Source organism: Crinia signifera, chromosome 1 (genome assembly GCF_055691185.1).
Source record: "Crinia signifera chromosome 1, ASM5569118v1, whole genome shotgun sequence".
Classification (NCBI taxonomy): Eukaryota; Metazoa; Chordata; class Amphibia; order Anura; family Myobatrachidae; genus Crinia; species Crinia signifera.
Genome location: NC_139217.1, coordinates 18,135,599 through 18,279,777, shown reverse-complemented (window position 1 = coordinate 18,279,777; position 144,179 = coordinate 18,135,599). Strand labels below are relative to the sequence as shown.

Here is a 144,179-nt window from a genome sequence, read left to right as displayed (position 1 = left end):
CCTGGATCCCTACTCCCCCCCTTCTTCTATAATCTACCCCAAGCTGATACTTACCTGATCACCGCTGGTAGTGTGCTGCCAGCAGCTAGATGCTTCCTGGATCTTGTCACTTCCTGTGTGCTGCTGCTGCAGTGTCATAGAGTGAGAGATAGTGAGAGATAGTGACAGAGAGTGATAGAGAGTGCTATATTTTGTGTCTGCTGCACCCCCTTTTGTGCTGATCAGTATATCTGTGCTGATCAGCAAATTTTTGGGGGTGCAGGGGTTATTTTTTTATATATATATACCTGTCAGTTGCACCAAAGCTTGTGCTGCCTGTGCAACTGACTGCTGCCCCCCCTGCTGCCCCCCCTTTTGTGCTGATCAGTATAAATTAACTGATCAGCAACTTTTTGGGGGTCCAGGTTTTTTTTTTTATATATACCCTGTCAGGTTGCACCCACAGTTGTGTGCATGCTGCCCCTCACTGCTAATCAGTGTTGCATCACTGCATCACTGATCTGCAGTTTTTTTTTTTTTTGGAGAGTGCAGTGGGGTTTTGTTTTTACACCCACATTGCTTTTGTGGGTGTCCTGTGGCCGCTGAGCGCTGATCAGAGACATACATCACTGAACAGCATTTTTGGCACAGGGTTGATATAAATTTTTTTTCTGCAGTTTTTTTAAATTGTTTTTTTTTTTTGGAGAGTGCTGTGGTTTATTCTTTTTAAATTGTTTTTACACCCACGTTGCTTTTGTGGGTGTCCTGTGGCCGCTGAGCGCTGATCAGTGACGTACATCACTGAACAGCATTTTTGGCACAGGGTTGATATAATTTTTTTTCTGCAGTTTTTTTAAATTGTTTTTTTTTTTTGGAGAGTGCTGTGGTTTATTCTTTTTAAATTGTTTTTACACCCACGTTGCTTTTGTGGGTGTCCTGTGGCCGCTGAGCGCTGATCAGTGACGTACATCACTGAACAGCATTTTTGGCACAGGGTTGATATAATTTTTTTTTTTTTTTTGGATCAAATTCCTTTTGCCTTTGAGCGCTGTTCAGTGACGGACGTTACTGACCAACATCTGTGCTCAATTTTTGGCGCAGGACCTTTTTTTTTTTTCTGCACTACATACACACTACACACTACATACCCCCTGTGTTGAAATAAAGTTTGTACCCCCCCTACACTATACACGTGTTGAAACATTACACTTACAGAAACACAAAAATAAAAATGTCATCCCAAATGTCATCCCAAATGTCATCCCAGTCATCTAGAAGAATGTATTCAGCGGAGGAGGCATATGCCATGCTTGCCTCTGACTCTGACACAGCCAGTGAGGCAAGCGGGGAATTTGAAGGATTCGTCTTCACCTCATCTTCCTCCTCTAGTGATGAGGGACCCCCTCAAAGACGCCCCCGTAGAGCAGCTGAGACCCCCCCAAATGATTGATCCCGTATGGACCCCACCACCAGACAATTTAGAGCTCTAGTGATGAGGGACCCCCTCAAAGACGCCCCCGTAGAGCAGCTGAGACCCCCCCCAAATGATTGATCCCGTATGGACCCCACCACCAGACAATTTAGAGCCCCAGGTTCCTGAGTTTTTGGCCATCCCAGGAATCCAATTTGATTCAACAGGTCTCAGAGAAATTGACTTTTTCAAATTATTTTTCTCTGATGATTTTATAAATTTAATGGTGGACCAAAGTAATTTATATGCCCAGCAGTTTATTGCTCAAAACCCCACGTCATCATTTGCTAGGTGGACCCCTGTAGATGCAGTAGAGATGATGATGTTTTGGGGTCTGGTGTTACATATGGGCATAGTAAAAAAGCCAGAAATTAGGCAATATTGGAGTACAGATGTTCTGTACAGCACCCCACTTTACCGTATGGCCATGACTCGGACTCGTTTTGAGACAATCCTTAAATTTTTGCATTACAACGATAATGCACAGTGCCCACCCAGAGATGATCCCACCTTTGACCGGCTATTCAAAGTCAGGCCGGTCATTGATCATTTCAGTGCCAAATTTGCAGAGTTGTACATCCCTGAAAAATTTATTTGTATCGACGAGTCCCTTATACATTTTAAAGGAAGGGTTAAATTCCGCCAGTACCTTCCCAGTAAGAGGGCAAGGTATGGCATAAAAATGTATAAACTGTGTAAAAAGCAACTCAGGGTACACCCACAGGTTTAGGGTATATGAAGGGAAGGATTCAAGAATTGAACCGCCAGAATGCCCCCCCTCCCTCGTAGGTGTTAGTGGAAAAATTGTCTGGGATTTAGTGCACCCCTTCCTGGATAAAGGTTATCACCTCTATGTGGATAACTTTTACACTAGCATCCCCCTGTTTAAGGCCCTTGGTTCAAGAGGTACAGCAGCTTGCGGTACTGTGCGCAAGAACCAAAGAGGCCTCCCAAAAACGCACATTGCCCAAGTACTGAGAAGGGGTGAAAGCAGGGGAATATGCACCGAAAATATGTTGTTGGTCAAATATAAGGACAAGAGGGATGTCCTTATACTGACAACAATTCACGGAGATAGTACCACCTCCGTCCCTGTACGAGGTACCAGTACCCACACCTCAAAACCGAATTGTATCCTAGATTACAATAAGTACATGGGCGGAGTGGATCTTTCAGATCAGGTACTGAAGCCGTACAGTGCCCTGCGGAAAACAAAAATCTGGTACAAGAAGCTGGCCGTGTATATCATCCAGATGGCACTGTATAACGCTTGCGTGCTATTCCGTTCTAACAGCCAGAGGGGGACATTTATGCACTTTCAAGAGGAAGTCATAAAGGGCCTAATATTTGGGAACCAGCAGGCAGAGGGCCCCTGTACTTCTAGTACTGGCCCCCGTATTGTACCAGGGCAGCATTTTCCGAACGAAATCCCCTCCACTGCAAAAAAGGGCAGGACACAAAAAAGGTGCAAAGTTTGCTATAAAAAGGGAATAAGAAAGGATACTATTTTCCACTGTGAAACTTGCCCCGACAAACCCGGCCTATGTATAAAGGAGTGTTTTAAAATATACCACACATCTATGGATTATTAGGTTCATCATTTCACCGTGCTTCGGGGGTCTTGCTAATGCCACATAGCACCCACCATTCATTCCACCAGAATCTGAGCTGCAAAATCCAAAAATCACTCCTTCCCTTCTGAGTCCTGCCATGCACCCAACTGGTATTTTTTGGTCACATATGAGGCATTGCCGTACTCGGGAGAAATTGCGGCACATATTTTGGAGTGCTTTGTCTCCTTCATTCCTTGTGAAAATTAAAAATTTTGAGCCAGAACTGCATTTTTGTGTAAAAAAAATTTAATTTTTCATTTTCACAGCCCAGTTGTACCAAAATTGGTGAAACCCCTGGGGGTTTGAAATGTACACTATACCCCTAGATGAATTCCCTGAGGGGTGTAGTTTGCAAAATGGGGTCACTTGTGGGGGGGTTCCACTGTATTGGTGCTTCGGGGGTCTTGCTAATGCGACATAGCACCCACCATTCATTCCACCAGAATCTGTGCTGCAAAATCCAAATATCACTCCTTCCCTTCTGAGTCCTGCCATTTTTTGGTCACATATGAAATATTGCCGTACTCGGGAGAAATTGCGGCACAGATTTTGGGGTGCTTTGTCTCCTTCATTCCTTGTGAAAATGAAAAATTTTGAGCCAGAACTGCATTTTTGTGTAAAAAAAATTAAATTTTTCATTTTCACAGCCCAGTTGTACCAAAATTGGAGAAACCCCTGGGGGTTTGAAATGTACACTATACCCCTAGATGAATTCCCTGAGGGGTGTAGTTTGCAAAATGGGGTCACTTGTGGGGGGGTTCCACTGTATTGGTGCTTCGGGGGTCTTGCTAATGCGACATAGCACCCACCATTCATTCCACCAGAATCTGTGCTGCAAAATCCAAATATCACTCCTTCCCTTCTGAGTCCTGCCATGCACCCAAATGGTATTTTTTGGTCACATATGAGGCATTGCCGTACTCGGGAGAAATTGCGGCACAGATTTTGGGGTGCTTTGTCTCCTTCATTCCTTGTGAAAATGAAAAATTTTGAGCCAGAACTACATTTTTGTGTAAAAAAATGTAATTTTTCATTTTCACAGCCCAGTTGTACCAAAATTGGTGAAACCCCTGGGGGTTTGAAATGTACACTATACCCCTAGATGAATTCCCTGAGGGGTGTAGTTTGCAAAATGGGGTCACTTGTGGGGGGGTTCCACTGTATTGGTGCTTCGGGGGTCTTGCTAATGCGACATAGCAGCCACCATTCATTCCACCAGAATCTGTGCTGCAAAATCCAAATATCACTCCTTCCCTTCTGAGTCCTGCCATTTTTTGGTCACACATGAGGCATTGCCGTACTCGGGAGAAATTGGGGCACAGATTTTGGGGTGCTTTTTCTCCTTCATACCTTATGAAAATGAAAAATTTTGAGCCAGAACTGCATTTTTGTGTAAAAAAATGTAATTTTTCATTTGCACAGCCCAGTTGTATCAAAATTGGTGAAACCCCTGGGGGTTTGAAATGTACACTATAGCCCTAGATGAATTCCCTGAGGGGTTTAGTTTGCAAAATGGGGTCACTTGTGTGGGGGTTCCACTGTATTGGTGCTTCGGGGGTCTTGCTAATGCGACATAGCACCCACCAACATTCCACCAGAATCTGTGCTGCAAAATCCAAATATCACTCCTTCCCTTCTGAGTCCTGCCATTTTTTGGTCACACATGAGGCATTGCCGTACTCGGGAGAAATTGGGGCACAGATTTTGCGGTGCTTTGTCTCCTTCATTCCTTGTGAAAATGAAAAATTTTGAGCCAGAACTGCATTTTTGTGTAAAAAATTTAATTTTTCATTTTCACTGCCCAGTTGTACCACAATTGGTGAAACCCCTGGGGGTTTGAAATGTACACTATAGCCCTAGATGAATTCCCTGAGGGGTGTAGTTTGCAAAATGGGGTCACTTGTGGGGGGGTTCCACTGTATTGGTGCTTTGGGGGTCTTGCTAATGCGACATAGCACCCACCAACATTCCACCAGAATCTGTGCTGCAAAATCCAAATATCACTCCTTCCCTTCTGAGTCCTGCCATGCACCCAAATGGTATTTTTTGGTCACATGTGAGGCATTGCCGTACTCGGGAGAAATTGGGGCACAGATTTTGGGGTGCTTTGTCTCCTTCATTCCTTGTGAAAATGAAAAATTTTGAGCCAGAACTGCATTTTTGTGTAAAAAAATTAATTTTTCATTTTCACTGCCCAGTTGTACCACAATTGGTGAAACCCCTGGGGGTTTGAAATGTACACTATACCCCTAGATGAATTCCCTGAGGGGTGTAGTTTGCAAAATGGGGTCACTTGTGGGGGGATTCCTAACTTTTAGCATCTTATGGTGCCTAGAAACCTACATGGTGCCTAAAAAATAATCTCATAAAAAGGAGGCTCCAAAATCAAGTAGGTGCTCCTTATATTATGAAGCCTGTGGTTTGGTCAACGTGCACACTAGGGCCACATATAGGATATTTATGAAAACAAAAGAATTGGGGGAATCAATTTTTAGTCACATTTCTCTAGTAAAATCTACTGTGTTCCTTAGAAAAATGTATTAAAATTGAAAATCTGCAAAAAAAATGAAATTTTTAAATTTCACCTACACTTTGTTTTAATTCCTGTGAAACACCTAAAGGGTTAACAAACTTCCAAAATGCTGTTTTGAATACTGTGATTGGTGCAGTTTTTGAAATGGCATCATTTATGGGGGTGTCTCACATACAAGTCCCTCAAAGTCACATCAGAACTGAACTGGTCCCTAAAAAAATCAGTGTTTGAAATTTTCTTGAAAATTTGAGAATTTGCTATTCATATTTTAAGCCTCCTAGTGTCCAAAAAAAATAAAAGGAGGTTAAAATAATGATGGAAACATAAAGTAGACATATGGTCTATGTTAGTTATTAACTATTTTGAGTGGTATGATTATTTGTCTCACAAGCAGAAAATTTAACATTTTGAAAATTGCTAAATTATCCATTTTTTTTACAACATTTTGGTATTTTTCACAAAAAAACACAGACTGTATCGACCCAAATTTACCACTAATTTGAAGTACAATGTGTCACGAGAAAATAATCTCAAAATCACTGGGATAAGTAAAAGCAAAAAAAGTTATCCCCACTTAAGTGATACATGTCAGATTTGAAAAAAAGGGCTCTGTCAGGAAGGCAAAAACAGGCTGCGGCGGGAAGGGGTTAAGATCTGAAACCTGTATTTGGGTCTCAGATCGCATTGAATCGCTCTAGGTAAGAATGGCGGACGCTGAGACCCACATAAGTAATAACACTGATAGTGTCACCGCTTTGCAAGCCACTGTACGCACATTGCAACAGGACAACAAAAAACTTAATGAAGCGATGACCAATGTAGAAAATCGACAAAGACGTAACAATTTACGGATTGCCGGTCTACCGGAGTCATTAAAAGTCCCAGCATTGGAGCATTTTGCACGAAATACTCTGCCTAAACTGCTACACATAGAAACAATATGTACAGACATTGTAATTGAGCGTATTCACAGAATGGGACACTTTCAAAACCGTGATCAAGAAAGGCCAAGGGTGGTCATTATGAAAGTTTTAAACTACCTCCACAAGCAGGCTATTTGGAATGCCTCTCGCAAGGTAAATCCCATTGTCTGGGAAAAATATAACTTAAGGATTTTCCAAGACTTTTCGCCTGAGGTTTCCAGAGCAAGAAGGTCCTTCTCCAATATCTGTTCTACACTAATAAAAGAGAAACCTCAATTTTATGTTATGTACCCAGCCTGACTGCGCATTATCACACCAAATGGCTACAAAGACTTTGACTCTGCTAAAGCTGCAGAGGCATTCCTGGCGCAATCATACACAAGTGGTCCTTCTGGAGACATTACAGACCGTGATCCTCAGTGAGCTGGTTTACAGTTATAATTGATAATGAAGCCCTTAAAATGTTTCTAATCTACTCCCCTAAGACAGAGGCCCTTATTCTGATCGGTGCGGATATTCCCGCATTCTTACGGAGCGGTCCGCACGCCACGGTGTTCTGCCGCGTGCGGCCATCGTCCGTAGAAACGCCCACGTGTCCTCCGCATTCGGACGGACTCACTCTTTAAGAACAGGGCGTGTTTACGGACGACATACAAACCATGCGTGTGCGGGAGAAACACTCCGATTCTGCACGGTATTACAGAGTATTACAGAGTATGCTCGGGAATACCGCATCCGAACGGGAGCCAAGCGGTGCTACCGCCCGTAAGCGGTGTATTTACGCCAAACAACCCACTATTATGTCAATTCTGCAATACATCACATGACCCACTTATTCAATTACCTATCCTCATAAAAAAATGCTTATTTGGAATTGGAATCAATTAGATTCCAATATATCCTTACAAGCATGCCTAACACATGCATTGCACACATTAACCCTTACAGCAATTGAAGTGCAATGGTTTGTATTAGACCCTGTGTAAAATATTATAAACAATCTACACATATACTGTTTAATGTGCAAAGAAAACCAACAACTTTGAACTTGCATAAATTATTTATTACCAGGAACAATTAACAATTAAATATAAAAAAACCAAAGAAAAAATTATAGAAGTAAATCGCGCAGGTCCTGCAGATCGGCTAATAATAGCCGTAAATGGTGTTCCGCACGCAGGAGGGCCCCACAAACCCCCTCATCTGCCGGTGTTGTGGCATCTGTGGGCATGTCAAAGGGGCAAAAATTAGTCATGATATTCATGCATACATTTCACATACTGCTACATACATTGCAGAAATGCTAGGTGACATGTGTGTGTATATATATATATATATATATATATATATATATATATATATATATATATATATATATATGTAGAGAGATAGAGACACACATAGATAAATAGATATGACACATACATATATACATACATGCAAACTTATTTACTACATACTGTGTTTTTTTCCCTCTACCCTTTACTCTGCAGAAGACATAACAGTCATAGTGTTTCTTCTCAGTCACAACCCACCCATGACTAACCAATGACAAGCATGTCATGGCCTCCGTCAATAAGAACTTGTCACAATCTCCTCAGTCTAAGTTCAGTGATGGTTCGTGGCATGGGAGTTATGCAAATGTCAGGAATGCACAGTACACATCCTCAAAATCATAATTCAGTCTAAACCAACCTACAATTCTGTGAGGCCAAAAAAACAATCTGAACTACAGGGGGTGTTTAGGTAGAGGAGGCTCCTGGGACACTGGCAACTTGTGACTCCATTCCAAGGTAGGCCGGGCCATACTCCATTTATAGCATACATCCTATAGTTTATAAATAACATTCACCAAAAATATAGATTCCACTATTTGATGGGTCATAATCAACGCTTGCAGCAGGTGAATTTAATCCACAAATGATCCACTCCTCCCTTTACTCCAGGATCCTGTTTAACTGCAACGGTTATGTGGCAGTCAAAATGGAGCTACAAGCCATCCCACAAACCTGTGTAATTCAGAGGTGTCCTGGATGAAAGGGATGCCTTGGACACCCCATCTAACCCGTACCTGTATCTGTAGCTACCCACTTTGGGGTCTGTATTAATAGTATTGTACCAAAATTTTTAATCACCAGTGCTACCTAACAAATACCAGTTCAACTACTTCATGAATGATGCATTATGTAAACATACCGATCTGATGGGACTCCGGGGCCTCACACGCCTCCTCCCCCTCGGATTCGGACACCTCTGGGGCAACCGTGGCCTCCTCAGCCACCTCCTCCGCCAGCTCCTCCGCCACCATCACCTCCTCCACCTCCTCCGCCACAACCACCTCCTCCACCACCACCACCTCCTCCACCACCTCCTCCACCACCACCACCTCCTCCACCTCCTCCTCCGCCACCAACACCTCCTCCACCTCCTCCTCTGCCACCAACTCCTCTTCCACCTCCTCCACCACCACCTCCTCAGGCACCTCCTCCTCCTCCACCACCTCCTCCACCATCTCCTCCACCTCCTCCACCATCTCCTCCACCATCTCCTCCACCATTTCCTCCTCCTCCTCCACTTGCTCCTCCTCCACCCTCGCCGCCACCTCCTCATCACGCTCTTGCGCCTGCTCCTCCGCCAGGGCTGCCTCGGCCTGCTCCCGTGCCTGTCGTGCTCGGGCTCGTGCTGTGTGGTAGAAAACAAAATCATGGTCAATGTCGGGTCATTGGGGCACATGTAGTAATCCATAACAAGACATACATGGAAGGGTGATAATGTTGGCAAACGATGCTTGAAAGTAGCTCCTTACTGTTAATGGACTCCAAAATGTGACATTTAAGTTATTATGTGATTGTTAGTAATTTGTTCAATCATTACAACCCTGGCATTTATCAATGTTGAACACATATTAGATCTGGCACATTGTATGCATCTGAATCATGAATGCTATGTCATTACATATAAAAGCCACATGACTGCATGTTAACCAGGAAGAAGCACACATAACAGTCTATGGACTTTTAAACCCATGGACACCCACTTATCATGAGACACATTTTATTGTTTATAGATGGTATGATGTAAGTGCGAAATTTCATAGCTAAAATACTCACAATCAGCTATCTCGCCCCTAATTTGCTGGAGAAGCTGGGGCTGGCGCCTGCGGAGGTCCGACCACCGCCTCTCGAGCTGGCCGATGCTCCTCCGCACCCGGGTGCGGGCGTAAATCCGGCGCCCTGCCGCAGCATAGGCCCGCCGCTTCTGCCCATTTGTGATAAAGGGCCCCGCACGGCCCAGCCTTGTCTCCATGACGGAGACCAGAGCCCTCAGCTCCGCAGGCGAAAATGGCTCTGCCCTGCGTGTCTCCGCCATGTTAACAATGGCATCAATCAACCAATCAGGTGGTGTCATTGGTTTATCACAGTTATTTGTGTTAATAACTTTATTGTTCATCTTTACATGAACAGCGTCTCTGCGCCAACACAAATGGTGACAATTTCGCATGCCTTAAAAACAGTAGTGCTGATGTATGGGAATGAGCAAATCTGATATATATATAAAACACAGTGTGTATGCACTTAGCAAATCCAATAAGGCCTCGCTCCGCCAAGCAACGCGTGCTATAGCTTAGCAACGCATAGCTGTACTTAGCATTACTTACTCTATGCATCTATGTGTATGCGTACATTTATGTTTAAAAGACACATACACATACTTGCAGGTATCCTGAGTCCAGCATTATACACCAGCGCTGCCTGCCTGGCTGCCTGGCTGGCTGCCTGCCTGCCTGCCTGCCTGCCTGCTCCTTGAAATGTTTAAACATGTTAATAAATTGAAATATCATATATATATATATATATATATATATATATATATATATATATATATATATATATCTGCAAACAAATCATACATCAACACAGGAAAAAATCCCCAACACATTAGAGAATAAATCAATGTACTCACCAGTCATCAGGGATAGTATCAACTACAATAATGAAGATATAACAAACACATAAGATCCCTTGTACAAGGTATAATAATGAGCACCTATATTGTACTTCCCCCAAAACTAAGCACATATGATAAATATCTACTATTTCTTTGCCATTAGGAGGGCAGGCTGGCTAATTGTCGTTTTGTAACACTGACAACTACCACACTGTACTTATTTGAAGGGGTGATTTTTACAACAATTGGTGTGTTCTGGTCCACTAGATAAAATGTACCTGAAGTATCTTTGCGCCACAGAGTCCCGCAGCTGGTATCCCCTCCGGCATTCAGGGGCGCGGGATGGGCGCATGGGCGGATCTTGCGGCTCAGATGGTACCTCCCACTCATCAAAGGGTATCTCACGCCGCACAGCAATGTTGTGGAAAAATATACACAGGCCCACGATCCTCGACACCATTTGAGGCGCATACTGTAAGTCACCACCAGTGCGGTGGAGCACTCTAAATCGACCCTTTAAAAGGCCAATTGAGCGCTCCACCACTTGCCTGATGGCAACATGCGCCCGATTGAATGCCTCCTGTGGGCCCGGTGCTGGGGAGCTGTACGGCGTAAGTAGCCAGGGCGTACATGGGTAACCGGAGTCACCCAGAACCCACGCATCACGGCCTTCCAGCTCTTGTAGTCTTTGCCATATCCCGGTTTGTCGGATGACATGAGAGTCATGGCCACTTCCGGGAAACTTCGAGTTGAAGGCGAGAATCTCCATGGATGGGCCACATACCACCATCACGTTCAGTGAGTGGAACAATTTGCGGTTCCTATATATCTTCTCACTTCGAGATGGAGGCACAAATGGTACATGGGTGCCATCCACAGCCCCTATCACATTAGGGAAGCCAGCAATTTGATGGAAGGCCTGCTGGCTTCTGCGCAGGGTCTCGGTGGCAAATGTCATGGCCATGAAGTGCCCCTTGCGCCTGAACATGGCCGACGTCACACGCCTCAGGATTCGGCAGAAGGCCGGCTGAGATATTCCAGCAAGTACTGCCACTACTTGTTGGAATGATCCTGAGGCGCAGAAATGCAACACCGCCAGCAGCTGTGTGTGAGGCGGAATTGCTGTCGTGATCCCGTGTAGAGGTTCCAGATCACTCTCAATTAACGAGAGCAGATCCAGAATTACATGTGGCGGTAACCGGTACCTAGTAAGTACCTCATCATCGGGCATAGCAAACAGAGTCACCCGTGTGCGATAGATTCTAGCACGTCCTGGCCTCCTTGGGCGACGAGTGGGGAGAGCCGCAAGTGCCCTTAGCCTCCTTTCCATGTCCCGCATCATTGCTTCAGCAACCTATAAAGAAATGAACATAAATCCTGATGCACCTATGCACATAATGGCCATATCCCACTACAAATAGATTTGTAGGCTTCAATACGTACAATAGATGGCCGCCCCGTAAAATCCCGAAGATCCATTTGACTCTATAATGATGTAACAATAATATGAACTCAATACACACCGTCCTAAACACACAGATGCTTACAACATCGAACTACTAAACACTACTTGAGTATCAAAGGTGTCTGCATTTGTTGCCGACATCATGTACTATGAGACATTCCAGCTATTGCTGGGACATGTTGTCCTGCAATAGATGAACACACACAGGTTTAAGACCTGTGAGTGAAATAGTGAACATGTGACATGTTGCAATAATGCTACAAAGACTTTGCTGGCCCAACAATCTGTAGTCAGTGAGGCAATGGTGCATACATTCATACACTTACATTGTTAATGGATAACATATCTACAAGGACCATGGAAGAGCTTACCTTAGACCCTGACAAGTCCAGATCTGGAGACAAATGATTCTAGCAGCAACTCACTATTTATAGGCCTGTCACATGTGTGGTCTAGAACAGTAGTGATGAGTATTGCATGACTTGTGGGCTGGATTTTCTAAGGGATTGGGCTACTTTTAGCTTGCAATCAAACGCCACAATACCACAGTAGTCATGAACCAAATGTCATGTCATGCTAGCAAATAGCATGTGTATTGTGCGATAGTCACAGGTGTATCAGAAGATTCTATGCAATGTTAGAATTGGTGACCAGTATTTCATGTAGAAGTTTCGCCAGGTTTTACACAATGGAATTTCCGCCACCGTATGCGGCGCGAAAAAACAGCGACGTACGCTCGTGCACGGAACGCAGCTGCCGCGGATGTCCGCCAAACAGGATACACAAACAGTATATAAAGGTGTATTAGAATGTGACAATGTTGTTGCTAACATGTCTGGATCACAACCAGAGGTGGACCAGGAGCTGCAGCAACTATTTGACCAGATGGACTCCAGCACCACCTATGTGCCACTGCACATGCAGCCAGTGGGTAATGAGGAGGCTGCTGGCCCTTCTACAGCAGGGCAACCTGCACCTGACCATTCTACAGCAGGGCAACCTACACCTGGCCCTTCTGCAGCAGGGCAACCTGCAGCTGTCTCATATGCACCATCAGAAGAATCTTTTGGAACACAACCGGGGACTTCACAAGATAGTACCATGGCCAGCACTTCAAGTGCAGCGACACGTGCCAGGGGGCGTGGCCATGGACGTGGCAAGGGGAGAAAGAGGGCAACAGAGGAACCAACTACAAGAAATAAGGCATATGAAGCACAGGAGCTTGCCATCCTGGTTCCCCGAGCACGTGATTTGATTGAGTGTCCATCAGAGAGGCTGACACACACACGCAGATGGAAGATTTGGGAAGAGATAACGGCAGAGATTAATGAAGTTGCGCCACAAGTTCGTGAGGCCGACCATGTCAAGAAGAGGCAAGTTGTTTTGTGATACATGTGCCCAGTAATAGACAAGTAATGATTGAATTCATGCTTAGATGGATTTTGCAAATGGCCGGTGAGGTTGTTACCATACACAGACATTATTGACATGTTATTTGGTTGAGAGTTAGAGTAGGGTGATTGTGAATGTGTATTGTAACGGTTGATATCATAGTTGCATGTAATGTTATCTTTTGGACATTAAGCACATGTCGTAATATGTAGCACAGAGCAATGGCAGCAACAGCAAACATCTGGAGTGACATGTATTAATATGTCAACTTACATTGCAGGTGGCAGGACTTCAAAACCAACCTGAAGAGGAAGATGACCAAGCGGTGGGAACACAGCCAGACATCTGGGGCCGGGCCCATGCCATCAGGGCTAGAGTTCACCCCCCTGGAGTTGATGGCCGAGAGCTGTGTATCAGTTGAGGAGGTCAGGGGGGTGAGCACGATGGATAGCGAGGCCCCAGCTGAAGTGTTTGCGTCTTTTATTGAAGGTAAATATTTGTCATGCCATAAACTTGTGCAAGTAATTATCTTAGAATGTGTCCTAATTGTGTTTATCATTTTCCACAGACACCCCACTGCTTGGTGACGACTCTGGTCAGGAGGTGGAGGAGTCCGTGCCACCTGGCCCCAGTGGTAGGCCTGTGCAGCAGCAGCCATCGGCCCAAGCCGATTTGGCCAGGTTGGCCCAGATGCTTGGGGACATAAACCAGCAGGGAGAGTTGGCATCAGAACGGATGCATAGGACCGAGGAGATCATGGCGAGCTTGGTCAGCACCCAGCAGGCCATCGCTGGGAGCCTGCAGGCTGTTAGGTTTTGGGTGTGACCCCACCGCCGGGACTGCTGTTTAGGACAGCCACGGCCAAACCCTATACTACCTCTGTTGTACCCCCCAGGCTGGGTGACCGACTCCTGCAGGTGTTACTAGGCTTCGCCTGTAGCCGCCACGTTTGAATGGGTAGGTTAAGCCCACCCAAGCTCCGGTGCAGCCAGGTGTTATGAAAGGACAAGGAGCCGGGGACCCCCCTAGGGTACGGTCAAGAGGAGAGCTGACTGAGGGCCTAACTAAAATTATAAAACGGCGACTTGCCGAGCCCTGGCTAACGCAACTAAGCGCCCGCGACCTGGTCGCCACAACCCGCGACAACCGTCGCCCAGGGAACCACACAAAATATGAGACACAATACCAAAGTATACAAGGAGCAGAAGGGACTGGAAAACCCCAGAAAAACTGGGAGACAAGGGGAGAGAATGAGTGGGAAGCAATGGGCCTTCCCAACATAAATGACCTGCCAATGCGGCAGACAGAGAACACAGGTAATGAGTAAGGTAATGACAATAAAGAAGGAGTGAATGAAACTACCCCAGAGGGGCAACTCACGACACAGGGGGGACCAATGGAAGAGAAGACCACGAAGGAGCCGCTGGGAACAGCAGGGAAACGGACCGGAGAACAGCAGACAGATAGGTCCAAACAGGAGCTATCACCGGCGAGGACTGCAGGGCTGGCTTCCTAGATAAGAAGGCTAGGAGCCAATGAGGATGGAGGCCTGAGTCCCGCCTGTCCTAACGAGTCCTTTCCGACACCTGCGGCTTGTTGAATTTCGCGGCTTTCCTCTCTGCCTAGCAGCGTCTGCCGTTGCTAAGCAACGGCGCTGCCGCGTCTCAGGCGCTGAGAGACGCGAGGAGGGAGGACGGGCGTCGCGCTCCGACGCTGCGTCCTCCGGCGTCCCTGGTTGCTAGGCAACCGGACGTCAGAGCCGGAAGGACAGGCGGCTAAGCGTACATGCCGCTCTGTCCTTCCAGAAGCGCTCCCACGGCGCCTAACAGTACCCCCCCCTTGAGGAGGGGTTAAAGAACCCCGAAGCCTTGCTTTCTGAGGGAAATCACGAAAGAAGCTTGCTTTGAGGCGTGGGGCGTGTAGATCCCTATCGGGAACCCATGACCTCTCTTCCGGGCCGTATCCTTTCCAATGGACAAGGAAACATAAAGAACCTCGAGAGACCTTGCAATCCAAGATTTTTTCCACAAGAAATTCTGACTGTCCATGGACATTAACAGGTGGTTTACCCAGGTCTGCCTTTCGAGGAAATTTCCTAGACGTGAAAACGGGCTTGAGCAGAGAGGAATGAAAAGTATTGGCTATCTTTAAAGCCCTAGGAATTTGTAACCGAAAGGCTACAGGATTAACTCTCTTAACAATGGCAAATGGACCAATAAATTTTGGACCAAATTTAGAAGTTCCTTGTCGCAATCTGATGTTCCGAGTAGACAACCAGACTTTATCGCCTACTTTAAAGTTGCATGGTCGTCTTGACCGGTCAGAAAAATTTTTTTCCTGAAGGGCAGCCCTCTTAAGAGCGTCGTGTACCTCCTTCCAAATGACCTTTAAACGGGCAGTAGTGGAAGAGCGAACTACTGATCCCTCTGGAGCCAGAGCAGTGGCTTTAGGGTGAAAGCCATAATTGGCTACAAAAGGTGAAGTCCGGGTTGCCGAGTGATAGGAGTTGTTATATGCGAACTCGGCAACGGGGAGGAACTCCGACCAGTCATTCTGAGCTTTGGACACAAAAAGGCGCAGATATTGCTTCAAGGATTGATTAAGGCGTTCCGTCTGCCCATTGGATTGGGGATGATAAGCGGAAGTTAAACTCAACTTGATCTTTAATGCATTGCAAAAAAGTTTCCAAAACCGGGCAATAAACTGCGGACCTCGATCAGAAACTATATCGGTTGGAAGACCATGAAGTTTGAAAACATGAGCCAAAAACAATTTGGCCAACTTATTGGCTGATGGCAACTGGGGCAAAGGAACAAAGTGGGCCATCTTACTGAACCTGTCAATAATCACCCATACTACTTGAAAACCTGATGATAGGGGTAGGTCGACCACAAAATCCATGGCAATATGTGACCATGGTCTGGAGGGAATTGCCAAGGGGATAAGTTGTCCTGTGGGCGACACTCTAGGAATCTTGTGTCTAGCACAATCGGGACAAGACTGGATATACTCCTTGGTATCTGGAACCATGCTCGGCCACCAGACGCATCGGGAGAGAAGATCAAGTGTCTTCTTGACGCCGGAATGCCCTGCAATCTGGCTGTCATGGAACTCCTCTAAGACCCGTTTTCTCAAGGACTGCGGCACAAATAAATGGCCGAGAGGCATCTGTCTGGGTGCCTGACCCTGGACCTGCAGAAGTAGATCCTTGAGGGTCTGAGTAATGCCAAAATGGATAATTGATGCCGGAAGAATGGGCCGAGGAGATTCCCGCAAACCTTGTTTGGGTAAGAAACTCCGAGACAATGCGTCTGCTCTTACATTTTTAGACCCGGGACGGTAAGAGATAATAAAGTTAAAACGTGTAAAGAATAATGCCCACCGGGCTTGTCGGGCATTCAGACGCTTAGCTGATTCCAGGTATTGTAAATTTTTGTGGTCTGTGATAACCAGAATCTGATGGTTGGCCCCTTCCAACCAATGCCTCCATTCCTCGAATGCCCATTTTATGGCCAACAATTCCCGGTTCCCGACGTCATAGTTCATCTCTGCAGTAGAGAATTTTCGAGACATGTAGGCGCAAGGAAAAAAAAATAAGGACTCAGGATCCTGTTGAGACAGGACTGCCCCTGCCCCTACCTCAGAAGCGTCAACTTCAACGACAAACGGTAGTTGGGGATCGGGATGTCTTAAAATGGGAGCGGACACAAAAGCTTGTTTTAAGGCCCGGAATGCCTCTTCTGCCTGGGGAGGCCACTGGGACGGATCTGCTTCCTTTTTTGTGAGCGCCACTATGGGAGCTACCACATCAGAAAAAGAGCGGATAAACCGCCTATAGTAATTTGCAAACCCTAAAAATCTTTGGACAGCTTTAAGGGTCGTGGGCTTGACCCAATCTAAAACTGCTTGCAGTTTTTTGGGTTCCATATAGAAGCCTTCCGAGGAAATCACGTATCCTAAAAAGGATACCTTAGTAACTTCGAATTCGCACTTCTCAGGCTTAGCAAAGAGACGATGTTCTCTAAGCCTTTGAAGAATTAACCTGACCTGATGGCGATGTTCTTCCAACGAGCTGGAGTAGATCAAAATGTCGTCTAAATAGACCACAGCGAAGACTCCCAAGAAATCTCTAAGAATGTCATTGATGAAATCTTGGAAGACCGCTGGTGCGTTGGACAAGCCGAATGGCATTACGAGATATTCGTAGTGCCCTGTTTGGGTACTAAAGGCAGTCTTCCATTCGTCTCCCGCTTTTATGCGGACAAGGTTGTAGGCACCGCGCAGGTCGATCTTAGAAAAGATCTTAGCGGTGCGAAGCTGGTCAAACAACACAGATATTAATGGTAATGGATACGTGTTTTTTACCGTTATCTTGTTGAGTGCCCTGTAATCTATACAGGGTCTTAAGGAGCCATCTTTTTTGGAAACAAAAAAGAACCCTGCACTTAAGGGAGACTTTGAGGGCCGAATAAAGCCTTTAGCCAAATTTTCTTGAATATAGGTATTCATGGACTGCGTCTCAGGTCCAGACAAGGAATAAAGTCTGGCTTTGGGAAATTGTGCCTTGGGAATTAGCTCAATGGCGCAATCGTATGTGCGATGAGGGGGTAAGACCTCAGCTTCGCCTTTAGAAAAGACATCCTGGAAGTCAGCGTAGGCCGCTGGAATCCCCTCCACAGAAACCATTGCCCCAAGTATAGGCTGCCCTAGACAATGACTGGAGCAATGATTACTCCAACGAGTTATTTCCCCTGCCTGCCAGTCAATCTGTGGGTTATGAACCCGGAGCCAGGGGTGACCCAGAACGATCGGCACAGTAGCGCATGAGATAAGAAAGAAAGAAATTTTTTCTGTATGAAAAATGCCCACACGTAGGGAAACTGGCGGGGTCTGATGGCGGACCACTCCGTTGACCAACGGGCTGCCGTCCAGGCCTCGCATTATTACAGGTTTTTTTAGAGGGAGCAGGGGAATGGCCAGTCTTTCAGCCAGCTGAATATCTAAAAAATTCCCAGCTGCCCCGCTATCAATAAATGCAGTAACAGACATCTTCACCTCTACACCCTGAATCTCAGTAGGGACTAATAATGCATTGTGAGGGGAAATAAGAAGAGAACCAAAGTGAATCCCCTCTGCATTCACTTGGTTTTGGCGTTTCCCGACTTGTTGGGACAAGCGCGGAGGAAATGCCCTTTGCTCCCGCAATAAATGCATAACCCGGCATTCATCCGGCGAGCTCTCTCATCTGGGGTGATGCGGTAAGCACCAATTTGCATTGGTTCTTCTTCGTCCTCTGAGGGTACAAAGCCGAGGGAAGTAGGCCTCAAACTGGGTCCTCTCTCAGACCTGCGTTCCCTAAGACGCCGATCAATTTTAATCGATAACTCCATGAGTTTATCAAGGGATCCCGGGACAGGATACTGGATAAGGCTATCCTTAATGGCTTCAGAAAGCCCTAGCCTGAATTGGCTACGTAATGCTGGGTCATTCCAGCCACAGTCATTCGACCACCGTCGGAATTCTGTGCAGTATGCTTCTGCAGGGTTCCGGCCCTGTCTGAGAGAGCGCAGATGACTCTCGGCAGACGCCTCTCTATCAGGGTCATCATATAGAAGTCCTAATGATTTAAAGAAAGCATCCACCGACGCTAAGGCGGGATTATCAGACTTTAACCCAAAAGCCCAAGTCTGGGGATCCCCCTGAAGCAAAGACATAATTAAACCAACTTGCTGCAATTCAGAGCCGGATGACCGGGGTCGCAGTTTGAAATAAAGCTTACAACTTTCTCTAAAATTAAAGAAATCCTTCCGGTTACCCGAAAACCGGTCTGGAAGATTAATTTTGGGTTCTACCAGAACCGGCGGATTTCCTCGTACACCCTCCTCCTGGGTTTTCATCCTAAGAGATAAATTTTGAACCATCTGCGTTAAACCTTGTAATTGACTGGCAAATGCCTGAGCCTGACCCTCAGGAGTAGGATTCATCTTAATAACAGATCCACTCCAGAGACAACAAAGATATACACACCCAAAATGCTATCTGTCCAGAAAAACGGGAGAATAAGAAAGGGGAAGGGAGAGAGGGGAAAAAAAAAAAAAAAAAAAAAATTTTTTTTTTTTTTTTTTTTGTATGGCCGGTGATAATGTTAGGTTTTGGGTGTGACCCCACCGCCGGGACTGCTGTTTAGGACAGCCACGGCCAAACCCTATACTACCTCTGTTGTACCCCCCAGGCTGGGTGACCGACTCCTGCAGGTGTTACTAGGCTTCGCCTGTAGCCGCCACGTTTGAATGGGTAGGTTAAGCCCACCCAAGCTCCGGTGCAGCCAGGTGTTATGAAAGGACAAGGAGCCGGGGACCCCCCTAGGGTACGGTCAAGAGGAGAGCTGACTGAGGGCCTAACTAAAATTATAAAACGGCGACTTGCCGAGCCCTGGCTAACGCAACTAAGCGCCCGCGACCTGGTCGCCACAACCCGCGACAACCGTCGCCCAGGGAACCACACAAAATATGAGACACAATACCAAAGTATACAAGGAGCAGAAGGGACTGGAAAACCCCAGAAAAACTGGGAGACAAGGGGAGAGAATGAGTGGGAAGCAATGGGCCTTCCCAACATAAATGACCTGCCAATGCGGCAGACAGAGAACACAGGTAATGAGTAAGGTAATGACAATAAAGAAGGAGTGAATGAAACTACCCCAGAGGGGCAACTCACGACACAGGGGGGACCAATGGAAGAGAAGACCACGAAGGAGCCGCTGGGAACAGCAGGGAAACGGACCGGAGAACAGCAGACAGATAGGTCCAAACAGGAGCTATCACCGGCGAGGACTGCAGGGCTGGCTTCCTAGATAAGAAGGCTAGGAGCCAATGAGGATGGAGGCCTGAGTCCCGCCTGTCCTAACGAGTCCTTTCCGACACCTGCGGCTTGTTGAATTTCGCGGCTTTCCTCTCTGCCTAGCAGCGTCTGCCGTTGCTAAGCAACGGCGCTGCCGCGTCTCAGGCGCTGAGAGACGCGAGGAGGGAGGACGGGCGTCGCGCTCCGACGCTGCGTCCTCCGGCGTCCCTGGTTGCTAGGCAACCGGACGTCAGAGCCGGAAGGACAGGCGGCTAAGCGTACATGCCGCTCTGTCCTTCCAGAAGCGCTCCCACGGCGCCTAACACAGGCCATGGCTGAGGCGCATCAGGCCATGGCTGCAAGTGCTCAGGTGCTGGCCGAGCAAGCCACCCGCCAAAATGATCTCCTCCTCCACCATAATGAGCTTATGGTGGAGCTAGTTACCAGCAACAGGGTCCTAATGTCATCCGTTTCTGGTGCATTACCACCAGCAACACTCCCTGCTGGCAGGAGGGGTAGACCAGCCAACCCCTCACCAGCATCTGCTCCACCTGCCCCAGCATCTGGCCGTGCCCGAAGAGCTGCTGCACAGGCCAAGGAGCCTACCAAGGCCAAACGTGGTCGAAAATGAACTTGTGGCTGCATTAATCTCCACCGTTATCTCATCCCAAATCTTCCATTGTACTGTGTGTGTCAGCTTCTTGTGTCCAATCATGTGCTGAGGGTAACCAGATGAGCCCTTGCTTCAAATGTCCTTTTTGGTTCCCCTGTTGCCCTCTTTTGCCTGCCATTACTGTCAGCTGCACTTGATGTGATGTTGCTAAGTCCCCGGTTGTGTTCCAAATGATTCTGCTGATGGTGCATATGAGCCAGCTGCAGGTTGGCCTGCTGCAGAAGGGCCAGGTGTAGGTTGCCCTGCTGTAGAATGGTCAGGTGCAGGTTGGCCTGCTGTAGAAGGGCCAGCAGCCTCCTCATTTCCCACTGGCTGCATGTGCAGTGGCACATAGGAGGTGCTGGAGTCCATCTGTGTGCAATTATATTTGTTTTGTATTATAATTTATTTTGGTACATTCCTGCCATGGTTTTTTTTTTTTTTGGTATTTATATTTTTTTGTCATTGCATCACAGTGGCATTGACTGTGAAATGTATATAAATAAATTTCTTTACTTTACAACAATTGTGTGGTTTAATTAGTACATGTCGCATACACATGTGTATTGCTAGTATTAATATTCAGTCATGTCCATTGTTAGCAGGTTTAAAGTGTGTCAGAAGTACAGCATATGTGGGTGATTAGTAAGGTTTCCTTGAAGCAGCAATGGTTTCAATTAAAGCACTGACAAGCGTCCTATTAGTGAGTAATGAGTAAAGGAGTCGATTTCATTGGGTTCAGGTGTTAATGCTTGTAGTCATTAGGCGGTCCGTTCGCCTCCCGCAGGAACGAGTGGTGTCCGCAAAGCAATAGTGGCCTTTTGGACACCGCACATTTCTTCCCTTTTTGTTCGCGTGCATTCGGAGTGCTATCCGAATGTACGCCCCCCAACATAAGTGTACTCCCCCGTGTCCGCCCATGTTTCCGCCCCGTTTTGCCCACTTTGAAACTACGCCCATGTGTCATTCCGCATGACGCCCATAATACGCCCATATTTCCCGAATGATTGCGGTGACCAGTTTTGTACGGGATTTGCCCGAACAGGTACGGAGTCAAGGCGTGGCACATGCGCGTAGCGTTCTCCACGCATGCGCAGACGCCGTAAAGACGCGATCCGAAAGTATGCGGTAAAGTACGCGTCAATCAGAATAAGGGCCAGAGTGAGATATTAAGTTTATTTGGTAATATCTTTGACTGTACTGAAAAGGGGGTCAATGTTAATGATGTTAGCATAATGTTGAAGTTATAGATTGCATTATATTACTTTATGGTTTCTCTAGGTTGTCTATTACTTACAGTATGGTTAGTTTGAGGAATCCAATAGACTCAAAATGGATAACTATAGATTTGTTTCGTCATGGAAGTCTTACTCCTAAAAAGCCTAGCTGGCTTTGTTCTTTAACCACTCTCTATGTTGGTGTTATGTGTTTTGTTGTGTCCCCCCCTTTCCTTCATGTTTTCTCCTTCCTTCATGTTTTCTCCCTGACCGAGATATTGACTTATTATCAGCTACCAGTATTTTAACCCTATACTATGAAAAACATGTCTTTATGTCTGGGCTCTTTAAACGTTAGAGGTATACATACCCCGGCTAAACGTCGGAAGATATTGACGTACCTTACCAAACAAAATATCGAGATTGCATGTCTTCAAGAGATGCATCTTATGCCTCTGGAAGTTAAAAAATTAAACATGCTCGGATGGATAGTACTAGGCTCGGCATCTTTTAACAAGAAAGCACGAGGAGTGATTACTCTGGCAAAAAAAGAGCTTAGACATACAGACTAACTCAGAGGTCTCCGACCCTGAGGGTAGATATGTTATCCTTACTGTTACTGCTCATGGCAAACCATTCACTATTTGCAATATATATGCCCCAACACCCTATAAAAAATCCTTCTTTGTAGATATACTGTCTAAACTTCATACTTATGACCTATCTACAATGATTATAAGTGGGGACTTCAATTTAGTGGTCTCAAATACCCTAGATAGATCGCCTATTCCGAAGAGACATAAATCTTCTCCAAAAATAAATATCCCCTATCTATTGGAATCCCTTAAGTTGATAGATGTGTGGCGAGCCATAAATCCAACTGAAAAAGAATTTACATGTTTGTCTTTAACACACTCCACCTGGTCGAGAATTGACTACATTCTTTTGGCAGAACCTATGTTCTCCAATGTCGCATCTGTTCAGATTCTGCCTCCAGTAATGTCGGATCATGGTCTTGTCGCAATGACATTAAATTTACCCCAAAAAACTACAACTAGACCATTGTGGCGATTCCCCTCCCATTTATCTCACTCACCAGAATTTAAGGAAAAAATTTTTAAAACATGGTCTGATTATTGTCTGAATAATATTAATAAAACTAGCCCTAATCCAAATCCTGCAATACAGTGGCAAGCAGCAAAAGCTGTACTTCGAGGAGAAATTGTTGGGTATATGGCTAGACTTAAACGACAGCAAAAACAATCCTATCTAGAACTCCAGGCCAAACTCATCGCTGCTTTTACTTCATTTAAACTCAGCCCAACTCTCCGTAATAGAGAAGATTATAAACTAGCTACACTACATTTTGAGGAATACTTACAAATACAAGGAGACCGATATCTTTTTAATATTGACTCCAAATTTTATAAGTTTGGCAATAAAGTGGGCAAACTCTTAACTAATTTGCTCAGGGGACCTAGGTCATCCAATACAATTCACCCCCTGATAATGGCAGATGGAACCATGACAACTTCAGATACTCAGATAATGGAAGAACTAAAATCTTTCTATGAGGCCCTGTATACACCTCCTGGTGCTCTCTCGGACGAGTTAACTGACAAAAACCCTGATTCAAATCTACCTTTACCTCATTCTTCCCCCTATTCTTGGGAATCTCAGGAATTACCCCAAGTCCCCAGCTCAGCAATCCAGACATTAATAAACCCAATAACGTTAGAAGAGGTGAGATGGGCAATAGGCCAGTTAAACTTAGCAAAATCCCCAGGACCTGACGGATACTCTAACGAGTTTTATAAAATAAAGGGCGAAAAAATATATAAACCCTTACAAGAATGTTTTAATCACATAATTAGCTCGGGACATCTACCAGCCCATTTCTCTGATGCTATTATCCGAGTCCTTCCTAAGTCAGGCCGCGACTTGAGACTACCTGCTTCATATCGCCCAATCTCTCTGCTTAATTGTGATTACAAAATATTTACTAAAATACTGGCAGAGAGATTGAAAGCGATATTACAGTAGGAGCAAGTTTCATCTTTGCTCATTTGGTCATGGTTAGCCATGGCTAGCCATGGCTATTCTATTGTTCTCAGCTGCAATACAATACGTATTGCAGCTGAGAACAATAGAATAGCCATGGCTAGCCATGGCTAGCCATGGCCAAAGGAGCAAAGATGAAACTTGCTCCTACTGTACCTATGATCATACATACAGATCAGACGGGTTTCGTCGCAGGCCGTCATGCAGTCGTTAACGTGCGTCGGGTGCTGGCTGCAGTGCAGGGGTCGGAGGCCTTGGCTGCCTCTGATGGATTACCACATATGGTGTTGTCGTTGGATGCGGAGAAGGCCTTCGACCTCGCGCTGTGGCCTCACCTTATACGCACAATGGAGAAATTTGGCTTCCCTTCTGCCTTTATAAAAATTATTGAATCCCTTTATTCTTCCCCTAAATCGACAGTAGCCTGTAATGGCATTTACTCACAACCCTTTAAATTAGGGAGAGGCACACGGCAGGGATGCCCCCTATCCCCACTCCTCTTTGATATAGCCAGTGAACCTTTAGCAGTAGCGATCAGAGCCTCCCCAGAAATACAAGGTATTAAAATAGGTAAAGATCATCTGAAAATAGCGCTCTTCGCTGATGACACCCTGATTTTTATTTCCGATCCTGCACATACTATACCAGCAATTCTTCACTTGGTGGACTCGTTCGGGAGAGCATCTGGATATAAAATAAATCTGTCAAAGTCAGAGCTGTTACCATTGGGCAATTTTGACCTAAATGCCTTAAAAGCTTTGAATGTTCCATTCGCTATTGCGACATCACACTTTAAATACCTAGGTATAAAAATAACTGCAGACTTGGGCAAACTGTATGATCTGAATTATACAAAGGTAATCTCAGACATTTCCACAAAACTGGAATCTTGGGCTGAAATGCCACTATCTTTATTGGGCCGAATGGCTGTAATACAGTCAATAGTCTTTCCGAAGCTTTTGTATCACATGCAAATGATACCGTTAGCTTTAAAGAAGTCTGATGTTCTGATGGTTGAGGCTACTTTTTCAAAGTTCTTGTGGCGTAAAAAAACACCCTAGGATAGCTAAACTCAAAATAAAAGCCCCGAGACTTGATGGAGGGTTAGGTTTTCCGGACATTCAGACGTATATGGCTGCTATATTCTTTAGGTATATCAGTGACTGGTTGTTAGACAAGGAAATTTATACTGACAAGAATCTAGACAGAGCAATATGCGCACCATATGCTCCAGCAGCTCTGATACAAAGTAACAGTTCTGAGATACCTTCGAATATAAAAAAAACATATTTTATTCAAAGACACTTTTACAATATGGTTTAATACCAATAAAAAATTACATAGAGATATAAAAAGATCCTATTTCATCCCGTTATGGGGAAACCCGTCTTTTAAACCGTCCATTGACAACCCATGGTTCGACAGCTGGAGGCGGAAAGGCCTGGACACATCATATAAAGTTTTCGACCCAGGTGGAGGCGTCTCTTCTTTTCAAACATTAATGGATAAATATGCAATCCCTACTAATAATAGATTCATGTATTTTCAAGTCCGCCACTTTGTGCAAAGTCAGGAAATGCTAGGTCCTTTACCTATAAAAACTCCTGTACTTTCCCAAGTGAAATCAATAGATTCACTACTAGTATACCTGATATCACATCCGTATAAATTACAGTATTTATACAGACTTTTGATTGCGCATAATTCCTCACATAGCCCCCAGTGGGATACATTGCTTTACAAGTGGAAAACGGACATACCATCTCTAAGAACAATAGAAGATGTTACACAATTATGCTCTATCTCTAGGAAATCCCTGACCTCAATGTATTACCAGGAGGTCTATTTTAGAACTATTCACAGGGCTTATATTACCTCCCATCGTAGAAAATATATGGTGGCAGAAGAACAGGGACACTGTGTAAAATGTGGAACTACTATAGCGGATTATGCTCATTCAATGTGGGATTGCTATAAACTTAAAAAGTTTTGGAATAAGGTACTACAATACATCTCGGCAATGTTCAAAGTGACTTTTACTTTCGATCCGGCAGCACTTATGGGTTTAAATTTTAATGCATGGCCTATAGATAAAATAAGGAAAAGTTCAATACCACTCCTCATAACTATACTTACCGTAGCAAGAAAATGTATATTCTTGCATTGGACAAAGAAATCTGCTCCACAATTAGCATCATTGAAACAAAAATTGCTACGAATGGTATATTATGAGTGGAAATATGCTAGATTAGATCCCCGAAATGGAACTCGATCATTCCACGATAAATGGCAATTATTTATCAATACACTTGACGATGATGCTAAACAACACTTTAAAGATGTATTGATACCATCTGTTGAGTGATTGTCCCCTTATTTAATGTACCCTTATATGTTGCCTGTCATGAAGAGTCATACAATGCACTATTTTTTCTTATTTCCTCCGATTGCCCTTTCTTAGATATGATTTTAGATACTGTATGATTATTTTTTCTGGAAACTGATATAATATGTTTAATATATTATGTACACCACAGACCTCGGTCATCACCCTCACACACCCCTCACCCCCCCTCTCTACCCCTCCTCCTCTTCTTTCCCTGATACCCAGTATGTCTATGTCTTTGTCTATGTTTATGTTAGTGTCTGATTATAATATATTTTAGATGTTAAACCACAGAATTGTCAGTGATGAGATCATGGGAATAGGGAGCAAGAAATAGAATATTTTTGGTTCATAAACTATTATATGATATACTATACTGGAAGATATTTAATGAGAATCAGTCATGTATAATGATGATGCTAGAGTTTATGTACCAGTATAGTATTTGAAATGATTGATAGGACTAAAGTATTATTTATCTCCGTAATATATGATATGTGCATTTTCTTTATACCAACTATATTTGTGATAAGAAGAATGCTCTCTACCTAAGATTATATAACAAGATTACATAATAAGACTGACAACTATTTTGTTTCTTCAGTTTATTTGATTATTTGTCTGTATATTGTTGAGAATTCAATAAAAAGCATTTAAAAAAAAAAACTGGAATACCAAATTATTATTAAAATATTCGAACACCAAGAAAATTATTGATACATCTGAATATTAAATAAATATATATTATATATTTTTATTTATATTTATTTTTATATTTATTTTTATTTTTATTATTTATTTTTTATATTTATTTGTATTCTTATTTTTATGTATGTTTATATATAAATCTGTCTCTCTGCCTTATGGCTGCATTTGATTATCTCTGATTCTCCTCTCTCCCATCTCCCTTCAAATGAAATCTGTAGTTTGAAATGTATAACCCTATTCTCTAAACCATTGACCCTTGATTATTTAATTGGATCATATTAGATACTATTCTTACTATTTTTCACGAATAAATTGAATAAATGAATTTATATTTCCATCTAATGTTTTATCTGGTATTACCTAATATAGTTTATTTGAAACAATGTTATATTGCCTTGACACCGGACAATCATAATTGTTTTATTGCTAAATTTTGTTAATTGACACCAATAATGTGGATACAATAAATACCATAGAGGTGGATGTATGGACTTTGTCTTGAGAAAGTTCCCGTTTCCAAGGGTACGAAACGCGTTGACGCCTACTTCAGCTATTCTGCAGAAACCTCCCACTGTTTGAGATCACAGTCTCGCCATCTTGGAGCCGGCTCACGCTACCTATTTGAGCCAAACTACAAACCAGCAGACTACATTTCCCACCGTTCATCACTGCCCACGGCTCTCCATCTTAGCCGGCAGCCTATTGGAGTCCCCTCCTCCCCTCTCCGGCGGACGTCACAAAGCCTTTGCTCCGGGTCGAGCCCTCGACACCTCCGGGTTCCCCGTCAGAGCTGCAGACACAGTACCATCACGGACACCGGGTTGAGCTGCACTTACCATCGTGCTCCCCGGCCCCTCCAGCCATCCATCTCAAGGAGGGTGAGCATACGGTCCAGGACACAAGTGCGTCTCCTGAATATTCCATCTGCGCTACACACGCTAAAAAGGTGCTACGCTACTTGTCCTCTGTGCATAATTTATCTGCCTGCTTCCATCGACATTGGCTTGTGTTTCCCGCAATCTTCTCCCCCTGCTATTTAACAGCTTATTTCTGCTAACTAACAAGACTGGCTGCAATTCTTGTATAAACCTCTGCTCCTTGCTATTAAGCATTTATCTGTGATCCAAGTGGAGAGCGTTTTTTGCCCTATATATCTATTGAGCATGCTTTATTGTATTTGATTTTAATTATATATTTGTATGAATTTAAGATTATATATCTTTTTATAAACCTTTTTTATATACATAAAATTTTGCTACATTATTAATGAGTGTCTCCGGTTGTCCTTTTGTTCAGCAAAGCTCATAGGCATAACAACATTTATTCAGCAGCGCAGGTGTAACAATTTTAAATGATGTTGCCTTGCCTAAAGTTGTGGGAGTTAAATGCACCGATTGTACCACCTTCCGGTATACGTAAACAAGCAGCTACATCGATCATATACACTCTGGTCAGAAAATTTCCATAAAACTTATTATTTCCTGCCGCATTAAGTTTGTAATATATATGATCAGATGTCCATGCGGGTACACATATGTTGGTATGCCGCCCCCCCCCCCCCCCAAACGTGGTGATTACTGCCACAAAATATTGATACAACTTGAGGCCAGATCTAAATATGGTGGCTCCCACTGGCCTCAATGAACAAATTTTCTATAGCTGTTTTTTGTAGATAGGTGTTGTTCATGAGTCTTGACATCCTATGAGCACTTTTCTTCTGCTTAAACTTGTCATGTTTTTCTGTAGTATACAGTATATTTCCATTAGTCTGCAGATTACCCTGTTCATAGATCTGTTACTGTATTTAGGCTAGATGATTTTAAAGATATATATATATATTTTTAAAAAAAATCAGTTTTTTATATATTCTTTAGATATATTTTTTCTGATGTATGTTTACCCTCTGTTACCTACAAATGGGTGCGTGTGTTTGCTCTAAATCCGAGAGCAAGTGGATGTTGTGGTGCAATAAGTTACTGCCACAGCAGCACGGATGGTGTAATGTTAGCATTAATGCCTCACAGCACTGAGGTCATGGGTTCGATCCCCACCATGACTCTAACTGTGTGAAATTTGTATATTCTTCCCGTACTTGCATGGGTTTCCTCCGGGTACTTCGGTTTGCTCCCACATTCCAAAAATATACTGGTAGGCTAATTGGCTTCCAACAAAATTAACCTCATCCTCTCCCCCTCTACCTGTCCCCTCTCCCCTCCCGTCTCCTCAGTTCCCTCTCCCCCACTGGCTGCTCCCACCTTGCTCACCTCTTTAACCTATCTCTTTCTACTGGCATCTTTCCCTCACCCTTCAAACATGCTCTGGTCTCGCCTATTCTTAAAAAACCAAACCGGGACCCTTTATCTCCCACAAGCTACCGCCCCATCTCTCTTCTCCCATTTGCCTCTAAAATACTAGAATGGCTGGTTAACAGGCGTCTCACCAGCTACCTGTCTGACCACTCCATCCTTGATCCCTTCAATCTGGCTTTCGCCCACTTCATTCCACTGAGACTGCCCTAGTGAAAGTCACCAATGACCTGCTGTCAGCCAAATCCAAGGGTCACTTCTCCCTGCTTATCCTTTTGGACCTATCTGCTGCCTTTAACACTGTAGATCACCCTCTCCTCCTCCACACACTCCAAAACATTGGCCTCTCTGGCACAGTCTTCAACTGGTTTTCCTCTTACCTCTTCAACCGTTTCTTCTCAGTCTCTGCCTCTGGCTCCACCTCACCACCTTCCATCCTTCCTGTAGGGGTCCCTCAGGGTTCCGTCCTTGGCCCCCTTCTGTTCTCTCTGTACACCTCCTCTCTGGGTGCACTCATTAACTCCTTTGGCTTCCAATATCACCTCTATGCGGATGACACCCAAATCTACCTCTCCTCTCCTGATCTGTCCCCCACTGTTTTCTCTCAAGTTTCCAACTGCCTCTCTGCCATCTCCACCTGGATGTCTGAGCGATTTCTGAAGCTGAATATGGACAAAACCAAACTTATTATGTTTCCCCCACCCAGAGCTTTGCCCCCTACTAATATCTCTATCACTGTTAACAACACCATGATCTCCCCCCGTTCCCCAACTCCGCTGCCTGGGTGTCACTCTTGACTCCTCCCTCTCCTTTGCACCCCACATCCAAGCCCTGGCCCATTCTTGCCGGTTCCAGTTACACAACATTGCTCGCATTAGGCCCTTTCTCTCACAGAGTTCAACTAAGCTGATCATACACTCATTGGTCATCTCACGGTTTGACTACTGTAATGCTCTCCTCACCGGCCTCGCTCAATCCCAACTGGCTCCTCTCCAATCTGTCCTCAATGCTGCAGCCAGGCTTATCTTCCTCTCCCGCCGCTCTAATTATGCCACTCCCCTTCAACAAAATCTGCACTGGCTTCCATTCCCCTACAGAATCCTCTTCAAACACCTCACACTCACATACAGGGCCATCTCTAATTCCATTGCTCCATATATCTCTAACCTCATCTCCATTCATACACCCTACCGCCCTCTATGCTCGGCTAACGACTGTCGTCTCTCCTCCACCCTGATCACTGCTTCCCATGCTAGAGTACAGGACTTTGCCCGTGCTACACCCCTTCAGTGGAACGCACTCCCTCGCTCCATTAGACTCTCCCCGACCTTGCAAAGCTTTAAACGGGCACTGAAAACTCACCTATTCATCAAAGCGTACCCTTCCACTGCATAAACCAGCTGGTTTTCCGACCCCTTGCCTGTTTACATCCTGCTATCTAACCACCACCCACTCGCTTGCACCTCTTGTAATCTGTCTGTCTCCCCTTCCTACTAGATTGTAAGTTCCTCCGAGTAGGGCCCTCTTCCCTCCTGTTGTCAAAGCCCACTTCTCTTCACATTTCACTCACAGCTCTCCTATACTCCAATACTCAGTGACCATCTTCGTCTGCATACTCATCTCCATCATTGGCCTCAAGCCTCTAGTTGTATGTTGATTGAGTCCTCACTACTTACATTTAAGCTGTAATGTGTATTGATCTGTGATGCTCTTTATTTGTACTGTATTTTTTTGTTATTTATTCAATGTTATGCCAAGCTTTGTCTCCCTGTATTGTTACTTTGTACGGCGCTGCGAAACACTTGTGGCGCCTTATAAATAAAATAATAATAATAATAATAACCCTAGAATATATGTGTGTGTGTGTATGTGTGTGGTAGGGAATACAGATTGTAAGCTCCACTGGGGCAGGGACTGATGTGAATGTTCAAATATTCTCTGTAAAGCGCTGCCGAATTTGTGTGTGTTATATAAGAAACTGTTAATAAATAAACAGTAAAAAGGATATAAGGTGCTTTTAAATGAGAGGTACAGTACAGTACTGTAAATTCACCTGCATCAATTTGAGTAAACAGTTCCACATTCCTCAATAGTTGTTTGCCTCTCTGGGGAAGAGATGAACTGCACAGTATGCTGTCAGCAAGCTGATTTTAGATCTCCTTCTCTTTGTGCCAATAGTAGAGTTGAGGTTGCTCCTGAATGGTCTCTCCATAGCAGTACCATCTTATTTTTACAGATGGGGTCTGTTTAAGTGGTCGGTAGCAGGTAGCAGGTACAGTAGCAGGTGATATGATGCCTTTCCACTGATGCTTTTCACTGTAATGTTATCTGGTGCTGTGAGGACAGATATGTGATTCACTAAAGTGAATCACATATATATTCCTGCTCAAATTATTTCTACAGGCACAGAGAGAGACATTTAGCATTTATAGAGAAAATTGTTGAACACTTGGTTAAAACGACAACGCTTAAAAATAAAATACCACTTCTGCATGAAGCCTGCTGTGGGAAAAATAAAATACAGTATGAGGTTTAGCTAAATTGCTCTATACTGGTGAATCACACATCTGTCCTCACCAGCTAACATTACAGTGAAACGCGTCAGCGGAAAGGCATTATATAATCTGCTACCTTCTACCCACCACTTAAAGGGACCCCATCTGTAAAAATACTGCTGTACCACTGTGGATAGACCATCCAGGAGTAACGTGAACTCTACTATTGGCACCAGGAGAAGGAAATCAGCTTGCTGACAGTATACAGTGCATCTCTTCCCCACAGAGTATTTTAAGTCACCCCAATGTTTGATACAATATTTACATGTTTTGCAACTGGTGAGATCATGAATTTCTTAAGGTCTAATATGAGGTTCCTTATACAACCAATGTGTTCCAACACTCTTTGAGTGAATACTCTTGATGTGAAGACTATGGATTTCATATAGGACCACATTTGCATTCCAAACTGTATGTGACTCAGCTGTTTAACAGTTTATTTAGTCTTTGAAAAATCCTCGGCTATATGTTTTTATATTTTCTATTTTGTATATACTGGCATCTTCCCTTTCCATCTTCCATTATCTCATCTTGCTCAGATACTAATGTACATTCAATAATTGCCTTATTTTTTCTTATTTTTCTCTTTATTATTTACTTCACTATTATCTCCATCTGCCACATCATTTACAAGTCCTTATTTCAATGAGTCATATTTGACTTTCTTGTCCTTTGATCTGGGCTTTCTCTTCCCCAGCTCTACATCAAATGTTTCATCTTCTACTCCATGAGTATTCATAAGAGTTAACACAAACTTGGACAAAGCTTCTTCCCTTAAATGTAATCTTTGATGGTACCCTTGTTTGTCTTTACATTTTTAGTAATTTTGGGCTTCACATTCTCTATCTGGTATTGCCTTTTCCCTATTTTTCTGCTTTTTTCACATTTTTATATCTACAGAGCAACATAAGATGCTTGATATATAATAATTAATGGATGCTTGCATCTATGAAGAAAAAGACCATAAGTGTGATTTTGATCTCAGCAGTGCCTCCTTATGTAACCACCATCTGGTGATGCACCCTATCTACAATGCTGGCAGTGACTGATGGTTGTGATGATGATCTACTGCTATGTACTATCTACAATGCTGGCAGTGACTTCTTATTGTGAAACTTATCTAGTGCTGTACAGTATCCTATCTAAAATGCTGTCAGTGACTGATGGTTGTGATGCTGATCTGGTGCTGCACAATATCTATAATGCTGGCAGTGACTGATGGTTGTGATGCTAATCTGGTGCTATGTCCTATCTACAATGCTGGCAGGGACTGATGGGCGTGATGCTGATCTAGTGCTGCACCCTATCGACAATGATAGCAGTGACTGATGGTTGTGATGCTGATCTAGTGCTGCACCCTATATACAATGCTGGCAGTGACTGATGGTTGTGATGATGATCTTATGCTGCAACCTATCTACAATGCTGGCAGTGACTGATGGTTGTGATACTGATCTGGTGCTGCACCCTATCTACAATACTGGCAGTGACTGATGGTTGTGATGCTGATCTGGTGCTGCACCCTATCTACAATGATAGCAGTGACTGATGGTTGCGATGCTTATCTGGTGCTTTGTCCTATCTACAATGCTGGCAGTGATTGATGGTTGTGATGCTGATCTGGTGCTGCACCCTATCTACAATGCTGGCAATCACTGATGGTTGTGAAGCTGTTCTAGTGCTGCACCCTATCTACAATGCTGACAGTGACTGATGGGCGTGATGCTGATCTAGTGCTGCACCCTATCTACAATGCTGGCAATGACTGATGGTCGTGATGCTGATCTAGTGCTGCACCCTATCTACAATGCTGGCAATGACTGATGGTCGTGATGCTGATATGGTGCTGCACCCTATCTATAATGCTGGCAGTGACTGATGGTTGTGATGCTGATCTGGTGCTGCACCCTATCTACAATGCTGGCAGTGACTGATGGCTGTGATGCTGATCTGGTGCTGCACCCTATCTACAATGATAGCAGTGACTGATGGTTGTAATGCTGATCTGGTGCTTTATTCTATATACAATGCTGGCAGCGAACATATTTTTCCTTCAGAAGTATCCTGTGGAATTAGCATATTTTAACACAGCAGTTATTCCCTGAAGGCGTGAACACACAGGGGGAGATATATTACACAGCAATATATTGCTGAGCAACAGTGGCATAACTAGACTCATGTGGGCCCCATAGCAAAACTTTGTAAGGGCTCCTATTCATGACCTAATGCTAAAAAATGTATATAGCACATGATACTTTGACAGGCAAAGTGGGCCCCATTCAGCTCTAGGCCCAATAGCAGCTGCACCCCCTGCACCTACTGTAGACACACCCTTGCTGAACAATATATTGCTCAGTGTCTCCTTTTCATCAGCGACCAGAGATGGTCGCTGATAAAAAAGGAACCTCTGCTGGGGGAGCCGCAGAGGTAATCAGAAGGGGCAGGTCCAGTGATTACAATGGGGCTGAAAATGGGACCGTGCACCCGGTGATTTATCTCCGGGGCACAGTCCCATCACTGGCAATATGGTTGCCAGCGACCATATTTCCAGTGATTGTAGCACATATCTCTGCCGTGTGTACAAAGCTTAAGGTGCTGGTGCTGTGAGAGCTGCATCCCTATCTTAATCAGGACCATTATGTGTCTCAGTGTCAAATTTTACCTTTGAGCCCACAGAAAATGTCAAAATACCAACTTCTGATCAATTCTGCAAGACATGTACTGTACTGTACATCCTATTTACTCATTCATGTAACACATAATTTTATTTTAATATTATGGATATAAAAAAAGCTATGTTAGAATATTTTTCACTTTATATAGTGTATAGAAACAGTTTTACATTTTCAATTCAAAGCTATATAGTAGTGGATACATTTAGGGGGTATTCAATCCCAGCCGCTATTTGCGACAGGGGATATACAGTAGAGGGGACCTCCTATTCAATGCTGTCTTTCCCAACAGCATTGAAGAGGCATTGAAGAGGCATTGAAGAGGCAGATTGACAGAATGGGCCTGACTATAAAAGCAGTCGGATCCCTTTTGTAAATTTTGATTGTGATTTGTCGCGGAAAAGCTTGATGATCTGGGAAACCATTTGCGAAGGAACAACTCCACACCTGATTTCATTGCTGTCATTGAGTATGAATGACACATTCTAACATTATGGTGAAGGCTTTAAACAATTAGGAAAGAACTGAGGATATACATAGGCCACACAACACACACACACATACACATTGCACACACGCACACACACACCACATACGCACACATAGCACACAACACACACATTTATACGTAGAGCACCTCACACACTTACACATTGGACAGATACACACACACAAAACACACCACATGCAGTACAATACAAATCCATACACACTACAACACACACCCAAAAACAGTACAACAAACACACAGAACACACACACTTAAACATTGCCAGGATACGCAAAGCACATTACACACACATATATACGTAGCACACATCACAAACTTACACATTCGGCAGATACACACAACACAACACTCACAGTACAACACACACCCACATTCACTACAACACACACCCAAAAACAGTACAATACACAAAACACACACTTAAACATTGCACAGATACACACAGCACACTACACACACACACAGATTTATACATAGCACACCATACGCACTTACACATAGGGCAAATACACACAACACACACATAACATACCTCTAACAGCACAACACAAACCCACATTCACCGCACACACCCAAAAAACAGTACGACACACACAAAACACACACTTAAACATTGCACAGATACACAAAGACACAACACACACATACTGTATATACGTAGCACACCTCACACACTTACGCATTGGACAGATACATACACTACAACACACACAACCACATAAACTACAACACACACATAAAAACAGTACAACACACACAAACACACAAAACATAGAAAAAATAATTTGCCGTTTATTTAACCGTCTGTACCGGCAAATAAAAACTGTACCTAATGTACCGTTTCTACTTTGTTCCCCATATCCGTCTCTCCAGTCCTCAAGCCTGTCACTGCGCTCCCCGGCCAGTTGCACTGAGAAATCTTTGTCCTGGCCAATGCACCCATTGATCAATACAAAGTGGGTACACTGCACTCACCCTGTTAGTCAGTTGGATATCAGGCACTTCTCTGCCTTAAGGGTTTCCCAGACTCTTTTGGTTCATAGATAATGTTTGGTCGATGGGCATGAGCGCTGCATGCATTTGTTTGAATGTTATGAGTGTAAGAAGTTGAAGAATAAGACTGAGATGAAGATTTGTCACGTTATAGTGTACAATTTACTCAATAAATCGTGAAAAAAATATGCGTACATAGAAGTACAGTACAATCAAGAAATGAAAGTAGGATTAAAAAATAAATTCTGATTCAAACTGATAATTGTTTGAATGGCGGTGGGTTGCAAAACAATCTATAGGTGGAGGGGGTATGGATATTGTGGGCATAATTGGTGTTTGGTACACCTACAGGGGGTCCCCAGTTGATGAGAAATTCTCACTACAGTGTCACCGTAGGGGGATTTCCACTTGGGGTTCAGGTGGTCTTTTAGGGACCCCTTTACAATCCTGTTGGTCTCTTCTCCTGGAGCCTACGGTCTCCCTCAGTGATTGAATATCATTAAGGGAGACTGTAAGCTCAAGGAGAAGAGACCTACAGGATTGTAAAGGGTCCCTAAAAGACCACCTGGATCCCAATTGGGAATCCCCCTATGGTGACACTGTGACCGTGACACTGTAGTGAAAATCCCATTAATTGAGGGCCCCCTGTAGGTGTAACAAACACCAATTATGCCCACAATATCCATACCCCCACCTATAGATTAAATTAGTTTTTAATCCTACTTTCATTTCTTGATTGTACTTCTATTTTTTTCACAATTTATTGAGTAAATTGTACACTTTGTAACATGGCAATTCTTTTTCTCAGTCTTATTCTTCAACTTCTTAAACTCCAAACCTTATCAATGCATCCATTGATGATTGTGATGGCTGGATCAGTGGATTGGCCCGGCGGGTGTAGGGAAGAATTTGGCCCATTGCACCCATTCCCAGTGGTGCATTACAGTGGTGCGGATAGTGTGCGTTGCGTCATGACATCATGTGGCCAGGCCCGCGGACCTGCTCCCACACTTAGGGGCTGCCCCACTGTTTGGTAGAGATGCTCGGTGCATGTGCTTTACAGATCCCCAGACCTCAGAGACTGCTGCAGGCAGGTTCGGTGAGGGGAGTGGCAGGGAGCAGTGAATTTTTAATTAATTATGGCGCAGTAAGTAACACCCACCCTGGACCCCAAGCACTCAGCGCCTGTAATTACACACCCTAGAAACTGTACCAATGAAAATATAGAAATTGAGATGTGGACATGTCCCTTTCTGATTTTGTACCGATTTCTGACCCTCAGATGTTGGAGGATATGTCATACAGTAGGTGCTAAATCTCAGGAGTGGATGTGGAATTCATCAACACATACAAGTTTTCAACTCAGGAGCGTTGTGTTTCAAACAACAACACCACACCTGATTTCATTGCCATCATTGAGTATCAATGCAAACACATTCTAACATTATGGTAGAATCTATAACAAATTACAATCTTAGGTCATTGTCACAGCATACTGTAAGATGACATTTTTCAGCAATTTTGGAAATAAAGAAACCCCAAGGTTTTCCCGGGCAATGCCGGGCGGGTCAGCTAGTAATATAATAATAAGAGAAGCCGATAAAGGCGGAGGTCTCATTATTCAAGATCGGAAATACTATATACAGGAAGCGGAAAGACAATTAAAAGACATCAACTTTTACAGCATACTCACTAACGAACCCACCACACTCTACATGAAAGATCTAAAACTACTACTAGATGAAGCACTTACATTAGGCACACTTACTAAAGAAGAACATACATTTATTTTTCCTTTACACCCCACAGGTCCCATCTATTATCACCTCCCCAAAATACACAAATCCCTCACGTCACCCCCGGGTCATCCCATTATATCTGGCATTGGGTCCCTCACTTCCAACCTTTCCCTTTATGTTGACATGTTTCTGCAACCCTGAGTATCCTTACTAAAATCACACATAAAAGACACAACACTCTTTTTACGTTTAATCAGTCAGATAAATTGGAAACCATCATATTCATTCATCACACTTGACGATCAAAGCCTTTACTCTAATATACCACATCAATTAGATACACAATAATAGAAGAGAAGTTAAAAATAGACAATGACTTGTCAGAACTACAGCAAAATTTCCTGATAAAAGCCATACAGTTTATTTTAATTCATAATTACTTTATGTTTTTGGACCAGTATTATTTGCAAACCATGGGTACCGCTATGGGGACCAGATTTGCGCTCAGTTATGCGAACCTCTACATGGGGAAGGTCGAAGACCACCTCCTGTGGGGGGGGAACGTGGGGCGCGAATCTGGTCCTCTACGGACGTTATATAGACGACCTCTTTATAATTTGGGAGGGCGATTCAGCATCTGTAAATGAGTTTGTTTCACATCTCAATAAAAATCATTTTAATTTAAAATTTTACACACCATCATCACCCCACCACAATAATTTTTTGGGATATCACACTGGAAATTCAAAACAATAAAATAGCAACCCGTAATTATATCAAAGAAACCAGTACAAATAATTATTTACATTTTTCCAGCTCTCACTATCGCCCATGGGTAAAGAACGTCCCAAAGGGGCAGTTCCTCAGACTAAGGAGGAACTGCTCAGACCAACTCTCATTTGACAGCCAGGCAGATTTAATGAAAACTGCATTTATTGATTGAGGGTATCCACCCTCATTCAAAACTGAGGCGTGTGAGACATCCAAAAAGAAAGACAGGGACCAACTATTGAAAGGATGTCTGAAAAGACAAGATACAATTAAGGAAGAGAACTTGTCCTTTATTTCTACATACAATGATTAATCTACTGAAATAAAAACATTTATTACTAAAAATTATGACTTTCTGAAACAGGATAATATATTAAGCACGGTCATCCCTCCCAAACCTAAATTTATATTCAAGAAAAATAAATCACTGAAAAGTCTTCTGGCACCGAGCTGCCTGAAAACTGAAAAATCTGAGATAAAGAAGGCAAATAACTGGTTAGATGGTATGAAAACAACAGGATGCTAAAATGTTGGAAGAGTAGATATCTAACTTGTGACTACATAAATAATAAAGTGACCACAATTAAAATGGAACAAAATGAAGCACCATACAAAATAAGAAGCTTTATTAATTGCGATACATCTTATGTCATATATCTACTCTCATGCAGTTGCAATCTGAAATATTTAAGGCACCTTAAACAAAGATTTTTAGAACACCGTAGAAATATCATTAATAGATTGCAAACCCATAGTGTCTCCCGGCACTTCTCACTTTATCATGATGGTAACCCTAAAGAAATCAATATAACTGGTCTGGAACATATCCCATACACAAAAAGAGGGGGTGACAGATATCTTAAATGGTAAACAAGAGACCCTGTGGATGCTTAAAATTAACTCATTATATCCAGAGGGCCTCAACGAGTCAGTAGAACTAAACAATATTGTGTAATTTTTTAATTTTTGTTTTTTTGTAAATAGTTATCTGGTCATGAAATTGAGATCTTCCTCTTGTGAAATTGAGTACCCATGTAGTAAAATTTTAGATTTCATCTTATTTATTATAAATTAATGAACCACACGGATGTGTATATTAGAACCATTGTTAGAATAAGAGAAACATTGTGTATGACATAAAAACTGCCTTATATGGTCCATCCAATCTATATATATTTTTGTATATAAAGTATAGTCACTCTCCTTGATATAAAAGATTTTGGAAAAAATATATTTGTAAATATCAAGGAGAAACCAGGATACTTGCCCATTATCTGCAAATTCAGATTTTTGAACTATATTCTATTTATTATTTTTTATGGCTGTCGCTATCAAATTTTATAAACATCTACTCAAAGTAAAATACCCCTTGTATGGGAACACTGTTAGATTAAGATTATAATATTTATGATAATTATTTAGAAATGCTGAAAACCAAAACGGCACCACTGTTACCATATAGGCATATAGATATTGTTTTATACCATCATTAATGTAATGTGATTTTAACCATAGTATATATTATGTATGTGTATATAAAAATAGGAATAGCTTAATAATTAGGACATCAGAGTTTAATGTTTAGACATCGTAGTATAGCTTTTTGTTTTACTAAATAATATGAATGACCACTTTGCAACATATCAAATGCAACTGAATTTATTTAGGAGACAAAATGTCTAAGGCATACTGTTAAGCAAATAGAGTGTTGTTACCCTCCCCAGATAAATCGATATTTATTAATTAAGTCCATATAGTACTTTGTATGCCTGATAGAGAGGGTCAAGGCAGATGTGCATACAATTGACTTCAGGATGTGTTTGGGAGTCATAAAACCCCCTGTGCCCAGGATATAAGTTTTATGACAGGACAGGTCAGGGAAACAACCCTTTTGTTCACAGCTTGAGCAAACAGATCCTTGATTAACCTTAAGGAAGGCTAGATTTTATGACACCTTGAGTCTTGGGAACCAACATTATCCCATGAGAACAGGCAAACCCAATGGGGAAGTGTGTAATATAAGGAAAGAGACAGATAGATCAGAGACTCTCACACAGACACTGACAGACACGCACACTATGCAGTGAGAGAAGACATCAGAAGCGAGAGGAACCAAGAATGGGCTGGAGTGAGAGTCTGACAGTAAACATGGTAGCTATGAATGTTCGGTTATGGATATAGGTAGAATTTATGTCAGTATCATAGCAGTCTAGGACTGTCAATTGTTTTAATGTCGTTTTAGGTAATATAAGCAAGGAGGCGTATATAAATATATATATAATAGCATATACATCAATTACTGTGTTAATGTATTCTGTAATGGTTTGTTTTGCCTGTAAATAAATATCAGACTTTCTGAGCTAAAATTACAAGTCTTGAACTCTCATATTTGGGGAATCAAATTATGACAAGTACTCTGCATATTGTATTGTAAAGTCTATTAGAATATAATTGCAGACGTCAAATATATGTTATTATATCAATACCAGATATAATAAATATATTTTATATAATATTTCAATCTCAATAACCATTATTGGGATAAGAGAGATATATGATTCCTAAAACTCAACAATGGCGACCACGGACGGGACTTGTACATTTTGGTATCTGATTGCATGATTATAATATTTATAAGGAGTAGCAAATGCGTGAAGCTGGCTACCTAACCTACAGAATCACAGTGAGGATGTATCTAGGAAAACGTAATACTATTGTGTATTTTTATCTTGCATTGTTTGTAGACCTAGAATAACGTATTGGTAGAACAGAACTGATATTCCATTGTTACAATTATCTGGGAGTGCACGCTTAGATATTGATATATGGCATCATTCAGCAATATTTTTAACTAATACTACATTTACTAGGCTCAGCACAAGGGTTGGTTAGCCTGCTGACACATTGCAAGATCACAGTGGGGTATGTTACTTAATAGGCACATGATAATTGTAAGGCCTAGAATAAAATAGAATGGAAATGAGCATTTCCAAATAAATGATAATTAGTACCAGATATTAGAGTTAACTTTGAGAATCCGGACACTCTCATTGGGAGGATATCTTGTGTACAAAATATAAATATAGCATTGCAAAACGTGTGCAATGCTGAATTTACATAAAGTTACAGTGGCATTCAGGAAAATGCCCAAAACTGTTACTTTAGGAGCTAAAGAGAAATCAGGTTCACGCTTTAAGAGCGCATGCCTGAAAATGAACGCAAAAATGCATTCATTGTTAAAGTCCCTTAAAGGGAAGAAAACCAAACAGGAAAATATAGGAACAAACGCAAGAAGCCTGGCAGTTTGTAATCAAACTGGCAAGATCTCTTGTGAAGACATAATAGAAACACCCAACACTACACAGAGAAATAGTGTTGCTGTATGTGAGACCCTGTACACAGGGTCTACAGAAGTCAGGAATGACTTTATCAGACAAGAACTTGAAATGGAGAATGAAAAATATATGTTGCAGGATTGCATCAATGTGCAGCCTACAGAGGCTGTTATTGTCACATACACCATAAACAAACAAGCCTCTCTGATAGAGGAAGGAGGCAACACTGTGCAAGATGTATCCATCATCAAAAGGCACATTAACACAAAGAAGGGAATAGCAAAAGGAGATGATCCCTATAATGATTTTAGCCAGTGGGAAGATCAGTGTAACGTCAGTGTAACTTATGTGGAGAGTTCTTCTACTGAGCACACTCTCAGAGTTCCCATTATGATGGAAGAACTTGTTCCGAAAGGAGAACTGTCAATGGCCTTAGGCACAGACATCAGCAGTATAGTGCACACAGGGGAGGAGCAGTTCTCCTTGATGCAAACTCCCATGGTAACCCAAGTTGTTACACAAATAAACCCTAAAATTGTGTTTTCACCCAAAAATGTGTTTAAAGGGGAAATCCATGAAATGAATCTGAACATGCATGTTCACACAAAAGGTTCCACCGCCTTTGTAACCCCCACACAGCAGTCAGAGCCAGCTAGTGGTGGAGCAAATGTTTGCAGTCTCTCAGAGAGACCAAATGCAGATCAATCTGAAAACACCACACCAAGGTTCAGCAATGATACAAAGCGTCACCAGGATGAATATGTTTTTGTACCCTGGAAACCTAACAATTTTGTTATAGATCTGGACAGGCAGAAAGCCCTCCTGAAACCTGCAAAAGGTATCCGGCACGGATTAACAAGTTTCTCTCCCCACAAGAATATTTTCCAGGGCTGGCAAAATTCTCCAAGGCTGAAGAGTCGCACTGAACAGCAAGCACTGCAGATGGAGAAGTGCTGGATTCAGACCACTTCAGGGAGTGCAAACACAAGTCAGACGGTGGTATCACTTACTTTACTTTTAAAACCCAATGTAGCCATTGTTTGCTTTGAGAGGATCTCACATGTTAAACCAGCCCAGTTTTCCAAGTTAAATTTGCCCAGCATCATATATGCAGCAGAGTTTGTGCTGTCAATGACACACAAAACTACAGAAAGTAAAGACTGCCACGGACCAGCAACCATTGCTAGTTATTAAGTCCTTAAAAACCATAGTTATGGAAAGTCTGCATCTGGCAGCATAGAGGAGAGAAATGGTACAAACCAGAAAACATGGCCAGCAATGTTGGACCAGTAGATAGCACAATGCAATGTCACACCAGTATGTAAATAGCATAGTAATTGTATTTCTTTTTGTTTCAATTTTAGCCCTGCACAGCAGCCTTATTGCTGATGGACGCAAAGTTTTAAAGAAAGCCCAAGTCACAACAACAACCTCTACTAAACCTTTTATTGCTGCAATTATGCAAAGAGCCAGTACCTTGCACAGCCAGTATCTGTGGCCTAAGGAGAATCCACAGTAGCTCTAAAAGGACTGTCACATGGACAAAAATCAAAGGACTTTTGTTTTTATTAGTTTCTTTTTCTTTCTTCAGTCCTTCAGAGAAGGAAAAGGTTTAACTACAGCAACTATTTGTTTTCTGGACACATGGACAAAATCCCCTTTTCTCTTCTTCAGGAGAAGTTCGTTAACCCCCTCACTACAGCAATCATTGTTTGTGTGTTTGTCAGGACACATGCTCACACCTCTTACAGTGTGAATCTCACCCCTGCAAGCATGCAGAATCCTTTTGTACTGTACATACGTTTTTAATCGCTGATCTGGTCACACAAATGATCTTCATTCTTATGTCATTGTATATACCTTGTAAATATTTGTTTTCTTTTTCTTCTTATTCTTATTATTATATGCTGATTATATATATATACGCTTCCTTCTTAAAAGGCTTCAAACTAACTTAAATATCAGACAAAGAATGGTATGCCTTACATCAAATTGGAAAAGAAAAATGTTTTGTTAGTTGGTGAGATGGACCATTCTCTTAATACAGACATAACCAAGTCTAAGAGAATGAATAATAGCATAGATGGAATATTGTAGTTATTGTATATGCACATGGCTGCATATCACACAACACTGGAAGGAATCAGATATAGTCAAACCCATTCTTAACAGATATCTAATATTTGTTTGAAGCAAAATCGTAGTCATTTATTGTATTGATAGGATGTTGTCATAGATATGTCAAATCAAAATATTATTGTTAGTTATTGGATTTAGCTGGTGTATGGTTATTTTAGTTTAAGATAAGGTAGTATATAGGAAGGTAGGTAAGAGATCAGAGACTGAATGGTAAATTATTATTCAGTGAGGAAATTTAGTATAAATGGAGTGGATCCTTTAGAATCTACCCCAGACATTTACCTGCCAATGCCTGAAGATAAATGTTCTTATCAACAAGTAAAGCAAAAATACTTGGTTAAAGTTTCAACTGCTGTATTCAACGTCACAAACTGTTTTGTTCAACACAACGGGGTTGGGGTTAAAGAGAGACATGGATTGCAGTGCGATAATCTTAAAGGACGCACAAGGACACTTGTCACGATCACAGCGATAATCGTAAAGGACGCACAAAGCAAACTCGCTAAGGACTGCATCAATGAGGGTTATCAAAGGCCCTGTATTTTTCAAAACTGTGGTGAAGAAAGTTATCAAGACCACACCACTCCAAGGGCCAAACATTCCCTCTATACACGTAAAGCAACATTGCAAGCAAGTCAACAGCCTCTATGAAGAATTCTACTTCTACGTCCACCATACTGCAAATATAAAGTGTCTCCAAGAACTGCAACCCACACAGGTGACAGCACTCAGCCAGGAAATCACTGTGAGCAACAAGGAAAGTGTCCTCACACATCGACCAAACAACATCTACAAGGCAAGCTGTGGCGTGGCATATAACTGTCTGTAGCAATGAAAATATTTTCCTCATGAATACTGAATATAAATAACCTCTGTCCCTGGTCAAATTTAGTTATTATAGGGTAAACTAGGTTAATTAAATGAAGGATGTTTCATACCAATGGTTATTTAATGTTTAGGATAGTTTGAAAAAAGAAATGTTTGGAAATATATAAGAAACAATTATGGTAATTTACTGTGTGACCAATCAAAATAATTTCTTATGGTCACAAGCGGGGGACTGTTACCATATAGGCATATAGATATTGTTTTATACCATCATTAATGTAATGTGATTTTAACCATAGTATATATTATGTATGTGTATATAAAAATAGGAATAGCTTAATAATTAGGACATCAGAGTTTAATGTTTAGACATCGTAGTATAGCTTTTTGTTTTACTAAATAATATGAATGACCACTTTGCAACATATCAAATGCAACTGAATTTATTTAGGAGACAAAATGTCTAAGGCATACTGTTAAGCAAATAGAGTGTTGTTACCCTCCCCAGATAAATCGATATTTATTAATTAAGTCCATATAGTACTTTGTATGCCTGATAGAGAGGGTCAAGGCAGATGTGCATACAATTGACTTCAGGATGTGTTTGGGAGTCATAAAACCCCCTGTGCCCAGGATATAAGTTTTATGACAGGACAGGTCAGGGAAACAACCCTTTTGTTCACAGCTTGAGCAAACAGATCCTTGATTAACCTTAAGGAAGGCTAGATTTTATGACACCTTGAGTCTTGGGAACCAACATTATCCCATGAGAACAGGCAAACCCAATGGGGAAGTGTGTAATATAAGGAAAGAGACAGATAGATCAGAGACTCTCACACAGACACTGACAGACACGCACACTATGCAGTGAGAGAAGACATCAGAAGCGAGAGGAACCAAGAATGGGCTGGAGTGAGAGTCTGACAGTAAACATGGTAGCTATGAATGTTCGGTTATGGATATAGGTAGAATTTATGTCAGTATCATAGCAGTCTAGGACTGTCAATTGTTTTAATGTCGTTTTAGGTAATATAAGCAAGGAGGCGTATATAAATATATATATAATAGCATATACATCAATTACTGTGTTAATGTATTCTGTAATGGTTTGTTTTGCCTGTAAATAAATATCAGACTTTCTGAGCTAAAATTACAAGTCTTGAACTCTCATATTTGGGGAATCAAATTATGACAAGTACTCTGCATATTGTATTGTAAAGTCTATTAGAATATAATTGCAGACGTCAAATATATGTTATTATATCAATACCAGATATAATAAATATATTTTATATAATATTTCAATCTCAATAACCATTATTGGGATAAGAGAGATATATGATTCCTAAAACTCAACACCTTCTGTGCACGGTATCCATGGTGACAAATAACGGTATGTACATTACTGTGAATCTTAGGCGAATTCAGCTATCGGAAGCAGTGCGGTCCGGTAACCGGAAGACGCCTGCGTTCCACAGCCTACAAAAACAACCGGAAGTATCCAAGTTCCGAGAGGAGTGCGGTTCAATAGCCGGAAACCGCGAGCTCTCCAAAGACAGGAAATGTGTCATATACATGACGCGGATCCCGGAAGTAAAGCGGAAATACCGCTTCTCCAGATTCACTGGTTTGTGAGGTAATTAAACTATTTATATAGCTCGTTTCCAAAAAAGATGTGGAGAAATAATTTAAGGTCTGTCTTCTGTTCCATATTTTATATTTGATTATGTATTTTGTGCATTTTAATGTTAAACAATCGATTATTGGCACAGCTGTTGATCATGATTAATTAGATAGATGGTATATATACCCCAAGCAATGAGACAACAACATCATCTTGAAAAAGCTGATGCAAGTCAGCGAAACACTTCCAAGTACCCTCCTCCATCACTCCAAAGGGGCAACTTTCCTGGCGACAATCCTTTCAGAAGGTTACACCTTTGAATCAGGCTACCACTAAAAGAGCGACTGGTACTTATCCTTGGTTTCAGCCACATCCAAGGCCACCACTGTCAACTTTGGGACATTCCTGCAAAGTCCTGGTATTCCTCCAGCGGCAACTAACCATCAGTGCACACCCGCAACATAGTGAGGACATTTGGACATATCGTAAAAAATACGTTGATAGCTGCTCCAGACGCCGGCCGGCCGGTGTCTGGAGCAGCTATCAACGTCAATGGACTTCCGCGTTGTGCGGCTCACTGGGCCGGACATTTTGTGTTCCTATGAGCGGAAGCTGACCCTCACAACTTCCGGTTAGTATTCCGGAGAGACGCTGATTAACAACAGCTGGAAATACAGCGCCGTGGTAAAAATCTGGCATGGATTGGAATTTGGCAGTTTTGCACCTATTGTATTATGGGGTCTTGTTTAATGAGTTATATTGTCATTTGCTTTGCAGATATATGAATGGGGTTTTGTTAGATAGGAGGGATTTATGCTGTATTAGAGAGGAATTATTTGGATTCATGTTCTTATAGAGAGAGATTCTCCATGTTTTATGTTCAGCCTACTTATACACAGGTATTAATTCCTGGATACATCACACTCCCTCTACACCTTGAAAAGGGGCACTGAGGTGCCAGAAACATGTTGGTGAGTGAGCGGGACACCTGTTGATGTGTGAGACTTCTTTTGATTTTTGCCATCTGTTTTCAAACCACCTTCCACCTAATCCGGATGGGAGAAGGTTGCTTAGTCTCCACATTCAGGTGTAGCTTTTTTTATCATTTTTATCCATTTTATGTACCATTCTGTGATGTCTTCTGGAAAAAAATATATTTTTGCACGTCTTCTGCCTGACCTGGAAAATCCTTGAAACAAACCCATCACTGGAAGTGTACAAAGATTCCTTTTGGAGGCATTTAGGGCCTCTGTTGGAGGTGAGTCCTTTATTTACGGGGATGTGGTGCGGATGATTGAGTGATATCCTGAGAGATAGCAAAGATTGAAATTTTGTGGCCAAAGAAACCTTCACAGGAAAATAGGGCCTGTGTTCAAGGTCAGTATTTTTCTAAATAACCTTATCACACAGCCAAGGGAGAAGAGGGAAGGACCTTCATTTTCTTACTATCCATTACTGGCATAAGAAGAAAATTGCTGTGCTCAGACAGCTATCAAAAGATACCTTTATGTGCACATAGGGCACTTCCACTAGGTCAGTGTGGTGGCAAGGGTCCCCTTTGGAACATTTGATAGAACCATAAGAAAACCTTTGGTACCCCAGATAGGACAGCGCTGGTTATTTCTACTATATTGTGTTGTTGTTTATTGTTTTGGAGTCTGGTAGTCTCCTAAGTAGAAGTTCCAGCTGCAGTCAATTTGTGGAGCAGTTGTTGTTTGGTGGAACATATTCTTTGCATTCAGTGTCAGATACAGAACCCACTGCTGTCGCTGGCTTATACATTGACAATTAGCATGAATTTATATAACAATAAGCATAAAACCAATATTATATATATTTACGGGCGCTATAGTACATACTTAACAAACATACCTGTTTATATTAATGTCAGATTGGGCATCATTGATACAAATAGGCAATTTCTGTTATATAACATACGTAAATACTCAAACAGCAATTAGACATACATATTTACTGGAGAAAAACATCCATGGGTACAAATAAGAAATATAATTTGTCTGTAAAATACCAGAACCAACCAAATCAGCAATGGATATCTATACCAGGTTGAACTAGATGGACGCAAGTCTTTTTTCAGCCTTACCTACTATGTAACTATATATATAAATATACCGGCAATAATCAAAAATTACTGTACTTATATGTTAGTTGGGCACCCACTAAGCTATTTGCTTAGTTTTCCACGCTTCGGGCTCAGTGACTCGCTGCGCTCGCCACACTATATAAAATCAACTCCATGCCAAACATGCATAGTAGAGGTATGACCGTACTAACTATAGTGGGCACCCAACTAACATATAAGTACCAAAATTACTAATGTTCAACACCACCTTATCATCATGTTAGTATTATCAATTGTACAACCCTAATTATCATTCAAGTAATAGTACTACCTATATAGGAGACAGCGTAATGGTAATAGCTATATATGGGACGTAAAAACTTAAATTGTCTTTGCCATAATTGGATATATAGTACTGATTTATGGTTCATTCAAACCTGCACCCTCATTTAAACCCCTGGGGCTTAAATTATGCAACCTCATGATCCAATGTGCCTCACATTGTTATAAACGCAAACTTCTGTTGCCACCTCTTAAAGAGGCAGGCACATGATCAATCACCCTATATCGGATGGAAGAAATGCTATGGCAAGCCTCAAGGTAGTGACGCGCTACCTGCTGTTCACTTTTGCCCTTATTAATGGCGGACTTGATCGCAGACCAATGTACGGCCGTGCACTCCTTAAAGGCTTGTTCGGTCTTACCGATGTACGTAAGACTGCATGGGCAAAGCATCTGATAAATTGTAAATTTTGTATTACAGGTTAATATACAGTTAATTTTTAGTGGTCTACCTGTATGGGGGTGGCAAAACATTGTGCCACTTATCAAAAATTGACAAGTCACACAAGTGCAACGTATGCAACCTAATTTAACAATGGTGCCACTCAAAAATGAAGGTTCTTTGTATGTTTTGACGAGTAAATTACGTAGATTTCTGCCTTCTTTAAAACTTGGCATCAGAGTGGTGTCATGTAATTTCAGATGCTTGTCTGATTGTACCATGTGCCAAAGGCACTTAGATCTCCATGTAATTTGTGCTCTACTAGTGTTAAATCGTTGAACAAACGGGATCATTGACCCTGATTTGGGGGAAACTTGTTTGGGAGTCATTAGGGTTTCCCGGGGGATTTGCTCAATTTGTTCTTTAGTAAGTTTTTATTGTTCATAATTATATCCCTGTGCTACGAAATTGCTTATCATGTTATCCATCTGGGCATTAGCATTTATTGGATCTGAGTTAATCCTCTTGCACCGTAACAACTGACAGTCGGGTAATCCATAGATACTTGATCTGGGATGACAGCTGGAATGGTGCAATAGGTTATTCCAATCACTCAGCTTTGTGAACAAGGTAGTAGAAATAGTACCCTCACTCAAATTAATGCAAAGTGAATTTCAGACATACTGGATTTGTATGTAAATTTGACAGTAATGGTTCCCTTATTATGTGTTTTAATCACATTAATAAGGTCTTGTGGGTCCCCCTTCCAAAACACTAGAAGGTCTAGTTGGCATCACTGCAGAAAATATCATTCTCAACTGTAAACATAAACGTGTTGGCGTATGAGGGGCTGCTGTTGCTCCCATGGCACAACTGATGTTCTGGAGGTAAAATTTATCTTGCAAAGAAAGGACAATATTGATGGCGCTTGAGTCCATAATGTGAATAAGATGTCCGATAGTGATCAATGTGTTTTTTTTTTTAATAAAAAAAAATTAAAAAAAATGTAAATTTCTACAATTTCTATAAGTGTAATGAAGATGAGGAGTGAAGAAGGAGGATGGGTATCGTATCAAACTCACATGGTAATAGATGAGATGATGTTTATAAAGGTTTCTTTATATAGGAACACATTCAGTGCTAATTTCAGAAGAGGGGAGTGACAAGGTTGCGTACTGTATTCATAATGAGATGGATATTTTGACTCCTATAAAGGTTTCTTTCTTATCATCCACCTGCTCCTGATGTTAAAATCAAGTGGCTGATTTGGGGGAGTAATGAAGAAAGGAAAAAACCTTTTAAGTGGAAATTCTTAATTTTAAAAATGTCACACAGATGTAGGGACCCAATAGGGCATACCAGATACACAGGTAAATGTATATAACCATGACTATAAATATTTCTTTGCAGGGTCACACTGAGTGATGATTGGTTGAAAAGATGTGTACCGTGCTTACAGTACAATATGTATGATGACTTCTATAATGGTTTCTTTAATGGACAATATTCTATATCTGCTCCAATGGACCCCCTCATATCAAGAGTAGTACATGAAGAAGATGGAAACCGTCTCAGGACCAATTTTTTTTAATAACAGTTAAAAAAATGTAAAACAAAAAGATAAAAACAAAAACTTCCTGTTTGAGTAACCGAAGTGAATATTTTAATAGTCAAAATAGTTCCAGGGGGCCCTTTAGTAAGTATATGTATGTGGAAGGCTAAAGATGCCCGTAAAGTATAAAACCGGAATTACCGGCATTGGTACAGGAAATTGTTTTGTCAAAATTAGCAGTATAAATCTATAATAAACCCCCTACATCCGGACCGGAGTACTCTACACTCTCCTTTAAGAACTTATCCATGCACTATAAGCCAAGTTCTTGTGGGATCACGGTGTAAAGGCTCCCAACTTTGATAGAGAACATACAAATATCTGGATCAAATTTATGCAACTCTTTAATTTTCACTAACAGAGATGTGGTATCAAGCAAGTAATGTACATTAGCACTTAAGCATAGTTGTATCAAGCTATCAATGAAAATTGATGTTGGCTGAAATAAGGAACCCCTGGTTGACACAAATGGTCTGTCAGGGGGGTCCTCTATTGAATTATGCATCTTGGAGATACAATATAATATCGGAGCCACCGGGGATTTCGGAATTAGCGCTTCCATCAATTTATTTGATATTTCTTCATGTCCACTGTTGTAGAGTCTCATATAACTCCTTTTTGAAGACTGAAGTGGGGTCCTCGGACAGGGGGCTGTATGTGATTGAATCATCCAGGTGTTTCATAACTTGGAGATGATACAGATGGAGCCGCTCTCTTCAATTGCCATAAAGTCCCCACTGGTGAGAGCCGGCAGAGAGGGACTCCATCAAACTGGAACGCTTGTGCGTCTCACGCACACGTGCGTCCCAGTCTCTGAGCAGCTGGACGGTGGGACCTTGCCCATCTCCGCTTCAGGGAAACAGGCAGGGTTAGTGGGGGGTCGGGTTGGTGATGGGGACCATCAAAGTGCACTGGGGCAGTGGTGTTTGGCGGTGGGGAGCTCTGTTGGCACAGCAGCGTGATCTGGCAGATGGCGGTGCTGGTGATGAAAGCGCCAGCCCCTGCAAGAGCGAGAGCCGCTCCATCTGTATTTATGGCTGTCCTGGATGACCAGGCCACCCCCTTTATCTGCTGAGCAGAATACAAATGCCTCATTCATAGCCAACTTATTGAGACAATCTCGCTCCGATTTAGAGAAATTTTGATGACCCACAGGACCAGAAGTGGAAATCATCTTCACGTGTTCATTTAATAAGCACATTAATGTTTTGATTGATGGTTTAAACCCTTGAGGGTCAAAATTCGATTTGTGAAGAATTTTACACAGTTGTGGGGGAATTTATTCAACCTCTGTTTGAATCAAAGAGTTTTTTTGCTAAATGTTCTTTAATTTTCAACTGACGATATAGTCTGTGTTGTACTACAACTCAATTATTTTTATATTTATAATGTTTTTATTTTAAATGATGTTGCCTTGCCTAAAGTTGTGGGAGTTAAATGCACCGGCTGTACCACCTTCCGGTATACGTAAACAAGCAGCTACATCGATCATATACACTCTGGTCAGAAGATTTCCATAAAACATATTCTTTCCTGCATAGAAGGGGATTGACTTGCAAAGACGCAGGTCACAAAAAAGCAAAATGTGCTTTTTGGGCGCACTCTTTGTATATGATTATGTAATGTAGTATTGATTCATTAAAATGTAACTTTTATTAAGACTTTACCTAAAAGAAGGATGACTATCTAACTCTTCTTTGAAAAGAAAAATTCTCACTTGAAAGAGAAAAAGATTAAAATGTCCGCAAATGCCAGTTTTTGCTCTGCTATGAATGAGTCAGAGCATAAATTGGTCAGGCATGCAGTTAACGTTACTGGTCATAGGCATTCCTTTTGTAACGCTGCCTATTTATTGAGGCGTTGTGTAACCGTGATTACTCACTCCCTTTGATTATTTTTCAGGGCAAGTGCTGACAATTTTATTGTGACTAATAATGGAATATATGTCCTATTGTGGTCACTGTCAGGTTGCTCCTTGTGTTCAACGCTTGTGGTTATGTATTGATGGTCTAATAGGTCTAAGTATTTGAACCATTAGTTTAATTATTCACTGTGCAACGGACAATCAAAATAGCCATGTGGGAGTCTTGGCTCGCATTCATTAAAGGAATCTCACACACAGATGGAAATATTCCCCTGCAGTAGGTTTCTCCTTGGCATCATGTCATGACCAACCATGCGTGTACCATACCAGGTGTTCACCAGGGACTTGGCCTCTGATTACTTGTCTGGCCCCCTATATATTCTATTGTTATATAGAAGTATTTAGGGGTATACAGGTACACTGTGTGTTGTAGTCACCGTTATACGATGTCAGGTTGACTGCTGTGGGGAAAAAATAGAACACTTCTGCTGTCGGGTCAGATATATGTCATCCCTGATGCGTCTAGCAGTGCAGGGAAACTATTCATATAACCTGGCCGGATGAGAGAGTGTTGAAGAGATCACAGTTTACTGGAGTATAGTCGGGTAGCTTGTGTACCAAGGCTTCTGCTTTTGAGGATCTGTATTAATACATCGAATCCCCAATGAGAGAGCCTGTTGCTGGTCACCTGCTGATCCCGGGAATTATTAGATACTCTCAAACAGTGCACATACATACATGGGTAATTTTTTTGGGTATATTCCCAGTGTGCACATAGATTTTTTAGTAAACTTAATCGTTTGTCATAACAGTCTTTTACCACAATAATACATATTCCTTATTTGAAGCTGCCTTATAACTCCTCTGTGCACATAAAAAGATGATTAGATCGATGTCACCACCTTTTGGAGATCAAACAGCACCTGTAATAAAACGCTCTGCATACATACGTTGTACTGATTAGTGCTATAGCCTTATAGCCACCTGTATCATATACGTCTATTCACTGCTGGGCTATCACACTACACAGATAGCTCCACTGTGTCAGGCTACAGCCTGTGATCCCCTACCAACTACTGCTATTTGATTGCAGCTGTTAGGGTAGATTTAACATACAAGGTTGGTTACTTACAGCGCATACACATCACGAGATGATTGGATCAATATTGCCACTTTAAGAAATAAAGCAGCACCAGAAGTCAAATACTCTGTATATGTCAATTTGCACAGAAATGGTACACAGATAGCTCCACTGTGTCAGGCTACAGCCTGTGATCCCCTACCAACTACTGCTATTTGATTGCAGCTGTTAGGGTAGATTTACATACAAGGTTGGTTACTTGCAGCGCATACACATCATGAGATGATTGGATCAATATTGCCACTTTAAGAAATAAAGCAGCACCAGAAGTCAAATACTCTGTGTATGTCAATTTGCACAGAAATGGTACACAGATAGCTCCACTGTGTCAGGCTACAGCCTGTGATCCCCTACCAACTACTGCTATTGGTTCCAGCTGTTAGGGTAGATTTAACATACAAGGTTGGTTACTTGCAGCACATACACATCACGAGATGATTGGATCAATATTGCCACTTTAAGAAATAAAGCAGCACCAGAAGTCAAATACTCTGTATATGTCAATTTGCACAGAAATGGTGCTATAACCATACAGCCACCTGTGCCATATACAGATATCCACCACTGGGCTGTCACATCAAACAGTTAGCATCGCTGTATTCAGGCTACAACCTGTAGTCTCCTATCAATATGTTTGACATCAGCTGTTTGGGGCAAATTCACATAAAAAAAACTAATTATCTACAGAGCGAAAAAGGTGCTGTGTACACATGGATATGGTGTGCATATACCACCAGGCTATTATCTAACCACAAGCATATAAACGATTCCTGCCTCAGAATGTCTACTGACTCTGTAATCAGAGATCAGTTGCGTGGTACCTGACCCGGCAGGCTGGATAGCCGTGTCGGGAGGGGGTCCGAGGTAGCCGGCTGTTCAGTTCACATCAAGAGGTGTAGCGTCTGTTATATGCTACTGGCATGTCACTCTAAGCCTGGCAGCCGGAGTTCAGGACAAACGGAGGGAGTTAAGCCTGCGGAGGACGCAGAAACATGTTTCGCCGGTAGGCTTCGTCAGTCCAGCGCCATCTTCCTTGTGGGCATCAGCCCTTACTCTATATTACGCCTGGAGCCAATCATTGGCGTCCTCTGTGATTGACATAAGGTTTCAACCTATGTTGATGAGCCTGGGCGGGGTTATATCGCCCCTGTCTACATTGCATGTCACATTTAAGGATTATAGGTATAAATTCCCTAGTGATATAATCCTTATTGTAGCCTATATTAATTTGTTAGTATTGGAGCTCTAATCAGTGACAATATTATGTCCTGATTATTGATACTAATATTTTCTTGCAGGATCGTGTTTGTACAAAAAAGAAGGAGGGGAGAAGAGGGTATGGGCGGAGAGCCAATGCAAATACAGCCACTACTGATTATAGTGTTGTATAATGCAATTGATAAATTTTGGAGAAATTTCGCCGCTGATCTATACAGGCGGTATGTCAGTATTGACAGTCAATAATTGCTGCTGCTAATGTCTAATGATTGCTAATTGTGCTCTAGACATGGATGAAAAATATTGGAGCTAGGGGGGAGGGGAGGTGGGAGCTTGATACTATTGGAGAGAGGAAGGGTGCTGTGAGTTTGTTAATTGCCAGATTAGATGACAACTAGATAATCATGTGTAGATAAAAGACTCTGATTGCCTGGCTTGTCAGTGTCGACCTCTTGTGTCGACTGTGGCTATAGTTATTAATTTTGGGACTAAAATGCCAAATCTGGTATTAGGTGGGTCCTGGATCATTGTTAACCAAATGAAGTGACTAAACGTGATGTGAAAAAAAAAAAAAAAACTCTAACGCTCACGCGTGTAAAAACCAAGGTGTAAAATGAGTGAAAAAAATTTTTTTTTTGGCTGACCTCACTCTTTTATCCTAGTGCCAAAACGGTATATTTATTGATGTAAGGGAAATGCACAAAAGAAATGGGATTAAAGAGGAATCCTTTATGAGTGTCCATACACCTACATGGGGTGATAATACATAACTTTACAGTGTGATAAAGTGAGACATGGTTGTGTTTGTGTGATTCGCCTTAGGGGATAGTACCTGGAATCAATAATTATAAAAAAGAAGAAGAGGAGAAAACAGAGAAAGGACAGAAAGGGGAGGGAAAGACTAAAGGTGATAAGTGAAATATATATTTATATCTGGAAATTCCTCGGGTTGGGATGGTGCATGACCTTTGCCCTACCGGCAAAGTATATAGTGATTAGTATTACTATAGGTGAAAAATGGTGATTATTTGAGTGGACCTGTGCAAGTTCCATTATCCATTTAAATATCAGGTAGCTCTGCCTTCCTTCTTTTCTCCTGTTTGTTTACCCTCCTATAATTCGGGATCCGATCTTATTCCCTCTGCTTATTTAAGGAAGGCTGCATAATTAATGCCCTCATTGAGGCCCTTTGGAGTAAGGGTCCCCAATAGGAAGATACACTTACTCTCCTTTTTTAGCAAGGCCTGATTGAGGTCACCTCCTCTTAGGCCTAGCTTGACATATTCAAGACCACAAATCTGGAAGCTGGTGGGTTGTCCCGCATGTTTGTGTAGGAAGTGCCTCGCGACAGATGTGATCTGTTTCATCTTCATTTGGTCCTTCGTGGCATTTCGAATATTTCCCAGATGTTCCAAAGTTCTCAATTTCAACATGCGGGAAGTCATACCGACATATGACTTCGAGCAACTGCATGTGATGCGGTAAATTAGATTTTTACTCTTACAATTAAAGTAATCTTTAATGTGGATCTCATCACCATATTTGTCCTTCACAGTTGTGGTCCTGCTGATGTATTCACAGGCCTTACAGCCTCCACATGGATAACTGCCAATTACTGTTGGTTTCTTCAGTGGTGTACTCATGTAGTGGCTCCGTACTAGTTGGTCTTTTAAGCTCGGGGCCCTGCGCCAACTCATGTTAACTCTAGTGCCCAATTTTTCCGCTAGATCATCATCACTGCGGAGAATGGACCAGTGTCGCTGTAATATGTCTTTAATCTCCCTCCACTCCGAACAGGTCCCCAATGAATCTGATGACGTTGTTGTCCTTCGTTGCCATTGGTTTCTCCTTAAATAGGATTTGATCCCGGGGAGTTCTTAGGACTGTGCGTTGTGCCTTCTTGATTTGCCTCATGGAGTAAGCCCGATCCTTGAGCCTTAGACAGAGATCCTCACTGTTTGTTCGATAGGTAACATCATCCGAACAGTTGCGACGTAGTCGTAAAAATTCCCCTTTGGGGATATTGGCCATGGTGGGTGGGAAGTGGGCACTTGTGTTGTGAAGTAAGCTGTTCGTCGAGGTGGCTTTGCGGTATAGCTCGGTAGTGATCTTATCGTCCTTCCCTCTGCATATCTGGAGATCCAAAAAAGCAATATTGTTTTTACTGTGTTCATAAGTAAAACGTAGGTTCAGGTCGTTGCAGTTAAGATGTTTCATAAAGTCATGCAACTGTTGTTCCGTACCCCTCCAAATTATGAACACATCGTCGATGTACCTATTCCACGAAGTGATACAATCGACAAAGATCTGGTTATCTTCATGAAAAACAACCTCCCGCTCCCACCATCCAAGGAAGAGGTTTGCATACGTGGGGGCACAAGCCGCCCCCATCGCTGTGCCCCTCCCTTGGATGTAGAAGCGGTTGTTGAATAGAAAGTAATTTTTGTGGAGGACAAACCGCAAAAGATCCAAAAGGAAATTCTGGAAATCCCCAAAAGTTTCCATTTCTAAAAAATACTTGACCGCTTTAATACCAAGATCGTGTTGGATACTCATATAAAGTGCCTCGACATCCATGATTACAAGTAACTCATCTTTCTCCAGATACACATCGTGAATTTTCTTAAGCACATCCGCTGTGTCCTTCGTGTAGGAAGGTAAAGATGTCACGTGGTGCCTTAAGTGTGTGTCCAAAAATATACAGGCATTCTCGATCAACCCACCATTGCCCGACACAATGGGCCGTCCAGGAGGGTTACTTAGGTTCTTGTGGACCTTTGGCAACATATAGAATGTTGCGGTCCGAGGACTTGGTACCTGTAAGAATTGGTGTTCAGCCTTGGTGATGATGTTATCTTTTAATGCACCATTAATGATGTGTTCATACTGGGCTTTAAAATTTGAGGTAGGATCAAAGAGGGTTTTCGTATAGCAAGTTATGTCGTCCAATTGTTTGTTGGCTTCTTTTAAACTAGCTGACCCGCCCGGCGTTGCCCGGGAAAACCTTGGGGTTTCTTTATTTCCAAAATTGCTGAAAAATGTCATCTTACAGTATGCTGTGCCAAAGACCTAAGATTGTAATTTGTTATCGATTTTACCATAATGTTAGAATGTGTTTGCATTGATACTCAATGACGGCAATGAGGTGTGGTGTTGTTGTTTGAAACACAGCACTCCTGAGTTGATAACTTGTATGTGTTGATGAATTCCACATCCACTCCTGAGATTTAGCACCTACTGCATGACATATCCTCCAACATCGTAGGGTCAGAAATCGGTACAAAATCAGAAAGGTACGTGGCCACACCTCCATTTCTATACTTTCAATGGTACAGTTTGTAGGGTGTGTAATTACAGGCGCTGAGTTCGTGGGGACTGGGGTGTGCGTTACTTACCGCGCCATAATTAATTAAAAATGTAATGCAATGCACCACTGGGAATGGGTGCAATGGGCCAAATTCTTCCCTTCACCCGCCGGGCCAATCCACTGATCCAGCCATCACAATCATCAATGAGTGATTTGGAGTGTAAGAAGTTGAAGAATAAGTCTGAGAAAAAGAATTGGCATGTTATAAAGTGTACAATTTACTCAATAAATCGTGAAAAAAAAGTAAGTGTACATACAGTAGAAGTACAATCAAGAAATGAAAGTAGGATTAAAAAATAAGTTCTGATTCAAACTGATAATTGTTTGGATGGGGTGGAACAAATCTATAGGTGGGGGTATAGATATTGTGGGCATAATTGGTGTTTGTTACACCTACAGGGGGCCCTCAATTGATGGGATTTTCACTACAGTGTCACGGTCACAGTGTCACCATCGGGGGATTCCCAATTGGGGTCCAGGTGGTCTTTTAGGGACCCTTTACAATCTTGTACGTCTCTTCTCCTTGAGCTTACGGTCTCCCTTAATGATAGTCAATCACTGAGGGAGACCGTAGGCTCCAGGAGAAGAGACCAACGGGATTGTAAAGGGATCCCTAAAAGACCACCTGAACCCCAATTGGAAATCCCCCTACGGTGACACTGTAGTGAAAATTTCTCATCAACTGGGGACCCCCTGTAGGTGTACCAAACACCAATTATGCCCACAATATCCATACCCCCTCCACCTATAGATTTGTTTCGCAACCCACCGCCGTCCAAACAATTATCAGTTTGAATCATAATTTATTTTTTAATCCTACTTTCATTTCTTGATTGTACTTCTATGTACACATATTTTTTTCACGATTTATTGAGTAAATTGTACACTATAACATGACAAATCTTCATCTCAGTCTTATTCTTCAACTTCTTACACTCATAACATTTAAACAAATGCATGCAGTGCTCATGCCCATCAACCAAACATTATCTATGAACCAAAAGAGTCTGGGAAACCCTTAAGGCAGAGCAGTGCCTGATATCCAACTGACTAACAGGGTGAGTGCAGTGTACCCACTTTGTATTGATCAATGGGTGCATTGGCCAGGACAAAGATTTCTCAGTGCAACCGGAGGACTGGAGAGACGGATATGGGGAACAAAGTAGAAATGGTACATTGGGTAAGTTTTTATTTGCCGGTACAGACTGTTAAATAAACAGCAAATTATTTTTTATGTGTTCTGTGTGTTTGTGTGTGTTGTACTGTTTTTATGTGTGTGTTGTTATGTATGTGGTTTTGTGTGTTATATTGTATGTATCTGTCCAATGCGTAAGTGTGTGAGGTGTGCTATGTATATACAGTATGTGTGTGTTGTGTCTTTGTGTATCTGTGCAAAGTTTAAATCTGTGTTTTGTGTGTGTTGTACTGTTTTTTGGGTGTGTGTGGTGAATGTGGGTGTGTGTTGTGCTGTTCGAGGTATGTTATGTGTGTGTATCTGTGCAATGTTTAAGTGTTTGTTCTGTGTATTGTACTGTTTTTGGGTGTGTGTTGTAGTGAATGTTGGTGTGTGTTGTACTGTGAGTTGTGTGTTATGTTTGTGTGTGTTGTGTTGTGTGTATATCTGCCGAATGTGTAAGTTTGTGAGGTGCGCTACGTATATATGTGTGTGTAGTGTGCTGTGCATATCCTGGCAATGTTTAAGTGTGTGTGTTCTCAGTGGCGTAGCGCCTCCCCACCTCCCCACCCCGGCCTCCGGTGCCACCCCCCCCCCCCCCCCCATCGCCGCAGGCTTGCCTGTCTGCGCGTCCCGGCTCGCCTCCTGGCTTCAATTAATAATTCTATGCAGATGGACCACGAAAAAATGGCCGCCCCCATACCGCAAAAAGTTTCAGAGAACTGTCTGCTTTATGGGGCGGCCATTTTATCGTGGTCCGTCTCCATAGAATTAATTGAAGCCAGGAGTTGTGTGTTTGTTGTACTGTTTTTGGGTGTGTGTTGTAGAGTGTATGGATTTGTATTGTACTGCATGCAGTGTGTTTCCAGCGATTTCAGCCCCTATCTCCCCGTGTGTACACAGCTTAAGTGTGTGAGGTGCTCTACGTATAAATGTGTGTTGTGTGCTAAGTGTGCGTATGTGGTGTACTGTGTGTGTGTGCGCGTGTACAATGTGTACGTGTGTGTGTGTTATGTGTGGTCTATGTTTATCCTCAATTATTTCCTAATTGTTTAAAGCCTTCACCATAATGTTAGAATGTGCCTGTCATACTCAATGACAGCAATGAAATCAGGTGTGGAGTTGTTCCTTCATCCACGGTTTCCCAGATCGTCGATTTTTTCCCCGATCATCAATGAAGGAAAATTAAAACTTGGTGTTTTTTAAAATTCTAAGTGAAATTTCCCAAAAACAGCTTCGAGGTGCACACCACCGGGTCCAGAGCTATCTTGTTGCCAAATTTGGTGTCTCTGAGTGCCACGGTGTGTCCGCAATGCGACGGACACGCACACACACACACACGCACACAGACTCTTCAACTTATTATATAGATATAATTCGGTGGGCCAGATTACAATATTACCCCCCTTATCGGATGGTTTGATTTGTACATCCTGCCACTGTCCAATCTCCCGTAATGCCTTCTTCTCTTCCTTGCTGATGTTATTAGCAGTTTTAATCGTGTATTTATGTTTTTTATGTAGTCTGTCTAGATCACGTGTAACGAGATTGGTAAATACTTTGATTTCAGGGCAGATGTTGTCGGGGGGAAAAAAGGTTGAACGTTTCTTGCAAGTAGGTCTTCCAATCTTGTCTCCATCCATTAGTCTGCTCTCTTGGTCCAAATCTTCCAGTGTGGCAATGGCTTCTAGTTCCTGGGCTGACCATTGTGTGTCAGTGGGATTTTCATGCTTTGTATAGAATTTGGTCAGCAAAAGCTTCCGGCCAAAAAGCTGTAAATTGGTCTCCCACTGGAAACGATTGAATCTTGCTGTGGGGCAAAAGGATAAGCCCCTTTGAAGAACTAGAAGGGGAAGATAGTGTCCCTAGGGGCACTTAAGAGCGCTGGATCACTATAATAGGTGATATGAAACACAGTAAAAAATATCAATAATATTTATAACAATTTATTAACCATCAACAGATGAGACTGCTGCCGCTTTTAGAAGAGGATGTGTGGCCTCTTCAGATATCAAAAGGAAGGGGGGAGAAAGTGATATTGTCCCAAATGAATGAGATGTTCTCACTTTAAGAAGCGCAGTCTGACCTGAATAAATATTGACACAATTTTAAGTAAAAAATACTTTGATAAATTTATTAATTAGACAAAGTAGTACATAATGCTATATGTGTGAAGTGCACTTCACCATATAAAATACAAAATATAAAATATAAAAAACATACATATAAAATAATGACAAACAACATGTAACATAGATGGCTGGCTTATAGCGTTTTGAGGCAGGTTTTTATGCAGGCTTGGTATTTATGAGGCTTAATAAGATCTTAGAATGGCATTTTATATTCCTTTCAATAGTTACCAGTCCTCTGACAAGGGTTATAGGTGGATGCAGGTGGATGCAGGTGGATGCGTCTCCTTAATGGATGACCCTCTGTGGGTGACACTTTTTCCTCCTCCTTTACCAGTATTTTTGCCTGGATAGATAAATGTCCACTGTAATAAGAACCCAGCTGGTACTTTGTCAAGGGACCTGGCGTCTGGATCAGCTCAAAAAACGCGTTTCTCCGCCTTGTGTGCTTATCGGCGGCTTCCTCAGTTTAAAAACCTGCCTCAAAACGCTATAAGCCAGCCATCTATGTTACATGTTGTTTGTCATTATTTTATATGTATGTTTTTTTATATTTTATATTTTGTATTTTATATGGTGAAGTGCACTTCACACATATAGCATTATGTACTACTTTGTCTAATTAATAAATTTATCAAAGTATTTTTTACTTAAAATTGTGCCAATATTTATTCAGGTCAGACTGCGCTTCTTAAAGTGAGAACATCTCATTCATTTGGGACAATATCACTTTCTCCCCCCTTCCCTTTGAAGAACTGATTTTTGTGTATCCGTCAAAAGATGCTGTGACAGGTTTAGTACCTGTAATTCGGATACCTTGATGGTTCCGTCTCCTTCTTTCCTGCAGCAGCAAGTTTGCAATATATATGATCAGATGTCCATGTGGGTACACATATGTTGGTATGCCCCCCCCCCCCCCAAACGTGGTGATTACTGCCACAAAATGTTGATACAACTTGAGGCCAGATCTAAATATGGTGGCTCCCACTGGCCTCAATTAACAAATTTTCTATAGCAGTTTTTTGTAGATAGGTGTTGTTCATGAGCCTTGACATCCTATGAGCACTTTTCTTCTGCTTAAACTTGTCATGTTTTTCTGTAGTATACAGTATATTTCCATTAGTCTGCAGATTACCCTGTTCATAGATCTGTTACTGTATGTAGGCTAGATGATTTTAAAGATATATATTTTTTTAAATTCTGTTTTATATATTCTTTCGATAAATTTTTTCTGATGTATGTTTACCCTCTGTTACCTACAAATGGGTGCGTGTGTTTGCTCTAAATCCGTGAGCAAGAGGATGTTGTGGTGCAATAAGTTACTGCCAAAGCAGCATGGATGGTGTAATGGTTAGCATTAATGCCTCACAGCACTGAGGTCATGGGTTCGATCCCCACCATGACTCTAACTGTGTGGAGTTTGTATATTCTTCCCGTACTTGCATGGGTTTCCTCCGGGTACTTCAGTTTGCTCCCACATTCCAAAAATATTCTGGTAGGCTAATTGGCTTCCAACAAAATTAACCTCATCCTCTCCCCCTCTACCTGTCTCCTGGACCCTCTCCCCTCCCGTCTCATCGGTTCCCTCTCCCCTCTAGCTGCTCCCACCTTGCTCACCTCTTTAACCTATCTCTTTCTACTGGCATATTTCCCTCACCCTTCAAACATGCTCTGGTCTTGCCTATTCTTAAAAAACCAAACAGGGACCCTTTATCTCCCACAAGCTACCGCCCCATCTCTCTTCTCCCATTTGCCTCTAAAATACTAGAATGGCTGGTTTACAGGTGTCTCACCATCTACCTGTCTGACCACTTCATCCTTGATCCCTTCAATTTGGCTTTCGCCCACTTCATTCCACTGAGACTGCCCTAGTGAAAGTCACCAATGACCTGCTGTCAGCCAAATCCAAGGGTCACTTCTCCCTGCTTATCCTTTTGGACCTATCTGCTGCCTTTGACACTGTGGATCACCCTCTCCTCCTCCACACACTCCAAAACATTGGCCTCTCTGGCACAGTCTTCAACTGGTTTTCCTCTTACCTCTTCAACCGTTCCTTCTCAGTCTCTGCCTCTGGCTCCACCTCACCACCTTCCATCCTTCCAGTCGGGGTCCCTCAGGGTTCCGTCCTTGGCCCCCTTCTGTTCTCTCTGTACACCTCCTCTCTGGGTGCACTCATTAACTCCTTTGGCTTCCAATATCACCTCTATGCGGCTGACACCCAAATCTACCTCTCCTCTCCTGATCTGTCCCCCACTGTTTTCTCTCAAGTTTCCAACTGCCTCTCTGCCATCTCCACCTGGATGTCTGAGCAATTTCTGAAGCTGAATATGGACAAAACCAAACTTATTATCTTTCCCCCACCCAGAGCTTTGCACCCTACTAATATCTCTATCACTGTTAACAACACCATCATCTCCCCCGTTCCCCAACTCCGCTGCCTGGGTGTCACTCTTGACTCCTCCCTCTCCTTTGCACCCCACATCCAAGCCCTGGCCCATTCTTGCCGGTTCCAGTTACACAACATTGCTCGCATCAGGCCCTTTCCATCACAGAGTACAACTAAGCTGATCATCCACTCATTGGTCATCTCCCGGTTTGACTACTGTAATGCTCTCCTCACCGGCCTCGCTTTGAAACATGTCAGGGAGCACCTGCTGATTTTACAAGCCGATTTTACCTGGGTTTTCTGGCTAATTTGGATACTTTGTTCCTTGGAGTACAATTCTGGTTTACTGCTACTGTCTGTTGGACACTCATACCACCTGGTACCATCCACCTTTGGGGACACCACCACCTGCATATTAAGGATTGCAGGGGCGCATCTCGTCAAGGACACCCACGATCCCAGTGGGCAAATACCCATCCTCCAGCGTCTCTTATCCGGCAAGGTTTATGGACCCCACCTACAACCAACTACAGACCATACAATAATATCAACCACCTCCAAAAAGGACATTTCCTCAAGTATCCAGCCTATAAGTATAATCCCATTTTATTATTATTTCAATGTCATTGTATGCAACCCTTTTAAATATTTGATCTGTAACTGTGTACACAGATATATACCTGTTTATGTGGATAATTTCCACCTATTTTAGCAATAAATAGATTGTTGAATTTACCATACCATATTGATCCAACCTTTGTAGCGCTCCACATTTTGCTTTTTCTACATACACTATTACAGGGGCCTGACACCCCCTTGAGGAGCTGCTTGACAAAACACCCTAATAGGCGCCTGTTTACTATTGGTCTAGGCCATTAGTTCACCCTCCACGCTCTCCTCACCGGCCTCGCTCAATCCCAACTGGCTCCTCTCCAATCTGTCCTCAATGCTGCAGCCAGGCTTATCTTCCTCTCCCGCCGCTCTAATTCTGCCACTCCCCTTCAACAAAATCTGCACTGGCTTCCATTCCCCTACAGAATCCTCTTCAAACACCTCACACTTACATACAGGGCCAACTCTAATTCCATTGCTCCATATATCTCTAACGTCATCTCCATTCATACACCCTCCCGCCCTCTACGGTCAGCTGATGACTGTCGTCTCTCCTCCACCCTGATCACTGCTTCCCATGCTAGAGTACAGGACTTTGCCCGTGCTGCACCCCTTCAGTGGAATGCACTCCCTCACTCCATTAGACTCTTCCCGACCTTGCAAAGCTTCAAACAGGCACTGAAGACTCACCTATTCATCAAAGCGTACCCTCCCACTGCATAAACCAGCTGGTTTTCCGACCCCTTGCCTGTTTACATCCTGCTATCTAACCACCACCCACTCGCTTGCACCTCTTGTAATCTGTCTGTCTCCCCTTCCTACTAGATTGTAAGTTCCTCTAAATAGGACCCTCTTCCCTCCTGTTGTCAAAGCCCACTTCTCTTCACATTTCACTCACAGCTTTCCTATACTCCAACACTCAGTGACCATCTTCATCTGCATACTCATCTCCATCATTGGCCTCAAGCCTCTAGTTGTATGTTGATTGAGTCCTCACTACTTACATTTAAGCTGTAATGTGTATTGATCTGTGGCGCTCTTTATTTGTACTGTATTTTTTGTTATTTATTCAATGTTATGCCAAGCTTTGTCTCCCTGTATTGTTCCTTTGTACGGCGCTGCGAAACACTTGTGGCGCCTTATAAATAAAATAATAATAATAATAATAATAATAATAATAATAATAATAACCCTAGAATATATGTGTGTGTGTGTATGCGTGTGGTAGGGAATACAGATTGTAAGCTCCACTGGGGCAGGGACTGATGTGAATGTTCAAATATTTTCTGTAAAGCGCTGCAGAATTTGTGTGTGTTATATAAGAAACTGGGTACTTATGTAATATCTTGACTCCCGTTTTTCTTATGAGACTTCGTCCCCTCGCGGGGCTCGCTGCGCACACCACGCTGCACTCACCACACTATATAAAATCAACTCCATGCGTAGTTGGATAGTAGGGGTATGAAAAAATGGGATGCATTTAACATGGGAGTTCAGATAATACATAAGTACCAGAAACTGTTAATAAATAAACAGTAAAAAGGATATAAGGTGCTTTTAAATGAGAGGTACAGTACAGTACTGTAAATTTACCTGCATCAATTTGAGTAAACAGTTCCACATTCCTCAATAGTTGTTTGCATCTCGGGGGAAGAGATGAACTGCACAGTATGCTGTCAGCAAGCTGATTTTAGATCTCCTTCTCTTTGTGCCAATAGTAGAGTTGAGGTTGCTCCTGAATGGTCTCTCCATAGCAGTACCATCTTATTTTTACAGATGGGGTCTGTTTAAGTGGTCAGTAGCAGGTAGCAGGTACAGTAGCAGGTGATATGATGCCTTTCCACTGATGCGTTTCACTGTAATGTTATCTGGTGCTGTGAGGACAGATATGTGATTCACTAAAGTGAATCACATATATATTCCTGCTCAAATTATTTCTACAGGCACAGAGAGAGTCATTTAGCATTTATAGAGAAAATTGTTGAACACTTGGTTAAAACGACAATGCTTAAATATAAAATACCACTTCTGCATGATGCCTGCTGTGGGAAAAATAAAATACAGTATGAGGTTTAGCTACTTTGCTCTATACTGGTGAATCACACATCTGTCCTCACCAGCCAACATTACAGTGAAACGCGGCAGTTGCAAAGGCATTATATAATCTGCTACCTTCTACCCACCACTTAAAGGGACCCCATCTGTAAAAATACTGCTGTACCACTGTGGATAGACCATCCAGGAGTAACGTGAACTCTACTATTGGCACCAGGAGAAGGAAATCAGCTTGCGGACAGTATACAGTGCATCTCTTCCCCACAGAGTATTTTAAGTCACCCCAATGTTTGATACAATATTTACATGTTTTCAAACTGCTGAGATCATGAATTTCTTAAGGTCTAATATGAGGTTCCTTATACACCCAATGTGTTCCAACACTATTTGAGTGAATACTCTTGATGTCAAGACTATGGATTTCATATAGGACCACATTTGCATTCCCAACTGTATGTGACTCAGTTGTTTAACAGTTTATTTAGTCTTTGAAAAATCCTCGGCTATATGTTTTTATATTTTCTATTTTGTATATACTGGCATCTTCCCTTTCCATATTCCATTATCTCATCTTGCTCAGATACTAATGTAAATTCAATAATTGCCTTATTTTTTTCTTATTTTTTTCTTTATTATTTACTTCACTATTATCTCCATCTGCCACATCATTTACAAGTCCTTATTTCAATGAGTCATATTTGACTTTCTTGTCCTTTGATCTGAGCTTTCTCTTCCCCAGCTCTACATCAAATATTTTTTTCATCTTCTACTCCATGAGTATTCATAAGAGATAACACAAAATTGGACAAAAATTCTTCCCTTAAATTTAATCTTTGATGGTACCCTTGTTTGTCTTTACATTTTTAGAAATTTTGGGCTTCACATTCTCTATCTGGTATTGCCTTTTCCCTATTTTTCTGCTTTTTTCACATTTTTATATCTACAGAGCAACATAAGATGCTCGATATATAATACTTAATGGATGCTTGCATCTATGAAGAAAAAGGCCGTAAGTGTGATTTTGATCTCAGCAGTGCCTCCTTATGTAACCACCATCTGGTGATGCACCCTATCTACAATGCTGGCAGTGACTGATGGTTGTGATGATGATCTACTGCTATGTACTATCTACAATGCTGGCAGTGACTTCTTGTTGTGAAACTAATCTAGTGCTGTACAGTATCCTATCTAAAATGCTGTCAGTGACTGATGGTTGTGATGCTGATCTGGTGCTGCACAATATCTATAATGCTGGCAGTGACTGATGGTTGTGATGCTAATCTGGTGCTATGTCCTATCTACAATGCTGGCAGTGACTGATGCTGATCTAGTGCTGCACCCTATTGACAATGATAGCAGTGACTGATGGTTGTGATGCTGATCTAGTGCTGCACCCTATATACAATGCTGGCAGTGACTGATGGTTGTGATGATGATCTTATGCTGCAACCTATCTACATTGCTGGCAGTGACTGATGGTTGTGATACTGATCTGGTGCTGCACCCTATCTACAATGCTCGCAGTGACTGATGGTTGTGATGCTGATCTGGTGCTGCACCCTATCTACAATGATAGCAGTGACTGATGGTTGTGATGCTTATCTGGTGCTTTGTCCTATCTACAATGCTGGCAGTGATTGATGGTTGTGATGCTGATCTGGTGCTGCACCCTATCTACAATGATAGCAGTGACTGATGGTTGTGATGCTGATCTAGTGTTGCACCCTATCTACAATGCTGGCAATGACTGATGGTTGTGATGCTTATCTAGTGCTGCACCCTATCTACAATGCTGGCAATGACTGATGGTTGTGATGCTGATCTAGTGCTGCACCCTATCTACAATGCTGGCAGTGACTGATGGTTGTGATGCTGATCTGGTGCTGCACCCTATCTACAATGCTGGCCGTGACTGATGGTTGTGATGCTGATCTGGGCTTTATCCTATATACAATGCTGGCAGCGAACATATTTTTCCTTCAGAAGTATCCTGTGAAATTAGCATATTTTAACACAGCAGTTATTCCCTGAAGGCGCGTACACACAGGGGGAGATATATTACACAGCAATATATTGCTGAGCAACAGTGGCATAACTAGATTCATGTGGGCCCCATAGCAAAACTTTGTGAGGGCTCCTATTCATGACCTAATGCTAAAAAATGTATATAGCACATGATACTTTGACAGGCAAAGTGGGCCCCATTCAGCTCTGGGCCCCATAGCAGCTGCACCCCCTGCACCTACTGTAGACACACCCTTGCTGAACAATATATTGCTCAGTGTCTCCTTTTCATCAGCGACCAGAGATGGTCGCTGATAAAAAAGGAACCTCTGCTGGGGGAGCCGCAGAGGTAATCAGAAGGGGCAGGACCAGTGATTACAATGGGGCTGAAAATGGGACCGTGCACCCGGTGATTAGGTGATCCTATTTACTCATTCATGTAACACATAATTTTATTTTAATATTATGGATATAAAAAAAGCTATGTTAGAATATTTTTTCACTTTATATAGTGTATAGAAACAGTTTTACATTTTCCATTCAAAGCTATATACTGTAGTAGTGGATACATTTAGGGGGTATTCAATCCCAGCCGCTATTTGCGACAGGGGAAATACAGTAGAGGGGACCTCCTATACAATACTGTCTTTCCCAACAGTATTGAAGAGGCAGATTGACAGAATGGGCCTGACTATAAAAGCAGTCGGATCCCTTTTGTAAATTTTGATTGTGATTTGTCGCGATTAAGGACGAATCTTGACAATCCATGGCAGTTTATGCAGACACGCCCCGTGTTTGCTTATCACCATGCAGGACATTGAATTGCGATTCTTGGCAATCTGCATTTGAGCAAAACAAATACGGGCCAGGGTCACGGCTGTCAGGAAGGATCGACAGGTGTAACCCGGGTTTGAATTCACTGAAAAACATTGAAAACATTTATGAAAAACTTTTCTCTAACAGGCGCCTCCTATTGTTCATTTCAGGTCTCAGGAGAATATTGTAGCATTTAGGGAAAAATATACAGCTCAGTATTCCGACACCTGATGCCAATATAGCAAATATCTCTACAGTGACCATGTTTTTCCCCTTACTGCTCAGATAGGCCGGGATGGCACAGACCCACACACTGCAGAACATCAGCATGCTGAAGGTGATATATTTGGCCTCATTATAGATGTCCGGTAATGTCCTCACCATGAAAGCCAGAACAAAGCTCAGTGCTGCCAGAAGTCCCAAGTAACCCAACATGACATAAAAGGCAAGGTCAGAACCCTCATTACATTGAATAATCATTAGCCCAGGATACGTGTTCCTGTCATTCTCTTGAAAAGGAGGAGACACTGACAACCAAATAGCACTGCTGATAACTTGGACAGATGAGCAGATCAACACTACAGAATTTGGCAATTTGGCACCCAGCCATTTATGCCAGTAGCTTCCAGGTTTGGTGGCTTTGAAAGCGATGCAAACCATGATAGTCTTGGCCAGGACAGAAGATACAGCCACAGTGAATAGTAGACCAAAGGATATTTGGCGTAGCATGCAGGTGATGTCCACTGGGCGACCGATGAACAGGTGCACACAGAGGAGGCTCAGCTTGAGGGAGATGAGAAGAATGAAGCTGAGGTTTCTGTTATTGGCTTTTACTATGGGAGAGTCCCGAAAGGAAACAAATATTCCAAATATAAACATAGTTATGATAAAACACAGGATAGACATTGAAGAAAAAACTACAGCTAATATGTCTGTCTTGTATGACAAATATACTAATACTCTGGGCACACACTGGTCTTTATACTCGTTAGGCCATTCATCGTCCGGACACTTCTGGCAGTTTTCACTGTCTACAAATGAACAAGAAATTAATGTTATAATAATTTATACAAACAGAGAATGTGAAAGCAGATAAGAACTATTTTGGCCGACGTAGTCTATGCCTTTTTACCTTATCCATATGCATATCCTGAGAATTCTTAAATTCTTCTACAGTATTAGACTCTTCCACCTAAGATGGGAGGCTATTCCACTTATCCACTATCCTTTAAAGCTATTTTAAATCAAATTACCCCTAACTTACCACCCTTCAGTCTCTGTGCATGTCCTCATGTTCTCATTCTTCTCTGCTTTTGAAGAATGTCTTCCTTCTGTACTTTGGTAATAGTATTGGTATATTAGAAAGTGTATTTCATGTCTACCCCTATCCATTCTCTGCTCCAAACATAAGTATACATCTTGCAGTCTTTCCAGGTAGGTTCTATCATGTAGACCATGCAGAATTTTACTTTCTCTTCTTTGTATGCTCTCTGATATGTCTATATCCCTCTGTAGATATGGCCTCACTAAACACGGTACCTAGATGAGGCCATACCAATGACCTATACAGAACTAGACACATTATTCTAGATGAAGCCACACATGTGACATATACAGAAGCATTATTACTTCTTTCTTTCTGCTGCTGATTCCTCTCACTAAGCATCTGGCTTTCCTTCATCATTGCTTTGTTACCTTGTCTCTCTGCCTTTTAAGTCATTTGAAATTGTGACAGTTATGGTAGATTCCTTTTCTCCTCTGTTGTTTATATTATAGTACCCTTGATATTAAATCTAGCATAAATCTTCCAAATTTTCATTCAATTTCAAACAAATAGTTCATTTTTATGAAATAAGATACTTCCTTATGGAAAACAGGTATCCGATTGGTAGGCTGAAATGTGAAGGTCAATATTCAGTAGGTCAGAATGCATATGGTCAACATGGTCACAAAGGCCCTTATTCTAGTTGAATAGGATGGATGCATATTTTCGGACAGGAACCGAGTGTTCCTTGCCCCACCTTCCATACGGATCACTCACACCGTCCGAATGCGGTAAGATACCGTCCGAATGTACCGCGAGTGGATTTTTCATGTGAACACCTCTTCCATCTGTGGGAACCCCCCCCCCCATCATTTGATGGTCGCCGACCATCGAATGCTGGACCGAGTGGTCAGGCAGACATTTTTTCGAATGAAAGCAGGGATCTGGGCGGGCAGCTGACATCCGGCTATGTCAGCTGTCCGCAACTAACACGTGCGTCATGGCTGCATAACCATACGTACACCCAGCACTTTCATGGGAACGCCCATGAAACACAGGATGTACGCATATTTTAATGATCCTAAACAGCCCTTCACGCCCCTCTCCACCCCCTGATCAGATGGTTCCGTACGATCATTTTCTGCAGGATCTCACGCCGTGTTTGGACGTGTGAGGCGTTCTCACATGCGCAGATACGACTCTGCACATGCACAAACACCAACCATCGGCCATCCGTCCGCATTCGGTGCCATCCGACTCAATCGGAATAAGGGCCAAAGTCAGCACAAGTGAAAGGTTGAGGGACAGTGATCAACACATGAAGAGATCAACAGAATTTTTTGGAATTTTTTCTTTTCTTTACTTTTTCATACTTCACCATCCACATGGACTCCAAAGAAGAATGATAAAGTGTGCCATAGGCAGTAGTAGTGGAGCAAGGCACCTGGCCAAAACCATGGTATATGGAAAAAAAAAAACGACCTTTTCATCTGTTGATTTTTTAATGTCAACTATTTGCTTTTATTCACCTTTTTTGTGTTGGCTTATTGATAGACTCATGAGCAGGATGTGTATAGATGGATCCACACTTATTTTTGATGATAATGGGGCACACATGTGCCTCACACACATGCGGGTCCCATTCTTGGCCACCCGTTCTTTGTAATACAGTATGTAATGACAATAACTGTATCATGTACATGGCAGCCTGCCATTGTTAATTGTGCAAAAGGCCAAATAAATTTGCACAGCACCAAATAACTTTATTGATTAAAAAAGAAAAAGTTGTATGTTAAATAAAAAAAAATTGTACCCCAAACCAGTATTGCTGCTAACAGTATAACTGTGTCTCTTACCACTAGTCCTGTGATTTTAGTAGCTCTATTGGTTTACAATATACAGTCCAGTATGAGACATGCCTGTAGAGTGCGCTTTTTCCATGGCGCAGTATAGCATAATGATAGATATAGTATCTCCTTAAATAATGTACCATGTGACAGTTTCCAGCACTAGTAAAGGTTAGCATGTATACCATATTTATACAGTAGCAATCTGTACCAATGAAATGCATAACCGAAAAGAGCTGCTTGTGAAAATTTAATCCAAGAACTCTGTACCTAAAGTACGTACTCTTTCCCTAAAGTAAGGACTTTTACCTGAAGTGGGAAATTTACTTGTGCGAAAAAAAAAAAACACCTATTCTTTGTAATACAGTATGTAATGACAATAACTGTATCATGTACATGGCAGCCTGTCATTGTTAATTTTTTTGTGCAAAAGGCAAAAGGAATTTGCAAAGCACCAAATAACTTTATTGATTCAAAATAAATAAAAAGTGGTATGTTAAATAAAAAAAAAAATTGTACCCCACTGTGGATCAAACCAGTATTGTTGCTAACAGTATAACTGTGTCTCTTACCACTAGGCCACAGAAACCTGTGATTTTAGTTGCTCTATTGGTGTACAATATACAGTCCAGTATGAGACATAGTCCATAGAGTGCGCTTAAATAATGTACCATGTGACAGTTTCCAGCATTAGTAAAGGTTAGCATGTATACCATATTTATACAGTAGCAATCTGTACCAATGACATGCATAACCGAAAAGAGCTGCTTGTGAGAATTTAATCCAAGAACTCTGTACCTAAAGTATGTACTCTTTCCCTAAAGAAAGGACAAAATCTGTAGTGGGAAATTGGACAAAATCTAAAGTGGAAAGACAGGTTTTTTTATCCCCCGTATTTATACCTTATAAACAGGCTTTACAGAGTACTGTACAGTATGTGTGAATTATTGTATACAGTATTTCGGAACACACCTATGACATGTACAGGCATGTGCTGTACTGTTTAGGAAAAGTGACATCTGGTGGTCAATGAGTAGTATTGCAGGATACAATTACTACATTATGTTACATTTCTAACGTGATTTATAACGAGACTATAGCGGAAGGAGCAAGCACGATTCACATAGCGCACGTTATGCGGTACGCAGCCACGATGTATGAGGACACATACGTAGGAGATGATGATGTGGGCTGCAAGATGACACAGAAAGAAGATGATGGTGTGGGCTGAGAGACATCGCAGATAGGAGACGATAGTGTGGGCTGAGATAAGACGCAGATGGTAGATGATGATGTGGGCTAAGAGACATCACAATTAGGATATAATAGTGTGGGTTTATAGACAACACAGATAGGAGATGATGGTGTGGGATGAGGAACATCACAGATAGGAGATAATGGTGTTGGCTGATAGATGACGCAGATAGATGATGGTGTAGGTTGAGATTAGACGCAGATAGGAGATGATGATGATGATGATGTGGACTGAGAGATAACAAAGATGGGAGATGATGATGTGGGCTGAGAGACATCATAGATAGGAGATAATGGTGTGGGCTGAGAGATGATGCAGATAGGAGATGATGACTATGTGGACTGAGAGACATCGCAAATAGCAGATGATAGTGTGGGCTGATAGATCACGCAGATAAGAGATGATGGTGTGGACGAGAGTCAACACAGACAGGAGTTAAAAGTGTGGGCTGAGATTCATTACAGATAAGAGATGATGAGCATGCTGCTCCGGGGATGTCTATTTCATAATAGTAGTTTGAGGTTTCATAATTCTCGGGTGTATCTAAGTTTGGCCAATGGTGTATGTAACCATAGTTGTGATTTCAACCAAGCTTTATAGTTTGATTCATTGCAACCCTCCTGCTTTTGCCTTCAGTAAATTAATGTGTTTGTAAAAATGGACAAACTCAGCCAAGATTGTAAACTTGGACAAACAGGATTTTTAGTAAATTTACCCCTTATAGCTGGGTCTGTGACTCTGAATCCAGGCACAAATGTTAATTGTACAGTCAAAAACTTTTTCTATTTTATTTTTTATCATAGTTTCAATGTATCAGATCTTATTGCAGTGTTTCCATAGTGTATGGCGATACATGATTAAGGACATTTATAGACAATATCTACTAACAATTCTTACAAATTAACTCTTTCAGTCTACACAAATTTAGTAAATTTTTTAAATTTGAAGGTTGAACAACTGGAAATGACCAAATCAGTCAAATATATCCACTACATTTCCCTCCACGCATGGGGTGTTATTCTAGTTCGCTCTTTCTGACAAAATCCTTCTTAGATGCACAACAACATGTGCACTGCAGGGGGGCAGATGTAACATGTGCAGAGGGAGTTGGATTTGGGTGAGTTATTTTGTTTCTGTGCAGGGTAAATACTGGCTGCTTTATTTGTACACTGCAATATAGATCTCACTTTGAAGTAAAACCCCACCCTAATCTAATTCTCTCTGCACAAGTAACATCTGCCCCACCTGCAGTGCACATGGTTTTGTCCATCTAAGAAGGATTTTGTCAGAGTGAACTAGAATAAGGCCCATGGACACAAGCTGCAGGAGCATAACACAATGCAATATAAGATGATTACCTGACACATTGGATATCTCCCCCTCTGGGCATGGGATACAGTCATAGCAGCAGGTGTGAGAGCCTTTCATCAGTACCCGTCTGGTTCCTGGAAGACAGACTCCAGTACACAAACCTCGGGGAACCTTGGAAATGTAAAAAAAAAACTGGTTCCAAAATATGTGCTAATTTAATTTGCATTTGTAAATGTTTGGACATTGTTATTCTATGGGCATGTCTGGTCTTTCCTAATAAATTGCTTTAGAAAACATAAACTTGAAGCAACAAATAAAAGGCATCGGGGGGGGGGGGGGGGGGGGATTTACTATGATTACTGATTATGCACTTCTAATGGATATGATCTGGATTGGCCATAATAGTCTGAAAATATGACTGGAGAATATGGCAAACTAACTAAACTGCTGTACTCTCTGGATTCATATTTTCAGATGGTGATGTGAAATGTATTTGGCTGCTGTATTTACTGGCAACCAAATACAAACTATGGGGCAGCATCGCACGGATTAGTCAGATATGTCCGATTCCACATGTGTAAAAAAAAAGAGAAATGAATCAACATTTAAAAAAAAAAAACGCCCTGTGGTACCCCCACCCGGCAATAACCAGCCCAGGGCTCTTTGAGGGGAAAAAAACAGCTGAGGTCACCCTGTATTTCATAAACCAGCAATGGGTTCTTGGCCCGGTCCTGGTTCCAAAAATACAGGGATAAAATTATTAGGGGTCCCCTGTATTTCGGCAACAAGCATCGGGCTTAAACCAGTGGTGTCATGCTACAGCCAGGGGAGACATTTTTCCCCTGGACAAAACATGATAGTGGTGTCTAGTCAGCCCAGGCCTGGTCACTGGGGTAGTGGGGACCCCCTAACAAGTCCAAGCAAGCCTCCCTGGCATGCAGGGACTTGGCAAACCACAAGTCCCAGTATGCAGGTCATTAATGTGGCTGCTGGGTCTTGTAGTTTGACAACAATACCAATGTCCCAATAAAACACAAACACTGATTTAACTAAACATGTAATACACACAACAATCAGATATACTTACCTACCTTGCCATGTAGGTTTGGCTCACTTCTCCAGTAGAATCCAGGGTGGTACCTGTGAAAGGAAATCATACTCACCTGCTCCTCCAGCGTTGATCGGTCAGTGTAGATCTTTTTTTTTTCTTTGTTACATCTGCCTCACCTGCAATGCAGCATGGTTTTGACCATTTTGAGAACACATTTACCCTGTGAATAAATCTGAATCAGACCTAAAATCACTTTGGTGGCAGTCACACAGGACCGTTACCTTTCCGTGTTTCCATTCTATTCTCAATGGTAAGATAAGCAGCTGCTGATCCTCTGGGACATATGGATCATATCTGCCAACAGCCGTCCGATAGGGAATACTTCTATGGCCAATTTGTTTCCTTTTCCAATTCTCAATGTCCAGAACTTCAGGACATTCTCCCTTTTCATCAAAATATATTCTTTCATTATCTGGACCAAGGTAGTTAGTTTTTTTTACAAAGTTTTTCAGCTTTGAAAAAAGAAAATGAAAAACACCAAGAAACAGAAAACTGTTAGAAAAAGTAAAAAATTTAAAATATATGAATTACGTCCTCAACAGCAAGAACGTTATCTAATTGCTCTAGAACGATAGTAAACAGCACAATGCCAACAACAAGAACGTTATCTAATTGCGCTGGAGTAATAGTAATACGGCACAATGCCAACAACAAGAACGTTATCTAATTGCTCTGGAGTGATAGTAATACAGCACAATGCCAACAGAACCAGACTTACAGCCAGGGCGCCATACAGGGTAAGAACATTATCTAATTGCTCTGGAATGATAGTAATATGGCACAATGCCAACAGAACCAGACATGAGGTGCCCATACACTAGTAAGATTTATCTTCAGATCTGGCTGGTTGGAACAAAAACATGGTTATGGATGAGTGACAGTTTGTCAGTTTTCCAGCATTTCCAAGCAAATGGTCAACTGTCATTTGCTCTCATCCATAACCATGTTTTTGTTCCAACCAGCCAGATCTGAAGATAAATCTGCGTGTGTATGGCCACCTTTACAGCCAGGGAGCAGTCCAGGGTAAGAAGCTTGGCAGTTTTTGCTCTGCCTACATTTATTTCATGTGTTATTATTATAAGAGTAGATGTTTCTGCAAGAGCCAGGGTGAATTGTAATAGGGTCCGAATTTGTGACTCGCAAAAACCATCTGAAATCGCACATTTCCTGCAATTTGGACATTTTATATTGTGCAATTTGCTGTAAAAAAAAAATGTGCTTTTTGCCACACATTTGCACATTTTCAGCCAATCATGGAGCTGTGCGTCTCCATAGAGATGCATAGCTCAGCCCTGGTTGGCTGAAAGCGTCTCCATGGAGACACATAGACCCAACCACACTGTCACGGACCCACCGGACGCCTGTTCCGATACGTCAATCTCAGCACCTCCGGCCTTGACTGGGGTTCACTTTGGACACTCGGGTCCCCTCTTTGAGGTACACTGCCACCAGCCAAAGCCTGATTTTAGCACTTTGGTTCTGTGCAAGGAGCATCTTGGCTCGCACCTGACCACACAATGCAATATAAAAATGGTAATTCTCTCCTTTGGCTTACAGGTCCGAAGAACACAAAATCAGAAACTGGGAATATGTATTATTTATTCCTGGAAATACTACAGAGCTTTAGTGATAAAAAATGATTACAAGATATTACAATGATTATAAAAGTACACACAAGATACAACTCAAAATAAAATACGGTATCTTACACCCAAGGACAGGTCCTGTAGTGGGGCGGGGGGGGGGGGGGGGAGTCTCCACATGAAATCAAAACGGTTGCTTCCAGCTCGATGCTGTTCCCCCGAGAAGTACCCTGAGTATTGAAAGGGGTTTTATCTGCAGGCTCCCTCGTCCCTCCCACCCTTGGGATTTTTAACCATTCCCCTGCTGAGCCTAGGGAATGTCCATAGATATAGGATCTTTCCCATGAAGAATGTGTCTGCTGTTTTCAAAGGGATTGATAACTGGCAGGCTTCACTGATAAGAGGTCTAAACTGGATGGGGAAGACAAGCTCTGTCCTCTCCATGGTTTATGAGGGGCCTCAGATCTTTATCTGACATCCTACCTTCAAAGGATTTCTACAGATGGTCAATCTGAGGGAATACAGAACTCAAACTCCCAGGGTCACCTACAGTTTACACAAATAATACAAGACATGCCCTGATTCCACACATAATAATTACAGGAGATATAACTTTACAATAATATCAGACATACATTGACATATTAACAGGAGGCATATTTTGTTTTGATCGATCACCTGATCTGATCATTACACCTCCCCCGTCAAAATGGTGCACAAGGACGTGACCCACGTCACCGTCTCATCAGTGCGCTATTCACTACCTCGCCGTGAGAGTCCATCCGCGTTACTGTGGTGGGCAGCCGTTTTGTGCTGGATGGTAAATGTGTTCTGCTGCAGTATGAGACTCTATCTGAACAGTTTACCATTATCTCTGGCAACTCTATTCAGAAATATTAGTGGGTACAGTATCTGTAATTATTAAAAAGTCCCATCCGTACAGATATGGCTGGAGTGTTTGGAGAGCCCACACAATCTCCCAACACTCCTTCTCAATGGTGGCATAGGCCACTTCTCTGGGGAGCAATTTCTTACTTAAGAACAGGACGGGATGCTCCTTTCTCATTGACCTGGCTGAGCACAGCACCTAGCCCATAATGGAAGCGTCAGTCTGCACCACAAACTTCGGTACTTGTGTATTTTGGCGGCGCCCATCGCATTGCATACCATAACGCATACGATGGTATGCGATGCGACGCGATGTCGTACGATAGTACACGATGGCATACAATTTTGAAATTGTATGCCATTGTACATGGCATACGATGCCATACGATGCGATGCGATTAAACATTGTATAAGCACCCTAATGGGTGCTTATACAATGTTAAGCACCCAAATGGGTGCTTACAATGTTAAATGCTCCTCCACGCCACCCCCCCACTATAAACGTGAACCCGAAGCGTGGCGAGCGCAGCGAGCCCGCGAGGGGCGGCGGTACGCGTCCTACGACCTTTTCATACCCCCACTATCCACGTCGGCGTGGAGGTGAGAATAGAACAGTGTGGCGAGCGCAGCGAGCCACCGAGCCCGAAGCGTGGCGAGCGCACGCGGATACCTGTGAAGCCCGCGAAGGGACACGTTTACCTGTGAAGGTATCCGCGTCCGCTCGCCACGCTTCGGGCTCGGTGGCTCGCTGCGCTATCCACACTATTCTATTCTCAACTCCACGCCGACGTGGATAGTGGGGGTATGAAAAGGTCGTAGGACACGTACCGCAGCCCCTCGCTGGCTCGCTGCGCTCGCCACGCTTTGGGTTCTCGTTTATAGTGGGGGGGTGGCGTTGGGGGTGCATTTAACATTGTAAGCACCCATTGGGTGCTCAAAAGCACCCTTCAGGATGCTTATACGATTTTTGATCGTATAGGGGGTCAAAATCGTGTCGCATCGCATCGCATCGTATGCCATCGGGTGCATGGCATGCGATGCGATGCGATCTGTTCGTCGTACGACGGACATCGGGGCGCCGCCAAAATACACAAGTACCCGCATTTGAAATATAGAAAAAGCACCGGGTGCAGCGTGTTGGCCAGCTGATGGATGGAGGCAAAGAGCTCTCTTTCCCTGCTTTGCAAGATAAATGAGAGCTGCCCTCATGCGAGATCTGGAGATACTTGCAATTAAAACATTATGCACAAGGGAGAGAAGTACACAAGGCAGCCAACAGACCTTTGACCCCTTTTGAGAGTATGTGCCTTACACCATCGCGCCTGGCACATTTTCTCCTTACCTAAATATGCCTCTGACTGGGGAAATTACTTTTCCATTTTTTTAGAAGACGAGACTTGGATAAAAAAATGTAAGACTTCATTTGCCAGTTCTTCCAGTTACTCTGTGATTGAGACTCAGTTCAAGGTACTTTCACGTTGGTACAGATGCCCACTTACCATAGCAAAGATGTTCCCTGGAGTACCCGAACCTGTTGGATGTGTAATGAAGAGATAGGCTCCCCTTTACATAATTGGTGAGAATGCCGGCTATTACGCCCCTTTTGGGATCAAGTGAAGTCTATCACTAAGTCTTTGGTTGGTAACAGGGTTCCTACTACTCCCTCATTCTGGCTCCTTAGTCTGTACCCTGGCCCAGTACAGGCCTATAAAAAAATCTTTACTGAAATTCCTCAATGGTGCTGCTAAAGCGGTGATCCCAGTATGCTGCCGATCTACTTCCCCTCCCAAGATAAAAGACTAGTTTGCCCGAATTGATATGTATATGTCAATGGAGGATTTGAGAGTGGCTCCGGAGCGTATTCAGGAGTTTACAGCTACTTGGCATCCATGGTTGGAATTTAAGTCTTCCCGATTGTTTTCAGACAACAATTAAACGACAGGTTTGCAAATTTGATGAGGTACCACCTGCACTCCCTCCCTATACTTCCTTCGCCCATTTTCCTCTCACTCCTTCCCTTCTTCTGTATGTTTTTTTTATGTTTTTGTCAGTTTTAGCTAGTGGAGTTTTGCCTACTTTTATGTTCTTTTTCATTCTTCAAATGTATGATCTGTTTCTGACAGGTTTATATGGACTTTACTGATCTGTTACGTACAATGCTTCAAAAATCCGCTTCTACAACATCTGGTCCATATTTTCTGATTTACTGCCTACAATGCCAAATGTTGTACTTTATATATTTTCAAAACACAATAAAAAGATTAAAAAAAAAGTCTATTTACTGTAGGACATATAGAAACTTTGCAACTTTTCCTGACTGGATCACAAATCCATTGGTTTCCCGAGCTTCATGAGATCTGCAGTAATAAACCAATTAGTCCATATAACATTCACTCACCTTGTGTTCAAATATAAATGTTTTTAAACCATGCTTTTCTCTGTACATATTTAAGGCTGTATTCACATCATGTAATGCTTGTGCCATGGTGAGGACTGCGATATACACCTGGTAGGTGGACGGATCTCCAGAGAAATTATACAAGTACCTAAAACTCTCCACCCCAGTGCAGTTCTCATATTTCCTTCCAAAATTCACTAAAAAGACCCTGTTCTTATAAGAATTTGCTGACAAGCAACCAAAGTAGAGAAGCCAAATATCTTCCAGTAATGGGTCACTCGGATCCCTGGATGGGTGAGAAATGGACATACGAGCCTGTAATGCAGGGATATGATGTAATGGAGGGGAAAACACCAAACTGTTCTCAACTGCTTTATGTGTCTCAATAGACAAAAGTTCTATTGCAATTGACCATGACGCTGGGAGGATAATTGTCTTGTTAATGATAATATCTGTTATCTTAAGAAAAAAAACAACAGACATTGAATTACTTGTTCCACACATAATAATAATCTCAGCAGATGATCTTTTGAATTTTTGAAGACTGACAGACATATATTTATATGTATTAACTTTAATTTTAAATTCAATGCAAATTCCATAATTGTTCAGTTGCTGGCTGAGATATTCCAGGTCCCGTTCTCCCGTATCATCATCTGATGTGATGATTCCGACCCAGTTCCACCCAAAGCTTCTCAGCAACTTTGCAATGGCCACATGCTGCATCTGGTAGTTTTGTACTGTGCGAAACAAGTTTGGATACAGAGTCCGGTCACACAGCAGCGGATCCCTTGCTCCATAGCTGATCTAGAAATGATAATAGTGCCAATTTTCAAAAAGAGCATAAAAAAATTCCTTTAGTGGCTAACAAAGCCTCATAATTAATGGCATACGAAGAACAAAAGTACCAACAGTAATAACAAACACTCAGTTTTATGAGTGTTTTTTTTTCCCCCTTTGAGTCTATAATCAATGGAGGACGGGCGCAGCAGCTCCACCCACCTGATTATTATTCTGGGCCTGAAGAAAGGGGGTATGTGTGTACCCAGCGCTGAATTATAAATAGCAGCTGGTCTCCTGTAATGGGTTTACGCAAAAAACCCCAATACAATTGCAAAATAGGGAAAAGAACAAGTGACCAGCGCTGTTAACAGATATTCAATCAAGGTTATCTCTCTTGGAGTATATTTCTATTCTCCGCAATGAATTCTTCCTGGTGCTAGTAAGTATAAAACTCACAATTTAATTCAATCAGGCGTGCCCGTAGCGGTATCTTTGCATATCCCTCATACAAGCAGAGAAGTCGACATGCAGAACAAATGACACGGAGTTGACTTACATGAAAATTCAGTCTCGCGTACACATCAGGGTATCTTTGCTTTCAGTAAGATCACTGCGGACGTCCAGGAACAGGTAACAAGATGTATTTATTCACAGGTTCACAAATCCACAGCATCCAACACAAACGATACAAAGACAATGGGAATCCAGGTAATGACGGTGCAGATGGACGGAATGTCGGCGGCTGCCTCCTTGCTGTCCGGTTAGCTGCAGACGAACCGAGACGGAAAGTCGGAGGTTGCTTGCGGTGCCGCGCGGCTTCGTTCCACTGCTCCTGCCAAGTGGGGTGAGCGGGGTGGGCGACTTGATCAACGCGTTTCGGATATTTCACGATATCCTTTTTCAAGATCTGCCGCCATGTTCACAGGTGGCTGCTTTTATCGCACACCTGTGTTGGTCACGTGGTTCTAGTCAGCCAATAGTTTGAAACCTGTGTCCGGCTATTTACAGCTGGTTACACTCTAACTATATACGCTGAAGTGCTAAATAGTATACATTTTATACCAACTATTGCACGCAATGACAAACTCTAAAATGGGTATTAAAATCTGACAAAATACATTATACACGAAAATACAAAAATACAAAAATACAAAAAAGCGTATAAATTGATGCATATAAAATTACAGATATAAAAATATAAAAATTCATATAAGAGAAATACGTATATAAAATTGAAGTATTGCACATTATTAAGACAGCAGCATGTTTATTGCACATTAACTGACTAACAACTCATCAATAGCCGGACATTAGAGGGGAGAAGAAGATGGGAGACAAAGAAAATGTAGTTAGTGGTATATTAGTTAAACAGAGCCACCCCCCATAATACTTCATATAAGCCATTTGTACTCATAGTCTACGTTTAGTCCATGTGGAACCATGGTATTAAGCGTAAATATGCACTTCATTTCTAATTTGGCCAAACGTTCCTCTAAATCATTCTTCCTCCAGCTGGACTTGCAGATTTTTATTCCACAGAATGATTTCAGCCCTCTAATGTCACAATTGTGTCTTTCCTTGAAGTGTAAGGAGACATTGTGTAATTCATGGCCTTTTTTTATATTACGAGTATGCTCGGATAAACGGTCTTTTAAATGTCTGCCCGTTCGTCCGACATACTGTTTACCACAATGACATTCTAGTAAATATACCACATTCTTAGAATTACACGTGATGAAATCGTTAATGGTAAAATTCTCATTGTTAACATTGGACCTATATTCCATTATTTTAGGTGCGGTTTTACATGCTTTGCACATTTGGCAATTGCCACAGCGATAAAATCCCTTAGATAGTACACGGGTAGTGCGTTTAGGCACTGTTTGGGCGCTTCTAACTAAGATGTTACTAAGATTATCAGCCCTGCGGTATGTGAATTTAGGTCGATGGCCCACATACTCTTTTAACAGGGGGTCTCTGGTAAGTACATCCCAGTGTTTACTGATAAGTTTTTCCAGTTGTACATGTTGGGAAGTATATTTGGTTATGAACCTTACTTCCCTACTTTCTGGTTTCTCAGGTTTGTTACTATTTGTGGGAGCAATTTCGAAATTTTTGTTGTATGCTTCACATACCCAGGACTGATTATACCCTTTTTGGTGGAAGTTTTCTCTCATTTCTTCCGCCTGAATTTCGTAATCACTGGTGTTAGTGCAATTCCTTCTCAGTCTATAAAATTGGCTGGAAGGAATACTCTTTATCCAGTTGGTGTGGTGATTACTTTCGCTGCTTATGTACGAGCAGCAGTCTGTGGGCTTTGTATAATTTTTGGTGCAAACTTTCAATTCTTTAATAAAAATGGTAAGATCAAGAAAATTGACAGTAGTAGAACTTATATTATAGGTGAGTTCTATATTTTGGTCATTATTGTTTAAATATGAGCAGAACTCCTCCAGTGTATGTTGACCACCCCTCCAGACGAACAGGAGGTCGTCGATGTAACGGACCCATAGCACCAGGCTGGCACTCCATGGGTGGTCGGACCAAACTTGTTGGTCCTCCCACCTAGCCATGAACAAATTAGCATAGCTGGGTGCCAGCCTGGTGCCCATCGCCGTCCCTGCCGTCTGGAGGTAAAAGTCACCCTCGTACCAGAAGAAATTATTTTCTAGAATCATGGAAATACCTTCTAAAATGAATTCTTTTTCCTTTCCTTCTATTTTAGCTTTGGTGAGGTGATGGTCTGTTGCTGCAATACCGTGGTGGTGTTGGATTATGGTGTATAGGGCTCTTACATCGGCAGTGACGAGCAAGTCACCCTCTTCCCATACCACTTCTGATAGTTTATTAATTACAGCTGCGGTGTCTTTCGTATAAGACTTGGTGTTTTTTACCAAAGGTTGGATCTTTGAATCTATAAAATGGGATAAGTTAGAGGTGATAGATCCCACCCCTGCTACAATAGGGCGCCCAGGGGGATTTTCTGTGCTTTTGTGCACTTTGGGCAAGATATATATAACAGGCACAGCGGGATATTCTATATTGAGGTATTTTGCCTCTTCTTCTGTAATATTACCTTGGGATAGGTACAGATTGATAAAGACATCCATTTTCTTTTGGACTAGGGCAGTGGGGTCTCCTCTCAATTTTTTGTAGGTTAACTTGTCAGCTAATTGGCTGGCAATTTCCCTGTGGTAGTCTATTTTATTGAGGATGACCACCCCACCGCCCTTATCCGCTGGCTTAATAACTATGTCTTCGTTATTTTTCAAGGATTTGATGGCTTTCCTTTGGCCCAGAGTTAGATTGTTTTTTTTCTCTACTCTTAAATGACATTTTATTCAAATCCTCTTTAACTAGATTTTCAAAGACGTCCACAAAACTGCCCCGTTTATGGCGTGGATAAAATTTGGATTTTCGTCTGAATACATTAATTTCACCAGTGGGGAGCTGGTCTGTTTCTTTATTATTCTCAAGAAAGAACCTTTTTAGTGCTAACTTCCTAACAAATCTTTGAAGATCTGTAAATACCTCGAATTTGTCGGTGGTATTGGAAGGGGAAAACTTGAGTCCCTTTTCAAGAAGATCTTTCTCATCTACTGTTAGGGTATAGTTGCTCAGGTTATATATTTTAGACATGTTTTTACTTTTATCTAAATTTTCCACATTTGTATCAGATTGCTCCAGATGTGTGGTACTGGAGTTTTGTCTTTTTAATCTTTTTCTTTTGTTTTTAGACATTCCTAATTTACAACCTGCTCTCCTACCTCTTTTGGTGGTATGGTATTTTACGTGTTGTAATTTCTTTGGGGGCGCTTCTCTAAAAAATAATCTCTATTTGTATCCTTGTTCCGCCATTGTTTTTTATGGGTTTTAATTTCAGGTGGGTCAAACCATTGGTCTTCTTCGTACTCATCTGAGTTTATATGAGTTTGTGCAGGTTCATGATAACTATTATGTCCTTTTTCTCTCCATGAAGGTTGGGGAGTCTCCCTATAGTTTTTAAATTTGGGATAGGACTTAAAATGGTTGTGATTAGGAGTGTTACGATTATTTCTCTGTACGCTTCTATTTTTAATGACCTGAACATTTCTATTTTCCCTCCTTTTTGGGGTGATATTGGGAACAAAATTTTTGGTGTTTAATTTTCTAGAGAGGTTTTTCTTTTTATGATGAGTGACAGATGGTGTTTCTTTATTTGCCATAGAGATTTGTTTATCTTCTTTATCGTCAAATTTATCTCTTTTATCCCTGTTGTATTTTTTCTGTTTTTTACTTCTTAATTCCTTTTCATTTTTTTCTATTTTAAAGGTAATCCGTTTCTCCAATTCCTTATATTCCTCAGAATTTTTGAATGGTTGTGCTAGGCTATATAACACTTCAATTTCTTGCTCTGTTACTTTAAGTGTTTTTTGTTTTTCTTGCACGATATGTTCCATAAGAGCAAAAGAACACGCATCCAAAATTTTTTGCCATTCCATCTTAAAGTCCTCTGACTCTATAAGGAAAGAAGGGGTTTTATCTATTTTTAATCCTCTGGGAATTAATTTCTCTTTTAAATACCTTTCAAGGGTGACTATTTCCCACCAGGTTTTCCCTTCAGAGATGAGGAGTTTTTCAATTTTAAACATAATACTGTCTATACTTTCATCACCTAAAGAAGCCTCACTTTCCTCTCTATCAAAGAGGGTACGGATGCATTCTTCTCTAGTTTTACGGTGAGAAAACATATTATACACAGATTCAAACAGAGAACACAAAATCGTGTAAAAAACACAGTATGTGTAAAAGACACAATAGATTCTGCCGCTGGATTCACACAAATAGCGTATAGGAGGTATATTGAAGAAAGGGGGTATGTGTGTACCCAGCGCTGAATTATAAATAGCAGCTGGTCTCCTGTAATGGGTTTACGCAAAAAACCCCAATACAATTGCAAAATAGGGAAAAGAACAAGTGACCAGCGCTGTTAACAGATATTCAATCAAGGTTATCTCTCTTGGAGTATATTTCTATTCTCCGCAATGAATTCTTCCTGGTGCTAGTAAGTATAAAACTCACAATTTAATTCAATCAGGCGTGCCCGTAGCGGTATCTTTGCATATCCCTCATACAAGCAGAGAAGTCGACATGCAGAACAAATGACACGGAGTTGACTTACATGAAAATTCAGTCTCGCGTACACATCAGGGTATCTTTGCTTTCAGTAAGATCACTGCGGACGTCCAGGAACAGGTAACAAGATGTATTTATTCATAGGTTCACAAATCCACAGCATCCAACACAAACGATACAAAGACAATGGGAATCCAGGTAATGACGGTGCAGATGGACGGAATGTCGGCGGCTGCCTCCTTGCTGTCCGGTTAGCTGCAGACGAACCGAGACGGAAAGTCGGAGGTTGCTTGCGGTGCCGCGCGGCTTCGTTCCACTGCTCCTGCCAAGTGGGGTGAGCGGGGTGGGCGACTTGATCAACGCGTTTCGGATATTTCACGATATCCTTTTTCAAGATCTGCCGCCATGTTCACAGGTGGCTGCTTTTATCGCACACCTGTGTTGGTCACGTGGGTCTAGTCAGCCAATAGTTTGAAACCTGTGTCCGGCTATTTACAGCTGGTTACACTCTAACTATATACGCTGAAGTGCTAAATAGTATACATTTTATACCAACTATTGCACGCAATGACAAACTCTAAAATGGGTATTAAAATCTGACAAAATACATTATACACGAAAATACAAAAATACAAAAAAGCGTATAAATTGATGCATATAAAATTACAGATATACAAATATAAAAATTCATATAAGAGAAATACGTATATAAAATTGAAGTATTGCACATTATTAAGACAGCAGCATGTTTATTGCACATTAACTGACTAACAACTCATCAATAGCCGGACATTAGAGGGGAGAAGAAGATGGGAGACAAAGAAAATGTAGTTAGTGGTATATTAGTTAAACAGAGCCACCCCCCATAATACTTCATATAAGCCATTTGTACTCATAGTCTACGTTTAGTCCATGTGGAACCATGGTATTAAGCGTAAATATGCACTTCATTTCTAATTTGGCCAAACGTTCCTCTAAATCATTCTTCCTCCAGCTGGACTTGCAGATTTTTATTCCACAGAATGATTTCAGCCCTCTAATGTCACAATTGTGTCTTTCCTTGAAGTGTAAGGAGACATTGTGTAATTCATGGCCTTTTTTTATATTACGAGTATGCTCGGATAAACGGTCTTTTAAATGTCTGCCCGTTCGTCCGACATACTGTTTACCACAATGACATTCTAGTAAATATACCACATTCTTAGAATTACACGTGATGTCTTTGTCTCCCATCTTCTTCTCCCCTCTAATGTCCGGCTATTGATGAGTTGTTAGTCAGTTAATGTGCAATAAACATGCTGCTGTCTTAATAATGTGCAATACTTCAATTTTATATACGTATTTCTCTTATATGAATTTTTATATTTTTATATCTGTAATTTTATATGCATCAATTTATACGCTTTTTTGTATTTTTGTATTTTTGTATTTTCGTGTATAATGTATTTTGTCAGATTTTAATACCCATTTTAGAGTTTGTCATTGCGTGCAATAGTTGGTATAAAATGTATACTATTTAGCACTTCAGCGTATATAGTTAGAGTGTAACCAGCTGTAAATAGCCGGACACAGGTTTCAAACTATTGGCTGACTAGAACCACGTGACCAACACAGGTGTGCGATAAAAGCAGCCACCTGTGAACATGGCGGCAGATCTTGAAAAAGGATATCGTGAAATATCCGAAACGCGTTGATCAAGTCGCCCACCCCGCTCACCCCACTTGGCAGGAGCAGTGGAACGAAGCCGCGCGGCACCGCAAGCAACCTCCGACTTTCCGTCTCGGTTCGTCTGCAGCTAACCGGACAGCAAGGAGGCAGCCGCCGACATTCCGTCCATCTGCACCGTCATTACCTGGATTCCCATTGTCTTTGTATCGTTTGTGTTGGATGCTGTGGATTTGTGAACCTGTGAATAAATACATCTTGTTACCTGTTCCTGGACGTCCGCAGTGATCTTACTGAAAGCAAAGATACCCTGATGTGTACGCGAGACTGAATTTTCATGTAAGTCAACTCCGTGTCATTTGTTCTGCATGTCGACTTCTCTGCTTGTATGAGGGATATGCAAAGATACCGCTACGGGCACGCCTGATTGAATTAAATTGTGAGTTTTATACTTACTAGCACCAGGAAGAATTCATTGCGGAGAATAGAAATATACTCCAAGAGAGATAACCTTGATTGAATATCTGTTAACAGCGCTGGTCACTTGTTCTTTTCCCTATTTTGCAATTGTATTGGGGTTTTTTGCGTAAACCCATTACAGGAGACCAGCTGCTATTTATAATTCAGCGCTGGGTACACACATACCCCCTTTCTTCAATATACCTCCTATACGCTATTTGTGTGAATCCAGCGGCAGAATCTATTGTGTCTTTTACACATACTGTGTTTTTTACACGATTTTGTGTTCTCTGTTTGAATCTGTGTATAATATGTTTTCTCACCGTAAAACTAGAGAAGAATGCATCCGTACCCTCTTTGATAGAGAGGAAAGTGAGGCTTCTTTAGGTGATGAAAGTATAGACAGTATTATGTTTAAAATTGAAAAACTCCTCATCTCTGAAGGGAAAACCTGGTGGGAAATAGTCACCCTTGAAAGGTATTTAAAAGAGAAATTAATTCCCAGAGGATTAAAAATAGATAAAACCCCTTCTTTCCTTATAGAGTCAGAGGACTTTAAGATGGAATGGCAAAAAATTTTGGATGCGTGTTCTTTTGCTCTTATGGAACATATCGTGCAAGAAAAACAAAAAACACTTAAAGTAACAGAGCAAGAAATTGAAGTGTTATATAGCCTAGCACAACCATTCAAAAATTCTGAGGAATATAAGGAATTGGAGAAACGGATTACCTTTAAAATAGAAAAAAATGAAAAGGAATTAAGAAGTAAAAAACAGAAAAAATACAACAGGGATAAAAGAGATAAATTTGACGATAAAGAAGATAAACAAATCTCTATGGCAAATAAAGAAACACCATCTGTCACTCATCATAAAAAGAAAAACCTCTCTAGAAAATTAAACACCAAAAATTTTGTTCCCAATATCACCCCAAAAAGGAGGGAAAATAGAAATGTTCAGGTCATTAAAAATAGAAGCGTACAGAGAAATAATCGTAACACTCCTAATCACAACCATTTTAAGTCCTATCCCAAATTTAAAAACTATAGGGAGACTCCCCAACCTTCATGGAGAGAAAAAGGACATAATAGTTATCATGAACCTGCACAAACTCATATAAACTCAGATGAGTACGAAGAAGACCAATGGTTTGACCCACCTGAAATTAAAACCCATAAAAAACAATGGCGGAACAAGGATACAAATAGAGATTATTTTTTAGAGAAGCGCCCCCAAAGAAATTACAACACGTAAAATACCATACCACCAAAAGAGGTAGGAGAGCAGGTTGTAAATTAGGAATGTCTAAAAACAAAAGAAAAAGATTAAAAAGACAAAACTCCAGTACCACACATCTGGAGCAATCTGATACAAATGTGGAAAATTTAGATAAAAGTAAAAACATGTCTAAAATATATAACCTGAGCAACTATACCCTAACAGTAGATGAGAAAGATCTTCTTGAAAAGGGACTCAAGTTTTCCCCTTCCAATACCACCGACAAATTCGAGGTATTTACAGATCTTCAAAGATTTGTTAGGAAGTTAGCACTAAAAAGGTTCTTTCTTGAGAATAATAAAGAAACAGACCAGCTCCCCACTGGTGAAATTAATGTATTCAGACGAAAATCCAAATTTTATCCACGCCATAAACGGGGCAGTTTTGTGGACGTCTTTGAAAATCTAGTTAAAGAGGATTTGAATAAAATGTCATTTAAGAGTAGAGAAAAAAACAATCTAACTCTGGGCCAAAGGAAAGCCATCAAATCCTTGAAAAATAACGAAGACATAGTTATTAAGCCAGCGGATAAGGGCGGTGGGGTGGTCATCCTCAATAAAATAGACTACCACAGGGAAATTGCCAGCCAATTAGCTGACAAGTTAACCTACAAAAAATTGAGAGGAGACCCCACCGCCCTAGTCCAAAAGAAAATGGATGTCTTTATCAATCTGTACCTATCCCAAGGTAATATTACAGAAGAAGAGGCAAAATACCTCAATATAGAATATCCCGCTGTGCCTGTTATATATATCTTGCCCAAAGTGCACAAAAGCACAGAAAATCCCCCCGGGCGCCCTATTGTAGCAGGGGTGGGATCTATCACCTCTAACTTATCCCATTTTATAGATTCAAAGATCCAACCTTTGGTAAAAAACACCAAGTCTTATACGAAAGACACCGCAGCTGTAATTAATAAACTATCAGAAGTGGTATGGGAAGAGGGTGACTTGCTCGTCACTGCCGATGTAAGAGCCCTATACACCATAATCCAACACCACCACGGTATTGCAGCAACAGACCATCACCTCACCAAAGCTAAAATAGAAGGAAAGGAAAAAGAATTCATTTTAGAAGGTATTTCCATGATTCTAGAAAATAATTTCTTCTGGTACGAGGGTGACTTTTACCTCCAGACGGCAGGGACGGCGATGGGCACCAGGCTGGCACCCAGCTATGCTAATTTGTTCATGGCTAGGTGGGAGGACCAACAAGTTTGGTCCGACCACCCATGGAGTGCCAGCCTGGTGCTATGGGTCCGTTACATCGACGACCTCCTGTTCGTCTGGAGGGGTGGTCAACATACACTGGAGGAGTTCTGCTCATATTTAAACAATAATGACCAAAATATAGAACTCACCTATAATATAAGTTCTACTACTGTCAATTTTCTTGATCTTACCATTTTTATTAAAGAATTGAAAGTTTGCACCAAAAATTATACAAAGCCCACAGACTGCTGCTCGTACATAAGCAGCGAAAGTAATCACCACACCAACTGGATAAAGAGTATTCCTTCCAGCCAATTTTATAGACTGAGAAGGAATTGCACTAACACCAGTGATTACGAAATTCAGGCGGAAGAAATGAGAGAAAACTTCCACCAAAAAGGGTATAATCAGTCCTGGGTATGTGAAGCATACAACAAAAATTTCGAAATTGCTCCCACAAATAGTAACAAACCTGAGAAACCAGAAAGTAGGGAAGTAAGGTTCATAACCAAATATACTTCCCAACATGTACAACTGGAAAAACTTATCAGTAAACACTGGGATGTACTTACCAGAGACCCCCTGTTAAAAGAGTATGTGGGCCATCGACCTAAATTCACATACCGCAGGGCTGATAATCTTAGTAACATCTTAGTTAGAAGCGCCCAAACAGTGCCTAAACGCACTACCCGTGTACTATCTAAGGGATTTTATCGCTGTGGCAATTGCCAAATGTGCAAAGCATGTAAAACCGCACCTAAAATAATGGAATATAGGTCCAATGTTAACAATGAGAATTTTACCATTAACGATTTCATCACGTGTAATTCTAAGAATGTGGTATATTTACTAGAATGTCATTGTGGTAAACAGTATGTCGGACGAACGGGCAGACATTTAAAAGACCGTTTATCCGAGCATACTCGTAATATAAAAAAAGGCCATGAATTACACAATGTCTCCTTACACTTCAAGGAAAGACACAATTGTGACATTAGAGGGCTGAAATCATTCTGTGGAATAAAAATCTGCAAGTCCAGCTGGAGGAAGAATGATTTAGAGGAACGTTTGGCCAAATTAGAAATGAAGTGCATATTTACGCTTAATACCATGGTTCCACATGGACTAAACGTAGACTATGAGTACAAATGGCTTATATGAAGTATTATGGGGGGTGGCTCTGTTTAACTAATATACCACTAACTACATTTTCTTTGTCTCCCATCTTCTTCTCCCCTCTAATGTCCGGCTATTGATGAGTTGTTAGTCAGTTAATGTGCAATAAACATGCTGCTGTCTTAATAATGTGCAATACTTCAATTTTATATACGTATTTCTCTTATATGAATTTTTATATTTTTATATCTGTAATTTTATATGCATCAATTTATACGCTTTTTTGTATTTTTGTATTTTTGTATTTTCGTGTATAATGTATTTTGTCAGATTTTAATACCCATTTTAGAGTTTGTCATTGCGTGCAATAGTTGGTATAAAATGTATACTATTTAGCACTTCAGCGTATATAGTTAGAGTGTAACCAGCTGTAAATAGCCGGACACAGGTTTCAAACTATTGGCTGACTAGAACCACGTGACCAACACAGGTGTGCGATAAAAGCAGCCACCTGTGAACATGGCGGCAGATCTTGAAAAAGGATATCGTGAAATATCCGAAACGCGTTGATCAAGTCGCCCACCCCGCTCACCCCACTTGGCAGGAGCAGTGGAACGAAGCCGCGCGGCACCGCAAGCAACCTCCGACTTTCCGTCTCGGTTCGTCTGCAGCTAACCGGACAGCAAGGAGGCAGCCGCCGACATTCCGTCCATCTGCACCGTCATTACCTGGATTCCCATTGTCTTTGTATCGTTTGTGTTGGATGCTGTGGATTTGTGAACCTGTGAATAAATACATCTTGTTACCTGTTCCTGGACGTCCGCAGTGATCTTACTGAAAGCAAAGATACCCTGATGTGTACGCGAGACTGAATTTTCATGTAAGTCAACTCCGTGTCATTTGTTCTGCATGTCGACTTCTCTGCTTGTATGAGGGATATGCAAAGATACCGCTACGGGCACGCCTGATTGAATTAAATTGTGAGTTTTATACTTACTAGCACCAGGAAGAATTCATTGCGGAGAATAGAAATATACTCCAAGAGAGATAACCTTGATTGAATATCTGTTAACAGCGCTGGTCACTTGTTCTTTTCCCTATTTTGCAATTGTATTGGGGTTTTTTGCGTAAACCCATTACAGGAGACCAGCTGCTATTTATAATTCAGCGCTGGGTACACACATACCCCCTTTCTTCAATATACCTCCTATACGCTATTTGTGTGAATCCAGCGGCAGAATCTATTGTGTCTTTTACACATACTGTGTTTTTTACACGATTTTGTGTTCTCTGTTTGAATCTGTGTATAATATGTTTTCTCACCGTAAAACTAGAGAAGAATGCATCCGTACCCTCTTTGATAGAGAGGAAAGTGAGGCTTCTTTAGGTGATGAAAGTATAGACAGTATTATGTTTAAAATTGAAAAACTCCTCATCTCTGAAGGGAAAACCTGGTGGGAAATAGTCACCCTTGAAAGGTATTTAAAAGAGAAATTAATTCCCAGAGGATTAAAAATAGATAAAACCCCTTCTTTCCTTATAGAGTCAGAGGACTTTAAGATGGAATGGCAAAAAATTTTGGATGCGTGTTCTTTTGCTCTTATGGAACATATCGTGCAAGAAAAACAAAAAACACTTAAAGTAACAGAGCAAGAAATTGAAGTGTTATATAGCCTAGCACAACCATTCAAAAATTCTGAGGAATATAAGGAATTGGAGAAACGGATTACCTTTAAAATAGAAAAAAATGAAAAGGAATTAAGAAGTAAAAAACAGAAAAAATACAACAGGGATAAAAGAGATAAATTTGACGATAAAGAAGATAAACAAATCTCTATGGCAAATAAAGAAACACCATCTGTCACTCATCATAAAAAGAAAAACCTCTCTAGAAAATTAAACACCAAAAATTTTGTTCCCAATATCACCCCAAAAAGGAGGGAAAATAGAAATGTTCAGGTCATTAAAAATAGAAGCGTACAGAGAAATAATCGTAACACTCCTAATCACAACCATTTTAAGTCCTATCCCAAATTTAAAAACTATAGGGAGACTCCCCAACCTTCATGGAGAGAAAAAGGACATAATAGTTATCATGAACCTGCACAAACTCATATAAACTCAGATGAGTACGAAGAAGACCAATGGTTTGACCCACCTGAAATTAAAACCCATAAAAAACAATGGCGGAACAAGGATACAAATAGAGATTATTTTTTAGAGAAGCGCCCCCAAAGAAATTACAACACGTAAAATACCATACCACCAAAAGAGGTAGGAGAGCAGGTTGTAAATTAGGAATGTCTAAAAACAAAAGAAAAAGATTAAAAAGACAAAACTCCAGTACCACACATCTGGAGCAATCTGATACAAATGTGGAAAATTTAGATAAAAGTAAAAACATGTCTAAAATATATAACCTGAGCAACTATACCCTAACAGTAGATGAGAAAGATCTTCTTGAAAAGGGACTCAAGTTTTCCCCTTCCAATACCACCGACAAATTCGAGGTATTTACAGATCTTCAAAGATTTGTTAGGAAGTTAGCACTAAAAAGGTTCTTTCTTGAGAATAATAAAGAAACAGACCAGCTCCCCACTGGTGAAATTAATGTATTCAGACGAAAATCCAAATTTTATCCACGCCATAAACGGGGCAGTTTTGTGGACGTCTTTGAAAATCTAGTTAAAGAGGATTTGAATAAAATGTCATTTAAGAGTAGAGAAAAAAACAATCTAACTCTGGGCCAAAGGAAAGCCATCAAATCCTTGAAAAATAACGAAGACATAGTTATTAAGCCAGCGGATAAGGGCGGTGGGGTGGTCATCCTCAATAAAATAGACTACCACAGGGAAATTGCCAGCCAATTAGCTGACAAGTTAACCTACAAAAAATTGAGAGGAGACCCCACCGCCCTAGTCCAAAAGAAAATGGATGTCTTTATCAATCTGTACCTATCCCAAGGTAATATTACAGAAGAAGAGGCAAAATACCTCAATATAGAATATCCCGCTGTGCCTGTTATATATATCTTGCCCAAAGTGCACAAAAGCACAGAAAATCCCCCCGGGCGCCCTATTGTAGCAGGGGTGGGATCTATCACCTCTAACTTATCCCATTTTATAGATTCAAAGATCCAACCTTTGGTAAAAAACACCAAGTCTTATACGAAAGACACCGCAGCTGTAATTAATAAACTATCAGAAGTGGTATGGGAAGAGGGTGACTTGCTCGTCACTGCCGATGTAAGAGCCCTATACACCATAATCCAACACCACCACGGTATTGCAGCAACAGACCATCACCTCACCAAAGCTAAAATAGAAGGAAAGGAAAAAGAATTCATTTTAGAAGGTATTTCCATGATTCTAGAAAATAATTTCTTCTGGTACGAGGGTGACTTTTACCTCCAGACGGCAGGGACGGCGATGGGCACCAGGCTGGCACCCAGCTATGCTAATTTGTTCATGGCTAGGTGGGAGGACCAACAAGTTTGGTCCGACCACCCATGGAGTGCCAGCCTGGTGCTATGGGTCCGTTACATCGACGACCTCCTGTTCGTCTGGAGGGGTGGTCAACATACACTGGAGGAGTTCTGCTCATATTTAAACAATAATGACCAAAATATAGAACTCACCTATAATATAAGTTCTACTACTGTCAATTTTCTTGATCTTACCATTTTTATTAAAGAATTGAAAGTTTGCACCAAAAATTATACAAAGCCCACAGACTGCTGCTCGTACATAAGCAGCGAAAGTAATCACCACACCAACTGGATAAAGAGTATTCCTTCCAGCCAATTTTATAGACTGAGAAGGAATTGCACTAACACCAGTGATTACGAAATTCAGGCGGAAGAAATGAGAGAAAACTTCCACCAAAAAGGGTATAATCAGTCCTGGGTATGTGAAGCATACAACAAAAATTTCGAAATTGCTCCCACAAATAGTAACAAACCTGAGAAACCAGAAAGTAGGGAAGTAAGGTTCATAACCAAATATACTTCCCAACATGTACAACTGGAAAAACTTATCAGTAAACACTGGGATGTACTTACCAGAGACCCCCTGTTAAAAGAGTATGTGGGCCATCGACCTAAATTCACATACCGCAGGGCTGATAATCTTAGTAACATCTTAGTTAGAAGCGCCCAAACAGTGCCTAAACGCACTACCCGTGTACTATCTAAGGGATTTTATCGCTGTGGCAATTGCCAAATGTGCAAAGCATGTAAAACCGCACCTAAAATAATGGAATATAGGTCCAATGTTAACAATGAGAATTTTACCATTAACGATTTCATCACGTGTAATTCTAAGAATGTGGTATATTTACTAGAATGTCATTGTGGTAAACAGTATGTCGGACGAACGGGCAGACATTTAAAAGACCGTTTATCCGAGCATACTCGTAATATAAAAAAAGGCCATGAATTACACAATGTCTCCTTACACTTCAAGGAAAGACACAATTGTGACATTAGAGGGCTGAAATCATTCTGTGGAATAAAAATCTGCAAGTCCAGCTGGAGGAAGAATGATTTAGAGGAACGTTTGGCCAAATTAGAAATGAAGTGCATATTTACGCTTAATACCATGGTTCCACATGGACTAAACGTAGACTATGAGTACAAATGGCTTATATGAAGTATTATGGGGGGTGGCTCTGTTTAACTAATATACCACTAACTACATTTTCTTTGTCTCCCATCTTCTTCTCCCCTCTAATGTCCGGCTATTGATGAGTTGTTAGTCAGTTAATGTGCAATAAACATGCTGCTGTCTTAATAATGTGCAATACTTCAATTTTATATACGTATTTCTCTTATATGAATTTTTATATTTTTATATCTGTAATTTTATATGCATCAATTTATACGCTTTTTTGTATTTTTGTATTTTTGTATTTTCGTGTATAATGTATTTTGTCAGATTTTAATACCCATTTTAGAGTTTGTCATTGCGTGCAATAGTTGGTATAAAATGTATACTATTTAGCACTTCAGCGTATATAGTTAGAGTGTAACCAGCTGTAAATAGCCGGACACAGGTTTCAAACTATTGGCTGACTAGAACCACGTGACCAACACAGGTGTGCGATAAAAGCAGCCACCTGTGAACATGGCGGCAGATCTTGAAAAAGGATATCGTGAAATATCCGAAACGCGTTGATCAAGTCGCCCACCCCGCTCACCCCACTTGGCAGGAGCAGTGGAACGAAGCCGCGCGGCACCGCAAGCAACCTCCGACTTTCCGTCTCGGTTCGTCTGCAGCTAACCGGACAGCAAGGAGGCAGCCGCCGACATTCCGTCCATCTGCACCGTCATTACCTGGATTCCCATTGTCTTTGTATCGTTTGTGTTGGATGCTGTGGATTTGTGAACCTGTGAATAAATACATCTTGTTACCTGTTCCTGGACGTCCGCAGTGATCTTACTGAAAGCAAAGATACCCTGATGTGTACGCGAGACTGAATTTTCATGTAAGTCAACTCCGTGTCATTTGTTCTGCATGTCGACTTCTCTGCTTGTATGAGGGATATGCAAAGATACCGCTACGGGCACGCCTGATTGAATTAAATTGTGAGTTTTATACTTACTAGCACCAAGAAGAATTCATTGCGGAGAATAGAAATATACTCCAAGAGAGATAACCTTGATTATTCTGGGCCTGGTGGTGACAACAAAAATGCCCTCTACACACAATACAGCCTCCAAATTATGGCCATTGATTAGAAAGTACCAAATTTATTGGTTTCACCACTTTTTTAAATTAATCATCTAATTACCAGAGATGAAAATGATCACCAAGACAATTATTAATGGGTGTACACATGGTACGATCCTACTAAGTGATTTTGACTACATATTCAAAATTTCTTAGAAGGCTAGTAAAGATCACTGTCAAGGTTAGACAAATTACCCTATAATATTGTATAGTAAAAAAGAGTTGTCAGGCAACAATATTTTGACTAGATTGCTGGTTGTCTTTTCAAAATCGCTGGTATTCACTAAATCCCAACCCAGTATGTTCATTCTAGTAAGGTTAAAATTTCCCATAGACAAAATCTTAGTCAAAATCGCTGTTGCATCTAGTTAAATTGCTTAGTCAATATTGCTTAGTCAAAATCACTCCCTGTGTACACCCTTTTAAGTGTGGGATTCAATTAGCCCTGATAATTTTTCTCCCCCCAAAAAAAGGTCTTATAGCGCAATTTATGACAGACTGTCATTATTGAATTATAGACTTTTTTCCTTGGAAGAAAAGTTCCCATTTTCGAGCAATGAGGCACAAACGAGGCAAACACATGAGGCAAAATGTAATAAGGTGCAATTTTTAAGACAGCTAAAAAAATCGCATCATATCGCACATGTCACAATTTTTTTAGACAAAGTCAGAATTTGCAGGCGATTTCTGGCGATTTTTAGTAACGAATATATGACAAGTGCGAATTTTCAGTAACAAAAATTAGATTTTTTTTTTTAGACAAGTGTGTTTTATTTAGTAATGGGAGTGTGCAGAACATATCCAGCTCCGGGCTCATAGAGCTGATCTTAGTTCTCCAAATACGGGGGAAAACATCATGGAGGTTATCCCGTATTTAAAAGAGCAGCACTGGTCCTGGTTCCAAAAAATACATGGGACCAAAACATATTTGAAACCGGCACCATGCTCCAACATCCAGAGGTGTCATGCCACTTCAGGGGGGCCACTTTTATGTAAGGTTCTCCAGCTGTATTGAAGGGGTCCCCTCCATTGAAGGGGTCCACCACCCAAGGCTTCACCTTTTCTGGGCTGGTAAAACAAGTGGACTCCGGGCTGATTAAATGAGTGTATAAATTTGATTTAAAACATTACTTCTACAGTAGAACTACAAGTCCCAGAAGGCCTCCTCCAAATGTTGGGACTTGGAAAACTACAAGTCCCCGCATGCGGGGCATTAATGGGCCCCCTTAGACTTTTAGTTCACCTGTTAAAAGATAGTTAAAATAAAGGCACACACACAGAACAGTAAACCTTTAAGAAAACCGGGGGCTGTTTAAGCAGGAGGTGACATAAACCACTGCAGGTACCTAAGTTGCTGGCACTTTAGGTAGCAAGTTGCTAGGATCTGACTTGGAAGGGAGTAGCCAATCAGGGCTTAGGGTGGAGCTGTCTATGCTTAAGGAAGGAGGAAGTTAGGTTGTACTTCCTCTATGATCCAGCTTTCCTAGGAATAGGTAGTGCTGTATCATTGCTCGCTGTCCGTCCTCCATCTTGTTTTCTGTATTTACCCCCTTTTTCTATTTCACTTCTTTCTCTCCTGACTTTCTTACTTTCTCTCTATACAGTTCCCCGTCTTGCTGGCAGGTAGTCTTGACCGCCCACGGCGCGGCTTAAGTCATGCCGCGCCCCAGCCGAGTTGCCCACCACGTTACCGTGATGCTGCGGTGGCCTCCCCTGCTGCTGCACCGCCAACCCCTGGTCCTGCGACCTGCGGGCAGGGTGGTCAGCGGCGGGGGGTACTCGGGCTGCACGTGCGATCGTGGCGGGTGCTGATGACGCGGCGCCGAGTGTCACAGCGCCGCAGCAGAGTACAGCGCGGCCTCCTCCGGCGGCTCGCAGGGGGGAGAGGGGGACTGGGGTCGGCTGGCGGGGTGTCCCGCAGGACTGTACGGGGGTGTGGGGGTCGGGGGGTGCCCTGATCTAGGCCCGGGGCCCGTCCTGGGGACTCGAGGCTAAACGTTAGCAGCACGGGGGCGGGGCGTACATCCGGGATGCCAGTGCTTGCTAGGAGAGCAAATCCAGGGAATTGGCCTGTAGCAGGGCCTTCGGGTCCTGTGGTGGATCAGCTGGTAGCCATCCCGGTGCTCTCTCCCCCGCTGCCTGCTCCTGCTGCGCTGGGCATGTCCCAGCTGCGCAGGGCAAGGATTCAGTGGCTAAGCAGAGCCAGGCGTCTGTCCCAGCGTGTGCGCAGGGTCTCTGGGTCTGCGGTTTCTCCTCCGGCGACGGTAGCCTTGGTGGTGTCTCCCCCTCCGGTGTCAGCAGACCAGGCAGGGTGTGCAGCGTTTGCTGTGCAGCGCTTAGTGTCCATGCTCAGTCCTTTAATAGGTCAGGCCTCCGGACAAGGGCCTGGAGCGAGCCCTGTGGCTATGTCTCCTGAGTCCTCAGTGCTGAGCCTATCGGTGGTGTCAACTCACATCATGGCAGCCTTAGGCCTCACACCTCAGGTGGACAGGCCTGCGGTGTCAGCTGGGCAACCCCCACCCCCTCCTTCCCATCCCTGTCTCCACAGCTGCTGTTACCACAACCGCTTAGGAAGAAGTGCCTGGCCCTCAGGTGTTGTCACTGTGCGGCTTTGCATAAAAGCGCAGACGAAGGCGCGCAGGCTCATCCACCTCATATGATTCAGAGATACAGATGGGGCAGGCCTCTTCCTTGCTGGCGTACCGCCAGCATGTCACTGCTGGCTATCTGCCAGCAGCCTGGCCAGCCATCTGACTCAGACGTGCGTGCGTCTCACACGCGTCTCGATCTCCATCGGCGGGGCGACGGGAACCCTGTCCGTCTCCGCCTCAGGGAGATGGACAGGGTTAGGGGGGGTGCGTGCAGATAGTGGGGACCCCGGGTTACCGCCGACAAACCGGCGGTGACCCGAGGGAGCGGCTGGAAGCGCTGTCGGAAGGGGACGCGCGCACCTCGTGCTCGCGCATCCCCTTCTCACTATAGTCATGGCGCTGGCGGGGGATGGCGGCTTGCCATCGCCATCCCCTACCAAGATGAGACCTGCCGCATCTGTAGTCATGTCTGGGGAAGAAGGGGGGCACAGATCTAGACGAAGACGCAGATGCTCCAGACGGCACCGTCGTCGGTCCCGATCATCTAGAGGGAGCTCGGGATCACCTTTGTATCCATAGGGCAATGTAGTCCACTGTGAGAATACAGCAGTTCTGAGGGGCCTTAGGCGCAGCGTGAGAGACAGAATAAATTAAAATGTGCGTTTTTTCACTATGACGGCGCAGGCCGAAAAGGATTATCGGGACGCAAAGCATCGCGGTGGCATTGGGAAAGAGGCATTTTGCCCATATCAGAGATGGCAGACAGGTTTATTTATGTTTGCAGCGTGCTATCTGGAGACCAGGCCCCAGGAGTGCATGAACATGGTGCGCTACATACATATGATGCATGCCATGTTTATCACCGAAGGGGGTACCTCGTGGCGGACCTATGACGAGGAATTCCGACGGAAGCAGTCGGGTTCTGACATTCATGAAGTTCGGCTGTAAGGATGTAGAGATTTGGATAGGTTTGAAGCGTTCTTCTTCCCCAGTACCTCCCGCAGCTCCGGCGTAGCCTGCAGCTTCGTCCTTTCGAGGGGGAGCCGGGGGGGGCCTCGGCGGGGAGGTGTTTTGCCCTTAACGGGACGGGATGCCCAGCAGGTAATCATTGCAGATTTAAACACCTATGCTCTAAATGCTGGGGTACCCATGCAATTATTGATTGCCCGAAGCCTAAATCAGGTGGACAGGCTCCCAAGCAGGCTCCCGGGGGCCCTCCTCAGTAGGGCTCTCTCGGCTGTGAGTGGTGAACGTATGGCCAGCTGGCTATGCATATACGCCCTTAGAGACGCTGCAACATTTCTCGGCAGTGGCTTTGATACCGGCTTTCGCCTCCCCATAGTGGGGGAGGTGACGTCCGGATTCCCTAGGAATTTGAAGTCTGCCATTGAAATGCCGCAAGTGGTGTTGGAAAAAGTGTCCAAAGAGGTGGCCTTGGGTAGGATGGCGGGTCCCTTTCCTTCCCCTCCAATCCCGGGCTTGGTTCTCTCCCCGGTTGGTGTAGTCCCCAAGAAAGAGGCTGGAAAATTTTGCCTCATTCAACACCTGTCCTGAGGGGTTGTGTCATGTTCGGTACCAATCCTTCGAGGAGGCGCTGGCTATAGTGCAAGAGTTCGGCGCAGGGGCATTGTTAGCCAAAGTAGACATCGAGTCGGCCTTTCGTCTCCTCCCCTTACATCCTAAGTCTTTTCGCTTTATGGGGTTAAGGCTCCCCTTGGGTTCTATGGGGACAGATGTCTCCCCATGGGCTGTTCGGTGTCTTGTGCCTTTTTCGAATGCTTCAGCAGTTTCTTGCATTGGTGCGTCAAGCAGAGCTCAGGCGAATTGGGGTCACCCATTATTTGGACAACTTCTTGTGCGTGGGGCCTGCAGGGTCACTGAGATGCGGGGCTCTGCTTGACAAGATGCAAAAGCTGTTTAACCATTTTGGGGTCCCGATAGCGGTGGAAAAGACGGAGGGGCTGGTTTCGTGCCTATCCTTCTTGGGCATCGAGATTGACACGGTTGCTGGTTGCTGCCGCTTGCCCTCTGATAAGCTTGAACGGCTACACGGCGCAATCGACCAAGTACTGGCCTCCGGCAAGTTGCGCGTGCATCAGCTACAGTCCACTTTGCTTGCAGGGTCATCCCGATGGGGAGGGTATTCTGCCGAAAGCTGGAGCGCTCCTTAGCGGGTAATGTCCGGCCGCAGTTCTTTGTCCGTCTGAATGCAGAACTGAAGCGTGACCTGCGAGTTTGGGAGGTGTTTCTGCGGCAGTTTAATGGGGTCCTGATTTAGCCTTTGCCCCCTCGGAACAGCAAGGAGATACAGCTGTTTACTGATGCTCCGGGGGGGGGGGGTTGGGGCCTATATGCATGGCTCCTGGTGCACCTTCACCTAGCCTGAAGATTGGGTAAGGGAAGGCCTAACCAGAAACATGCTGCTGCTGGAGCTTTTCCCGATAGTAGTGGCCATGGAGCTCTGGGGCGATAGATTGCGGGATGCCTGCATCACCTTCTGGTGTGACAACCTGGGGGTGGTGCAGGCCATTAATAAGCAGAGCGCGTCCTCAATGCCGGTGGTGCGCTTGCTAGCTCACTTTGTACTACACTGCCTACAAGTGCATTTTGTAGCTAGGCATGTGCCTGGTGTCGACAACTCACTTGCAGATGCTTTGTCCAGAGGCGAATGGGCAAAGTTTTGATCCCTGGCTCCTGGTGCGGACCTGGTGGGTGAACCTTGTCCTACTTATGTTTGGCAGGTCATCAAACCGGCATGGAGGAACAAGCCATGCGGGCTATTGCTCCTAGGACTTTAAGATGCTATCAGGCCGGCTGGCTTGAATGGAAGCAGTTCAGACTGTCCGCTCCTAAGGCAGGTAAGACTCCTCGTGAGGTCATGTTAGCCTTTGTGTGGAGTTTATACTTTGGAGGCCACTCAGTGGCGACTGTCAGACGTTTGTTGGCCGGGGTGTCGTTTTTCTCATCGCTGTACGGGGAAACGGACCAGGCTAGATCTTTTAGTGTTTCTTATGCCTCGAGGGGCTGGCGGCGTGCTGCACCTGTGGCTCCAGATAATCGGCGGCCAATTGATATCTCCCTTTTGCTTCCTCTCCTGGGGGCTCTTCGGGACATATGCCGCTCGGACTTTGAGGTCAAGATTCTTCGCTTGGCTTATGGCATGGCTTTCCATGGAGCCTTCAGGGTCGGCGAGCTGGAGGCTCCCGCAAGGTCTCGACCTCCTCCGCTTCTGAGGAAGGATGTGGTGTTACAGGCTGATTTGATTTTGTGCCGCTTACGCCGCTCAAAGACTGACCAGGCTGGGAGAGGTCGCTGGCTGTTGTTGTGGCCATGCACGGTGGAAGGGATCTGCCTGGTGGAAATCGCGAACGCCTTTGCACTGGTGCAGCCCAACCTGCCTGGAGTGTGGCTGATGCACCTGGACGGTCCATCGCTGACCAAGTACCAGTTCTGCCATTTTTTGGGGCGGGCGTTGGGTTCTCTTGGCCTCGATCCAAAGGAGTTTGGTATGCACTCATTTCGGATCGGGGCGGCCACATCTGCTGCTGCGGCGGGCCATTCTGACACAGAGATTCAGTCTCTGGGTCGATGGCGCTCTGCAGCATTCTGCAGATACATTTGGCATGGTCTATCTGTCCTGCCTGACCATGGACCACTGGGCGCATAAGTACTCGTCTCATTCTAGCGGGAGTCTTGAGGTGGTCCACTTTCCCCCAGGGGCACAATTTGGTTCAATTTCAATTTGATGTGGGGTACTTGCTAGTTTACTCCGTGGGTTTTCTGTGCAGTTTGCCTCAAGGTCCGGTCAGCCATGGTCTCTCCTCTCTCTTTATCTTTCTTCCTCTCTCCCTATTCCATCTCCTCCCCTGGTGTGCCTGTGGCGCATTGTGATTGCCTTCGTATTCTTGTTAACCTGTTTACTGACATATTGCAGGTTTTTGAGATGCCAAGTCGATATGGGGGATGGGCCACTCATTCGTGCATTGGACTTCAAGGTCTCGGGGGCTCTTGGCTGAGTGTGTGTGTCTTCGGGCCCAGCGGGTCCGATGGATTGGTGTGAGAGGAATGCGTTGGAGTGATCTGCAGGGTCTGCTGTTGACATTGTTGCGGCACTTTGGAGTCCCTGAGGTGCTGGCACTGCAGCTGGGTTGCAACGACCTGGGCCATTGCATGGCCTTAAACTGAGGTCCGTGATCCTTAGAGACCTGCACATCATTGCACAGGTGCTGCCCAGTTGTCAATTGGTCTGGTCCTCAATGATCCCCAGGAGGGTTTGGAGGAATGCCAGGTCTGGTCCCCGCTTGGATGGCGCCTGCAATAAGATTAACGCTGCAGTCCTGCTTTATTTGTTAGCGAATGGCGGGGGCGTCATCCACCATGATGGCATAGCGTTCAAGCGGGACAGTCTGTATAGACCGGACAGTGTCCATTTGAGTCAGGAAGGAATGGCCATCTTCCTTGATGATTTGTTCAGTTGGCCTAGTTCTAGTGCTGTGCATTTATAGTGGTGGTGGTCCTGCTGCTTGGGGCCTAGCTGTTGGCGGTAAAGAACGGTCTTGTATATTAAAAATCATGTGAGGATAGTGGGGTGCGCTCTCCCGGCATCAATATGTCATCAGCACATGCCCCTGGACAGGGGATGGGCTGCACCATCGGGACGGGTGGGTGTGATGGGAGAGTTGAACACTAGCGATGTTTGAATGGTGTGTGTGATCTTTACCCCCTTCTTTCTATGACCGTTCTTTAGGGCCGCCTACCACTTAATAGATATATATATATATATATACCTGTCAATTAATAAATTTGACAATTTATTTAAAACAAAGTGATAAGTTTAGTTGTAAGTTAAATAAGTTTGGTTAAAGTGTGCAGCAAAATGGTTGCAGATGGTGCCCATACGGGGGGTGGGCAACTGACATCACCAGATGTCAGCTGGCCGTCCTGTCCTTGCTCACTGCTTCACATGCGTCCCTCATGAAGCTGCGCGCTCTGTCGAGGAGGATGTCCTTTGCCCGTAGAGAAGTACTGATCTTCTCTCAAGGTGTTACGATTCGTAGCTGCACTCCCCTGCTACAACCTCAAAACAAGCACCAAGACCCCTATCTGGCTTAAATTGTGCACTGTTTACACAGTGCAGCCGAGGAGCAGTGGGCGATTGGTGCAGCAATCAGTGGAATGCAAACAGTTATATGCATTTAAAAGACAAGTCCCTCATACGAATGACTCTCAGCAATGGGCACCAGACCAGACAGGTAAAAAAAAGTTTAGCCGCCCAAAAAGAAGTGTAATTGCAGCCACCCCCAAAGAAGTGTAATTGCAGCCGCCCAAAAGAAGTGTAATTGCAGCCGTCCCCAAAGAAGTTTAATTGCCTCTCAGCAGTGGGCACCAGACCAGACAGGTAGATGAGGCACTAGTTGTGTGTGTATCTGTTTTGGTCAGTTTAATATTTAACAAGACCCCTATCTGGCTTGATTCTGATTATGATTGATTGATTATGATTAATTGATTGATTATTAATTATGATGTGCCTGATCCTGACCCTGATGTGCAGTTTGTCTCCCTGCTGAAAGATCCCAATCTCTAATGGCAAACTGAACAACCTGTGGATAGCCATATTTGAAAAAATGTGTGGTAGCCCACTACAGGATACCCCCTCTGCCCCTGGAGTGCCCCTGTGCCCCCAAAGAAGTTTAATTGCAGCCGCCCCCAAAGAAGTTTAATTGCAGCCGCCCAAAAAAGAAGTGTAATTGCAACCGCCCTCAAAAAAGTTTAGCCACCCCCAAAGAAGTTTAATTGCAGCCGCCCAAAAAGAAGTGTAATTGCAGCCGCCCAAAAAGATGGTGCAGCAATGAAGTGGAATGCAAACAGCTATATGCATTTAAAAGACAATACCCTCATTAAAAAATGACTCTCAGCAGTGGGCACCAGACCAGACAGTTAAAAAAAAGTTTAGCCGCCCAAAAAGAAGTGTAATTGCAGCCGCTCAAAAAGAAGTGTAATTGCAGCCGCCCATTAAAAAGTTTAGCCTCCCAAAAAGAAGTGTAATTGTAGCCTTCCTGCCCCAGCCCTGACTCCCCCAGGTCAGGGAGATCACATTCTCACCCATGAAGGTGCAGCAATGAAGTGGAATGCAAACAGGTATATGCATTTAAAAGACAAGTCCCTCATTAAAAATGACTCTCAGCAGTGGGCACCAGACCAGACAGTTAAAAAAAAGTTTAGCCGCCCAAAAAGAAGTGTAATTGAGCCTTCCTGCCCCAGCCCTGACTCCCCCAGGTCAGGGGAGATCACATTCTCACCCATGAAGGTGCAGCAATCAAGTGGAAATCAAACTGTTGTATGCATTGAAAAGACAAGTCCCTCATATGAATGACTCTCAGCAGTAGGAATAATTAATGGTGATGCAAGATGGAATAGTCCTTGGGCCCTCCCACCCATCCTTATGTTGCGAAAATAGGACATGCACACTTTAACAAACCAAACATTTCAGCGACAGGGCCTACAAAACTGTGGCTGAAATGATTGGTTTCTTTGGGCCCCCCCACAAACAAAAAAACAATTCATAATATCTCCCTGTATAAACTGGCTCTACAGCAACAAGATGTCATCATCACTCATCATCCTCCTCCTCCTCTGATTCCTCGCCCCTTCAGTGTGTACTTCCTCATTCTCAGAGATTATCAAGTCGTCCCCGCTGGACTCCACAATCATAGGTCCCGTTATAATCTCTGGAGGCAATTCCTGGTCTTCATTGAATAAGTGATAATTCATTTTTATAAACATCATTTTCTCAACATTTTTCGGGAGCAACCTCCTTCGCCGCTCACTTACCAGGTTCCCCGCTGCACTGAATACTCTTTCGGAGTACACACTGGAGGGGGGACAACTCAGGTAGAATAGAGCCAGTTTGTACAGGGGTTTCCAAACTGCCTTTTTTTCCTGCCAGTACAGGTAAGGACTGTCTGACATGTCTACTTGGATGCTGTCACCAAAGTAATCACCCACCATTTTTTCAATGTTGACAGCATCCAATGCACCGACAGTAGACATGTCAGCAATCGTTGGCAGGTCCTTGAGTCCGGACCAGATGTCCAAACTCAATCCTCTCTGCCCTGCATCCCCGCCAGCGGGTTGTGTGGGAAATCACAGCTCTTTCCTCACAGGCACAGGTGTGGGAGAAAATGAAGGTGGAGCTGGGGCCGTGTCACGGTCCTCTTCAGATGACAATCTCCTGACCAGCAGGTCTTTGCACCTTTGTAGACTTGTGTCCGCCGGAAACAGAGACACAACATACGCTTTAAACCGAGGATCGAGCACTGTGGCCAAAATGTATTCCTCTGACTTTAACAGACTGACCACGCTCGTATCCTGGCAAAGCGTATGGAGGGCTTCATCCACAATAGTGACATGCTTTGCGGAATCGCTCCGATTTAGCTCCTCCTTCACTTTCTCCAGCTGCTTTTGTTACAGCCTGATCAGGGGAATCACCTGACTAATGCAGGCAGTGTCGGAACTGACTTCACGTGTGGCTACTTCAAACGGCTGGAGAACCTTGCACAACACGGAAATCAGCCTCCACTGTGCTTGAGTCAGGTGCAGCCCCGCTCCTCTGCCTATGTCGTAGGTGGCTGTGTAGGCTTGAATGGCCTTTTGCTGCTCCTCCATCCTCTGCAGCATATAGAGGGTGGAGTTCCAGCGCGTCACCACCTCTATTTCAGCTGATGGCAGGGCAGGTTGCAGAGTTTTTGCTCCCGCTCCAGCCTTCGGCAGGCTGTGGCAGAATGCCGAAAGTGTCCGCAAATTTTGCGTGCCACCACAAGCATCTCCTGCACACTCCTGTCATTTTTTATGAAATGCTGCACCACCAAATTTATTGTGTGGGCAAAACATGGCACGTGCTGGAAATTGCCCATGTTTAATGCCCGCACAATGTTACTGGCGTTGTCTGACACCACAAATCCCCAGGAGAGTCTAAGGGGGGTAAGCCACAGGGAGATGATTTCCCTCAGTTTCTCTAAGAGGTTGTCGGCGTTGTGCCTCTTCTTGAAACCGGTGATACACAGCGCAGCCTGCCTAAGAAGGAGCTGGCATGCAGAAGATGCTGCTGCTGCTGCTGCTGTGGAAGGTGATACATCTACCCAGTGGGCTGTCACAGTCATATAGTCCTTAGTTTGCCCTGATCCACTTGTGCACATGTCTGTAGTTAAGTGAACAGTTGGTACAGCCGCATTTTTCAGGGCACTGAGGACACTTTTTCTGACCTCCCTGTACATTGCGGGTATCGCCTGCCTAGTGAAGTGGAATCTAGATGGGATTTGGTACCGGGGACACAATACCTGCATCAACCGTTTAAATCCCACTCCATTGATGGCGGACACCGGACGCACGTCTAACACCAACATAGCTGTCAAGGCCGCAGTTATCCACTTTGCCATAGGATGACTGCTGTCGTACTTCATCCTCATGGAAAATGACTGTTGGACGGTCAATTGCTTAGTGAAAGACGTAGCGGTCTTACAACTTCCCCTCTGGGATGATGACTGACTTCCCCTCTGGGATGATTACTGACTTCCAGGAGCAGCAGCAGCGGCAGTAGTAGTAGGCATAGCGCTGCAGGATCCTCTGGAGGAATCTATGGAGTCATTCATGCAAGTGAGATGGACTGCAGGACTCCCCCCTATCCGGATCGAGGAGGAATTTGTCGAGGGGGGGATGGTGTTGTGCTTTTCAGGCATTTGGTTCGAAAAGAAGGACCAAGTGATTTAGGTGTCGCTGGACTGCTAGCCACACTTTCTGGACTAAACACTGAACCATGACGTGTCTTTAGGTGACGTTGAAGGGAGGTTGTCCCTAGGTGGGCAAGATCCTTACCCCTGCTTATTGGAGTTTTACATAAGCTACAAATGGCAATACTTTTGTTGTCCGGATGCGGCTAAAAAAAATTCCAGTCCGCAGAGGTGGATTTATTGGTCCTTTGTCCAGGCATGACGATGGGCTTTTTCATCCCATGGACAACAACTTTTCCCCCCACAGGTGCCTCATTCCCCCCTGGTGCGTCATTTAAGCAAACCAAGTCTCCATCCTCCTCAACAAATTCCTCCTCAGTGCCAGCTACATCAATATCCTCCTCCTGGTGTACAACATCACCATCACTAATAAATTCTGGAACTAGACTGTGGGTGATCCTTCCAGCATATGCAGAGGGCGTACTGCAAATGGTGGAAGGAGCCACCTCTTCACGTACAGTGATGGGAAGGTCCGGCATCACAACCACCGCCACCCTCGGACTCTCCGTGGGGATTTGGGATATGTCTTTAGATGGATGAGTTTTTTCCAGATTTATTTTCTGAATTTTTTTCTGTTTTTTTTTCTGAATTTTTTTCAGACTTTTTTGAGTCGGTGTCAGCCTAACTCTCTTTAATTTCCTATTGGGCGGGGAGAGAGGAGGAGGAGGACTTTCCTCGTCATCTGAAGCTGCACCACTAGTCTTGAAGTTAGGCCATGGCCTTAGCCGTTCCTTGCCACTCCGTGTCGTAAATGGCATATTGCCAAGTTTAAGTTTCTCTTCCAACGATTTACATTTCATATTTTTATTCCTTTTACGGAAGTTTGGTTTCGATTGTACATGCCCTCTGCTTTCACACTGGGCATCGGCCGTGGCAGACGACGTTGTTGGCATTTCATCATCTATGTCATGACTAGTTAAAGCAGCTTCAGAACTATGAGGAAGTGCATCTTCATCTTTCCTTTGTTTGTTAACCTCCATATTTTGGATCTCCATTATTATTGTGGAGTTATGTTACAGAACAGCGCCACTGGTGTGCAATTATATATGTCAGTGAGTATGCACCAGCAGGCAGTTATACAGATACAGCAGTATTAGGCAGTGAGCCAAGGACCAGACAGGTACGACAGTATTAGGCAGAGAGCCCCAGACCACAAAGGTAGATTTTACGGCAGTATTTACTATTTAATTATTTATTAGGCAGTGAGCCCCAGACCACACAGGTAGATATACGGCACTATTTATTAGGCAGTGAGCCCCAGACCACACAGGTAGATATACGGCAGTATTTATTAGGCAGTGAGCCCCAGACCTTAGGGTAGATACGGCAGTATTAGGCAGTGAGCCACAGACCAGACAGGTACGGCAGTATAAGGCAGTGAGCCCCAGACCACACAGGTACGGCAGTATTAGGCAGAGAGCCCCAGACCACAAAGGTAGATATACAGCAGTATTTACTATTTAATTATTTATTAGGCAGTGAGCCCCAGACCACACAGGTAGATATACGGCACTATTTATTAGGCAGTGAGCCCCAGACCACACAGGTAGATATACGGCAGTATTTATTAGGCAGTGAGCCCCAGACCAGAGGGTAGATACGGCAGTATTAGGCAGTGAGCCACAGACCAGACAGGTACGGCAGTATAAGGCAGTGAGCCCCAGACCACACAGGTACGGCAGTATTAGGCAGAGAGCCCCAGACCACAAAGGTAGATATACAGCAGTATTTACTATTTAATTATTTATTAGGCAGTGAGCCCCAGACCAGACGGTAGATACGGCAGTATTAGGCAGTGAGCCACAGACCAGACAGGTACGGCAGTATTAGGCAGAGAGCCCCAAACCACAAAGGTAGATATACGGCAGTATTTATTAGGCAGTGAGCCCCAGACCACAGGTAGATATACGGCAGTATTTATTAGGCAGTGAGCCCCAGACCACACAGGTAGATATACGGCAGTATTTATTAGGCAGTGAGCCCCAGACCAGAGGGTAGATACGGCAGTATTAAGCAGTGAGCCACAGACCAGACAGGTACGGCAGTATTAGGCAGTGAGCCCCAGACCACAAAGGTAGATATACGGCATTATTATTAGGCAGTGAGCCCCAGACCAGAGGGTACATACGGCAGTATAGGCAGTGAGCCCTAGACCACACAGGTAGTAGATATATACGGCAGTATTTAATTATTTATTAGGCAGTGAGCGCCAGACCACACAGGTAGATATATGGCAGTATTTATTAGGCAGAAAGCCCTAGACCAGACGGTACATACGGCAGTATAGACAGTGAGCCCCAGACCACAAAGGTAGATATAAGGCAGTATTATTAGGCAGTGAGCCCCAGACCACACAGGTAGATATACGGCACTATTTATTAGGCAGTGAGCCCCAGACCTGACGGTACATACGGCAGTATAGGCAGTGAGCCCCAGACCACAAAGGTAGAGATATACTGCAGTATTTAATTATTTATTAGGCAGTGAGCCCCAGACCACAAAGGTAGAGATATACGGCAGTATTTTATTATTTATTAGGCAGTGAGCCCGAGACCACAAAGGTAGAGATATACGGCAGTATTTAATTATTTATTAGGCAGTGAGCCCCAGACCACACAGGTAGATATACGGCAGTATTTATTAGGCAGTGAGCCCCAGACCAGACGGTACATACGGCAGTATAGGCAGTGAGCCCCAGACCACAAAGGTAGAGATATACAGCAGTATTTAATTATTTATTAGGCAGTGAGTCCCAGACCACAAAGGTAGAGATATACGGCAGTATTTATTTATTTATTAGGCAGTGAGCCCCAGACCACAAAGGTAGAGATATACGGCTTTATTTAATTATTTTTTAGGCAGTGATCCCCAGACCACACAGGTAGATATACGGCAGTATTTATTATGCAGTGAGCGCCAGACCAGACGATAGCGTGGCGAGGGGACGCGGATACCTTCACAGGTAAACGCGTCCCTTCGCGGACTTCACAGGTGTCCGCGTCGCCACGGACACCTGTGAAGCCCACGAGGGGACGCGTATAACTGTGAAGGTATCCGCGTCCCCTCGCGGGGCTCGCTGCGCTCGCCACGCTTCGGGCCTCGGTGGCTCGCTACGCTCGCCACACTATTCTATTCTCAACTCCACGCCGACGTGGATAGTAGGGCATGAAAAGGTCGGAGGACGCGTACCGCCGCCCCTCGCGGGCTCGCTGCGCTCGCCAAGCTTCGGGTTGGCGTGGATCGTGGGGTGGCGTTAAAAATTTGGGGGGACATTTATGGATTAATTGTGCCTATTTGGGCTCTGTAGCCCATTTAACATTTATTACTATGTCCAAATCGCGGCCATTGAAGCATTGAATGTAAAATCGCGGTCACCACTAAATTTAACATTGACCCCTATGGGAAATCGCGGGCATCGCGGGCATCGCGTCGCGGCCGTTAATGTACTGCCCGCGATGCCCGCGATCACCGCGATGGGCGCCCTTCTAGGTAAAGAGTACCCATTATTTATTAGGCAGTGAGTCCCAGACCACACAGGTAGATATAAGGCAGTATTTATTAGACAGTGAGCCCCAGACCAGACGGTACATATGGCAGTATAGGCAGTGAGCCCCAGACCACAAAGGTAGAGCTATACGGCAGTATTTAATTATTTATTAGGCAGTGAGTCCCAGACCACACAGGTAGATAATGATATACGGCAGTATTTTATTAGGCAGTGAGCCCCAGACCAGACAGTAGATACGGCAGTATTAGGCAGTGAGCCCCAGACCACACAGGTAACTAGATATACGGCAGTATTATTTATTAGGCAGTGAGCCCCAGACCACAGACCACCAGACTGGCAGATTCAGTGCAGGCAGCACCAGTGGACTATATATATATATATATATATATATATATATATATATATATATATATATATATTTATTTAATATAATTAATTAATTGTTAGACTGTTCTCCTAAGCAGAGGAGAACAGATTACACAGCAGCACTGAGGAAGACAGCCTCAGCAAATAAAATAATTAATTACAGCACAGCAGCACACCAGAGGTAGACCACACAGAGGAGACAGTAGTACTACAAGTACACAGTTAGACTACACAGCAGCACTGAGAGACAGCACCAGCGATTGCAAAAGCTCAAGGTCAACCTCAAGTTTAAGCCCCAGCAGCAGCACCAACACACCCTCTCTCAACCCACTACTTGACAGGAGTGAAGATGGCGGGCGCAGCAGCCGCTTATAAAGCCTCGCGAAATCCAACACCGGGAGATGACGTTCTAATCACGCGGACAGACCGAGTCAGGCGGGAATCTCCAAGCGCTGCTCGGAATCGGGCTCGGAATGATGACGTCCGTGGGGGCTCGGATCTCTGAAATCCGAGCCCGCACATCTCTAGTTTGTATATGCTTTGTATAAAATTATTGTATCTGTTATAAATTGTATTTGTCTGTAGATATATATGTAAAATGTTTTATACTGATAACCAGTGATAAATCCATAGCCAGCCCATTTAGAAATGTCAAAGGACTCAAAAACCTGAAGTAAATCACCAATTAGCAGATCAAGTATTTATGTGAGGGCAGTGCAATGATGGTTACACCCCCCTGAAGAAGTCCAGACGAGACGAAACCGGTCTGGCGTGTTTCTGCTGTGACGTACTTGGAGCTGGGAGTATGTTTGATGGGACGTCGGAGGCTTTGCGGCTTCAGCGCTGTTTGAGAAGAGAAATCCACCTGCTGCTCCTTGTGTATACATGCTAGCACGCTGTTTATCTTTTACCTAATATGTACGTGAGCTGCTATTTCTTTATAAATTTTATTTGAATATACTGCTCATTGTGCGCTATCTCTCATTCTTTTGCATACAAAATTCTATCCATGGGATCGGTTTATTGGAGAAGCTGCACTGTACTACCAGTGTGATATGAGAACATCTCTAAGGACTAGCGCAGCCTGGTTGTATATATATATATATATATATATATATATATATATATAAGTCCCCAGTGGCGGCACTCAGATCAATAAATCACACAAGCCAGCGATTCGCCAACGTTTCAAATGTATTGACACATTTTTCGTCAGGGCAACAGTACATAATAAAAACACTCACTATTTATCCTAATGACCGCCATCACCAGACCTCCCACACAGCGTGGCGCACGACCCCCTCCGCAGTCGCGCCCGGAAGGCGTCACCCAGTGCACCCATCACCACCATATTGGAAACTGGAACAATACATGTATTTGCATTGAAAGTACTGGCAAACATTATACAAAGTACTACAACATAGTAACACAGTAATAAACAGACAAAAACACACTAAAGAAAACACTGCAAGCCATGGTTCTCATTGAGTCCACGAGGACTCAAGGTATCAAGGAGATAAATCCATTTTGCCTCCCTCTGCAATAATACCTTTGATCTATTTCCCCCCCTTTGCAATGGGGGAACATGGTCTATAATGATATGACGGAGAGCAGTGGGGGAATGGCCGACTGCAGCATAATGTCTAGCCACAGGTTGTGTACTAGACCCTGACATAATGGCAGCCCTGATGGCCATACGATGTTGTGCCATCCTGGTCTTAAATTGACAATCGGTTTTACCGATGTAATATTTGCCGCAAGGGCAAATAAGGGCATAAACAACAAACATCGATGTACACGTCAATCGATGTTGAATCTTAAATGTCTGGGTAGTATACGGATGTTTAATACTGGTGCCTGTGAGCATATAGCCGCATGTCACACAGCCCACACATTTGACGCACCCCAGTTTGGGGGTACCAAAAAACATATTGGGATCCCTTTTCCCCATCTTGGTCACGTCGGCATGGACAACAAAATCACGTAGATTTTTGCCACGTGAGTAGCTGGGCATAATTCTCTTTTTATTGATGGCAGTAAGATTAGAGTCAGATGAGACTATGGGCCAATATTTAGTGATGGCTTTTCTCACAGAATTACTGGACGTATTGTACCTAGTGGGCCATATAATGACATTATTTAGATCTTTTTTGGGTTTTACCACAAGTGTACTGTCCCTAGTTCTTCTCATCACTTTTTCTTTAGTTTGCATTAATGAGGCCCTGTCATGTCCCCTTTGAACAAACTTCTCGACCATCAGATCGAGTTGCATATCAGCATCGGAGTCTATGTTGCAAATCCTTCTAACCCTCAACATTTGGGATAACGGGATGCCCTTATGTACCGAGGGGGGATGGAAGCTCGATGGAGGGAGAAGTACATTCCGATCAGTCGGTTTAACAAACAGTGTGGTTTTTAAACCCTCAGTGGTTTTTGAGATGCGTACATCCAAAAAGTCTATAGATGTATCTGACATAGTGGATGTAAGTTTGACCGGACTGTTACTGCCATTATGGATATTGAGAATGCCCTCAAGTGTATCACGTCCACCACTCCAAAACAAAATCATATCATCAATAAACCTAGAATAGAAAATAACATTACGGGAAACATCAACAGAAGAGAAAAATATATCATTTTCAACTGCTATCATGAAGGCATTTGCATACGCCGGAGCCACGGATGCCCCCATAGCGCACCCCGACGTCTGCAAATAAAATGCCCCATCATAGTAAAAGTAATTTTTTGTCAAAACCATTTCAAGGAGAGTACAGAAAAACTCAACATCTGGACCTTTATATTTGTCATTGTCCACAATCAGCTGTCTAACTGCATGTATCCCCTGGGAGTGGGGTATGCAGGTATAAAGTGAACAAACATCGATACTGCTTAGTAAGCAATTATCAGGTATCTGGGACAACCTTTCCAAGGACAGAAGTAAGTCTGTGGTGTCCCTTAGCAAAAATCTCGAGTCCTGTACACACGGCTGGAGATAAGTGTCAAGATATTCTGACACAGGATGAAATATCGACCCCCTGGCAGAAATAATAGGTCTACCAGGGGGGTTTTCCAGACTCTTGTGCACCTTGGGTAAGGTATACAAAAGAGGTTTAGATGGATGGTCCGTGGTAAGTAGAGATTTTATTTCACTACTAATGACGCCTGAGGAAACTGCGTCTATAAGGAAATCTTCCAAATGCTTTTTGTAGACACTGGTAGGGTCACCAGGGAGTTTTCTGTACACCAATTCATCCGCCAATTGACGCTCAACCTCCTTTTTATAATCAGTGATGTCCTGGACCACTATAGAACCACCTTTATCAGAGGCGCGTATTATAATGTCCTCTCTCTTCTCCAAAGCCTTAAGAGCTAACCATTCTGATTTGCTCAGATTTTTTTGGTGTCGGGGATGAGGTGATGGTATATCCACTGTGGCTTCCAGGGTATGGGTGAACGATTTAATGGAGGGATTCATCAATGGTGGGTCAAATTGTGATTTTGGTTTTAGTTTTCTCAATTCAGCTGGTATTTTCTCATTTTGGGCAGATTTGTCAGCAGACTTGAAGTATTCCTGCAGCTTGAGTTGTCTATTGAGCTTATAGACTTCAGTCTTCCAGAGAAATGGGTCGAATGGAGTTGTTGGGACAAAATTTAAACCCCTGCTTAGCACATTGATCTCATCAGTGGTAAGTGGGGTGTTCGAAAGATTAAAGATCAGTTCTTCTTTCCTTGAGCAGGCGGTTTGCGACCTCTGGATCCGGTTGCATTGGCCGCCTCTCCGGTTATGCTTTCGTCTGGTAATCTTTGCTGGGCCCTCGTGCGTGTCCCAAAAGGGACTGGTGTAGCCTTACGCCTACGGGGGGCTGTTTCACCCTCACTAGCTGAGGTGGCCGACTCATTAGAAGTGTCGAATCTGTAGCCACGTCTTGGTCTCCTGTTGTATTGGGATTTGGGGGGATTGGATCCACCCCCTGTCAACCAAGAATACACGTTGTGGGACTCATAATCACTGTTTACTTTAGTAAACTTTTCGCGTTTGTATTTGATCAAATCCCGTTTATAGTTCTCAATCTGGGTCTGAAGTTTTTGTAGCCAATCACAGGATTGATCATTGGTAAATTGCTGTTTATGCTTGTTTTCAAAAGCTGCAATATTCTCTTTGGTGATATTCAGTTCCCTGGTCGACTCCTCTATCACCAGGAGTATTAGATCCAGGGAACATTAATTGAGCACAGCACACCACTTTTTACAAAACGCGACGTTATTACGCCCTATAGTGGGGATATTCCTCACGCGAAACCCGCGTGGAATTTTTTTAGCGCTGAAATACTCAGACAAAGTTACTGCGTGATAATAAAAATCAGTCTCTCTTCTCTTTAGCTTTGTCCAGTCTCTGTACAAGTCCTGTAATGGAACACCATCTGTGTTACCAAATACTCTCTCAGTATATACAATGTTGGAGGCTTCAGCCTCAGAGATAGACAGCACGTCTCCAATATCCAACACAATCCTTTCTGTGGAAGACTCCATGTTTGTTCCAAACACACCGCACACACGTGCAGATACGATCAGGTAGTATTACCTCCTGATCCACATACAGGATCACAATCGGTCCAGTAATCAGCAGCCTTCAGACGGTTTGTAACACACACCAGGGTGCCCAAGTAAAGGATAAGCGTACTTATACAGAAGTACCTCCGATCCTAACACAGTCCAGCAACACTCTGGCACTCCCTGCTTAGTGGTTGTATGTTCCCGTGCCCTCCAACAGCTGCACAGGTATCCACGCTGACAGCCGAATACAAGTCCCCAGCGGCGGCACTCAGATCAATAAATCACACAAGCCAGCGATTCGCCAACGTTTCAAATGTATTGACACATTTTTCGTCAGGGCAACAGTACATAATAAAAACACTCACCATTTATCCTAATGACCGCCATCACCAGACCTCCCACACAGCGTGGCGCACGACCCCCTCCGCAGTCGCGCCCGGAAGGCGTCACCCAGTGCACCCATCACCACCATATTGGAAACTGGAACAATACATGTATTTGCATTGAAAGTACTGGCAAACATTATACAAAGTACTACAACATAGTAACACAGTAATAAACAGACAAAAACACACTAAAGAAAACACTGCAAGCCATGGTTCTCATTGAGTCCACGAGGACTCAAGGTATCAAGGAGATAAATCCATTTTGCCTCCCTCTGCAATAATACCTTTGATCTATTTCCCCCCCTTTGCAATGGGGGAACATGGTCTATAATGATATGACGGAGAGCAGTGGGGGAATGGCCGACTGCAGCATAATGTCTAGCCACAGGTTGTGTACTAGACCCTGACATAATGGCAGCCCTGATGGCCATACGATGTTGTGCCATCCTGGTCTTAAATTGACAATCGGTTTTACCGATGTAATATTTGCCGCAAGTGCAAATAAGGGCATAAACAACAAACATCGATGTACACGTCAATCGATGTTGAATCTTAAATGTCTGGGTAGTATACGGATGTTTACTATATATTATAGGGGTCCCCCGTATTTTAAGAACCAGCCCCAGGCCAAACCAGCCAGCAGGGTAATGCCACAGCCAGGGGGAGACTTTTTATACAAGTCCCCCCGGCCAAAACATTCAGCCCTCTGACCAATCAGCCTGGCCAGGGGCCCTGGGGGAGTGGGGACCCCCCCAATAAAGGGGTCCCTCCCCTCCAGGATTAACCTGACCAGGCTGAAGCCTGGGGCTGTCCCCGGTGGCCCTGTGCGGTGGCCACCGGGCTGATCTTGGTGTACAAAAATAGAAGAATAAACTATTGTTTTAAACTGTGAAACTATGAGTCCCAGCAAGCCTGCCCCACAAGCTGGGACTTGGAGAACCACAAGTCCCAGCCTGCGGGCATTAAAGGGCCCACTGGGTCTTGTAGGTCCACAGTAAAAAAATTTGTTAAATAAATACACACTGACACCTGAAAAATAAAAGTTTAATACATACATTACACACACACTGATACTTTCCTATCTTGATCCCGTAGGTAGGTCTCAGACAGTGTTCCCTCTAAGCTGTGTGAGCGCACACACCTTGACGAGTGTGCGCACAGACATCACAACTGAAGGCACAAAACAGCAGTGCTCCCTTTTTGCAGTTGTGGACTCAATTAATGTGTGTTTCACCCATTATCTACATTGTGTACTCTATTTTGAATGTTTAAATGTTTAATATATTTTGAAGTAAAGTTAACACAAATGCTGAATGTCATTTTCCAGTTATATATAAGTGACGCACAATGATGTAAATTTCATTCCAAAGTTGCACAGCTAAAATCTTTAGCCGCACACAGCCTTCGTAAATTTAGAGGGAACATTGGTCCCAGAGTCTTGATCTGGTGCCTTGTCCTGGTTCTGGATCCATGTCGGCATTCTTGTGCATGTCGATATCCATGTCGGCGTCCGGTCGTCCGGGTCCGGGTCCGAAGAAATCCATGGTGGACCTGTGGAAGGAAATCCAACTCACCCAGGTCCACCATGGAAGTTCTTCTGGCTTGATCTGATGTAGTCCAGCGCTTCTTCCTTCTTCTTCCATCTTCTTGCTTCTTCTTCAAGCTGCCGGCGACTCCAGCAAGCTCCCCGACTGTCCGAGCCGCAGAGATCCTTCCTCCTCGGCGTTTGTACTCAGAATGAATTCTGGCCAATCAGGAGCCAGAATTCATTCTGGCTCCTTCATTCATTCAACAACTAGGTTTTTCATATTAGTAAATTTCCCCCTAAACTACAGCTTCCAGCAGCCCTTCCTTCCAGGCTTACTTTCAGTTTCATCCAGAGTATTTTGTAGTAAGAGTGAGGCACAGGGGACAAGGTACCCCAGCCTCCCCCACTACCTATAATAAATAAATCATGGCAGCTGAATGGCAGAGGCAGCCAGAGGTCCGAAAAGAGGGAGAGGCTAAATGGCACTGTGCTATATACAGTGCTATATACAGGGCCATGACAGTAAGCAGCTTCACAGACAGCAGCACAGCCTAAAAGTGAGTGTGACACAGGGAAGGGGCTGTGTGTGTGTGTGTTTGTGTCTTTGTGTGTGTGTGTCACTGCTATATATGTGTGTATGAATCTGGGGGCCAGGATGGTGCGCTGCTGCAGCCACACCTTTGTATGAGGTGGTGAGGTGTCACCATTTCTACAGATGGTCAAATCCACTATGTTTCCACCCCCTCCACTGCTTTCAGAAAATGTTGCAAGCACAGCTCTGTAAGATGTACAAGGATCTCACTGTTACAGTTGCCGTTAGACCCGGAGTACAGGTAATGGGAAGCAGGGAATGGGAAGTCAGGCGTGAGCCCGTAGCCGGGACCGCCGGTCAGGACGGCCACAGCGAAACCTACGCTGACTCTGTTGAGAACCCCGGGCAGATGACAAATCCCTGTGGGAAGTAGGCTTCACCTGTGGCTGCCACGTCCGAAGGAGCGAGTTAGGCCCGCTCCAACCCCGATGCAGCTAGGTCTATGTGTGGACAAGGGATAAGGGATCGCCAGGGGTAACTCAAAAGGATAAACTGGCTACAGGGCCTAATTGGAAACAAACCCCTGTCTGCCGGCACCTGGCCAAAGATGGGAGCGCGACCTAGTCACAAACACCTGGGATTTCAGACGGGGAATCACCATAAAACCAAGAAATACCAGGAAATGAATCCCCAAAGCACACACTGGGGAGAGCAATACGGAAACCCTGCCTAACGCAAAATGACAAAATGGAAGAGGGGACAAGAGAGAATCTGGGAAGCAGGGAAAAGATAATAAACATAAGCTGAGCCCACGGAGGGGCTAATCCAGCATCCCCCAAGGGGAACTGAATAGGTGTAAAATGAGGCAGTAATGATACAGGAACTAGGCAGTTCCACAAGGGAAAACACCAGGCTCCACTGGAGCACTTACATGACCCTGTGAGGCTCACCAACCAGGCAGAATGGAGACCCTGGAGCAGACTTTAAAATGAGAGCCACTAGCAGGACAGGCCAGAGAAATGCCCAGGAACAGGACCAATGAGATGGGGCTGCTGAAGGGCCAGGAACACGCTGACCAAAACGCTATAACCGGCGTCAGCAGATGCCGGCTTCTTATTCAAACTACGTGCTGCCTGAGTGATGTCAGGCGCGCGCGAGAGTTGCGGCTGGGCGGAAGTTCGGGGACGTTGCCTAGCAACGTCCCGACACCCTGCCTCAGAAGGAGGCTTGGAACGCGGCTGACCCGCATCAGCAGCACTGACGCGGCGCTCCCCACTCGCCGTCCGTCTGGGCACTGAGAGCACCGGACGGCGGCTTGCAACAGTACCCCCCCCCCCCTTGAGGAAGGGTTAACAACCCTTTACCACCAGGTTTATCAGGAAATTCTCAAAAGAAAATCCTTTTGAGATTGGGCGCATGAAGATCTTTGTCAGGAACCCATGACCTCTCCTCTGGACCAAACCCTCTCCAGTGTACCAAAAACTGCAAAGAACCTCTCATGAACTTGGAGTCAAGAATATTATCTACCGGGAACTCTCGTTGTCCCCGTACCATTACTGAGGAAGATCCCGCGTCACTCCTGCGAGGAAACTTTTGAGAAAAGAATACCGGTTTAAGCAGGGAGGCGTGAAAGGTATTGGCAATCCTGAGGGATTTGGGTAAGGACAAGCGAAAAGCAACTGGATTTATCTTATTGATGATCCGAAAAGGACCAATGAACCGAGGTCCCAACCTTGCTGAAGGTTGGTGAAGTTTGATGTTGCGGGTCGACAGCCATACCCAATCCCCAACTTTGAAGAGACAGGGACGTCTGGCCTTGTCTGTAGACACCTTCTCCCTTAATGCAGCCTCCTTGAGAGCAACGTGAACACTCCTCCAAATGACTCTAAGTCGAGAGGCCGAAGGGGAGATGGAACTGGAAGCTTCGGGACCCAAGGAGTTTGCTCGGGGATGGAATCCGTATACAGCGAAGAACGGGGAGGTCCTGGAGGCTGAATGATGTGCATTATTATATGCGAATTCGGCAAGCGGTAGGAAACTTGCCCAATCATTCTGCCATTTGGACACGCAGAGTATTTCCTCAATACTGGCTATCCTCCAGTCAGGTCTAGAGAAGGGCTTGGCTACTAGCTCGCTTAAGGTGCAGATTGCAGCACTGGGCGATATGATGGACATGGAGATAGCAAACAAATCTATATAATAAGTTGAAGAGTGTGTGTGTGTGTCTGTTGCATTGTGGACAAACTGTGGCACTCAGAGCCACCAAGTTCAGCAGCAAGATACCGCTGGACGCGCTGGTGTGCTCCTCAAAGCCGTTTTTGGGAAATTTCACTTAGAAATTTAAAAAACACCATTTTAATTTGCCTTCTTTGATGATTTGGGGGGAAAAAGATCTATGATCTGGGAAACTGTTGAAGAAGGAATATTTCATTGCTGTCATTGAGGGCCTTATTCTGGTTGGTGCGGTCCGTTCCGAATTCTTTCGGAGGGTCTTTTTTAGCCGTCTGCGCATGCGTACGCAATGCAATGCACATGTGCCACGCATGGACTACGTACTCGTTCTCACTAATACCGTACAGAAAAGTCCACCGAATTGACTCGGGAAATATGCCTACACAAGGGCGTGGTTGCAAAGTGGGAAAAACTGGGTGTAAATATGGGCGTACACGAGGGAGTGCACAAACTCTGGTAGGCGTGCATTCGGACAGCATACCGACTACGAACGAAACAACACGCATGAAATATGCGGTAGGCAGTCGGTTCGCCCAATTACTACGCCCGCACCTAAATCACTCTCAGCTGAACACAAAACAATCCACTCCTCTACTCATTAGTGATTAATTACACTCTTTTCATAGCTTCAATTGGAAGCATTGCTGCCTAAATGGACCATTACTAAATACACAAATATATGCTGAAAGCACGATGCATTCTTGCTATTTTACACACATTTACACTGCAAGCAATGGGCAGAAATTGGTAGCACTAAAATAAATATACATGTCACTTTTACATTCAGCAATAACAGCACACATTTGGGGGTAAAAATAAGATTTATTATCTTTCAGGAAAACATAACAATTTTATAGCATGTTATTTTGCACATGCCAAAAAATAAAGGGCACATAATAATAATTTGAAATTAAAACAAAAAAGTGCAACATTTTTATCATTTCATACATAGCCATAGCAGAATCATTAGGAACACATCAGGTGGCTTCACAAGAAAAGAATAGGACCAACACTTCAACAACAGCAGCCAGTAATGGTAGCAGAAAGAGGGCAACAGGGGAACCAAACAAAACATTCCAAATGAAGGCACCACAAATTTGGGTACCCTTTGCACGGGATTGGGTTGCACACATGAAGCTGACACACACACAGCAAAATGAAAGATTTGGGAAGACATAAGGGTGGAGATTAATGCAGAGGCCACTTCACTTGTGTGACCGTTTGGGCCTGGTAGGGGCCTTGCCACGTGCAGCAGCTCCTCGCCCACGGCCACAGCCATGTTGTGATGGTGGCTCAGGTGGATCAGCTGATGTGGAAGGGGGGGATGGTGTTCCCCTTCCGCCAGCAGGGAGTGCTGGTGTTGAAAATGCACCAGAAACGGCTGACAATAGGGCCCTATTGATGGTAATTAGCTCTGCCACAAGCTCATTATGGCGGAGGAGGAGGTCAATTTGCAACACGGCTTGATCAGCCATCACCTGCAGGCTGCCAGATATTTCCTGCTGGCTCCCAGCTATTGCCTGTTGGGTGCCGACAATAGCTTGCATGACCTCCTCGGTCTTAATCAGCCGCTCTGATGCTAACTCTCCCTGCTGGTGAATGTTGGTAAGCATCTGCAACCACCTGTCCGCTTCCTGTGTGGCCATTACCTGCTGCTGCTGCACATGGCTGCCACTGGTGGCAGGTGGCACTGTCTCCTCTGCCTCCTCCTCAAGAAGATCACTACTGCACGTTGGAGATGGTGCTGAAAGAGAAACGTACAATTACAACACATTCCTTGAAACTTAGTACAAAGTAGTTATGTCATGCAAACAAATTACCTGCAAGTTCAGCCGCAAAAACATCCACTGGGGACTCACTGTCCATCTGTAGCCAATTCCTCCAGGGGGGTGAGCTTCAGTCGGCCTGGCATGGGGTCAGCCCCAGTGGTGTGGCTGTGTTCCTAAAGTGCGGTCAGTTTCTTCTAGAGGTTGCATTTTAAGTCATACCACCTGCAACCAAAGTGTCAATATTATTACATGTCACACCTGATGGTTGATTTAGCATGCATTGTTATCTGCTACAGATTTTTAAGTCTGCTTCATTCAACCTAACTGACATTAGTTTAAAGTTTAAAATACTCACCTTGAACATACATTCACACTCACCGTGTGATATATATTGAATAATTGACATGGCAATCATGTCTGTTGCTCCTAGCAACGTGACCTGCCATTTACCAATTCCATCTACCTTCTAATAAACACATTACTGGTATTGGTCTAATGTTACACAATTAAACTTGCCTTTTCTTCACGTGCTCTGCCTCACGAACTTGTGGAGCAACCGCATTAATCTCCGCAGTTATGTCCTCCCAAATCTTCCATCTCATTGTGGGTGTCAACTTAAGGTGTGGCCACTCGATCAAATCCCGTGCACGGGGTACCAGAATTTGCAGTTCCTCCGCTTGGAATGCCTTGTTCTTGGTGGTAGTTTCCTCTGTTGGCCTCTTCCGGCCACGCCCATGTCCACGTCCACGGCTACCAGTTGCTGTACTTGAAGTGCTGGCCAGACTACTCTCTTGTGAAGCCACCTGCTGTGTTCCCAATGATTCTGCTAAGGCTGAAGATGGGTCTGCAGAAGATGGGCCTACCAGCGGGAAATATAGTGTACAAAACCAGGCGTACATTCCAAGTCTGATGTTGTACTCAATGGCAGAATTTTTCACCAATGAACAGCTACAACTTTTGCCAGACATAAATGCTATATGTGAATGTTCATTAGTACTGTGCACTTGTCTTGTATTGTATGTACAACAAATGTAACTAACCCATTCCATATTTAAATCCAGTCCACAACTCATGCAATAGTAATCACTGATTGCATCCAAATCACATGTGATAGGCCTCTAAATACTGGCTTGATGCTAGGTACATTTGAATCCAGATCTCTAGTGTGGGCCGGTATAAGGTAAGTGTTTACATGGCACCATGGCATAATAATGGGAAATGGTATTGCACTATTTTGTATGTTTGTGGTGTATTGGTGTCACACCAATAAGGCTGTCTAATTTAGTACCTTGTAGAGATATGTAAAACTGGATATTGTTGCACACTATTTCACCTGATGCTTTCAGCCATGTTTGCTGAGTATATTGGTTTCCCAACTTCTTTCACCCTGTCTGTTTTGTATGTGTTGGTGATGTGGTTATTTGTGGCAATATTAGTTGCATACTAGTTGCATATTAGTTGCATACAGTAAGTAATGCGAAGGGCAGCTCAGCGATGCCAAGCTATAGCAAGCGTTGTTTGGCGATGCAATGTTTTAACCGATTGTTGTTGCGCAGACACACTCTGCATGTAAAAATGATCAATAAAGTTAATACCAAATAACAATCTTACCAACCAATTACAGTACATGATTGTTTGTGAAGCGCCATTGCTAAGATGGCGACCTATCAACGAGCAGCCCCCTTTTCCATTGCTGAGCTCAGGGCCCTGGTCTCAGTCATGTAGAGCAGGCTGGGGGGTGCGGGCCCTTTATAACTAATAGGGATAAGTGCCGGGCGTATCTTGCTGCCCGGCGCCGAATATTCAAACGGACCCAGGTGCGGAGGTCCGTTTCGCAGCTGGAGAGGCGCTGGTCGGATCTGCGGCGATGCCAGCCCGACCTTCTACAGCGTCTAAGGTGCCAGATTGCTAGATGTGAGTTTTTATGCAAACATTACATATTTAGCAGTGAATGATTTAAGTAACTTATTTAGGTAAATGTGGTTAAATGGCTGTTAATGAGTTCAAAATGGCATACACTATATGTGTGTTACTTCCTGTTTGACATGCAGTCATGTGGATATAATATGTAATTTTTTTTTTTATTGTGATTCATACAATAATGACTCTTAATTGACACTCATCCGTCTAATTTTTTAAACAGCACGTGAACGAGCAAGGCAGGCCCGGGAGGAGGCGGAGGCGGAGCAGGCCCGGGAGGAGGAGGAGGCAGAGCAGGGCCTGGAGGAGGAGGATGCAGAACAGGGCCAGGAGGAGGCGGAGCAGGCCCGGGAGAAGGAGGAGGCGGAGCAGGGCCTGGAGGAGGAGGGGCCGGGTCTGAAGGTGGAGGCGGAGCAGGGCCAGGAGGAGGAGGAGGAGGCGGAGCATGGCCAGGAGGAGGAGCAGGGCCTGGAGGAGGAGGAGGCCTGTGAGGTGGCGCAGGAGGAGGAGGCCTGAGAGGTTGTGATGGAGGAGTCCCCTCAGGAGGTGGAGGTGGAGGTGGAGGAGGCTGAAAGTGGTAGGTATACATAATGCATAATTATTGACTTTTTTGGCTACTGTTTATTATGTAGCACTGCTGAATTATTTGTGTTTTACTATTGTAAAAAGTATGAAAACTAAGTGGGTAACAACAGACACACTTAGGGGTTAGATAGGGTGAGCAAATCATCACTATCATCCAGAACACATCTTAATTACACAGGTTCTGGGGATGGCTTTCACCTCGATTTAAACTGCCACGGATCCTGTGTACTTAATCTGTATCCCGGATTAAAGGGATGACTTGGTCACCTTAGGGTTACATGTCCCTGCTGCAAGCGTACAATCTATAGCCTCATACAGGTGATTAGAGTTTATAGTTGATTTTTATTTCTAAACAAGAAGAAATATGGCATAAATGGAGTATGGACAGGCCTGGATTATAATGGAGTTACAAGTGGACAGTACCCCTGGGCCCTCCTCTAGCTAGGGTCCCCCTGTGGTTGGCATGTATTTTTGGCCAAACAATTTTTTTTTTTTTTTATTTAAAAATGTTTTTGGCCATGGGAGTGGGTTAGTGCTGCAGCTTCACCTAACTGGCAATATGACAATGATTAATGGAGCAGAACATCGGCAGCAAAGCCATCCTTTAATGCACAAGTTTACTGTGCATTATTGAGAGTTGACTAAGTCCCATGCCACGTTGCAGCAGAGAACATAGGCTGAGAGGTTTTTGATGAGTTGAGATTGGTGGAGCTCATAACATGCTTCTCAGGTCCAAGGACAAAAGCTGCAGCAGCTTAGTCATGGGTGGGTTTGGATTCCAGAGGGAACGCTATGGCTGTGAGGTCTCCTACAGAGTAAGGGGTAGAAGCTTTAAAAACAGGCTTTTCATGTGGTATGTATGCATGTATGTATGCATGTATGTATGTATGTATGTGTGTGTGTATGTGTGTATGTGTGTGTCATACAGATGGCGCCGGGCTTGTCTTTGCTGGGGATGGCGGAGGACTCGCCACCCGCCATCCCCCGCCCCGCGCCATCTGTATGTCGGAAGGGGACGCGCGTGCACGAGGTGCACGCGCGTCCCGTTCCGACGGTGCTTTTCCCCGGGTCCCCGCCGGCTTCCCCGGGTCCCCGCCGGTCCACACCGCCCCCCCGCAGCCCCCCGCAGCCCTGCCCGTCTCCCTGAAGCTGGAGACGGGCAGGACTGCACCCGCCGCGCCGCCTCGCCGCCCGGCTATTGAGACGCTCGTGCGTGGGAAACGCACGAGCGTCTCATTCAGCCAGAGCGCCAGATTGCTGGCGGATCGCCAGGGACACGGTCCTGGCGCTCCGCCAGCAATAATAAGGCCGGCGCCATCTGTATATATCTATATATCTATCTATATCTATATCTATATCTATATATATATATATATAGATATCTCTCTCTCTCCCTCTCTCTCTCTCTCTCTCTCTCTCTCTCTCTCTCTCTCTATATATATATATATATATATATATATCTTATATATTTAGCCAGATCTGTCACTCAACCCCTGTGGAGAACGTTCCTGTGTAAAACAGTTTCACTTTCCACCCCCTTGACATCACCTCCCCCCGCCCAGCCAGGGCTACAGTACACGCCCACCATCCACCATTACTCCACAGCCACCATCCACCATTACTCCTGCACATCCCTACCCTCTGCCAGGACCCCCGCGACCCCCCTCCCGCGATTCGCGGGACCCCCCGCGACCCACCCCCCCGCGATTTGCGGGACCCCCCCGCGACCCCCCCCCCCGCGATTTGCGGGACCCCCCCGCGACCCACCCTCCCGCGATTCGCGGGACCCCCCGCGACCCCCCCTCCCGCGAATCGCGGGACCCCCGCGACCCCCCCTCCTGCGAATCGCGGGACCCCCGCGACCCCCCCTCCCGCGATTCGCGGGACCCCCGCGACCCCCCCTCCCGCGAATCGCGGGACCGCCGCGACCCCCCCCTCCCGCGATTCGCGGGACCCCCGCGACCCCCCCTCCCGTGATTCGCGGGACCCCCGCGACCCCCCTTCCCGCGATTTGCGGGACCCCCGTGACTCCCCCTCCCGCCATTCGCGGGACCCCGCACCCCCCCTCCCGCGATTCGCGTGACCCCCGCTTTCCACCCTCCCGCGATTCGCGGGACCCCCGCGACCCCCCCTCCCGCGATGCGCGAGACCCCCGCGACCCCCCCTCCCTTGATTCGCGGGACCCCCGCGAACCCCCCCTCCCACGATTCGCGGGACCCCCGCGATTCGCGGGACCCCCGCGACCCCCCTCCCGCGATTCGCGGGACCCCCGCGACCACCCCGGTATCTGGACTATTGTTAGACAGCACTTACATCGACAGCCATTACATCGAAACCATTAGTTCGACAGCTCAATAGGTCGACATGGTTTTAGGTCGACATGTCATTATGTCGACAGCTCATTAGGTCGACATGATTTTAGGTCGACACTGCCATTAGGTCGACAGTGTCTATGTCGACAGTCAAAAGGTCGACATGGGTTTTTTCACCGTTTATTGAGCCGACATGTGCCGACAGGCGGTATTTCATGCCCTACTATCCACTAGGGCGTGGTGGGAGAATAAAATAGTGTGCCGAGCGCAGCGAGGCACCGTGCCCGAAGCATAGCGAGCGGATGCGGTACACTTCAAACTGTGTCCATGTCGACTGTGTCGACATTTCGGCCAAAAAAAACAGTGAAAAAACCCATGTCGACCTTTTGACTGGCGACATAGACTCTGTCGACCTAATGGCAGTGTCGACCTAAAAACATGTCGACCTAATGAGCTGTCGACCTAATGAGCTGTCGACCTAATGAGCTGTCGACATAATGACATGTTGACCTAATGGTATGTCGACCTAAAACCATGTTGACCTATTGAGCTGTCGAACTAATGGTGTTGATGTAATGGCTGTCGATGTAAGTGCTGTCTAATATCCGTCCCAGACCCGACCACCCCCTCCCGCGATTCGCTGGACCTCCGCGACCACCCCCTCCAGCGAAACGCGGGACCCCCGCGACCCTCCCGCAAATCGCGGGACCCCAGCGACCCCTCCCTCCCGCGAGCCCCCTCCCGCGATTCGCCGGACCCCTGCATCCTCCCCTCCCGCGATTCGCCGGACCCCTGCGACCCCCCCTCCCGGCATTAAAAGGGCCCCCCGCAACCCCCCCTCCCGCGATTCACGGCAACCCCCCCTACTGTGATTTGCGACCCCCCTCCCCAATTCGCGCCGCCCCCTCCCGCGATTCACGGAACCCCCCGTAGCGCCCCCCTCCCGCGATTTGCGTGCCCCCTCGGCACTTCTCGCGATTTGCGACCGCCCCCTAATTCACACATTTGGGGACCCCACCTCCCGCGATTCATGCCCCCCTCACGCAATTCACGGCACCCCCCACACCCCCCTTCCTGCGATTCGCAACCCCTCACGACCCCCCCTCCCGCGATTCACGAAACCCCCGTTGCGCCCCCCTCCCGCGATTTGCGGGCCCCCTCGGCACCTCTCGCGATTTGCCACCGCCCCATAATTCACACATTCGGGGACCCCCCCTCCCGCGATTCATGCCCCCCTCACGCAATTCACGGCACACCCCATACCCCCCTTCCTGCGATTTGGAACCCCCCACGACCCCCCCTCCCGCGATTCATGCCCCCTCCCGCGATTCACGGACCCCCGCACCACCCCCCTGCGCCCACCCTCCCTTGATTCACGCCCCCCTCATGCAATTCACGGCCACCCCCCACACCCCCCCCTGCGATTCGCAGCCCCCCCACGACCACCCCCTCCTGCGATTCATGACCCCTCCCGTGATTCACGGACCCCCGCACCACCCCCCCTTGACTCACGGCACCTCACGCGCCCCTCCCGCAATTCACGGACCTCCGCAACCCCCCCTCCCGCAATTCACTAACCCCGACAACCCCCCTCCCGCAATTTGCGGACCCCCCTTCCCACGATTCAAGCCCCCCCGCGCCCCTGCCCACGATTTGCGGACCCCCGCCCCCTCCCGCTAACCGCGGATCCCCACACACCACCCCCCCTCCCGCAATTTGCAGACCCCCCAGACCCCCTTCCGGCAATTCCACCCCCCAGCGGACCACCGCGGCCCCCGCTCCCGCATTTCACGTACCCCCGTGACAATGGGGGATCCTGTACCACCACAAGCAGGTACCGCCCCTAGGTGGGAAATCTGGCCCTGGCTGCCGCACTGCAGGTTTCCCCACTGCCCTCTGCACCAGCGCCACAACTTTTATCAATGTCTTGCCCACATACCACTATTATACAGCCTCCTGCTCTCAAGCACGCTCACTCCCTCCCAGTGGGAGGAGACGCTCACCCACTGTCAGGAGCTGCATACTGTCCCCCACCCTCCTCCAGTTCTAGGGATGCCCATCGACCATCAATGATTTTCAAATAATCGATGGTTTATGGCCGATGTTGAATACTTTTGCCATCAACGTGGGAGGACACTGCCCTGCCTCCTGTTCTCCTGCCCGTAACTTCCGCCAGTGGAGATCCGCTCACCCTGTGTTGCTCACATTCCCCTATCATGCTTTACCGCCCAGCCTCCTGCTCTCATGCACCCTAACTCCCACCCAGGAGGTGACACTGACTCCTGTATTTCTGTGCTGCCACGCTGGACCCTCACCCACTGGCAGAAGCTGCACAGTGTCCACCACCCTCTTTAGTCCCCCGTATGCCCACACACCCCTATCACTACCCAGCTTCCTGCTCTCCTGAACCGTAACTTCCACTACTGGGTAATCGCTGATGCTGTGTTGCCCACATACCCCTATCATGCCTCATATCCCAGCCTCCTGCTCTCATGCACCCTAACTCCCACCCAGTAGGAGGAGACACTGACTCAGGGCCACCGTCCGGTACTCCTGTGCTGCCACGCTGGACCCTCACCCACTGCCAGAAGCTGCAATACAGGGCATCTTTCATACAATTCTAACCATATTTCTCACAATACAAATGTTCACAAATTAAGGGGCGTAGCCCCTTACGCCGGTGTGAAGAGCGCCCGTAGGGCGCGATGAATCACCTAGTATATATATATATATATATATATATATATACAGTATATATGTAACCTTGAATTTATTGGATTTATGTATCACTATGTTAAATGTATTCATGAATAGCAATAGTAATTCTGTACCCCCTTTAACATGCCCACAGATTACCCTAGCCAAGTAGATGAGGGAGTCCGTGGGGCCCACTAACGAATGAGGGAGCACCTGTAGCTGTTGGCGGACGACCTGCTCCTATAATTTTTTTTTTTTTTTACATTTTCATATTATATTGTTGTTATAATAAATTGTTGCTGACAGTTAGAAGTTGGCTGTGTGTTTTTTCACATTTAACAGTATATGTGTAAATAGTTTAAAATATTTTCACTTGCAAAAGGTAAATACTGTATATAGATGTATGTTATTGTAGTGTGCACATCCTTGCAAGACACAAATGAACTATAATTGTAGAGCAAATAACACATCCTAAAAACAAAATACACACACACACACACTGTGTTTATAACTGTTGGTAAGTTTGCTTTAGTATGTGTTACGAATAATTAGCACATTGAAGAATATTGCTTTAATGTGCAATTATGATATAATATGCATACATAAAACATAGGTAAAGGGGTAACAATGAATGAATAGCACTTCACATGATGTAAGGGTTAATGTAAAGTGGTAGTAATGTGTTTAAGTATCAATTAGGAATTAATTGATGACAATGACAAACTATCCATTTTTTATGAGGTTGGCTAATTGCATAAGTGTGTCATATGTATGAGTTCAGATAACGGTCGTGAGTTTTGCGTAAATAACCCGCATTGGTGCGTACGGGCAGCTTCCCGTGTGTTCTGACGCTGTAAGACCGTGCAGAATCTTTGTGTTCCCACCACACACGCAGGGTTTGGATGTAGTCCGAAAACACACCCTCTTTTTAGAGAGTGAGTCCGTCCGAATGTGGATGACCTGTGGGCGTTTGTGCTTACAGTGTCCGCACAGCGTGGTGTTCGGTCAGCTTCGAAAGAATTCGGAACGGACCACACCAACCAGAATAAGGCCCTGAGTATGAATGACACATTCCAATATTATGGTGAAGGCTTTAAACAATTAGGAATAATTGAGGATATACATAGACCACACATAACACACACACGTACACATTGTACATGCACACACACAGTACACCACATACGCACACAAAACACACATATATACGTAGCGCACCTCACAAACTTACACATTGGACAGATACACGCAACAAAACACACACATAACACACCACATGCAATACAACACAAATCTATATACACTACAACACACACCCAAAAACAGTACAACAAACACACAGAACACACACTTAAACATTGCCAGGATATGCACAGCACACTACACACACATATATACACACCTCACACATTGGACAGATACATACAATTGGACAGATACATACATACATACATCGCATTGGACAGATACATACAACACAACACAACCACATACACTACAACACACACACACACACAAAAACAGTACAACACACACAAACACAGAACACATAAAAAGGAATTTGCCATTTATTTAACAGTCTGTACCGGCAAAGAAAAACTATACCTAATGTAGTGTTTTTTCTTTTTCTCCATTATCCGTCTCTTCAGTCCTCCAGCCTGTCACTGCTCTCCACGGCTGGTTGCATTGATAAATGTTGTCCTGGCCAATGCACCCGTTGATCAATACAAAGTGGGTACACTGCACTCACCCTGTTAGACAGTTGCATATTAGGCACTTCTCTGCCTTCAGGGTTTCCCAGACCCTTTTGGTTCATAGATAATGTTTGGTCAATGTGCGCTGCATGTATTTGTTTGAATGTTGTGAGTGTAAGAAGTTGAAGAATAAGACTGAGTTGAAGATTTGTCACGTTAAAGTTTACAATTTGTTCAATAAATCATGTAAAAAATATGTGTACATAGAAGTACAATCAAGAAATGAAAGTAGGATTAAAAAGTAAATTCTGATTCAAACTGATAATTGTTTGGATGAGGTGGGTTTGCGAAACAAATCTATAGGTGGAGGGGGGTATGGATATTGGTGGCATAACTGGTGTTTGGTACACCTACAGGGCTCCCCAGATGATGAGAAATGGGGTTCAGGTGGTCTTTTAGGGATCCCTTTACAATCCCGTTGGTCTCTTCTCCTGGAGCCTACGGTCTCCCTCAGTTAATGACTATCATTAAGGGAGACCATAGACTCAAGGAGAAGAGACGTACGGGATTGTAAAGGGTCCCTAAAAGACTACCTGGACCCCAATTGGGAATCCCCCTATGGTGACACTGTAGTGAAAATCCCATCAATTGTGGACCCCCTGTAGGTGTACCAAAAACCAATTATGCCCACAATATCCATACCCCCACCTATAGATTTGTTTCGTAACCCACCCCCATCCAAACAATTATTAGTTTTAATCAGAACTTATTTTTTAATCCTACTTTAATTTCTTGATTGTACTTCTATGTACACATATTTATTTTCACAATTTATTGAGTAAATTGTACACTTTAACATGGCAAATCTTTATCTCAGTCTTATTCTTCAACTTCTTACACTCCAAACCTTATCAATACACCCATTGATGATTGCGATGGCTGGATCGGTGGATTGGCCCGGTGGGTGTAGGGAAGAAATTGGCCTATTGCACCCATTCCCAGTGGTGCATTGCAGTCCAGGTAGCGTACCTCGCATCATGATGTCATGTGGCCAGGCCCGTGGACCTGCTCCCACACTGCCCCACTGTTTGGTAGAGACGCCCGTTGCATATGCTTTACAAATCACCAGAACTCAGAGACTGTTGCAAGCAGGATCGGTGAGGGGAGCGGCAGTGGCAGGGAGCAGTGAATTTTTTATTAATTATGGCGCAGTAAGTAACGCCCACCCTGGTCTCCACGCACTCAGCGCCTGTAATTACACACCCTAGAAACTCTACCATTGAAAGTATAGAAATGGAGTTGTGGCCACGACCCTTTCTGATTTTGTATCGATTTCTGACCCTCAGATGTTGGAGGGTATGTCAAAGGTGCTAAATCTCAGGAGTGGATATGGAATTCATCAACACACACAAGCTATCAACTCAGGAGCATTGTGTTTCAAACAACAACACCACACCTGATTTAATTGCCATCACAGAGTATTAATGCAAACACATTCTAACATTATGGTGGAATCTTTAACAAATTACAATCTTAGTTCTTTGGCACAGAATACTGTAGGATGACATTTTTCACCAATTTTGGAAATAAAAAAAAAACCCCAAGGTTTTCCCGGGCAACGCCGGGCGGGTCAGCTAGTAGATGCATAAAGAGATTTGTTCAAACAGTAGGCATGATAAGTCCTAAGTTTTGACACCCCCTTGCACCATGGGACCTCAACTTGGTGCTTGGTGCACTAACAGAACCCCCATTCTATCCTTTGCAGGACATACCAGTTAAAATGCTTACGTGGAAAGTAGCATTTCTCGTGGCAATTACGTCGGCGAGGAAGGTGTCGGAGATACAGGCACTATGGGTTGAAGAGCCCTATATGAACTTCTTTGAGGACAAAGTGGTGCTACGCACCAATCCATCTTTCTTGACAAAAATTGCTTCAGACTTCCACATTAATCAGGAGATTGTGCTACCAACCCTATGTGCAAAACCAAGTTATCCAAAAGAGGAGAAGTTAAATAAACTGGACTTAGTGAGAGCACTAAAGATCGATGTGCAGAAGTCAAGAGACTTGCGTAAAACAAAGAGTTTGTTTGTGCTTGCTGAAGGAAGGAAAGCAGGACAAAAGGCCTCCAAGGATACTATTGTGAGGTGGATTAAAAATTGTATTCAGAAAGCATATGAGCTGAAAGGGCAAGAACCCCCAAAGGGGCTAAAAGTTCACTCAACAAGAGCCATGGCAACATCATGGGCAGAGAAGGGATCTGCCTCGATCAAAAAACTATGTAAAGCAGCGGGGTGGGCATCTTCACATATCTTCTCCAAGCATTACATGGTGGTTGTCTGGTCCTCTGCAGATGCGAAATTTGGGAGGAAGGTGCTCAGTGCGGCAATCTGATGCTAAGCATTGGAGAATAATTTTTCTTTTTACTTTTTAAGGAAGGCTTAAGTGCCTTTTTTTAGTTGGGTTTGTATTCCCCTCCCTATGCAATGACACGTATATCTACTCGGCAGTCCCGACGATCCTCCTCGCTCAGCTCCTGAGTCCTGCTAGCATAAAAAAATATTTTTATACTAGCAGCACTCAGGAGCCAAGAGAGGAGGAGCGTCGGGACCGCAGAGTAGATATGCGTGTCATTGCATAGGGAGGGGAATATGAACCCATTTACAGTATTATAGCAGGACTCAGGAGCCCAGCGAGGAGGAGCACAAGGACCACAGAGTAGATATGCGTGCCCCGGTTACAGAGGTAGCGTCGGCAAGTGGCAGTGCGAAAATTTTCTTGAGGGGGGGCGCCAATTTTCGTAGTTACGCCACTGTGCAGGGGTGCCAAGTTTCCAAAGACATGTACATATGCAGTAGACTGTAGCATCAAGTGCACTGAACCTGTCTTCTGTTTAACCACCCGTGCACATAAGCATAATACATATGTGCCATTGCTCTGCAGCCAACTCAGATGAAAACACTATGACATTCCTCAATGAAGCATTGAACTAAAGCTGCTTGTGTTACTTGGTTATTGTTGTCTAGTGTTTTATTGTTGTCTAGTATTAGGTTAGGTGTAAAAAGTAATAACACACGTTGTGAGGATAAAATAACAGTGTATCTTCTATTTCATGAATGTTTAACAAAAATAGACAGTAAGTACAGTACCTGAGTATATCCATACAGATTCAGCAATTGTGCCATAGGAAGTGTGGTGAAAGAGTGGAGATCTCCAATAAAGCCGGCCACCTTACCATGTTCCCGACATGAATAATTTGGAGCTGTCAGCTTGGGCCCAGACAATATCTTTAGAACATCCTTTAGAACCTTAATTATATTTCCACAAGAATCATACAAGTGATATCCCAGAGTAATATTGGGAAGAATGTCTGGGTCGCTGTTAATCTCATCAATGGCCAAAATAAAAGCTTTGACATGCTGATATTCTCTCAGGTGAACACTATGATAAATAAAAAAATCCCCTTTTATTATGACAATAAAACAATGCATAGTCTTATCATACATACGTTTATTACCAAGGTTGGATTTTCAACTAGGCAACCTGGGTGCCCCAAGAATTCCATCCCTGATCAGAGGTTCCTTGTAGATTATCTGCAGGAGAGAAAGAGGAAGGGTCCCTGGGTTGCTGGCTGCAGGGGAGAATTGTGGGATCCCTGGGCTGCTAGCCTTAGGGGAGGATCATGGGGTCAAGTGGCTCCCTAGACAAGAGGACAGCAGGGTTAGGGCCGGTGGTGGAAGAGCCTCCTGGGGATCACTGAGAGCAGAGCTGGGAGAATTGGTGAGCAATGACCCTCTCAGCTGCCATCTCCTCTCAGAATACGGTCATATTGTTGACCACAATTAGGTCGATAGTCATTAGGTCGACAGCCGTTGCGTCGACAGTCAACAAGGTGGACAGGGTTCTAGGTCAAAATAGATGAAGGTTGACAAAGGTCTAGGTTGACATGGGACTAGGTCGAAATGGTTCTAGGTCAACACATGCGTTAGGTCAACAGTCAAAAGGTCGACATGGTTTTTTTTACTGTTTTATAGCCAACATGTGCCGACAGGCAGTATTTCATGCCCTGCCATGAACTAGGGAGTGGTGGGAGAATAAAATAGTTTGCCGAGCTTAGCAAGGTACAGTGCCCGAAGCACTGCGAGCACAGCGAGCGATGGGAGGGGATGCGGTGCACTAAAAACAGTAAAAAAAAAGACATTCACCCTCTCCTCACAATATGGATATACAGATGGAGCCACTCTCATGTGTACGGTACACAGTACGCATGTGCATGCCATTTGTGCAACGCGAGCTTGTGATGGCTAGGCATCGCAGGCTGCCTGCAGGGTTAGTGACACCCTGCGGGTGTTTGCGGGCAGTATTGTAGTGTTTTATGGGAGTGTCCTGGAAAATACAGGCATTCCCTGGCCATTGGGAGGGTGAGCTAGTGACATCATCAGCGCCCTCCTTCTTCCCACAGCCATCACAGTAGTCATGGGCGAGACGTTTCATTGGAATGAGTAGAGACACACGGCTCAGCTCAGTGAAGTGTGTTGAGACAGTGACTCGGCTTGGCTCTCTAGTCACTACTCATATGGAATTACAGGCACAGGGAGACAGTGCAGGGCTCACAGCACACTCAGGGAGTTGCAGAGTCTCTGTCCCTCAGTGTGTGCTGTGTGCCGGCAGACAGGAAGTAAGTCAGTGGCTTGGCTCATGACTCGTGGTGTGGAATTGCAGGCACAGGGAGACAGTGCAGGGCTCCCAGCATAGACTTGACTTGGACTCAGCTGTTACTGCACTCTCCTTTCTCCTGCTGAGCCTGACGATTCAGAGAGGAGGGGCTGAGCCTGCTATGCTATAATGCTGCTGCTGTCTCAGCTCTTGCCACAGTAATACTGCATTCACATTGCAGAAATGGGTAATGACACGATATTCTTAAATGGGTCTTTAAAACGGGTCTGAGCCTTGAGACCTTTCACATTGCAGGTGAAAACCATTTTAAAAATCATTTAATATCATTCAAAATTCAACCCGTTTAACCCCCAAGGGACACGTTTCAAGCCATTGAAATAGAGCCATTCACACTGGCTAAAAAACGGCTTTAAAACGTGTAGGACTCTGCTTTTTAACCGTGTTGAAATACCGGTTATCTTTAACCGGTAAATCAACTTTGGCACTTTTACATTGCAGCCTTAAGTGTTTTAAAATGGGAAAAAAACGGCAATATACCCTTTTAAAAGTGCAATGTGAAAGAGGTATAAGTGACTCAAATCATGTATACAGCTTAATGGTTCAAGTCACTGAGTCAAGGCAGCAATTCACTAGCCATCTCTACATCACAGCCCTGAGTAAGTCACGACTCAATCAGGACTGCGATAAGAGGGGAAACCATTGTATAATGAGTGTTTCTGAATGGTTTTCCCCCATGTGCACAGCTGAGATCACATTCGCAGCCCTGCACATGGGAGGGGGTGTTGCGGAAGTGCGGCAGCGGTAAGGCAGGGTTTACCTGATCGCTGTTCTCCAAAATCTTGAAGCCCAAGGATCAGGTCTGAATCAGGCCCATTGTACAGAAGATATAAGGAAAACAGCAATAGAAAAGTAACACAGACGTACAAAAACCCTTGGGCTGGTAAACTAACATACATGTGTGATACCTTTACATATGACAGAAAGGTACCATTATACCAGCAGCCTGGTTACAGTTAGTAAGTAGCATTATACCCATCTGGACACTGGCACTGCCATGTATATACTGTACTCACTGCGGGCATAGAGAGCGCAGACCTCCCTCTTCCTAAACAGATTTTTGAATAATAAAAGTTACATCATATAAACAGACTCTTACATATCACACATAAGACGGGAAGTCTTTTCAAATAGGGATGTTATTGTCCTAGAATGTACAGTGAATATTCCTCCTATAATTATATCTCCATCCTTGGAATATTCATATTCAAACGTATATTCATCCGTAATAAGATCACAGCCGGATTCTGGGGTGGGTGCCGCAGATGTGCAGGTGGGAACACACAGGATCAGCAACCAGAACAGTATGAATAAAGAAGTGGTTAGAATGTTGCTGAATATCTGACACATGACCAAGATTGTGTCCTCTCCCTGAAGGCTCAGCACAGACAGCGGCATGGAGTGTAGAGGTGTAATCAGCCGTCTGGTGAGAGATGAGACCAGGAGAGGTTTTTATATGTTACGCAGGTTATTCATGTACTTAGAAAAAAAAAAAAAAAGGTTTTACTTTGCATGAAAAACAAGCAGCAAAATAGACCTAACACCAGGGAGATGTCACATTTACATTCCACCTGGCATATTATTTTCTACATGACAAATATAACTGGGCTATTTGCATTCTGTATGTCATACTCTATATTAGAGATCTAGGTACAATTGTATATGTATTGCAGCAAAGAAAATATAAAGAAAATCTTGGGCCTGGTTCCGAATTATAGGTAATGCCAACAACATACCCTCCAACTGTACCGAATTTGCCTGTACAGTACCGTTTTTTAACAGTCTGTACCGGCAAATTACAACTGTGTAAGAAATTTTTAGAAATGTCAGCTGAACCGGCGCCACTGTCTCACTCACTCTCTCAATGTACGCCGCATCCTCCCTGGCTCCCAGTCCCCGGCTCCTCCATGTGCTCATCCTCCTATGGTATGCCTCCCTTGATGCGCCACTGGCTCCCCGGCTCTCCCCCACCCATTCCCAATAGTGCACTGCGCGGGCTGGTGCCGGGCGTCATGACGTCACGCACCGGCACCGCGCACAGTGTCACTCTGGGAAGCTCAGCCCGCCTCCCTCAGTCTCTAGGCGTGAATCTGCCTTACGGAGAAGGGTGCGGTGGCAGGCAGCCCCAGCGCACAGCCATCACCCTTCCTGACTTACCTTCTCCGTAGCCGCCTTAAACTTCTCTTCTGCTCCAGTGCATCCATCATTACCCGGACACCCCACTGGCAGACTGTAGGACGCAGCATGGAGAGCTGACCTCCCTGTTTCTCCTGTGTGCTCTCCTCCTGGCCAAAAGTGAGTGAGGTGTTTCCTATGTGCCATTTTACGCATTCACGTCCAGCGGGGGGCAGCCGTGTGCTTGCTGTACTGGAATGCACCTTCTACTCATATGCCCATCACTCCCGCCACCTCCATCCCCCCATAAATGTTCCCCCCCGCACAAATTCTGAAAGGGGCACATTTACCTGTGGCCACGCCCCCATTTACATGTGGTCACGCCCCTTTCTGAATTTGTACTGATTTCTGCCCTTGAAATGTTGGAGGGTATGCAATCAAAGGGGCTGTAAGAGAGGAGGGGCCCATGTGCAGACTCTGATTGGACCCCCTCCTATCCTGCAGTGCAGCAGACTATTGAGTCTGCCACATATGCACAGATCTCTGGGAACATGGCGACCATGCTGCGTTCTCATGGACACCGCTATTACACATGTGCAAATCACCAGAAAATGACAGTGGCCCATCTTAAATCCACTATAGATAAACCAATGATGCCAATGCAGCTCTGAATGACAATTGTGGGTGCTAATGAATTGTCATCAACATGCCAATGAGACTATGCCTGTTCTATTTTGGGATCTTGCTACATGCCCATAACAAACTTTGACAAACCAACGAGATGTCGCTTGCATTCGTTCATATAATTGCCACCAAGTTACCACCCATAATCTCACACTGAGCAGAATATGGGTATGCAGCCCACTATGCTTGTGCAGGATGCAAATCTTTTACAAGGGGGAGCTCCTGTGCCCCAGTCTCACAATTTTTGTGGGTTTCTAACCATCTGAACTTTGCCCAGAAATGCACTGTACTAGGGTAAACAAGGGACTTAGTGATGGATCATGATGGCAGGCCTACTGTCTTTAGAGACTTGATAAGAATAGGAGACCATGGCGGTTGGCCTCACCTTCTAGAGTGGGTTCCCAGCAGCACAACAATATTAGAACAGTCTTCACTAAAATATGTATTAAGTAAGATTTGCTTTTGTGGGGTATTAAGGCATTTAACATTCAGCTAGAGTAGTATGAGTCATAGGCAAACGCAGGGTGTTTCTGGTTGCCTGGCAACAGACCAGAGAGTAGCAGGAGGAAGAGACAGGAGCCTTACCATGAAGTGAGAGATTGTGAGCTTACAAAGTGCAGTTTTGGTTCTATTCTGTTTGTGTATTCATTATGATATGTTTAAACATTTCCTGACAATTTTATTTAAAACAGTCTGTACTATAGATCATCTGTACTGTAAAATATTACTACTGTACTCAATACAGTATCCATTGGGATTCAGTACTAAATCCTAAATCCCAGCGGTTGGAATCCCGGCAGTCGAAATACCAATGCTTGAATCCCGTCCACGTAAATCCAGACAAGGGGGAGCCATAGATCCCCCCCCCCTGTGGGCTCCCTGCGCTCACCACACATTGGGCCCGGTTCCTCGATGCACTCGGCACACTATTTTATTCTTAATCTATGGGTGTCTTGGACAACCATAGAGGAAGACATTGTCAGGATTTTGACAGTCAGGATTCCTGCATCGCTATTTCAAACACCGGGATTTCGACCGCCAGGATTTTGACACCATCTGATCCATTGTATAAAAAAAAGATCCATTTTCAGGGCTGTTACTGCTCCCATACTTTAATGTTGGAAAAATAGTTTTTTGGGTTGTCTTCTATGGCGATCACCTCTGGCCAAGTATGCTGTGTTGCGGTTATCTGTATCGTTTGTCTCAGAGTCGCTGGCCGATGTTTGAGATTGCGATTCAATATCGGTACATTGAACTTGCAGTCTTCTTCCAGTCCCTCTGCGCTGCTGAGGGTGGAATCTCTTGGGTTCAATCCTAGAGAACCAGGGGTACATGTGATTCTCCTTGTAATCCTGTCTGAAGAGTTTATATTTTTGTTTCTTGAATCTAAGTAGATTCTCTTTAAAGGTGTCAAAAGACCGCCAAAAAACCTCTTTTACCTACCCACAGAGGTGGGAGATAGAGAAGGAAGAAATAATTACCCCAAGTTACCTGTGGGAACGTGTTTTTCAACCTATCCAAACACGAGCTTACCCCAACGGAGACCTCACTCCTCAATCAAGGATTATCTTTTGTTCCAACACTCACCCAGAACCTCTTCAAGTGGCAGATAGATATGTACAGACTTGGTAGACAAATATGCCTGAGGGATCATTTCATCAAATTCCCCTGCAACAAAGATACCGAGCCTATACTCAACACTCAACAAATGCCACTAAGGAATAAGAGTACATTTGATCCTCCAAATACCAACCCTTCAATCAGTACGTTCTCCAGGGTCCTCGAAAGGGATAGTAACCCCTTCATTGATAAACAGAAGGTATCCTTTCACAACATCTCCAAAGAAGAAAAAATGGCTATACAAAGCCTTGCTAATGATGTTCACCTTATAATCAGACCAGCTGATAAAGGGGGAGGCATTGTCCTCCTCACTCTGGCTTATTACCTGGCTGAAGCTACTGCACAACTCTCTGACTCCACCTGCTATGAGAAGTTGGACTTCGACCCAACATGGAAGTTCAAGAGATCAATTGACCAAATAATCACACTTGGCTGTGCCAACCAATTCATCAGTGATGAAACTGCCAAATTCCTGACGCAGAGTCATCCGAAAATTCAATTTTTGTATACTTTACCTAAAGTTCACAAATCTTTGTCTACGCCCCCAGGATAGCCAATAATTTCGGCAAGGGGGTCGCTTAGCCAGCCATTGTCCCAACTGATTTTTTCTTACAGCCAGTTGTCAAAAGCACCAAAAGCTACATCTTGGACACCAGCAACTTTTTACGCAAGATTCAAGGAATATGACATGTACCTGAGGGGGCATTGCT

At 43.8% G+C, this 144,179-nt stretch overlaps 1 protein-coding gene across 1 annotated transcript; it reads right to left on the bottom strand.

Annotated features, from left to right (window-relative positions):
* Positions 1–69,969: 69,969 nt before the first annotated feature.
* On the bottom strand, positions 69,970–141,254 carry LOC146011321 (vomeronasal type-2 receptor 26-like). Its single transcript, XM_083151397.1, has 8 exons — positions 141,208–141,254; positions 140,150–140,473; positions 137,466–137,757; positions 82,077–82,310; positions 81,504–81,962; positions 76,856–77,086; positions 75,571–75,694; positions 69,970–70,877 (listed from the first exon to the last, which is right to left on the bottom strand). Exons 1-8 carry the CDS (start codon positions 141,252–141,254, stop codon positions 69,970–69,972), a joined length of 2,619 nt encoding a protein of 872 aa, XP_083007523.1.
* Between the last annotated feature and the right edge of the window lie 2,925 nt (positions 141,255–144,179).

What these genes read in the sequence shown, in the direction of transcription:
- LOC146011321 (XM_083151397.1), bottom strand. Translation starts at nt 141,254, where the DNA reads ATGGATGCACTGGAGCAGAAGAGAAGTTTAAGGCGGCTACGGAGAAG. An exon ending in TTAAGGCGGCTACGGAGAAG is followed by an intron (nt 140,474 to 141,207) that starts GTAAGTCAGGAA and finishes ATCTCTCACCAG; the next exon opens with ACGGCTGATTACACCTCTAC. An exon ending in TAGAATGGAAACACGGAAAG is followed by an intron (nt 75,695 to 76,855) that starts GTAACGGTCCTG and finishes TACATTTCCAAG; the next exon opens with GTTCCCCGAGGTTTGTGTAC.